This window comes from Cryptomeria japonica, chromosome 9, assembly GCF_030272615.1.
Source record: "Cryptomeria japonica chromosome 9, Sugi_1.0, whole genome shotgun sequence".
Lineage (NCBI taxonomy): Eukaryota > Viridiplantae > Streptophyta > Pinopsida > Cupressales > Cupressaceae > Cryptomeria > Cryptomeria japonica.
This window is the reverse complement of record NC_081413.1, coordinates 570,460,866-570,592,002: the sequence shown is the minus strand read 5'-3', so window position 1 is coordinate 570,592,002 and position 131,137 is coordinate 570,460,866. Positions and strand designations below refer to the sequence as shown.

Genomic DNA, 131,137 nt, shown 5'->3' with positions numbered 1-131,137 from the left:
ATTCATGTTTCTAATTTATCTATTTATGCATAGGGGAAGAGCACCAATTATCATTCATGTTCTGATAACCATTCACTCCTTGCACGCCCAACCCCCCAATTACTAATTTTAAAAAAACCAAAAAATAAATAACTAAAAGTTCATTAATAAATTTCACATGTACCACCAATAGTCAATCATTTTTTAGCATTTTTGGACCAAGATTGGCCCATTTGTGCACCTTTATTGGCCATAGCACACAACTATTGGGGTATTTGTGCATAAGTATTCGCAATTTTAAGTGTACGGATATTGGGCAATCTTTAAGCAAGTATCGAGCGACACTTTGAAATGTGTACTTTTTGTGGGTGCGTAAAGTTAGATATAATAGCTACTAGTACGATTCCCTGGTCATTTAAGTTTTATCTTATTTATTTACTTACATTTTCTTATAATTATTTCTATTTATATTATTTTATTTTATTTTCCTATTTTTTCTATATTTATCTATGCAACTATTTGTATTTAGTTATTTATAATATTTATCTATTTCTTGAATTTCATCATATCATCTCATTATGGGATCCCTTGTTAATTTAAAATTAAATAATCAGAACTAATTAAGTGGTTCCCTTTTACCTTTTACATTGAGTTGACTAAACACTTATTTGATACAATTTAATGTCTTATTTGATAAAATTTAATGTCTTGTAAAATGTACAATATATCAATTATTATCAGTTGAAGATTCAACCAACAATTCTTTCTAAAGAGTATTTAATAGCAACACATTTTAGTTTGGTAACATAAGAGGAGTAAATAATTTGCATATTTAGATGTTTGTTTCTTGTTTTCAATCTTGGTCAATTTACAAGGGTTGATCTAGGAGAGTGTGTCTCCTTTTGATAGACTAACAATCCATATTATATCAATTCTCGTCAAATGATGAGTCAACCAACAATTCATTCTAAAGCGCATTTAATAGCAACACATATCAATTTGCTAAAATAAAAAGAGTAAATAATTTGCATATTTAGATGCTTATTTCTTATTTTCAATCTTGATCAATTTTCAAGGGTTGATTTAGGAGAACTTAACTCCTTATGATTGATTGACAATCCATAATATCTTTTCACATAACTTCGAGTCCAAATATTCAAGAAGAGCAAAGTAAAAAGTTGCATATCAAAAGAAGTTACGAAACATCATTAATTGTTAGGATAAATCTAGGGTACAAGTACATATTCATAATCACAAATTCATCCTAGACTCATGTTTATGTCCCCTAACATAGTAGAGATCTAGCATAGTCTCCCAAGCATTTTATCAAAAAATAAACAATGTTTCTATGTCTAATACAAAACAAGTTTTAGAATCTCATCCATTTTGTTCTTCATTCTTCAATTATCAATCTAATTATCCTCAATTACTTCCCAAAATAACTAATATTTATTTATAAAAAAATTATAATTATTAGTTGAATTAGGTTGATTGTTTTTATTTGATTGCAGGACTTAACTAGCCCGGTTTAACCATTAACAAAAGTTTATTTCACTTCTCATTTTTGTGAATATGTTCAACTCAATCTTTTTATAAGCTTTTACATTACATTAGGACTTTTAGATGTGCATTTTAATTAAAGATTACATATTATTTTTAGAGATGCCCTTCCTCTTATATACATTGCTTCATTGATATATCACTTCATTGATATAAGATTTATGTGCCCTGTTATGAATTGTTTTTCACCCACTTTAACCACCCTATTCACCCTTGGTCATCATATTAGAGTTTCGTTTTTAGATTTTTTATAACATTGAAAAAAAATTCATCTTGAGAAGTAGACATTTGAGCTTTCTCATCATATATTTTCATTAACATTGTATAGGAGCGTTCATATAAACCTAACCATGGGCCCAAATAAATGAGAACAAAATCTATTATGATGCTCCTAAGGAGAACAATAAGGAGTATGGATCATGATGCTCACATGGGTAATCAAAATTTCGTAAATGAGTTGGCTAGAAGGTGGAGATTCGTACACAACTAGAAAACACATTTCATGGTATATTTGCAAGTAAACAATATGGACATGAGACTCTAGAAGCAAGTTATGTTAATATTTTTTTATATTGTGACTAGCAATCTAATCTTACTTTCGCTCTATTAGTGATCCCTCTTCTACAATTATTCCTCCTACTACCACTACGCATCATCATAATAGCATGGCCACCAGTGTCCCGCTATTTAGTACCTACCCTTTTCCCATGTATCCTCCACTTTATGACCTAGCTTTTGAATAAATGTCTCACATGATATCCACTATCCATAAAATATCACTTTCACAAATCTTTCATCCAATTCTGTTTGACATATTATTATCTCAATTATTAGCCCACTTGCATACACCATAGTACATCCAAACCCTAAATACCATTAAATATATTTCCCTTTCAACCTTCATCCCAAACCATTGCACCCATTTTACTTCCCACACCCCTCCTAAAGGTTCCCACTTATTCACCAACCCATCCTTTATGCTAGATGCACTATCTTAGTTGGAGATAGGGGATGTTGTGCTCCACTAAATGGTAATAACAATTGAGATAAGATTGGAAATCGTGATGATTCCATTGCCCTTTCTAGTCCTTTCATAATGAAACCAATTGATGGTTAAACTCCAAATTTGCCAATGATGTGTGCAACCCCAATAATGATCAATGTAATCTATTATTAGTCTCCTACCAAAACCAATTAGGCACAATAGTACCTCTTCATGTACTAACATTGTCTCTCAAACCACTTTTATGATCAACACCAATGTTTCTTGAACCACATAAGTGTCACCAGAGGAGAAACTCTCAGTGTCATCAGATGTAATGTCAAATGGTGTCAAGGTACTAGAATTGCAAAAAGGAGACCTAATAGTTCCACCTATTGAGATGGTTGTACATTTTGATCAAATTCATCTAATTAATCTGAACTAGAAGTTTTTGTGAGACAATGATCAATTTCTTTTGGACTCCCCATCAAAGGCAAGGTCACATGATGTCATAGTAGTAGAAGTGTAAAGAAGAGGAGGTGAGAGTTCCACATCTTGAGATGGTTGTATAGTCTTATTAAGTTCATCTAATTTGTGTAAATCAGAAGTCTTTGTGAGGCGTTGATCAATTCCTTTTGAAGATTCCTAATCCTTCCATCAAAAGAAACTCACCTGGAAGCTACTCTCAACATGGATCGTATTAATTGACAGTTGAAAAGCCCTATTTATAGTAGCAGATCTGGAAGTTTCTTCTTGTGCCCAATGGAGACTGACCATAGACTAGAAGATTAGCAACCCTCTTTGTTCTATCTATAAGTTCTACACCATTAGAAATACAATTTATCACATTTGTACTGATTTTCCCTAATCAACGTTGGTGATATGGTTTTAAATGTGAATTATCCAAAGGCCTTGCATTTTTTATTTTCTTTTCAAGGTCTTTATGGAGTCATCTTCCTATTGGGAATCCCCTTCCTCTTAGGTGTCCCCTTTCTTTATAAATTTACCATAAATACATGTTTTTTAAACAACATTTGCAGCAGACTTTAGTTTATTACTCCTGTTAGAGATCAAATCCTTTTTCATGGTTATTGATAAATTTTTAGTTGATGGCTAGAGGCCCTCTGAACAAACTTAGATACTTCCATGAGTTCATCATGTGAAAAACTTGTATTCTTAAAAGAGAGGTCACAAGTTCAAATCCAAGGGTAGGATATGTAGACCTATAAATCGTTTGTAGCACAATTAGGTACCTCTCACATGGAGTATGGGTAGTCCCATATAGTATAAGCCATCTATAGATCCAAAAATAGATTGCTTGGTATAGTGGATGATAAAATGTTTTGTTTCCGTTTGCATAGTGTTTAAAGTGGTTATTTGAGATAATCCTATATTCTCAACTAATTGCACTCTTTTTAAGGAAACTGCAAGTTTTGGTAATGTAATATTCTAACCTAATGTAAGTAAGGGGATGGGCATTGTACACATTTAGATTTAATTACCTTGTCAATAAATTTGTCATTGTTCTCTTTGACTAGTTATATCATTTTAAGTGATCAATTTTATCATCATTGGTCAATTGCCAGTATATCATCAATTTGTCAATTTCATCATATTAATTTATCTAGTCAATCAATTTTGTATTAAATATATTAATTAATTATTTATTTCTTTTTGTCATCTCATGTTTAAATAATTAATTAATTAACTTGTGATTAATCTATACACATATATCCAATTAAAATAAATAAATTGTCTTAATTATCGTCTCTCATATTTCACTCATAAATCAAATTAATTAACTAATTAATTGATCGAGTTAACTCTCAATCAGATTAGTCGACTAAACTATCAAGTCAATTAACTAATCAATTAAACCAATTAACTAGTTAATCAAATTGATTAGTTCTAAATCAAATATTTAGTCATCCATTATTGACCATTCATATTTTTACCCAAAAATATATGGATTTCTATTGAAGAATGTAAAGGAGTTGTTTGAAAAATCTTAGATCCTTTTTTAAATATCTAAATCATGGTGGTGTCATGTTATTGAAGAGCTTGCATAACAATTTAGCATCCACCATCTCTCATAGAAGCACAAACAAAGCCAAATTAATGCTCCATGTGAAATTTGCATGTGTTTAATATAAATGTTTTTAATTATTATATTAACGTTTTATTTTATTTTATTTTGAATTTAGTGCATTTATTCCTTAATGTTCGGAGGAATTAACCCCTCCATTTATTTTATTTTGTTTTTTTGTTTTTCTTTGCCACTTTTTGGCATATAGTTTATTAGTGCAACTACTGTTGATGTTTTGTTAAACTCTAGTGTACAACTCAATTTTAATAAGCTCTCGAAACTTAAAGATCATGGAGGGAGATGTTGCTTCAGTAGTCAAGTGCTTGGGATTCCAATCTACAAGTATGAATTGAGTATACTAGGGATGAAACCCCTAGTAGCAGGAATGTCTAATGAAGAACCAACATTCACATGGGGATCCAGGAAGATCACCACCAAAACTTGGTTTTGCAGCCTACATAATCAGACGATCAACAAGGGCTTCAAGTCTACATGCTAGAATCAATAAGGGGTTCACACCCAAGCTACATCCATTTATGTTGGCAAACCATTTTTTTATGTTGTTCTTAATTTACATTTACTATTTTTCAAAAGCATTATTGAAATCATTATTATTCTCTAATAACACTTCTTAGAGATCAAAGAGGCAATCTAGAGTTTGACGAGAGAAGAATAAAAACTCAAAATATGCTCCATCAATCTTGATGTTAGAATTAAAAAAATAAGACATAAGAGAACCCTATGGTAGAGGGGTTATCTAGGTGAATTGTTGTTGGAGCAACCATATTTACATTCATTACTTAGAGATATCCATGTACATTGCAATACAACGCGTGTGTGTGTGTGTGTGTGTGTGTGTGTGTGTGAGAGAGAGAGAGAGAGAGAGAGAGAGAGAGAGAGAGAGAGAGAGAGAGAGAGAGAGAGAGAGAGAGAGAGAGAGAGAGAGAGAGAGAGAGAGAGATCTATTAGCAAATTGGCATAACACAGATTATTAAAAAGGGTATTTTTATTGTCGTGACAGGTAAGTAATTGTGCTTTGTTGTTATTTTTTAGTGATGAAGAATATTGATATTTTATATAGGTATCTAAGGATCTTATTGCCAGGAGAAGATTTTATTTGAATTCCCTTCTAAGTATTAATATTTTTCACCAAAGAATGGGTTTCTTTGAAAAAAAAATCTATAACAAATTTTATCTATAGAATTTTGACATGTTTTGGCTACAAGTAGTGTTACTGAATTGTTTTTTGATTGAATTTTCACATGTAGAATTTAAAAGTTTCATTAGAAATTTATTGTGTGCTTCCTTCTCATGAACAATCCTACATATTTAGCTTCAATTATCACTATCAAAATTAAATAAGGGAGGTTATTTCATTACTACATAGACAAGCTAATCTATTGTTTAAATCATGTTCGATTGGTTTTATTAACCATTGAGACTAATGTTTGTTAAGTGCATTGCCTAATTCATGTGGGAGAATATACGTAGCAAGTGGTTATATGAACTTTTTGGACAAGCCAATACCATATATTGTAGACATATGTGTTTCTTTGATTGTTTGGTTCCTTTTAGTATGCCATTTTTTTATGTTCTTACATAGGTACACAATTTGTTTCTAATCCCATTCAATTATTTTTATTTTGTTTGGATTATTTTGTTTAGTTTTTTTATTTTGTATGGATTATTTCATTTATTAATTTTCTGGGTGCAATTTGTAAACATGTTATGTTCAAGACTTAAATCTTAAATTACTATTTTTTATTATGCAACATGTTGGATAAATATTGGGTAAATATTTTTAAATATATATATATATATATATAAAATAAAAAAATAAAATAAAAAAGAATTTTTATTTTATTTTTTAATCACCAATCAAGTATCCTCCTCATTTAATTTCTTTTATATTAAATACAGAGTATCAAACCAACATTACATTATAAGGAGCATAAGCCCCAATAAAGTTCACTGAGAATCACCAAACCAATATCAATGTCAAAGATAGTCTAACTTAACTAGTTAAATACATATGCTCTAATGTTCAAATGATGTCATTACATTCATATGGTTTGTAGTCCTATGGTCTAATGATGTTGTTACATTCACCTTTATAAATTTCACATATGATGATAGGAGGAACACTAGTATTGGGACCAACTTGCATGTCTCACTTATCCTTCATCTTACTTTGGCTTCTACTGTCTGTTAGGATAACCAGTGAACAACTGAGAGGGGGGGGGGGTGTGAATCAGTTGTTAACAGATTATAACATTAATCCACTTAATAACCTTTAACCAAATTAAGTACTAGTAAAGCAGAAACAGATACCGGTAAAGAATGCAACTTAACAATTAAACAGATAATCAATGCAAAACAACCATACCACGTAACACCATGATTTGTATGTGGAAAACTCAGAAAGGAAAAAACCATGGTGGGAAGCCTACCCACAGTCAGATGATACTTCTGCAGAAAGTATGTGTTACAATGAGGGGCCTGCACATGCAGGAAGGCACACTGCCTAGAGCGTACTACTTGTTACAAAAGAGTCTCACTGACTACAGAGGTTAAAACCACCTCAAGATATATGGACAACAATCCAGAATAATGAACTGCCAAAGATAGCATCTACCATGCCTGATTACAGTCTTGGTTAAGCTCAATACCGGAGGCCTTTGACCTCTTCCTTAATCCCAATTCGATCACCTATGATCGACCAAATATCCTTCGCATATGATATTGCATTCCACGACCACAAACACTTATTACAATGAGATCTTACATAATTTTATAACAACCCTAAGGACTAAACCAATTAGGTCGGCCACCTAAAAGATATTACAATAAGATCGTTACATAAATCCATATTACAATGATATGCCATGTCGTCTTAAGACCAAAACAACAATAACCAATCCATAGAACATCCTGAAACATCCCGGTAACGTGTAGAGTACATGTTATCATGATACCGGTCCATAACCTGGATAGGTACTGGACCTATTCTGGGTCCACCACGCCAAAGCCATGTCTTCAAGCAGTTGAAGCACAATCAAAGAACATCTTCAACATCCTGAAATCCATCTAGAAGCCGCACCAACACCACTTATGCATCCTGTCAAGATTCCTCAGTAAAAGCTCTTTCGGTTAAACCTTAAACCAATGTCGATAAGGGTTTACAAGAGCGTATGATAGCATCTGATTACCGATTCAATACCAACTAACCAAAACATGCTCAAGGAACATGTAACACATGAAATCAAACATACTCCATTGATCCAAACATGTCAGAAGTGTCCAACAAATAGTCTCTTCTGCCGGTAACACTAGCTCTTCTACCAGTAACCAAAACCTGTCTACTGGTAACCAACCATAACACCTAGTGTTGACATCAATGACAAAACATCAATGCAACACATAATCAATTCATCCATAATGCCAACATTGTCTTCTCTCATCTGGTTTGTGATCTTACTCTCTGCCATGTACTGGTTGAGCAACTCATGTTCATCTTTATTAAAGGTATTTTTGCCAAGGGAAAGCAGTGAGCAAAAGTAATGTTTGATTTGAACAATAGCATTACTCCATCTTTTAACAAACTCATAAAAATGTCTTTTGGAATCTCCATAGCATTTGTAACCTATAACACGATAGTTAGGAAGATGAGTTTGTTGTTGAACTCATTAAGGTGTCTTCTCTTGCACTAAAAGATTTCCTCGTTCCTCTTTTTCCATAGAAGCCAAAAAAAATCATTGGTTAGCACAAGCCAAAACCTATTCAATTTTACACTAAACTTTTCAACATACCTAGCCAAAATCTCAGGCCAAGAAAAGTCATTACAATCACTCCTATTCATAGGTTGACCAAACATAACAAAGCACAGATCCATTTCATATTTATAGACAAAAAAGAGGTGTTCAAAAGTTTCAGGCATATCATATAAATCACATTTCCTAGGGGCCACACCATAGGATTGCAAAACATGGTCAACAACAAGTGTTTTAAGTACAACCAACCATCTAAAATAGTTTTTTTTTTGTTCAATCAGTTTACACCACAGATGGGACAAAAATTTATGCCATTTGGAGTCATGCCACATCGAGTTCCTATTGGAAACTTGAATAATGCTCTGTTGTGTTGTCATTGATGTCAAACTTGTCTAGTGTTTATCATAACCAATTGATCAGTTTCACGGATGTTGAATATGGTCTACTTGTCTGGTGTTTGTCCAGATTTAGATCTAGTTGATGATTTATTTGATGTTCAACTGATGTGTTTCATTTGATGGTTTGATGATGCTCAGTTGATGATTTGATGATTTGCCTAGTGATCAGTTGATTTGTTTATCTGTTTCTTCAACTGTTGATCATTTGTCCAATGCTTAGTTGATGATCAGTCATGCAGACTACATGGTTCAAAAATATTAGTGCAGATGTTGTTGTTTATGTTCATATGTTGATCTTTATCTGATAGTGGTGTTGGCTTTCCTAACATCTATAGTTGTGGATGTTTCAGTATAGAAAAGAGACCTAATATGTTGTTTGATAGTTATGTTGAGTGATGAGTCCTCAGTTTTGCTATCATATTGCTTATATTTTGTACTAAAAAACTTATAATATTTTGGTAACTAGTATGTATGGTGATAAGCTGAAGACTCATATATTAGCTCTTTTATGTTATGCATGGCTAATTAGAGGTTAAACTAGAAATAATATTTTGATATAAATGTTTGTTTTATATGGTTCGAATTAATTATTAATGCAACTAAAGTATGATCTTTATGTGATATTGTGTATATCTATTCTAAGTGATTATGTTTCAGATAAAATAAGATAGTCGTTGCATGATGTGGTGGGTTTTTGAATTTTGTTGTCCACGTGGAGCTCCTGATTGCTCCAAAACACTCCGATCTGCCCATCACATTTATGATGGATCCATTTTAAAAACCAAACATTGTTCTTTGCGAGTGAAACTTCTAGTTCTACTGATGAGCAATGAGAGATTCTAAATAGAACATCCAGTTCTAACTCTTTTATTTTGTAACCGTTACTCAGTTATCTAAATCGACGCTCTTTGTATTAGAATTTTGAATAAGGGTATATTTACCCATTGTTGTAGAAAGTTAGGAGCTAGCAATGTTAGTCAAGATAGTCTATTATTCTTAGTATTATGTTTTGCAAGTTAGAAATTTTATTGTAGTCCCCTTTGAGGGCCCTTTGGAATGCAAGTTTGAATAAGTTGATCTAATTTATGTGTTTTCAAGTCCCTTTGAAGGCAGAGTACGACCCACTCTTGTGAAGGAAAGTGATCTTGTTTCAATTTTATTATTTCTTTTTCATATTAGTTAGATTAAGATTTGTAATACTTCGATTCAGTATATTCAAAGATTCATATATTAATAATTGTTTCGTTTTAACAAGTCTAGGTTGGCAGATTTACTTTTTGTCGAATGTTAAATTAGTTATTGTTAGAGTAGATTCAATTTTAGAACTAATTATTTCTTCCAAAAAAGTTTCTAGGAGGCATTCAAGTAAATTGCATTAGTAAAGATTAGACAAAAGCTTTATTGCATGCTTACTCATGGAATCGATTTACTTTCTCTAGTGCGTGATTTTAGATTAAGTGTGTTCTTTTCTTTAATGAAAGCATAAATCAGATTGACTTTAAAAAAAAAAATTAGACTACATGAATTGGGTATAGGACCCCCCTATAAACTGCAACGCACCTGGTAAACTTTTTAACATGACCTCTGGTACCACGTGGGCTAGAGGGAGACTAGACCTTGTGACCTCGTGTTTTACCATTGGAAGCTCTCACCAAATAGATTAGATTGATTTGTTGCAAGGTATGATTAGAAATTTATTTTCAACAAAATAGGAATTAACTTAAATTACATTTGTGTAACTTGGTAGAATAGATGATTACATTAACTATTCATATGAAGCCATGTTTGGTCTAAGCTGATCAATTAGAAATTTTTAAGGATAAATTCGATAGTTTGGTAGAAGTCGTAGTTTATAGGTAGTAAAGGCTATTAAAAATTTCGTAATAGGAATTTATGATTGATAGCTCTTGACAGAGCTTGATAAACCTCCCCCCCCCCCCCAACAAATTGAAAATAGCCTTATCGCATATAGCTCTAAACACACTCGATTTGATATATACAAGTGAAATGATGTGAGTACTGTGACATCAATGACATTTCCCATCACTGAGTAAGACTCAATGTGCAAGATTACTTGTGACCTATGTGCAAAAAATGGTACCTTGCCTAGTTTTTCACAATCTGTGTGTGCATAATATGCAAGAGATATTCAGTTATTATAAGGATGTATGGAAATGCAAGAGATATTCAGTTATTATAGGGATGTATGGAAATTTGGAGAAGATGGTTGTTGATAACTTGTGTTGTCACTAATATCAATATTATATGGTTGTCATTTGTCTTTGATTGCAAGTGTTAAATAAAGATCTAGAATTAGATGTTCAAATGTTATCATGTTGGCTAGTACTAATGTTTTGCATACATAAGTTGGTTTTGAAAGGTTATAATACAGGATGTCTCAATATGCAAGAAAGAGTATTTAATGTTCCAGTGGAAGAATGATTTACATCCTTCCAGATTATGAAGTATGATGTGTGGAGTTGGATCTAATGTTTATGTTTTGTGAATGATGCACTGTCAAGCATGCAAGTCCTATAATTACTTAGATGATGAGGTTAGTTGTCATTATTTTCTTATTGTAAGGTTGTTTGTCAAATTGGTTTGAAAATTTCCTGGTGGCTTCTGAATACGTGAATTCAAGGGTTGTGATTTGTGCAATATTCCAATTCAACTTTCAAATGTTGTTTTTGTTCTGCAAGTGATCACCATGCTCTATTGTGTTGAACCTTAGTTGTTTCAATTGATTTATCTTATTTGGATTATTCTCTTTTGGTCTAGATAAGCTTTGGAGGATGAGTTATATTGTTAATATCAATCTCACCATGGCGTGTGGTGTTTTGCAGTTAGTAATTTGCATTTGAAGATGTTTTTGGGCCGACCGAATCATGTTTTTCATTATCTTTCTACATGTTTCATTGTCATCAATCTTGGAGATGGTAGTAGCACGTGTAGTTCATTAGAATCCACTTGAATGAATGTATTGTGATGTATTTGGGTCCCCTTTATCTCCTATAGAGGACCAATGTGATTGTTTTAGGTTTGAATGATCTAGCTTTTATAATATTTCTTTGGTCGACCCAACTTGAGGGTTTTGATGAAAAAAATTGTAGATAAGAATGTATGGTTTTGTGTGTTGAGTAATGAAATGAGCATGAATCATTGTGAAGTATATGAGAATAATATTCAAGCTGATTTTGTGTTGGTGATGTCTGAAAGTCAATTGAGAAGTGTCTTGATAGTAATATCTTTAGAGCAATAATGATTAGAGACAATATTTGTGAGTAGATGTGCTTTCCATTATATTATTCACTTGACACCAAGGTTTAAGGTAAATTTGATGATCAGGTGATCCTACTCATTTCATTTAAGCTATTTCTCTTTTCTGTCGATGGACAATGAGTCTGTTGGTAGACTTTTGTATCTTGCCCTAAGATAGTGTATCTCAATTTTTCAAGTCTCTTTGTATCTTGCCCTAGGGTTGCCCTAAGGTTGTGTGCCTTAGCATTGCAAGTCCATCGGGTGCATATTGCTCCTTGGTAGCGAGTCTAAAACCTTTTAATCATTTTTTATTATATCGTGAGTGTGATTCTCACTGTGGTTTTGCCCTTATAGGGTTTTCCATGTAAATCTGGAGTTCATATGTTGAATTTTCTTTGTGCTTTCATGCTTTGCAATTACAATAAGATTAATCGTTATATAGTTCTAAAAAAAATTAATCTAGACCAATTAACCTCCTTCTTAGTCTCGTGGTGTGTTTAACAATTGGTAACAAAGTGAGGTCCCTCTTAAAGAAGCTTAACCACTTGAGGTAGATTCAGAATGGTGCACGAATCTAATTGCAAAGCACCAAAGTTTGATGGCACAAACTACTCTTATTCGAAGCAAATGATGGAATGTTGTTTAGAAACTTTGCCAAATGGAATCTAGGAATTTGTTGAGACCAAATATTGTTGGATATTGTTGGTCATTGTTGTTGCTAGGATATGTTGTTGTCATTGATGCCAACATATTCATGTGTACTGCTCTGGTCATTGTAGATTGGGAAGATCTCATGATCCGGTTTGCAGTGTTGTTTTGTTGATCACTATTTTGTAGAGCTCGGTATTTCCTCCGTTATATTCCGGTGTGATCAGATCTTGTGCTGAGTTTTTGGGATATTTATTGGGATGGTCTTATGTATCTTCATTTCAAATGGATAGTGATTGGGTGCTCTGCAAGTTATCTTTCTTCGTGACAGTTGTTGATTGGTTGTGTTCTTAAGCTTTCAAACATTGACTGATGAAGATTTGATAAGTGGTGTTGGTGTAGTTGTTACTAATGATTATAATGTGCTTGTTGTTGTTTACTAGTTGTGTCCTATTTGTTTTGATGATCTGCATCGATCGTTGTGTGAGTTTTTGGTGGGTTTTATGAACCGGTGATGATTTTTGTGTTATGTGGTTTTCCTAGTGGTGTAGTGTGTCGTGATTGATCTTGGCATGATTTTCGGTAGAGTTTAGTGTTTGGGAATTTGTTTTAGGACCATGGTATGCTATGTAAACCATTGTAATTGAGGGTTGAGGATTTAACCGACCTTGTTATCAAGGTTGATGAATTGTATATGTAGGTGTATTGTCATGTAATTTAGGTGTCGATGTTGTGTCTGCGTTATCAGAGAGTGGTGTATGTGCGAACAAGAGATTTATCCTTCAGTGTTGATATTGAGGAGAGATTGGTGTTGCAAGGCAGACATTTGTGCTTAACTGAAACTATAATCAGGCATTTGGAGATGCTATTCTTTCACTTCATTTCTTCCATATTGTAGTTCGAATCTTATTGTAAGTCAGTGAGACTTCCCTTAGGGTTGTAGCCTTCCGAGCTATCATATTTTGAGCAGTGAGCTCTAGGCAGTGTGCTTGAATGCATGTGCATTCCCCATTATAATATTTTCACATACTACTGTAGAGTATCATCTTACTATGAGTAGGTTCGCATTGTAGTTTTTCCCTTAATCGGGTTTTCCGTGTCAAAATCCTGGTGTTGTGTGTTGTGCTTTCAATTTGCTTATCTTTGTCTATGTTTTGTGATTAAGTTTTATATTTTGGTGAAGACTAATTCACCCCTCCCCCCTCTCTGTCTTCCTTCTTGACTGTTGCTAACAATTGGTATCAGATCTAGATCCTTCGGTAGAAGCTTGATTGCTTGAGGAGACCAGGGATGGCCGCTCAAGGTGTTATCTTTAAAGACAGTCTGAGATTTGATGGGAGTAACTATGCTATGTGGAATAACCGGATGGAAGCGCACTTGAAATGTCTCGGTGAAGATTATTGGAAGATTACAAAGAATGCCTATATTGTTCCTCCAAATGGACCGACTACTCCTGATGAGATCAAGGAAGATTGACATAATATTAGAGAGAAGGAAGCATTGCTGAGTGCCCTAACTGATTCTGAGATTATAAATGTAATGGGACTTTAGATCTCACATGACATCTGGGTAAAGCTTGAGATTCTGTATGAAGGTGATAAATAGGTGAAGGTTGCTAAGTTGCAGAGTTTGAAAGGAAAATATGTGATGTTGAAGATGGGATATGATGAGAACATACACTCTTTCATGGCTAAGGTGAATGATCTTGTCCTAGGTATTAGATGTGCTAGTGGAACCATTAAGGAAGATGAAATTGTTGCTAAGGTGCTAAGATCTTTGCCTCCTGCTTATAAACATAAGGTTGCTGCTATTGATGAGATCCGGAGTGTGACTGCAATGACAAGAGATATGTTGGTTGGAAATATTGTTGCATTTGAGCTAAGTGAGTTTGGAGAATCACATGGAAAGTTTGAGATTGCATTCAGAGCATCTACATCTGCATGCGATAAGCTGAAATATGATCCTGATGAGTGCAGAATATCTAGATATGAAAGAAATAGAAGAGAGATGGAAGAGCGAGAAAGAGAGCTGGATGAACTTGAAGCACTAATTTCCCGAAGATTGCCTAAAGGAGCTGGTAAGTATGATGGGAAGTTTCCTTTTAAATGTTTCTCTTGTAATAAGATAGGACATTTTGCTTCTACATTCCAGGAGAGAACGACTAAGTATGACAAGCATGATAAGTTTGATAAGCATGATAGGAATGAGAGATATGAAAAGCATGAGAAGTATGATAAGCCTTAAAACCCTAACCGGAAGTATAGGAATCAAAAGAACTATCATTATGCTATTGATGAAGGTATTACAAATGAATAATCAAAAGGAGATGAAGTTGTATTCCTTGTCATTAAGGAAGATGTACATGTACCTATTGATTCCACTAGCTATACTATTGAAGAGAAAGCCTTAGCTGCTAAGGTTGAAGAGAAAGATGAATGGGTAATTGATAGTGGTTGTTCACATCATTTGACCAGTGATAAAAGAAAATTTGTGAGTATGGAAAGATATGATGGTGGAATAGTTAGATTTGGAGATGACAAAGCCTGTGTGATTTGTGGGAGAGGTACTATTTCTTTTGATGGTAGGCATAATACTGATGATGTCTCGTATGTTGAAGGTTTGAAGCATAATATTTTGAGTGTTGGACAAATGGTTGATAAAGGTTATGACCTACGAATCAAGGATGGAAAATGCAAGATCCTAAATGCCTCTGATATAGAGATTAGATTTTGAACTTAAGATTGAAGGTAACATTTTTCATTTGAATGCTGGTGAGAAAAGTTGTTTGATTGCTCAGATAGATGAGAGTTGGTTGTGGCATAGGAGAATGTGTCATGTAAATTCTGATTCAATGATTAAGATTAGTTCTACACAAGTTGTTAGAGATCTGCCTAAGATTGTTAAGCCTACTAATCCAGTATGTAAGGAATGTTAATTGGGTAAGCAAAAAAGGACTTCTTTCAAGAGCAAATTGTATACATCTGATGGACTACTGGATCTTGTGCATATTGACCTATGTGGACCTACAAATGTTAGAAGTGTGTAGGGTGATATATATTTTATGCTACTAATTGATGAGTATCCTAGGATGACGTGGGTTGTATTTTTGAAGGAGAAATCAGAAGCATTGGACAAATTCAAGACATTGAAAGCTAAGGTGGAGACTGAGTCTGGATTGAAGGTGAAGTGCCTGAGATCTGATAGAGGTGGAGAATTCTATTTCAGTGAGTTCAATTCATTCTATGAGAAGCATGGGATTAGAAGACAATTATCTGCTCCTAGAACCCCTCAACAAAATGGAGTTGTTGAAAGGAAAAACACAAATATCTTGGATGTTGCAAGGACTGTGCTTATTGAAAAGAATGTTTCGAAGATCTACTGGAAAGAAGCCATGAGCACTGTTGTTTACACATTCAACTAAGTTCACATCAAAGGTGATACCATTAAGACCCCTTATGAGATATGGTTTGGTCATGTTCCTACTGCGAGATATTTCAAAGTATTTGGCAGCAAATGTTATATCAAGAGATTAGGATATAGGAAAGTTTGATGCTAGAAGTGATGAATGAATTTTCTTGGGATATTCAACAAAGAGAAAAGCCTACCAGTTCTACAACAAGAGACTGAGAAAGATAGTGAAGAGTGAAAATGTGAAGGTGGATGAGAACCTTGGAAAAGAGATCAGAGCATGTGGTTGTGATGATGGACAACATATTATTTTAACTCCTATTCAAACTGAAGAGCCTAAGCATAATGATCTGGTGGAGATAGTTAATCCAGATGTTGTTGTTGCCAATGAAGAGGTGCAGGAACCTGATAATCAGAACAATCAGAAGACTCTGAGGCATGTAAGACTGAATCATTTTGAAAATCAAATTATTGGTGATAAGAACAAAGGTGTAATGACTAGAAGAAGGTTAGTTGCTGAAGAAGTATGCTTGATTTCTAAAGTTGAAGCTTGCAAAGATGAAAATTAGATGAGAGCTATGGAAGAAGAACTAGATCAAATTGAAAAGAGTAATACTTGGGAACTTGTGCCTAGACCTAAGGATAAGAATGTTATTGGTACTAAATGGGTATTCAGGAACAAATAGAACGAAGCGGGTGAAGTTGTCAGAAATAAAGCTAGACTGGTTTGCAAAGGATATTCTCAGAAAGAAGGAATAGATTACGAGACTTTTGCTCCAGTTTCCAGACTTGAAGTTGTTAGATTGTTGCTTGCTTATGTTGCCTATAAATATTTCAAGGTATATCAGATGGATGTCAATTCTGCCTTTTTTAATGGTGATCTTGAGGGAGAAGTCTACACAACCTAATGGATTTTCACTATCAGATGATGGAGACATGGTATGTAAGTTGAAGAAAGCTCTTTATGGACTGAAGCAAACCCCTAGAGCTTGGTATGATAGACTAGATAAATATTTGTTGAAATTGTGATTTAGTAAAGGTGTTGCTGACAATAATCTTTACTTTAAGATAGAAAATGACAACGTCTTGATTGTTGAAGTCTTTGTTAATGATATTATCATTGGAGGTGATGATGACTTGAGCATGAAGTTTGCTAGTGGTATGCAGAAAGAATTTGAGATGTCTATGACAGGTGAGATGAAATTTTTCTTAGGTTTGCAGATTTCACAGACTAGAAAAGGTATATTCATATCTCAAACTCTAAGTATGCGAAGGAATTGCTGAAGAAGTTTGGGTTAGATTACTCCAAACCTGTTGGAACTCCTATGAAGACTGGTTGTAAATTGTCTAAGAATGATAAATCTTTGAAAGCTAATAAGATTTTGTACAGATATATGGTTGGTGGACTACTATATCTTACTTAGACTAGGCCAAACATTATGCATGACTGTTAGATATCAATCTGATCCAAAAGAGAGTCGTGTCATTGTTGTAAAGAGGATATTCAGATACTTGAAAGGAACTGTGAATTATGGTTTATGGTATCCAAGGAATGATGATTTCATGCTACGTGCCTACAGTGATGCAGATTGGGCTGGCGATGTTGATGACCGGAAGAGCACTATCAGTGGAGCATTCTTTTTGGGTAAGAAGTTGGTTTCATGGGATAGTAAGAAACAAGATTCAGTGTCTTTATCTACTACTGAAGCTAAGTACATTGTTGCTACTAGTAATTGCACTTAGGTAGTCTGGATGAAGCAAATGTTGAAGGATATCATAGTTATCTATGATGAGCCTATTATTATATACTGTGATAATTCCAGTGCTATTAACATGTCAAAGAATCTGGTGCAACACTAAGACGAATCACATGTTAATCAAATATCATTACTTGAGAAAGCAAGTCAGTGAAGAGAAGGTGAAGCTAGAATATGTATCTACAAATGAACAAATAGCTGATATTTTCACTAAGCACATGCTTGCAGATGCATTTATTTATTTGAAAGACAAGTTAGGGGTATCCACCCCTCTCGATGAGAACTAGATGCATTGAGTTGCATCAATCCGGTGGATTTTAAAGTTTTATCTCTTTATCCGGATTAGTGAGTTGGTGTTGCTCCTCTGCTGGAGTAGTCTATGTTTTGGGGAGAGAGATTCGCGTTTCACATTCTAAGGAGGAGAGTAATTTTGGTTTTCTATTTTGAGACCTTTGGCATTGACGTCAAAGGGGAAGAGAGATCATGTGAAAAATTGCTTTATATGTCTTGATCTTAGGGGGAGTTTGCTGGAGATATCTTCTTTCTTTGCATTGATTGTTTTTCACATTCATATATTGCCATCAATGCCAAAGGGGGAGATTGTTGGATATTGTTGGTCATTGTTGTTGCTAGGATATGTTTTTTGTCATTGATGTCAACATACTCCTGTGTATTGCTATGATGGTTGCAGATTGGGAAGAGCTTATGATCCGATTTGTAGTGTTGTTTTGTTGATCACTATTTTGCAGAGCTTGGTATTTCCTCGGGTATATTCCAATGTGATCAAATCTTGTGCCGAGTTTTTGGGATATTTATTGGGATGGTCGTGTATCTTCATTTCAGATGGATCATGATTTGGTGCTCCACAAGTTATCTTTCTTCATGATAGTTGTTGATTGGTTGTGTTCTTGAGCTTTCAGACGTTGACCGATGAAGATTTGATAAGTGGTGTTGGTGCAGTTGTTCCCGATGATTCTAATGTGCTTGATGGTGTTTCCGAGTTGTTTGTTTTGATGATCTGAATCAATCGTTGTGCAAATTTTGGGTGGTTTCTATGAACCGGTGATGATTTTCATGTTATGAGGTTTTACTAGTGGTGTAGCATGTTGCAGTTGATCTTGGCATGATTTATGGTGGAGTCAAGCATTTGGGAATTTGTTTTAGGACCATGTTATGCTATGTAAACTGTTATATTGGTCTGGTGGTCGATCTTTGTATCGTGTGTTCTAATTTTGTAATCGAGGGTCGAGGGTTCAGCCAACCTTGTTATCAAGGTTGATGAATAGTATATATATAGGTGATATTGTCATGTAATTTGGGTGTCGATGCTGTGTTTGCATTATCAGAGAGTGGTGCATGTGGGAACAAGAGATTTATCCTTTAGTGTTGAGATCGAGGAGAGATTGGTGTTGTAGGGCATACATTTGTGCTTGACTGGAATTGTAATCAGGCATTTAGAGATGCTATTCTTTCACTTCATTTCTTTCAGATTGTAGTCTGGATCTTATTTTAAGTCAGTGAGACTTCCATGAGGGTTGTAGCCTTTTGGGCCATCATCTTTTGAGCAATGAGCTCTAGGAAGTGTGCCTGAATGCATGTGCATTCCCCATTGTAGTATTTTCACATACTACTGTAGAGTATAATCTTATTGTGGGTAGGTTCCCACCATGGTTTTTCCCTTAACCGGGTTTTCCACGTCAAAATCTTGGTGTTGTGTGTTGTGCTTTCAATTTGCTTATCTTTGTTGTTACTCCAGTTTATCACATCTATGTTTTGTGATTAAGTTTTATATTCTGATGAAAACTGATTCACCCCCCCTCTCAGTCTTCTTCTTGATTGTTGCTAACAAATACACCATTGCAAAGAATGGTCCTTAAACTTTGGATGAGGTTAAGAATCATGAGAACAATGCAAAGGCTATAGCTGAAATTACTAGATACATAAGTGATACAGTATTTGCTAAGGTTACAAGATTGAAAATTGCCAAAGATGTCTAGGAGAAACTAATCTATGCATATGAAGGAAATCCAAAGACAAAACAAGCCAAGGTAATGAACTTGAGGCACAAGTTTGAGAGCTTGAGAATGTCTGATGATAAGAATATTGAAGACTATATACATGGAGTGAACGAAATAGTAAATGAGCTAATAAGAGTGACGATGGAAAAATGGAAGAAAGTAATGTTGTGAGAAAGTGTTGTTGACTCTACCAAAACCCTACAAAACCAAGAAATGTGTTATTGAATAAAGTCATGATTTGGATAAGTACACAATGGAATAGCTCGTTGGTTCAGTTTCTACCTATGAGATTATTAAAATGGATGATATCAAAAGAGAAAGGAAGGAAACTAAATTCAATGTGTCAAGGAAGCTTGATGAAGAGTTGGATGAGATCGAAGAAAACTTTGTGAGGAGACCAAAGAGAGGAACCGAAAGGCACAAAGGTATGTTACCCTTGAAATTCTTTAATTATGGAAGAATTGGTCATCATTGTTCTAGATGTACGTATAAGGAAGACTACAAGAGATTAAATGATGGTGAGAAAAATGATAGAAACAAAGGAAATGACAGAGAAGAATCCAAATGATAGAGATAAAGGAAAAAGGGAGTTTTTTTCAATGGAGGCATATTCATCTGACGATGAAGATGATGATGATGCAAATGAAGAATTTTTGTTTTTGGCTATAAAGGAGAGGGATAAAGGAAGATCTGAAAGACCCAATGGTGGAAACCTAGTAAAAGAAATAATTGATTTTCATGCTAAAATTGAACCAAAAGCTTGGATTATTGACGCTAGGTGGTCAGACCATATGATAGGTAATAGAGGGAAGTTCATTAACATTGAGAAGAATGATGGAGGATCAATAAAATTTGTAGGAGAAGAGGCATCTCTTATTTGTGAAAAAAGAAGCATTACAATTAATGGCAAGCATAAGACAGATGATGTCTATTATATTAAAATTACAAGACATAATTTATTGAGTGTTAGTCATATGTGCAATAAACGGTATGAGGTTACATTTAAAGAGACTGGATGTGAAATCAGAAAAGGAAGGTTTGGAAAACTTATTGCAAAAGGAATAAGAGTTGAGAGAAATATCTGCTATGTGAAGGATAACACTAATGAAAATTGCATGTTGGCACAAGTTTGTGAAGAACGGTATCGGACTAAAATTATACATAAACCTGAAACTAAATAAAAAGTTACTCAGAAAATATAATAGCTAGATAAGCATAATGGAAGAAGAGTTGAATTAGGCAGAAGAAAGTATGATAATAGAACCAATGTCCAACTTGACAAAAATCCAATTGAATGAAGAGAAGAAAAAGGTGAAGGTTTAATTGATTGACTCCAGTAAAGATCAACGAATCTTCACTCCAGTCTAGAACAAGAAGAATTTCATAATTTCTCCCACTACTCAGATCACCTATTCAACTTTCAATGAGAGCTATTTCTCTTACAATAAGTTTGGACATAGAGCTAGTGAATGTAGAAGTCAAATCAGATCAAAATTCTTTAATGGATAGTGTTATAATTGTAATAAGTTTGGACTCAAGTCAAATGTATGCAGAAGTAGAAGTAGGATGAATAGGAATAAATATGGAAACATGTCATAGTATAAGTATTTAGTTTTTCAATGGAAATTGTATGCATGCAACATATTTGGCCATAAGGCTAAGTATATAATTAATACAAGAAGGCATGGAAGTATTAGAGGTAATGGGATGAGAAAAAATGGACAACAACAAGGTTCAACATGTTATAATTAGAACAAATCAGGACACATTGCCAAATTTTATGGAGGAAAGAATGAGAAGACTAGTCTGATTAAGAAGACTGACTTGAATAAAGAAAGACAAAATATGGAGATAAATTGGGTGAAGAAAGCAAATGAAAGTCCATTATGTAAATGCTAAATTTGGATCCGCACCCTCTGTTGGTGTTTATTCTTCTTCCAAAAACTAATTAGTGGTGAATTGTTGGGGGGAGTGGGGGAGTTGAATGTAGATCAAGTACACCCCTTCCTCATGTATTTAGATGTTGAGATGTCCTTAGCATGAAAAAGTTTTGGAAGATATTTTTTGAGATTTTTGGATGCATGTGGAAGTCCACAACATAGCTATTAATTGATAAACATGTGCATCTATCCATGAGAGTTTTATAGTTAATCTTTTGTCTCTAGATTGATGCAGTGGCTTCTCTCAAGGGGGGCAGTGGTATGGTTACAAAATGATGGTTTCCTTGTCTTGGGAAGCTATGTAGTTATCACTTTTTTTTAGGAAGTGAGATGGGAAAGTAGTCGTTTGCAGTTGTGTGCCCTTTGTCCTTGATATCAAAGGGGGAGAGATTTCATTAGATTTTGATGGTACAAGTGTTGCCATCAATGACAAAGAGAGAGATTGTTGGAGACCTAAATAATCCTTTGTTGTGTTGTCATTTATGTCAAACTTGTTTGGTGTTTGTCATAATTAAATGATTAGTTTCATAGATGTTGAATATGGTCTACCTATTTGGTGTTTGTCTATATTTAGATCCAGTTGATGGTTTGTCTGATGTTTAGCTGATGTGTTTTAGTTAATGGTCTGATGATTTTCTTGGTGATTAGTTGATGTGTTTGTTTGGTTCTTCAATTGTTGATCATTTGACTTGTGTTTCAGTTAATGATCGGGTGAGCAGACTACATGGTTCTATAATATTGGTGCAAATGTGGCTGTTTCTATTCAAATGTTGATACTTTATCTGATAGTAGTGTTGGCTTTACTAACATCTACAGTTGTGGATGTTTTAGTATAAAAAAGAGAACTAACATGTTGTTTGATAGTTATGTTTAGTAAGCTTTAATATGTAGGTAAGAGTACTTATGTCCCGTGTGCAAAAAATGGTACCTTGTCTGGTTTGTCACAATTGATGTGTGTAGAATATGCAATAGATATTCTGTTATGATAGGAATGTATGGAAACTTGGAGATAATGGTTGTTGATGCATTGTGTTGTCATAGATATTAGTCTTATATGTTCGTCGTTTGTCTTTGATTGCAAGTGTAGACACCTAAGATTAATTAAATTAATGTTTCATTAATTTAATTTTGTCATCATGATTAACCAATTTAATTGTGTTAATTCCCTTCTTCTTAAGGTTAATCAAATCAAATTTAATGAATCTTGTCACTATATTAGTGCAAATCATTAATTCTTCTAAAGTCAACCAAATCATTGTATTCTAACTTCCTCTTAGTTAATTAATTCTAATTAATTAACTTAAATCATGCGATTCCTACAAATCACTTTTCCTAATCCCCACTCAGCCTAATTAATTCTTCCTTAATCATACTTATCATTATTCTCCAATTTTATATTCCTCCACTCATGTCACATCACCTTTGATCCTTTCAAGGAAATTCAAATTCCTTGACTCTCCCCATGCATCCTCTTCCCAAGGAATTTTTAATTCCTTTATCCATTTAATCTTCCCACACATCCTTTATTTTGGAATTTTTAATTCCCCTCTCCTTTCCCCAAGGAATTTTATATTTCTTTTTATTCTCCCATTGCACCTTGATCCATGCCTTCCATTCCAAATCAATCTCAACCCTTCCTACAGAAATTAATCTTGGCCCTCCATTGGCCTCCTCCAATCTATAAATTGGAGTCTCGTTTTCTCACAAGAGACTACATGGAATTTTCTTCTAATCTTATAATGCCCCCTTCTCCCTCTAGCTTCTTCTATCATATCCACACAATGTCCTCGTAATATTCAAATAATCCCTCATCCAAAACAAATCCCTTTTTCATCCAAATTTATCCATTCCTCATCCATCATAATCCAAATCCAATCCTAATCCACCAAACTTGGTATGCATGTGGAGAGCATTCCACATCCATCAAGAAGAGCACATCCAAACAAGTGGAGCACAAGGGCGCCTCTACTTCATCAAGATCAATCGGAGGAACAAGAGAGATCTTCTCTTGTAGGGTAATAGTGTTAGTTTTATACTTTTTATTTGGTTTCCATATCTTTTGTGTTTAAACTAACCCTCTACTGCCTTGCTCGATTTCCCTTGGTTTAGCAAGTGTTCACTAAAGATCCAAAATTAGATGTTCAAATGTTGTCATGTTGCTCAACATTGATATTTTTCATACATGTTGGTTTCGAAAGGTTACAGTACAAGAAGTCTCAATATGCAGGAAAGAGTATTTAATGTTCCAATGTAAGAATGATTTGCATCCTTCTGAATTATGAAGATCATGACGTGCGGAGTGCAGAGTTATCACTTTTTTTTAGGAAGTGAGATGGGAAAGTAGTTGTTTGTAGTTGTGTGCCCTTTGTCCTTGATATCAAAGGGGGGGAGATTTCATTAGATTTTGATGGTACAAGTGTTGCCATCAATGACAAAGAGAGAGATTGTTGGAGACCTAAATAATCCTTTGTTGTGTTGTCATTTATGTCAAACTTGTTTGGTGTTTGTCATAATTAAATGATTAGTTTCATAGATGTTGAATATGGTCTACCTATTTGGTGTTTGTCTATATTTAGATCCAGTTGATGGTTTGTCTGATGTTTAGCTGATGTGTTTTAGTTAATGGTCTGATGATGTCATGTTGATGATTTTCTTGGTGATTAGTTGATGTGTTTGACTGGTTCTTCAATTGTTGATCATTTGACTCGTGTTTCAGTTAATGATCGAGCGAGCAGACTACATGGTTCGATAATATTAGTGCAAATGTGGTTGTTTCTATTCAAATGTTGATACTTTATCTGATAGTAGTGTTGGCTTTACTAACATCTACAGTTGTGGATGTTTCAGTATAAAAAAGAGAACTAACGTGTTGTTTGATAGTTATGTTGAGTAAGCTTTAATATGTAGGTAAGAGTACTTATGTCCCGTGTGCAAAAAATGGTACCTTGTCTGGTTTGTCACAATTGATGTGTGTAGAATATGCAATAGATATTCTGTTATGATAGGGATGTATGGAAACTTGGAGATAATGGTTGTTGATGCATTGTGTTGTCATAGATATTAGTCTTATATGTACGTTGTTTGTCTTTGATTGCAAGTGTAGACACCTAAGATTAATTAAATTAATGTTTCATTAGTTTAAGTTTGTCATCATAATTAACCAATTTAATTGTGTTAATTCCCTTCTTCTTAAGGTTAATCAAATCAAATTTAATGAATCTTGTCACTATATTAGTGCAAATCATTAATTATTCTAAAGTCAACCAAATCATTGAGTATTCTAACTTCCTCTTGGTTAATTAATTCTAATTAATTAAATTAAATCATGTGATTCCTACAAATCACTTTTCCTGATCCCCACTTAGCCTAATTAATTCTTCCTTAATCATACTTATCATTATTCTCCAATTTTATATTCCTCCACTCATGTCACATCACCTTTGATCCTTTCAAGGAAATTCAAATTCCTTGACTCTTCCCATGCATCCTCTTCCCGAGGAATTTTTAATTCCTTTATCCATTTAATCTTCCCACACATCCTTTATTTTGGAATTTTTAGTTCCCCTCTCCTTTCCCCAAGGAATTTTATATTTCTTTTTATTCTCCCATTGCACCTTGATCCATGCCTTCCATTCCAAATCAATCTCAACCCTTCCTACAGAAATTAATCTTGGCCCTCCATTGGCCTCCTCCAATCTATAATTTGGAGTCTCGTTTCCTCACAAGAGACTACATGGATTTTTCTTCTAATCTTATAATGCCCCCTTCTTCCTCTAGCTTCTTCTATCATATCCATGTACAATGTCCTCATAATATTCAAATAATCCCTCATCCAAAACAAATCCCTTTTTCATCCAAATTTATCCATTCCTCATCCATCATAAGCCAAATCTAATCCTAATCCACCAAACTTGCTATGCATGTGGAGAGCATTCCACATCCATCAAGAAGAGCACATCCAAACAAGTGGAGCACAAGGGCGCCTCTACTTCATCAAGATCAATCGAAGGAACAAGAGAGATCTTCTCTTGCAAGGTAATAGTGTTAGTTTTATGCTTTTTATTTGGTTTCCATATCATTTGTGTTTAAACTAACCCTCTATTGCCTTGCTCGATTTCCCTTGGTTTAGCAAGTGTTCACTAAAGATCCAAAATTAGATGTTCAAATGTTGTCATGTTGCTCAGTATTGATATTTTTCATACAAGTTGGTTTCGAAAGGTTACAGTACAAGAAGTCTCAATATGCAGGAAAGAGTATTTAATGTTCCAATGTAAGAATGATTTGCATCCTTCTGAATTATGAAGATCATGATGTGTGGAGTGGGATATAATGTTTATGTTTTGTGAATGATGTACTATTATTGTACAGGTCCTATGATTGCTCAAATGATGAGGTTAATTATTGTTGTGCTTTTATAATAAGGTTGTTTGTCAAACTAGTAAGAAAATTACTTCATGGCTTTTGAATATGTAGTTTCAAGGTTTGTAGTTTGGAGGAAATGTTCATTTGGTTTGTGCAGTATTCTAGTTAAACTTTCAAGCGTTGTTTTTGTTCTACAAGTTAGTTATGTTGGTATGTGCTTGGCACACTCTATTGTGTTGAACCTCAATTGTTCTAATTGATCTATCTTGTTTGTATTATGCTCATTTGGTCTAAATTAGCTTTGATCTACACTAAGTAATTTGTATTGGAAGATGTTTTCGGGCTAATCGATTGATGTGTTTCATTATCTTTCTACACGTTTCGTTTGGTGTTGATCTCAGAGATCATAGTAGCATGTGTGGTTTGTTAGAATATACTTGAATGAATGTATTATGATGTGCTTGGGTCCTCTTTATCTCTTGGAGAGGACTGGTGTGATTGTTTTAGGTTTGGATGATCTAGTTTTTGTAACATTCCATTGGTTGACCTAATTAAGGATTTTGATGAAGAAATTTGTATATAAGAATGTATGGTTGTATGTGTCGAGTAAAGAAATGTGTGTCAATCATTGTGAAATAGATGAGAATAATATTCAAGCAGATTTTGTATTGGTGATGTGCAAAAGTCCGTTGAGAAGTGCCTTGATAGTAATATCATAGCGATAGTAATCAAAGACAATATTTGTGAGCAGATGTGCTTGTCATGATACTAGTTGCTTGACGCCAATGTTCAAGGTCAATTTCATGATCAAGAGATCTTACTTATTTCAATTTCGGCTATATCTCTTGTCCGTCGATGGATAGTGAGTTTGTTGGCAGACTTTTGCTGTTTCACAAACCTTCAAACACATTTTCTTAAAGTATATATGGGAATTTTGTTGCTTAGTTGTCTTCTCTCTCACGTTCTATACCATCCAAATGGAGAGCCTGATGATTTGTGCTAATCTCTCCCCTCACCTCTGCCTTCTTCAATCTTATACTCCAAACAATCCAAATCTCCAAACCTTCTTAGGTGAACTTCAAATTTAATACAATACTTTTGAGGAAAAAACCATTGGCTTTGATTGTAGGATTGCTAGATAGAGTGATAGACTAGGATGCCATCAACATTGAAGAATTTTGAGCTGCTCCAAAGGAATCCATGTTGGAGGAATATGGTGGTCTTTGCTGATCTTCTCATAGACTATTCGTTGTTATTTTTTAGAAACTCTTACAAGAGGGGTTGCATTAAGAAACTCTATTAGGATGTCCTCGTCATACATTGTGGAGGAATGGACCGATTTATATTGTTTTGCATTGTGTTTTGCTAGAGATTGCATCATGGGGCATTGCATATCAGTTTTCTCACTGCATATCAGTTTTCTCATGCTCTGAGTTGTTGTAAGAAAGTATCTCTATGTGTTCTCTACCAACAAATGTGGTTGTTGATTTATTTTTGTAACTTCTATACTTTTGAACAAGGTTGTTGGCTCTATGGTCACTCTTGTGTCTTCATCCTGTAGATTTTATGCCCACCCTTGTAACTCTATTGTTGCTCTACAATTTGTTTTGATGACTATATTTGCTACTCTCTTATCACTTTTTATTATTTTATCCTATAAGAAAAAAAATTATACTTAAATGTCATTTGAATTTAACACAATTAAAATAATTTAAAATATAATTTTTATTTATTTTTTAATAAATAATAGAAAAAATAGATCTTTGTCTTCAATGTCATTGACAAAGACTTACAATATATGAAATTGTCCTCCCTTCATGTGGGTAAGTGACAAAAGAAACATATTTGAACTTTTGACCTTTATTTCAACAAGAACACAAATACCCTAATATTAAACCAACTCAAATCTACCTAAGAGTATCGAAAATATCTAAAACCTTACGAATAGGAAAATACACTGGAACTAAAAACTAATTGAATTTTATGAAGAACCAGTGAGCAGGAATGACCCAATACAAAGAAATGTTCAGATAGCAGTTCCATGCAAACTCTGGTTCGTTCTCTCTCGTCTTCGTGGAGAAGCTAACTAAACGAAAGAATTTCATTCCATTGATATCAAAGGCAATCCTTCAGGTAGGATGTCTGTCACACTACTTCCCAGCATAAATCTCTTTATCTATTTAAAACCCTAAACCCTAAAACCTTAAGCCATAAACTTTAATATCTACACTGCACATCGTGTTTGTTCAGTAATGATAGGGGGTCAAATGGCTGTTCTTAGAACCCTAGTTTTGAAAAAAGTACTTTTGAGGCGTCTGGGTTCATTAAAATCTTCATGTCTGGAACAGCCATATTTTCGAGATTTAGATGCCTTAGAATCATACATTGTCGGTTTTACTCGTCGGAAATCACCCTTAAATCCTGTTCACTACCGTGGAGTTCATTCATTAAGCCCTAGTTCAGCTGATGAATTGCTAAATCAATTGCTGAAAAAATTGAAAAATGGAAGGTGTTACTCTGCGTTACAATATGGAGAAAAGAGTGCAGAAATTACGGAGGCTCCAATCAATATACCTGAAAATGATAAAAATCTAGTAAATAGTAAAGATTTTGATAGTTCTGAAGAAAAGAGAAATAGTGTTAAAAGAGTTAGCGATGTCCAATCTCGTGATCCCGCGGTTCTGTTTCGGGAGATGTGTCAGTCCACCAGACCTGCGCAGCTAACTCTATCGGAGAAACAAAAAATACTAGAGATTTTGCAGTGGTTCGCTCACTCGGGCTGGGCTTGTAACCAAGCTCTGGCTCTGTATATCAAAGATTCAGTTTTTTCTACAGCTGTGAGCAGTTTCAGCAGGTTTGTTATCCAACAAGGCCAGAGAGACATGTTAGAGCATTTGGTAAGGTTAGGGGCTTCAAAGGAATCTGTCCAGTTTCTTTTTCCCTTGTTTGCAGAGTTTTGCATGAAAGAGTTTGAAGATGAGATAAGGAGTTTTAGGAGTATGGTTGGAACTGCAGATCTGAGGAAGCCACACACCTGGTTTCCGTTTGCACGGGCGATGAAGAGGAAGATCGTGTATCACTGTGGGCCCACAAACAGTGGCAAAACATATAATGCATTGCAGAGGTTCTTGCAGGCGAAGAGTGGAATCTATTGTGGTCCGCTTCGGCTCCTTGCAATGGAGGTGTTTGACAAAGTGAATGCACTTGGTGTTTATTGCAGTCTTCATACAGGTCAAGAGAAGAAGAATATTCCGTTTGCAAACCATATTTCATGCACAATAGAAATGGCCTCTACAGACGTAAACTTCGAAGTTGCTGTTTTGGATGAAATTCAGATGATAAACGATGAGACTAGAGGGTGTGCATGGAGCAGAGCTTTGCTGGGGTTAAGGGCCGATGAAATCCATCTATGTGGTGATCCTACTGTTTTGAAGCTTGTAAGGGAAATTTGTAGTAAGACTGGGGATGATATAATTGTGCATCATTATGGCAGGTTCAAGCCTTTGGTTGTGGAAGCCAAGACGCTTCAAAGAAGTTTTGACCACATCGAGTCGGGAGATTGTATTGTGGCTTTCTCACGAAGGGAGCTCTTTGAGATCAGAATGGCAATTGAGAAGTTTACTAAACATCGTTGTTGCATCATATATGGTGCTCTCCCACCTGAGACTAGAAAACAACAGGCAAATCTTTTTAACAATCAAGATAATGATTTTGATGTTCTTGTGGCAAGTGATGCTATTGGCATGGGTCTTAACTTAAATATCAAAAGAATTGTATTTTATGGTCTCCAGAAATATAATGGTTTTAGACTGCAACATGTTCCTGCTTCTCAAGTAAAACAGATTGCTGGAAGAGCGGGCAGGAGAGGGAGCCCATATCCAGAGGGACTGACGACCACATTCAAGTTAGAAGACTTGGATTATCTAATAGATTGCTTGCGGCAACCATTTGAAGAATGCAAAAGTGCTGGCCTCTTTCCATTTTTTGAACAAATTGAGCTATTTGCCGGGCAGCTTCCAAATATTACCTTTGTTGAGCTGCTAGAAACCTTTGCCAAACGTTGTGTGTTGGATGGATCTTACTTCCTTTGCAAACATGATCATGTAAAAAAGGTGGCACGCATGCTGGAAAAAATACCAGAGTTGTCACTTCGAGAACGGTATAATTTTTGCTATGCACCTGTTAGTACAAGTGATTCTAAAGCAATGGCCTATTTAACAAGATTTGCTCAACAATATGGCAAAAATCCTCCTGTACGATTACAATTAGGTGTGCCTAGAGGATCTGCACGAAATGATCTGGAGCTTTTAGATCTTGAAACTAAGCACCAAATCTTATCGATGTATCTATGGCTATCTCATCATTTCAGGGAGGAGACATTTCCATATAAGGAGAGAGCAGAAATCATGGCTAGGGATATAGTAGATCTACTTAACAAGTCTCTTGCCAAAGCGTGCTGGAAACCTGAGTCAAGAAACAGAAAGACAACTCCACCAAAAAATGTTTCCGCTGTTGGGAGGCAACTTGTGATTATAAAAGAGTAAGTTATGCCTGTAAATTAGTACACTGTAATGCAGTATTTTGTAGTATTTTCCTCATAACTTCATAATGTTTTTAACAAAATGGATTAAGCAATGTGGTAGATACTAGATAGCGTCCCCTCATGTAATCAAGCCAAAGTTACACAATGTTTATTTGGTAATTAATTTTAAAGCCAAAGTGTAAGAGTCATTCTAATTAACCTGGCCATATGAAAAAGATCTATAAAATAATGAAGATTTGACTTATTCTGGTGAGTTTGACTTTAAGTTTCATCAAGCTTTACCTGACACTGCCAAGACGAGTTAACGTATTACTTGAAGCTTCTGGATAAACCGTGCTTATGTTTCTTGTCTCATGTTTGAGTAAGCTAGCTCACTTATCCCGAGGGAAATTTGTTGAGATGTCTGCTAATGTGGTGTTACTATAGATATAGGTAAGGCGATATTAATATGTATAGAGTCTATAGACATAAGGTGGTATTAATATGCTTAGACATAAAATGGTATAATGTCTTTTTATATAACTTATATGGTATAATATATTATGTCTGATAATTTAACCATTTCAATGTAAGTTCAACCGATGTAACTTTCTCTCCCTTTAATAAATAAGTGTGCACATTTGCATTTTCGTTTGTCCATTTCCCTCATTACTTTCTTACAATATTTGTTTTTAAAACATTCTTTGTAAAAAATTTCCAAAAACCTTCTAGGGCTTTATTATTAGAGTAAATACTAAAAAGCCTTAATGTAGACATTATAGTTTATAAACATAGGTTTGAAATGCATATCAAATCACTTAGGTGCTGAAAAATGTGTAAAAATTCATACATACAAAGTTGTAGGGTTGGCCAAGGTGCAGGGTCGGCCTGGAGAACAGTTGGGGAAGCCTGGTGGGTTGGTCAGATAACAAGGTCGATGCTGGGGTTTTGTACAAAAGTGGTGCTAGGGTTTTTGGAAAAAAAACATAATAGATAAGTCTGTTCAGCAATCTGAACTTTTTCATTCTAAACTTGAATTTTTCCATTGCTGTTTGAAAATTATTATTCTTGTAAACAAAATTCTAATCATTTCTGTTCGCCATTGCAATATTCTGAAATTAAAAAACCAGTCTATTTCAATCTTAATGGTAATCTAATTTTTTGGTCAATAGTTTATTCTTGTGTACTCTGATCTGCTGTCAATTATGGCCAGCATACAAAACCTTATGTTACCTGACTCTTATAAACTCAAAGGTCGATGCTGGGGTTTTGTACAAAAGTGGTGCTAGGGTTTTTGGAAAAAAAACATAATAGATAAGTCTGTTCAGCAATCTGAACTTTTTTATTCTAAACCTGAATTTTTCCATTGCTGTTTGAAAATTATTATTCTTGTAAACAAAATTCTAATCATTTCTGTTTGCCATTGCAATATTCTGAAATTAAAAAACCAGTCTATTTCAATCTTAATGGTAATCTAATTTTTTGGTCAATAGTTTATTCTTGTGTACTCTGATTTGCTGTCAATTATGGCCAGCATACAAAACCTTATGCTACCTGACTCTTATAAACTCACTAGTTAAAAATATAATGTTTGGAGTTAGCATTGGGACTGTGACCAAATTGTTTTGGGTAAGGAAATCAGAATCTTTATATTTATTATTGACAGTTTTGATAAGTGTCATAAAGAGATGCTCTTACTCAAAACTTTTAATTTTGATGATTTTATACCTGAAGCTGCATCTTCTGTTGCTGTCTTTTGGGCAAGTATAATAAATGAGTATTGGATAAGAGTCATGCATTCTATCTAAAAATAATTTTGTTCTCCACAAAGATGGCTGAAGGAGGGTCTTTGTAAGAACACTTGCTTAGGTTGAAAGGCCTAAGTGATAAGTTATCTACTGTAAACAAACTGGCAGATGATGAAGATTTAGTTGCCCTAATGTTGAACAGTTTTTCTTCCTCTTAGACATTTATTGATTTTTTTCTATTAGTTGAGAGTTAGACATTGATCTTTGAGTACGCTTCTTGTTGGAAAAAAAAAGAAGACAAATTTTGGGGGAATCCACTTCTAGATGTATGGAAAGAGCATTAGCAACACAACGGGAAGGTAAATGCAGAACACATTTTAGCAAATGGTTTGCAAAAACTTAATAAAAGTTCAAAATGAAGTGTTTTTGTTACCATAATTTTGGTCTTGTTGTAAGGGAATGCTGGAAACAACAATATAATTTGGCTAATAAGACGTCAAAAGCTCAGACAAATGTGCTAGTTGATGAGGGGGAAGATGAATTCTGAGGGAATGTGTTTTTGTTGTCTTTGAAGATGATAAAAATGTCACTGGGTGTTGGTGTTTTGGTTCAGGTGTCCTGTTGCATTTGACTTGTTTCAATTATCGGTATATAAATTTTACCATCACCAATACGAACTTCAAATTAGTATCTTTAGGAGATTATTGTAGAGGGTAAAGGTGATGTTTGTGTTCTCAATGCTATCATAAGGTATGTATTTCATGATCTTATGTATGTTCCAAAGATGAATAAAAAACTAATGTCTTAGTCAATTCATCTAGAAGCAACAAATGCTTGGTTTCTGATGTGAAACAGAGCATGGTGGTTGTTTTAGTATAGGGCAAATAGGTCTATATAGAATCGTTGGTCTTGCTGTAGTGCATTTGCATTCTATTACAGTGGAGGACAGTACTAGCATTCTTTGGCATTAAAGGTATAGCTGTTGAACTTTCAATATCTTTCTACACTTAGTTGAATTGAGATGGGTTATAACTTATGGCCCATGGGACAGCTTCGGTTCAATAAAAAGTAAAAACATGGTTTTTCTGTAGGGTGTTGGGCTGGAAAGTGAACAGAGCCATTTCTGACTAAAAGTTAATGGCAGGCCAAAGGGTCTTTTGATCTCTTTCATGCAAATTTATGTGAGCCATTTTTGAAATCAACAACATTAGGGGTAAGATATTTTTATTTTTATTTTTTCCTTTGGTTGCTGATTTTTCTTGGAGATGTGGGTTTTTCTTTCTCAAGTTTAAGTTTGAATGCTTTAGAGATGAGGATTTAGTAGTTCAGGTGTGGCACATAGTTGCTTTCTGGGAATTGTTGGAAGCGAACCATCTCCCTGAAGGTGCTTGTTGAATTTTCTGGGCTTCTATATCCTTCCTTCCTCTAATCTGTTTCAAATCCCATCCTCCTCTGCTTGGATATCCTCTAGGCATATGCTATTGTTACTCAATTGGTTTTCCTGGTCTTCTTCGAAAGAATGGCTCTTTTCTTGGTCTTCAATTGCTGCATATAGATCCTGTAGGATATTTTGAATTCTTTTTTTTCAAATTAATCCTTGTTTGTTTTAGTTGCCATATCTTTTTCAACGTGACATAATTCTTCTCTTTTTGATATAAAAGATAACATATTAGAAGCAGAAAAGGCAGCCTTTTTCAAAAAGCCATAGTCCCTATTTATGTAAGGCTGCCCCAACAAACATCAAGAGCTGGAAGTAAAAGAAGACATGAAAATTCAGTGATCGACAAAGTTAAAACAGTGACAATTGACTGATTGGACTAGAGTTTTCAGAGAGCCGATTAACTTTGATGATAAAAAGACAACATAAGAGTCTTCAACCAGCAAGAAAACAAGTAGTAACTAGGGCTGTAGGGCCCTTGGAAGCACCAATGTCACTTTTTTGACCCTTAGTCTCTCTTAAAATTGTACTCCAAATCATAGAAGCAAAAATATGAAAAAATTACCTTTTTTTCACAAAAATCAGAAATCAGCAGGCTTGCTGAATTTTCGTCCCAAAATTTGGTGATTTTTTCTTAAATCATTGACTTGCAATTTTCAAGACATTTTTGACATGAATACGCATTTGAATAAATATAAAATCATGGGAAAAACACATTTAAATTGTGGAAAATCTTAAACACAATTTTCACAATTAATTCAGCCTGCAAAGTTTGAAACTCAATATTTTCAAATTTGCGCGAGTTTGGCGGAAGCAAATTGCAAGTAGGGTGATCTTGTTATTTTAAAACGTCTATGCTGAATACATTCCTACAATCTAATGGACAAAGAAGATATTTTGAGTGTCAAGTTCACCGATGGTCGGCTTTTGGAGTATTCATCAGCTGCACCAAACGAAGAGATCCCATTAAGTGGTGAGTGCTGCCTTGTAGGGTTTTTCATATTTTTTCGTATTTACGTTTTTTGTTTTTCTTTTATAAATTATATATATATGCCTTTTAATTATTAATAATAGAGTTTATAGTTTAATTTTATTTGCATTTAATTCTTATTAAAATTTTTAACATTTACAATATTGAAATTTAATATATGTTTTTTTTGATTGGTAAGCTGCAGAATAGTGCTGCTCAATACATAAATCAAAATTAAATCAAAATTAAAATTAACATATGTATTGTGGATGTCTGTCCATTATATGTCATAACCAGGTAATATGTAAAAGCCTGGTGACTATTCTACCGAACAGCTTTAAACTACTAAACTACACTAATTAATTTGCGGTATTAACACTACTTTTTGGAATGAGATTGTAAGAGCACTTTATTGCAAACATCCTCACTTTTGTGAGTGCTCTCTTTTTTTTCTGCACTATATGCCATTCGTTGGCACCACCTCCGTCATTAAGATCCTTTTGGAATTGAGGTGGAGACTGTTAAGATGAGCTCGCATCCCCCATGCAGTTGGTCCTCTTGTTGACCACTGAGGAAATCGAAGGATGTTTAATCTCTGGGTCCATGGTGGCAGCTTGTGTAGAAACTTGAGTGGAATCCTTATTGAATTTCGGTAGATCCAAGCTTCTTCAATCAACTTGTTGCTTCAATTTTTGATCCATCTTTGGTTCAGAAGAAGGCTCATCAACTTGTTGCTTCAATTTTTGATCCATCTTTGGTTCAGAAGAAGGCTCATCAACTTGTTGATCATTCTTTTTCTTTGTATCTTCTTTTGGAGAGGATTAACTTTTTTTGGAAGAATTATCAACAATATAATGTTTAGGGGGCATCTTTCCACCATGAGGCTTCCGTCTTTGTTTGGGTTTTAACATTTGGACATTCTGATGCAATGTGCCCAGTTTTATAACATTTTCTGCATTGGAATAACGATCCTTCATCGTTCAATGGCTGCATCCATCCTTGCCCATTAGCATTTAGTATTATTTCTGCTGGAAGAGCTTTGGAGGTATCCAACTCCACCAAAATCTAGGCGAAAGTTGTGTGGATAAAGTATGTTGAATTTTCATATGTAGTTACGAAATGGCCTATGAAGTTACAAATTGCCGTAGAGTAAGATTCGAACCAGAAGTGAAGGGAGATTAGGAAGGCAGACCCAGGCAGGCATGACTAAAAATGATTCAGTAGATGGATTAAATTGTGGATGCCATGATTTTAACATCAACATGCTTTGTCCCCATGACCAAACATAACTTAGAATGGTGTTTGGCCTTTCTTGTTGTCAAAGACCGCAATAAAAAATCCTCTAGCTCTGGGATAAGTTTCCAGTTTCTCCTCCATTAGAGTTGTCCACCATCCTGATATCCATTTGTGTAAATCTGGGAGGCTAGGCCAAAAACGGCTAAACCTTCCAATTAACCTGTTCTGAGAAAAAAAACTCTTCATTTTCTTGCAGCTCTTTCATTAAATTTTGGTCAAAATTCAACTTTAGGGGTTCTTTCAAACAATGAACAATCCTTCTATAATCAGTTCCGTTGTGTTCTTTTGGATTCAAAAGGTGAATCCAGGGGAGAATGAGTCCTGAATTTGACCATTTCCAAAAAGGAAGCCTTAGCATTAGTGACCCCTTGCCCGTCAGGGGAATGAGTGGTCATCATGGCAGAATAAAGGGTGTCTAGAGCACTATGAGCACTGTCCCTATTTGGTCTCCCAGAGGGAGCCCTTTCGTAACATGCCCAATTTGCAGATCTGGGAGACAACCATGAATTAGCTTGACTGACCTCCTTCCTCTCCAGTTTGCCAGATAAAGCACCTTTCGCAAGCAATGAGGTGCCACCAACAACTTCTGAAAACCGCAAGGATCCTTTAGATGCTCTGCTCAAACCCTTGCTAATGCTCGTAGAATTCCTTTTGCTGTGGGAGTTCAGTAGTGTCGCCATCTCTAAAGCTGAAATTTAATGTTATTTTATTTTATTGTTTTTTTTATAATTCTTTTAGATATTAATTTTTAAATAAATTAAAATTTATATTTTAAAATATTAAATTAAAATTTAATGTTTAAGGTATTTAATTATTTTTTAGGAGTTTAAAATATTAGTTTATTTTTTAAATTATTAATTTAAATTTTAACAATTTAAAATATTGAATCTAAGAAATCTTTTAAAGTTTTTTGTAAATGAGTTATAAATTTATTTTATTTACGTTAAATTTTTATTAAAATTTTTAATATGTACGATATTGTAATTTAATTTAGTTTAATTTTTCATGATTTTATATTAAATTTAATAAATTATAATTTAATATTTTAAACATAATTAATTTAGCTTTAAATTATTAATTTATGAAATTTAACAAATTCAAATATTTATTAAATTTAAGAAATATAATATTTTTTATTTTTAATATTAACATATTTAATTTCTAAATTAAATTTTGAACTTACTAATATTTTGATTTATTATAGTTAATTTAATTTTTTAATAATTAAAAATTAATAATTTATATTTAAGAAATATGGTATTGTTTAATTTTAATATTAACAAATTTAATTATTTAAATTACTTTTTAAGTTTATTAATATTTAAATTATCAGCTTATTAATATTAAAAATTTTTAATAATCCAATTTTTCTTTTTCTGATTTTTTTCCTAGGTTTAAAAAAGAATCTCAATACTTTTGGTTTGCCAATTATTTCCCCAAGCGATTTTTTCTGCTATGCAATCCAATAGAGTTTGTAGGCCTAGCAAAAGGTTGGGAGAGGTGTTTGGAGCTTTTTCTCTGATGCATCTGCTGTTTGCACCAGTGTGGGAGGTCATTGTTTGTCTTTTTGCAGCTTGTTGCATTGTTTTAGTCTAGGTTTCCGGTTCGGGTTCAGGGACCGGTTCGGGTTCGAAGAACCCGGTACGCTGGTACGGCAAAATTTTGAAAAGGGGTTTGGGTTCGTTAGTACAAAAACATGTAAATTTTTTTTATATATATATATATTTTGATATTTGTGAAGCCTATAAGCATGAATTAAAATATGCATGTCACATAGCATCATATAAACAACAAAACAAACATAAACTTGTAATCATAGCATCATGATCATACCATAATTGATAATAGCATCATATACATCAAGTTTAATATCAAAATGACAAAATATTCAAGTATGATTGTTTCAACTTTCAACAATATAAACTTAAAGTTTAATCATCAAATGGATCATCTAATTCTTCATCCTCCTCCTCCTCCTCCTCCTCATTGACATTGACATTACATGAGCCAATGCCACTTGCACTTGCACTATAAGTTGGCTCAATTTCCAAGTCATCAAGTGTCAATGCAAGAAGCTGAGAAGTAGGAGCATCCAAATCAGTATGCTCTGGCTCTATATCCCACATCTTTGTTTCCCCTTGTGTGTAGTCATGTTGTTTGTGTGAAAGAAGACGTAGGTTGGAATGCACATATACTAAATTCTCGCTCTTTTTGATAGCAGCCTATTGCGCTTTACTGAGTGGATGAAAGAGTATGTGCTCCAATTTCTTTCTAAAGCAGATGAACTAGCAACCTATGAAGACAAAGTAAACAATTAAAGTTATACATTAATAAAAATAAAATAACTAGCAACCTATGAAGACAAAGTAAACTATAAATAAACTAAAACTTGTAAATTTAAAATTTTAATTAATTAAACTTACTTGTGATAAAACTTTTATAGCGAGGGGTTGTAGGTGTTGGAAGCATGTGCCATGGAAGTAACACCAGCTATGAGCATCTTTTTTGGATCTATGACGAAGTGCATCAACACTTAGACCATTCCCATTTGCGAATTCTATGAACTCATTTGTAACAACATCTCGCAAATCATCATCGGGATATAGTCTAAGAAATGCTGCCTTGTACCCATCAGATACTTCTAGATCTCTCCATGGTGGAATCCTTCCTGGTTTATCAAGAAACTGATTGCTATAGTACTTAGGTGTCAAGGCATAGGCAAGAAGGTGCAAAGGAGTGGTCATCTTATTCCGCCTCTCTACAATAATTACTTCCAGTTCTTTGAAGAATTTCTCCTGAGGATCATTCTCTTTTTCATTTATAGTGACCTTTATTTTTTCAAGCATTGAATCAATGCCATCATAAATCTCACCTATGCAAGGCCTATCCATGTCTGTATAGCGAATCATGCTCATGATGGGCTCAGTGATACTTAGGAGATATGTAACAAGATCCCACCATTTCTCATTCAATATTCTATCTCTAATTTTTTCTGCCCTCTCAGTGCTACTTTACTTCCATACAGTCCAATTGGTGCTGATCACCATATTGCATATTGCCACTCTAACTTTCACAAGTCGTCTTAAGACGATTGTGTTTGATGCAAAACGGGTCTCAGCAACCTATAACACAAATTAATGCCAAATGATTAAAAAATAAAGCCAAACTTTAAAGAAGAATACACAATATAGCTTACAGAATGATATTATTAACTTTGAAAATTCAAAAAAATCAGAAAATGTAAAATTAAATTACTATTTCACTTACCTTCAATAGCTCCAAATTTGAATAGGTTCTAAAAATCCCTTGAGACATGTGGTGGTTTGTGATGAACATCTGGATGTCCTCAGCCTTTGCATACACATCTCTGATCCATTTTATTTTTTGCCCAATCCTTTGTAGCATTAGATTGAGTAAATGTACCGCACAAGGTGTCCAAAAGATGTGATCATAGTGTTGCTCAACCAACAAACCAGCAGCTCTACAATTTTTTGCATTGTCCGTTATGACTTGGACAACATTGCGGGGTCCCACAGACTCAATGGCAGAGATGAGAATTTCTGCAATAAATTGGCCATCTTTTATTTGGCCCTCACAATCCACAGCTCTCAAAAACATTGCCCCTTTAGGGGACATCGCTATGACATTGATCAAGGGACGGTTTTTAGCATCTTTCCACCCATCTAAAACAATTGTTACACTTGTCTCAACCCATGAATCCCTTATGGGTTTCAATGCATCTTCAACCCTCTTCACCTCTTTCTCCAATAATGTTCCACGTACCTTCTCATAACCGGGGCCGTTATACCCTCTTGGTGCCTCATTAACACTTTTTATCATTTGCTTCCAATATGGGGAGCGAACAACATTGAATGACAACCCATTTGCATAAATGCACCTTACTATATCTTGATCAGCATTGTCTCTACTCTCATTTTGGAATGCGGTTTCTAAAGGCCCCTTTGTTCTTTTACGTGTCAAGGGTGGTTCACTTTGAGGTTCATTTGTGGCAAAGAAGGGGTGGTCTTCTACTACAATACTGGGATTAGAAGGGCCTTGCATTCCCCTTGTTTTCTTTGATACGGTTTGGTTCAATCTACGGGCTTCCCTCTCTTCTGCCGCCGCATGCTCCCTAATATATTTCATCACTGTCTCATCTGGTATAGGTTTACCATTTTTTCTAGGGCATTTTTTGATGCCTCTTCCTTTTATTCCACACAAATGGCCTACCACCCGATAATATGAACTATTACGTTCAATATCACATCCATGGCATTTCCAACGGAATCCCCCACCTCTCGGAAGTTGTTTTATAATGTCCACATATTTCCGTAAGGGAGAATTTGGATCATTTCTTTGTTTTGCAATTATTTGTTCATTGCCAATGGAGGAAGATGTAGATGCCATTCTAGTTCCTATGGCAAGAAATAAAATAAACATATTCAAAAACAAAAACTAAATAATGAAAAAAAATTGAAGTTTCATGTTTGACAATTTGTGAAACAAAAATAGTTGGAAAAAAATGTTTAAAAACCTACCTCTTGCAGCCAATGGAAGCTTGAAAATGTATGAAATGATGCTGCAACACTTGTTGAAGCTTCTAAAATCAGTCTTCAACTCTTCCTCTTTGATCTTGGAAGCCAAATTTTGTTCAACCTTTCTTCAACTTGCTCTCATAAAAATTTTGTTTGCAACACAAATGAGGTGAAATGAGTCAATAAAATGTTTTAGAAGTGTTTTTTAGGTTATAATTTTCACTTTTTACAAGGCGGAATTGAAAAAAAAAAAAAATTTGCTTTGTTTTTTGACTTTATAGGCCGCCCAGCCACCCGGGTTCGACCCTGAGTTCAACTAGGTTCGACCAGGGTCGAACCCACCCTGGGTTTTTCGAACCCTGGTCGAACCCAGGTCGAACCGGACTTGTACCACGGACCCGGTCGAATCCGGACCCGTACCAGGGCGTCCCAGGGGCGAACCCGGTAACCTAGGTTTTAGTCATAGCAGCAATAATCTTTTGGGGAAAAGATCGGCCTAAAAGTATAAGTTTTTTTTGAAAAAATGGGGGGATTTAAATGGGAAAAAAATAGGAAAAACTCGGATGTAAAAATTTGAAGAAGAGACAAAAGCTACTTGTTTTTGAAATTTAAAGGCATTTACATAACATAGAGATATAGAGAGCAAATAAATAGAGAGTTTAGTCCATGAATTGTTGAAATGAAAAGTTTGTCTAAAATAGTAGAATGATTCAATGAAGTGTATAATGTAAGCTTTTCTACCAAACGATTCTTTGGTAAGTTCTCTATGAAGTTGATAAAGTCCAAATTATTATTTGTAATGTCCCTGTCTGGTTTTACCCTAGAATTTGCCCAAGAAACATAAATGCAATAGAAGCAAGGGATGAGATATGGTTAGAGATATGTCTTTACCCAGTAAAATATCCCTTTTAACAAGATAAACCGTATTTTAAATCTTGCAATCACAACCAATGATATATACATATGTACTTTTCAATCAGTAGGGTTAGATGACAACAATATAATTATTTCAAATCAATAAAATAGACCATATCTATATTACTACCTAGTATTCAATCACAATAGGGTTTGGAGGAGGAAGTATTATAGGTCCACCCGAATCCTTTCCTGCACTAAGCCCAAGAGCGGACACTCACCCCCTTGGCCCTAGTGGCAAGCACAATGGTTATCCACTTGGGGTGGTCTACCTAGTGGGGTGCCTGAATCTGCTTTCCCTATTCATGCCTCACCTGTTTAAGTCAATAGTCAATCATCGTAGAGTTGGGAGAGGGGATCGTAATAGGGGGCCTTGTAATTCACTTATCTAAGCCCAAGAGTGGACACTCACCCTCTTGGCCCTAGTGGTAGGCACATTGGACATCCACTCGGGGTGGCCTACTTAGATGGCGACCTTACACCTCCTTCCCTTCCCTACGTGATTGCAGATTTATGTTCACACATTTGTATTTTACATTCAACATATATATAAGAGACTATATCATAAATGCTAACTTATAGTGCATGGGCTAAATATATAACACAAGATAGTGATTAATGCTATTAGCTGTTGGGTATAATGAATCTAGATCTGTTGTATTACAGGTCCGATCTTGGTTTCGTATTTGCTGCTCACAATGATCTTTTCCTGATCTGGATTTTGTGTTCTTTTATTGATTGCTTTAGATGCTTGGATTGTGTTTGTCCCTCACTTGGAGATTGATATTGATTCTTATACCTTCTCATTGGGTGAAGAGGTATGTCTCTTCCCACAGATACCTGTTTGTAAAGGCCTGTCCCCTGTTTTTCATGTCTTTTGGCCCTTAACTAATCTTTTTGCATAAATCGCACCTCTTGGAAATAACCATGGCTTAATTAAACTTCACCAATCTTTGTTGTTTCCTAATCCACTTGATATGGTGTTGGAACTGCTGCCTTATTGCTGGGTTGCAACATCGTCTATGGGAAAATTGTGAAGTCTTAGGGTAAGACGATTTTCCTAGTGCCGTGTTTGCTCATTTATGGTGGGGTCGTGATTGTCCACCCTTCCCAAAATTGCTTGTCCTCAAGCAATAGTTGAATGATCATGGAGTCTAATTGATAATCAACCTTTCGTTGCGCTACTCCGATCTTATATCAAGTTGTAATTTTATGACAAGTTTTCTCTCATCTTTTGTTTCTCATCACTTGAAAATGTAAAGGATTGATTTGATTTGACCCAATGTATGCATGATATCTTGGATACCTCTTTGTGTTAGCACAAGGACATAACATATATTAAGATGAGGATTAGAAGCATGAAACACATCTATGACCTTATATGCAATATTCTTTTCTAAACAAATTCCTATCTTTTTGGGAATTGTTAAGCATAACGTAATCATAGACACACATGGAGTAGACATGCTGGAAACATATCAGGTATGAACCAAACATGGAGCATTCACATAAAAACACAAAGTATACACATGAAAATATGTAGACATGAAGCAGACATGCAAATGCATGTATTGTTAGTTCCCTTCTTATTAACTATAATGCATCCATTGATCTATTTTTACCTTGCTGTCTGGCAAGATCAAAGAAGGAAGAAAGAAGTATTTGGATCTGCAAGAAGGCAAGTGCATCAAAGGGTTTGTTAGGAGCTAGGAATGGGGCCTAACCCTGCTTTACTACTCCCATGAGCCGGGTAGGGGGCCCAACCCCACCTTGCTGCTCATAAGCCACTTAAAGCCAAAAAGAGGGCCTATCCCTGCCTTTCTGCTCCCATGAGCCAAGAAGGGGTCCTAACTCCACCTTGCTGGTCATAAGCCATTTAGAGCCAAAAAGAGGGCCTAACCCCGCCTTTTTGCTCTTGTGAGCCGGGAAGGGGGCCTAAACCCACCTTGCTGGTCATAAGCCATTTAGAGCTAGAAATAGGGCCTAACCCTGCCTTTCTGCTCCCATGAACCGTGAAGGGGGCCTAATCCCACCCTGCTGCTCATAAGCCATTTAGAGCCAGAATGTGATGTCCCCTTGCTGGACTATTGCCCTAAATTCATAAAACCAAATGAAACAAAACATATAATATAGTTAGGGGTACATTCTTTACTTGAGTATAAGATGAGCTAAGCCTGTTCTGGAAACGTGCAATCCAGTTAGGTAACATTGCAGACATAGTTCATGAAATAAATCTATTATTAGAGTAGGGAAATCATATATTTATCAATATGTTGCAAGTCTGATTTGTATGTGAATCTGTCATGTAAGATATGGAATAAGGAGGCATGGTAGGGTGCCTTAAGACATCCGTTTCTCCCTCCATGTAATCCCCCTCCATTCTTACATGGTTGGAGATCTTTGGGTTCATCAACAGTCCCTCAACGTAGGGGTTGGAAGGGAAATTGCAATAGGGTGGTCTTAGCTGTTCTCTCCCTTTCATAATGCAATAGGGTGCCCTAAAGCTGTTCTCCCTCAATGCAGGTTCCTTCCTTCCCCTTTTGACAGACTTTTGTAGTGCTATTGTGTATATTTTAATATTTATTATTATATAATAGAGATGTGCATATACATATATAAAAGCTAAGCAATGATCTCTACATTACCACTGGAAATTGGAATATTAACAAATGACAGTCTGATCTGATTACTTGGTAATTGTCCAATATTCTATATTTTTTCCTTTGCTGTCCTCAAGTGAAACCTTCTTCCCTTTATATCTCCCATTGTAAGGGAGAAGTCACACCCCTTTGTCATGCCTTCCCTTGGCAAGGGTTGCAACCTTTCACAATTGCTACCCTATCAAAGGGTCACAACCTTTCATCATTTATGTCCTTAAAAGTCACTTATTTTCTGCCCATTCCTTTCTTCTTCCATTGACCTTCTTTAAGCCCTATCATTCGTCCTTCTTCCTCTCTTCCTTCCATATCCTTTTATACTGTTCTATTTTATTGAGGAGACATATCTCTTGGAAAAGAGACATCCATTTAAAGGGGAGCCTCCTCATTGTTGTCTTATCAGATCTGCACATTTAAATCAGAGCTGCACTTATTTAAATCAGATCTGCATTTCTGATTCCCTTCAGTATTCTCTCCTCAAATGAGATTCTCTTCTCCCTTTTATATCTCATGTTTGAGGGAGTCACAACTTTTCATTTCATGTCTTTTGACCATTCATTAGCTTAATTAAATTTTATTTTTAATTTTTTTAATTTTTTTGTATTTTAATTTGATTATTATTAAATTCTATTTCGAAGTGGGGACATTACACAGAAAGAGGGCCTAACCTCGCCTGTCCACTTCCATGAGCTGGGAAGGGGGCCTAACCCCTAGATTTGGTCCTCCACAATGCTCCGTGAAGGTCCTCAATTCGTTGCCCATTTGTTCGCTCATTTTGTTGTTGGGTGTAGGGTTATTGGTGGATGGAAGTTTCTTTCTCTCTTTCCAACACCCGTTGAGCCCTTTGGCTAAGTTGCATCAACTATTCTTTGTCCCTCAGGCTGGTTCTTCTTCCATTGACCTTCTTTAAGCCCTATCATTTGTCCTTCTTCCTCTCTTCCTTCCATATCCTTTTATACTGTTCTATTTTATTGAGGAGACATATTTCTTGGAAAAGAGACATCCATTTAAAGGGTCATGCCTCCTCATTGTTGTCTTATCAGATCTGCACATTTAAATCAGAGCTGCACTTATTTAAATCAGATCTGCATTTCTGATTCCCTTCAGTATTCTCTCCTCAAATGAGATTCTCTTCTCCCTTTTATATCTCATGTTTGAGGGAGTCACAACTTTTCATTTCATGTCTTTTGACCATTCATTAGCTTAATTAAATTTTATTTTAATTTTTTTGTATTTTAATTTTATTATTATTAAATTCTATTTCAAAGTGGGGACATTACACAGAAAGAGGGCCTAACCTCGCCTTTCCACTCCGATGAGCTGGGAAGGGGGCCTAACCCCTAGATTTGGTCCTCCACAAAGCTCCGCGAAGGTCCTCAATTCGTTGCCCATTTGTTCGCTCATTTTGTTGTTGGGTGTAGGGTTATTGGTGGATGGAAGTTTCTTTCTCTCTTTCCAACACCCGTTGAGCCCTTTGGCTAAGTTGCATCAACTATTCTTTGTCCCTTAGGCTGGTAGAAATAGTGCTGTAATACTAATTGTAAAGTCCCCTTCTTGTTTTACCCTAGAATATGCCCTAGAATCACAACTAGAAGCAAGGGATGAGATATGGTTAGAGATATATCTTAACTTAGTAAAATATCCCTTTTAACTAGATAAACCTTGATTTAAATCCTACTACCACAACCAATGATATATACATATGTACTTTTCAATCATTAGGGTTAGATGAGAACAATGCAATTATTTCAAATCCATAAAATAGACCATCTCTATATTACTACCTAGTATTCAATCACAATAGGGTTTGGAGGAGGAAGTATGATAGGTCCACTGGAAGCCACTCCCGCACTAAACTCAAGAGCGGACACTCACCCTTGTGGCCCCAGTGGCAGGCACAATGGGCATCCACTCGTGGTGGTCTACGTAGTGGGGTGCTTGTATCTACTTTACCTATTCATGCCTCATCCCTTTAAGTCAATAGTCAATCATCGTAGAGTTGGGAGAGGGGGTCATAATAAGGGCCTTGTAATTCACCTAGATAAGCCCAAGAGCAGACTCTCACCCTCTTGGCTCTAGTGGTAGGCACATTGGACGTCCACTCGGGGTGGCCTATTTAGATGGCGATCTTATAACTGCTCCCCTTCCTTACACCTCCTTCCCTTCCCTATATGATTGCAGATTTATGTTCACACATATGTATTTTACATTCAACATATATATATAAGAGATTATATCATAATTGCCAACTTATAGGGCATAGGCTAATCATATACCACAAAGATGGTTATTAATGCTATTAGCTGCTGGGTATAATAAATCTGGATCTGATCTATTATAGGTCTGATCTTGGTTCATATTTTCTGCTTACAATGATCTTTTCCTGATTTGGATTTTGTGTTCTTTTATTGATTGCTGTAGATGCTCGAATTGTGTTCCTTCCTCACTTGGAGATTGATATAGATTCTTATACCTTCACATTGGGTGAAGAGGTATGTCTCTTCCCATAGATACCTGTTTGTAAAGTCCCGTCCCTTGTCTTCGTGTCTTTTGGCCCTTAACTAATCTCTTGGATGAATTGCACCTCTTGGAAATAACCAAAACTCAACTAAACTCCACCAATCTTTGTTATTTCCTAATGCACTCGATATGGTGTTGGAACTGCTGCCTTATCGCTGATGTAGATTGCTGGATTGAAGCATTGTCAATGGGAAAATCTGAAAAGATGGCAATTGTGTGGTTTTGTTAAAAGAATGCAAATGTACATATAGGCAATTACACAAACGAAAGTTTCCTAAAGAAACATTCGATAATTGGAAACAAAATTAGAAAGAATCTAATCTAACTAAGATTATGCCTAAAATACATTATTGACCATTAAACTATAAGATATGCAAATATTAATCTAATACCCTCCCTTAATGGTCAATCTGTCAACTACACCAAGTTGCCCCCTAAATTTTACAAACTTGTCTAGGCTCGGAGACTTGGTGAGGATGTTTGCAGTTTGATCCTTAGTTGGAACATACTGCAACTGAATTGATTCGTCTTCTACAAGCTGGTGGATGAAATGACAATGAAGCTCCACATGTTTGGTTCTTTCATAGAAGATTGAATTTTTGGCAAGTTTGAGCACCCCTTGATTGTCACAGTAGAGGGGTGTAGGACCTGCTTGAGACATTGGCATGTCCGAAAGCATTTTTCGAAGCCAAACTGCCTCACAAGTTGCTTTAACAGTTCCTCGATATTTTGCTTCGGTTGTGGAAATAGCTACCGCCTATTGCTTCTTGCTAGTTCATGTGATTGCACTTGTTCCCAGACTAAAGACGTACCTAGATGTAGACTTCCTGTCATTAATAGAACCTGCCCAATCCAAGTCTTTGAAACCAATGAGTCTAGGATCTTTGCTTCTACCATATAGAATGCCAAAATCAGTAGTGCCTTTCACATATCTCAACACATGTTTCGCTGCAACCCAATGTTTAGCTTTAGGAGCTGTCAGGAAGCGAGAGATGTAGTTCATTGCATAACTGAGGTTAGTTCTAGTGGTGGTGAGGTAGATAAGACTGCCCACTAGTTGCCTGAATGAAGATTGATCCACCACAGGTGAATCTGAATCCGCTGACAACTTCAACCCTTTTTCCATAGGTGTAGAGGTAGGTTTGCAATCCTGCATTCAAAATTTATCAAGTAGACTCCTGACATACTTCGATTGAGAGATATAGATACTGCTATTAGTCTGCCAAACCTCAACACTTAAGCAATAATGTAGAAGTCCCAAGTCTGTCATGTCAAAGGACTGACACAAACTCTGTTTGATCTTCTCGATCAAAAGTGTTGAGCTACCAGTGATAATCAGATCATTGACATAGATGACAAGTGGAATAATATCACCACTAGTAGTTTTGACATATAGATTGGAATTAGAAGGACTCCTCTGAAAGGCTTGATCATTGAGGTACTTATCAACTTTTATGTACCAAGCCCGAGGAGCTTGTTTCAGGCCATAGAATGCTTTCACCAGCTTGCATACCCAGTGTTCTTTATCGGCAACCTTGAATCCTGGAGGCTGCGTCATGTAGACTTCTTCCTACAACTCACCATTGAGGAACGCACTCTTGACGTCCATTTGATGGACTTTCCAATCAAACTGGACTGACATGGCAATGACGAGTCGAATTGTACTCATTTTGACTGTAGGAGCAAAGGTCTCTTCATAGTCAATGCTTTCTTTTTGTGAGAACCCTCAAGCAACTAATCAAGCCTTGTACTTATCAAGGGTTCCATCAGCCTTATACTTGACTTTATATACCCATTTGCAGCCAATGGGCTTCTTCCCAGGTGGAAGATTAGACAAGACCCAAGTGTTGTTCTTCAGAAGACTATTGTGTTTAGCTTCCATAGCCTGTTCCCACTCAGGTATACCTTTAGCCTGTAAATATGTTTGAGGCTCATAAACACTGTGAATGCTGTCCATGAGAGCAAAATTAACTATATGCTGCTGTTTGCTCTTGTTTCTAGAAGATCTACCCTCAATGAGCTCATCATCATGAAGATCACCCATAGTCTTGGGTCACCACTTAGGTCGGAGAGTAGAAGTACCAAAATCTAAAACAGGTGGATCAACATCACCAGGAATGTCGATAACATAGTCATCAGGATGCTGCTCAAGATTTGCTTGAGGAAAGTCGGGTGGTGCAACAACATGCCAAGGCTGGAGAGACTCCATAACTTCAGAGTCAGAGTCTGCTGAATCCCTCCCATTAGGTGGACCTAAGGGAAGACAAACACCCAAATCCTTAGCCTTCAGAGGCTGATCCTTGGGGCTCAAATAGGAGAAGAAAGCTGAAAAGGCTCTCGTTCTTCATCAAAAACAACATCTCGACTGAATATGAGACAATTAGTGTCTACATCAATCAGCCAATAAGCTTTGTGATTATCACTGTACTCAGTGAACATGAGTTTTTGACTCTTAGAATCCAGCTTGGTATGCTTAGCATCTAGAATCCAAACATAAGTTGTAGAGCCAAAAACTTTTAGGTGACTGATTTTGGGCTTCTTGCTAGACTAGGCTTCCTCCAGAGTCTTCTTCATGGCTTGTGTGGGAGACTGGTTCAAAAGATAGATAGCAGTGTATATTGCTTTTACCCAAAATTTCTTTGGAACACTTTTATGTTCCAACATAGACTGAGCCATCTTAGTTATTGTGTAGTTTCTCCGCTCAACAACACCGTTTTGCTGAGGGGTGTAAGGTGTGGTAAGTTGATGGTTGATGCCATGATGTGCATAGAAGTTGGAGAAATCAAAAGAACAAAATCCCCCCCCATTGTCTGACCTAAGAGTTATAATTTGTTGACCAGACTCTTTTTCTTCTAAGGCCTTGAACTTCTGAAACATACCAAACACCTCTGATTTTTGTTTAAGAAAATACACCCACATTTTGCGACTAAAATCATCACAAATAACAAGAAATACCTAGACCCAATAACTGAAGGAGTGTTCATCGAACCACAAATGTCAGCATGGACCAATTGCAATACCTTAGAAGCTCTCTAGGAATTACCATCTGTAAATGGAGTCCAATTTCGCTTTCCAGCCTGACAAGTTCCGCAAACCCCATGATTCTGAGTCTGAATCTTAGGTATACCAACAACCAGATCCTCTCAAACTAGCTAAGAGAGACAGTGAATGTTAAGATGCCCATACTGCTGATGCCAGAGATTGCTGATGGAAGAACTTTTGGCTGCCGTGGCATGTTCTTGAGAATCACTAGTGTCAGTAAGTCTATAAAGACCATGATCCTGAATGCCCACATCAACTATAGTGCGAGTCTCCTGATCAACAATACTGTACTTGTGCGAACTGAACACCACATCAAGCCGAGGAGAGTGTCTCATAATCTGACTGATAGAGAGAAGGTTGAGTTTCATGTTTGAACATAGCATACATTGAGGAAAATTAAAATCCTCCCTCCTGATTGAATCTGCACGTTGCGCTTTTCAACAATAGTATACTCTTCCCCTCCTCCAAAGATCACAGAGTCTGTAAAAGGCTGATATTCTGTGAATTAGTCACGTCAATGAGTGAAGTGTCGAGAAGCACTTGAATCAATGTACTAGGTATAGAGGATTTAACATGATCAGCAGGTCTTTTAGTTATAAAGGCATAAAAGGCAGATTCCTTCTGCTTAGTGTGCTCTGCAACTTGGACTAAGACATAGACACAAATATGCAAAATAAGTGGGAATTGCCATGTTGTGACTGGACTTGGTTGGAATCCATAGGCGAAAGTTAGGAACATTTTTGGGCTGGAGAAATTTGAACCTTGGTGAAATCCATTAGCGATTCGAACTAGGATCCAATTTTGGGATGCTTGGTACCCAGCATTGGCTAGTATGTGTGCCGATTGAGCAACTTAGATTAACACTAACAACATTATGTGTGAATTTGTAACCAAGATAAGGCAAATGGCGGATTCTTGATGTGTGTTGATAAATGTAGGGTGGCCTTAATGTCAAGCCAATCAGGAGTCTTTCTAAAACACTATTGACACACTTTATTGTGACAATGTTTAATGATTTGAGGATGTACAGTCCTCAAATTAGTCCGCCTAAAGATGGATAAGATATTCTTTCTTTCCATAATGATATTCAGGAAGCTGATTTGACTAAATCGGTTGTCCTCAAATCAGTAGTCTTAAAAAGGTATGTGTCACTCTATCTTCACACAATGATATTCAGGAAGCCAAGGATTTTTTTCTGTTTCAGGCCTATGAAACATGCAGTTGGTTTTCTAGGATTGTTAAATCAAAAGGCAATGACTGCCCATAAACAGGAATATTATTTTTAGAAACATTGTCCTATCAATGAGGATCAAATTCTTCTAATACTTTATTTTGTTATTTTGTAGACCATCAAAAAATGGGGCATTTTATCCTCAGTGCCTGTAAAAGTTCTTGTTGGAATATATTAAATATGTTTCGTCAATGTTTCTTTGTAATTATGCTTTATAGTCCTTTCATGCCTATAAAAGCAGGTTGATTTAATTGTGGTTTTGTGCTTATGGTTGTGTGCGTTCATCCCACATGAGCAGTACGTCATAGGTCACTGGTTTTGTGATTCCATTTGTGGAGGTCAGTTGGACTATGATTGTGATTTAGAACCAAAATGAAGCTATGTTTTTACCTAACTGAGTTTTCAGATAGTGAGTTAATGAAATTGGGTACCTAATGTATTCGTTATTTAAGTTGTTTGTCTGAGTGTGGATTTTAGTTTTAGGTTCTACAACTTTTTCAGCAAACTTTGCTGAGGTATTTTATCACTTTTGAGGTTTTATTTGTAAATTTCATTCAAATTTTTTTATGTATTTGTTTTTGTCTTGTTATCATGTGATAATCTTGCTAAGATATAAAAACAAAACTTAAAAATTACAAAACTTAAAGCGATCTTCATTCATCTTCTCTTTCTTTTTCTTTTTCAGTGATCTATCTTTCAAGCTGTAAATTTGGTGCAGAGGGCAATATAACATCAAATAGGCGATTGAACCTTCTAGTTCTCTTGTACCTTATGGTATATAGAGCCTCGAATCTACCCTCTAGGAGTAGGTACACCATTAGACAGACTGAGACCTTTCAATATTTCTTATGATGCCACTCTACTCTCTCGTACCACTTTGCTTCCATGTACCTCTAGGTATACCAGAAGGTTAGGTATATAAAAAAGATTTCTCTTTTGTGTCAACTCTACCTCTACTGACAGGTATATAGGAATGTGTGGCATATTGGACATTTTGGCTATTGGGGTTATAGGTATATTGAAAGATGAAATTGATATGTCAGTGTAATAAGGGATTCATCCAAGGTTGATAAGGAAAAACCTTAAATATTTTAAACTTGTCACACTTGGCCTTGAGTACCATGGACTGGTTAGTTCTCCTTAGCAATTAGAACTAGTTTGAATGAAAACATGACATAACAACACTTTCGTTAGAACATGCATTTTGGGACATTATTAGCTAGAATCCAACTAAACTTCAATTGTCTATAAATAGTTTGGTGCAGTACCAACATGGTTTGATTTATCAGAAAGTTGGAGCAGCATTGTTACTCACATCAATGCGAACCATTAAGTGTGGCACTTTATACACGATTTTGGGAAGAATTGTAGAAGATGTATGAGAGTAGTGACCCTTGTCAATTGATGAATTTGATTGTGGCACTAGGTAGTTTCAAGGTTGAGGGTGAGCACAATATCCATATCTATCTAAAGAAGTTAGAAGAGTATAGGACCAAACTTGTGGCTTTAGGATAAACCTTTTGTTACGTTGACAAGCAATTGTACATGCTAGTTAAGAGAATCTTTCTTGCCATACAATAATTTCTTAACTCATGTGTGAGGACACCAAAATGCATAGCATATCATGGGAAGTGCTTGGGAAATATGTATTGGGAGAAGAGTAGAAGATGAAATCACCACAAGTACTTGTGTCTGTATCAAAGGGCTCAACTTTTTAGAAGAAGAACAAGAATACTAAAAAGCAAGATTTAAGGACATAAGAAAGTGGAACAAGATAACAATTAATCTTTCAAGTGAGTCGACAAGTAGGAAGAGTCAAAATTCAAGGGCATTTGTTATGTTTGCAAGTCATAGAAAATAAAAATGTACAGTTTGGCCTGCAAAATAGAAAGAGGCAAGTAAAAGATTGGTAGGGTTAGTTGTAGAAGGTGCAGAATCATCTAACTCTAGTAAAAGATTGGTTTCATCGACTGTAATATTTATTTTTTACCATTAGGGTTTTACTTGTATAGTAAGTAATTTTTATTAGGGGTAAATAATTATTTGTTGTTAGCAAGTCATTTTTTAACCAAAATAGGCATCTTGGAGTTACAGCAGGTTTGGGTGCCCAACTTCCCATGAGGTTGTTTGGACACTAGTAATAGATTTTTGCATGACTATAACACCTTGGAAAAAAGATGGTAAGCACCCTATAAGTAAGGAAAAACAACTGTCCATTTTGGTGGGCAAGTTACAACTCTCGAAAGCTATGTTAAGCATGTTGGGGTTCATAATCAATGTGGAATGCCTCATTTAGCTATTGAAATGCTATATAATAGATTTTTGAAGAGGTAGAAGAAAGAGGGTAAGAATGTGAGGAAAATCTTGTTCATAGGTTCTTGAGAGAGTGTGTATGTAGAGTGAATGAAACTCTGTAAATGAGTGCTATCAGATTGAATATTGTAGAAGAGATTTGGAAGTGGATGTGTTGCAATCTTGCATTTGAAGATAATACATGCTTGGTCTCTCTTCTTGGTGGAGTTTTTTTCCCAAAAGGATTTTTACATGTAAACCTTGTGTTGTGAGATGGTCTTTTGTAGTTTCTTGCAATCTTATATTGTTGATTTCTGTCTCTTTGTTATTGCTATCTTATGCTGATGTTATCTTCCTCCTTATTGCTGTTTTAAGTTCATCTGAAGTGGGTTGTATTAAGCATGTTAAAGTGGCTGATTTTAGTATCATAAGTTGAAATTCTACATGGTAGCTCTATATTAAGGCAACTTATTTTTAAGATTTGCATATATTTTTCAGATATTGTAGTAGTCTAAGTCTTGTATCTCACCAAGTGGTATCATAACTTGAATGGTGCTTTGATGATTAACAATTGGATTAAAGATTGATCTTTTTTTTTTCTACATTTTTTTTTGAAGTATAATATAAAACCTGGTGTTCCACATGTCATAGCATCCTAGGGTTTTATGAAGGGTGTGTGTATGAGGAACATCATAGAAAATTCTTTGATAAGTGCATTCCGTAGAGTATCAATGAATCTTAAGTTTGTGCACTATTACTTGATGGATCCACAACAAATAAATTTACATAGTGGTTTGGAGCATAGTTACAAGATTTACCTAGACTTGGCGAGTCTTGAGTCTATTGTATTTACGCAAGCCTAATAGGCTCATGACCTAGGTACTTGGTGAGTTTGAGCAAACTTGACAAGTTTGATAAGCACACTGAACTTGGTGAATCTTATTGTTGAGATTTGGTTGTTAGTAACCACTTGCTGTAAAAATTAGAAAATTAAAGCAAAAAAAGAAGAAAATTCGGATTTGGACTCAATTGTAAAAATAAAAAATACATCACTTGGTTTGGTAAAACATTTTTTTATGTATGAGCAAAAGTTTGAAGAATAGGATTGTCATATGCAAGACAACTTTTAGATTTACACTATTAAACACTTGTGGAATGTGAGGAGGAATTTGTTGGTTGTGATGACCAAGAGATCAAGTCTTTGCATACCCTATCGTTTGAAGTCAATAATGGATCTGAGCAAAAGTTTGAAGAATAGGACTCTCATATACAAGACAAGTTTTAGATTTACACTATTAAACACTTGTGGAATGTGGGGAGGAATTTGTTGATAGTGATGACCAAGAGATCAATTCTTCGCATACCCTATTGTTTGAAGTCAATAATGGATCAATACTTGTGTGCTAGTAAATGCAATATCTTTATTTGTTATGGGAGTTATCTCTTTGAGCTAAATAAGTAATCTTAAGTTCGTTTGTTTTTGCAAATCTTCAAAAAGAGGACTTAAAAGGGAGAAATTCCACACCTTGCTAAATAGAAGAAATATTATAACAAATTTCTATAATGTGATGACAAGTTGGGATAATGTGGATAAAGGTAGATTAGAATTTGGTGTTTTGAATGTACAAAAACTAAAATTGATGTATGTGTGCCATCTGAATGCTTTATTACAAATGTAATTGGTAAAATTTGATGTATTTACTAATGATCAAAGCGATCATTAAATAGAGATACGAGACACGATGTTTCTAAAAGAAACAATCGTCAGAATTAGAAAGAAACTAATTATACAAGATTTACAATATATTGACCATTAAACATAAAAGAAACAAATATATTGAAGATATTATTCTAATACCCTCCCTTAATGGTCAATCTATCTATTACACCAAGTAGCCCCCTAAACTTAACAAACTTATTGTTAGGGGTAAAAACGTATGTTAGTAAGAATAATAGTTATAAGTATGTTATGTTGTGTTTATGTTTATGTTGTTGCCGAGAGGTTCCTATCGGGTAGTTGGGAGTTGGTGACGGTTGGCAAGTTGACCAACTGTCAAGTCTTTATATTGTTTGGTTGGAACCTCGGCAGGGCGAAGAATGTATGGACAATTCTGGTCATTGGAATAAAGATATAACTTTTTGGTCTAATTATTATCATTTGTCATTTATGTTATGATGCACAATTGTTTAGTTTCATGAATGCTTGGTACGAGCGGGAAATACCGTGTTATCTGACCATTCACCAACTATACATTTAGGACTAAACATTTTGGCACCGTTGCTTGAACGAACTTGGAGATAACCATGGCGGTAGGCGGAAGCAATTAATGGGCCGACCATTTAACCAACAATTAATTGTCGTGGACAGCGACACGTACGAAGAGAGTACCGCGAAGAGGAACGAGAGGATCAGTTGATGGCAGACTTGGTGGAGTTGTGGGACGTGTCGGTCATGTAGTACGTGCAGCGAGAGGCTCAAGAGAGAGCCGTCTCGGAAGACACGGTACGTGGTGAACTCACCATCAACGCCCCCGTCTTTGACCTACTCGGGAGTATTCCAAGGTGACTCGCCAGAAATTTGATTGCACTCCAAGACCAAAGGGAGGAAATAGCAAAGGAACTTCGGCGGCAACAAGTTCTCCGACAGTATGAGGAATGGACTTCGTAGGGAGGAAGAGGAGAGGGAGGCTAGTTGGCGCCGTACCTCTGACATTTGATGCCCCTACGATCGAACAAAGTCAAACGTACCACTGCTACCGAAGGAGTAAACGAGGGAACTGTACGAAGATCTCTCCACATAAAAGAACAGGCCGACAGGAGACGGCGACTAAGAGAGGTTGCCGACTCGAGGAGTCCGGAGAAACACAGCAGAAGTCAGAGTGTGAGTCAGAGTCGTAGTCGGGAGAGGCAAAAACCGTGTACGTGGAAGGAGTTGGCCGAGGTCACTAGGAACCTGCCACTTCTAGACGTAGCGGAGGAAGATCTCGTTGACTAGGCCCCACACTCGACGTCAAGTGAAGAAGACTCCAGAGCCGAATCACAAAGCACCCAATCGGAATTTTTTGAACAAGGAGAGGAGGCGGTACGAGACCTGCACGAGGAAATTGCCACTATTTTCGAAGCAATGTTGTCTGGCATTAAAAACTTGTCCTTGTCGGAGGGCATCAAAATAGGAAGATCGGATCCGGAAACCCCGGGAAGGAGGGACTATAGAAGTGAAGGTGACCAAAGCCCGGTTGGCAGGGGCCCAACCAGACCAGGAGCGTACGGTACTCTCCGAACACATAGTACCTTCCCGACGTATAGCCATTCCTAGGCATTGCATAAAACCGCACAGAAAATAACGATGGCACACACCCCGGAGAAACAAAAACTTCCAAAAATCATGGGCGACGACGGGTCAGAGGACCCCGTATGGCATTGCAAGACATGCATCACCATCTGGGAAGCAAATGGCCAGGACAACCGAGACTACTGGGTGAAGGCATTTCCGGCCACTCTGCGAGGAATAGCTATTGACTGGTACATAGACCTTGATGCTCAGCATAAAACATCCCGGAGCAATCTGAAGAAGGCCTTCGAGGAAGAATTCAAACTCCTACGGGATGACAACGAAATTGTGGCAGAAATTTACAACACCAAACAAGGAAAAAATGAAAGTGTGCGCGCATATAACAGAAGGCTGAGGGAACTACTTAACAAAATGGAGAGCCAACATGCAGATGGCCTCAAGAAGCGATGGTTCATGGAAGGATTGGTACCATCCCTGAGAAGGACGATGAAAGTGGTCCCTCCGCCATCGTACGATGAAGCATACAACTGCGCCATGGACATTGAAAGTGAAAACAAGACATCCTGGGGGAAGCAACGGACCAGCGATGGCGACAACACGGACGAAGACAACGACGAGGGATCCAAAACCGTGCAAGCACTCCGGAAGGATATGATGAGGGTGATGGAGTTAAAAGGTGACAAAGAAAGTGGTAGGGAAGGAAAAGAACTATGGTGTACTGACTGCAAGACTAAAGGACACACTAAAGGAAGTTGTCCCCGTAAAGTTTTCTGTGACATTTGCCAAGTAATGGGACATTCCACTAAGGAATGCCCATACAACTTGAAAGCACGGAGCACACAAGTGCTCTACGCCCAACCCGACCAAGCCACATTGCCGGCGACACTGCCTAAGCCAACAACAAACTCTGATGCCTCACCTGGAGGGTACAGAAACAATCGGCAGGGTAACAACAGATCCAATAATAACACACCAAGGAGCAGAATTCAATACGACGGGAAGGGGCGACCCATGATTCAGTGCAGGAAGTGCAACAAATGGGGTCACTTTGCCCGAGAATGCCAAAACGGAGGCGATGCAGGAAGTTTGCTGTGCAGATGGTGCGGTCCAGGAAATCACGAGGACATAGATTGTCCAAAGCAAAAAGGGGTGAACATGCTCGATGTTGAGGGATCAAGAGAAGACGTACTGGCAATCACAAGGTTGCAGAACAAGAAAGCCATGTACCCAGACCCTCGCATAGAAAAAGAAAGACTCCAGGAGGCAAGGGTGGATATCGAGCGGGCGATGGCTGGAGAGCGGAGGGCCTCTCACCTGGCGGCCGATACACCAGTCCGGTCGGAACCAGAGAAGACTATCATCAAGCAGATGTTACAAACCACAATACTCGTACAGGTGTCTGACCTTCTATAGACCATGCCACAATTAAGGATGGCTCTAACAAATGTAATCGGGTACACTACCATCGGTCAGGAACACCGAACGATGGCAAAGTCTGGTACGGACCCGGTGAAGGGATCTGGTATGGATGCCATGAACCCTATGCTACTAGCGGTGGGCGTCGGACGTCGGGCGGAAACCTGCAGTGGTGGAGATGGATATATTGGGACAAAAGCTTACAAACACCATTGTTGATGGTGGGTCTGGAGTCAATGTACTACCGGAGGAAACTTGGCGAAGCCTCGACAAGCCGACTTTATGGCCACCAACCTTCCACTTGGTCGGTGCGGATCAGCACGACATCAAACCCCTTGGCACCCTCATGGCACAAAAGGTGGTAATTGGGGCGCAACAATTCCTCTGGATTTTGTAGTCATCCCTCTGGAAAGGAAAGCGTACGACACTCTTCAAGGAAGAGGGTGGCTGATCATGGCCAAAGCTAACCACAATCGGAAAAGGAATACACTCAATCGAAAATGATGGCCATAAGTATGTAATTGATCTCAGGAACCAATCCGTCAGCGAAGAGCTCGCGTCATCGGACTCCGACTCAGAAGATTCCAATCAATGGGAGTGGGGTTCTGAAGGAGACAGAGGAGGGAAAGAGCCCGACAAGGAAGGAGTGTTGGAATTGGATGGGTGTTCTGAGGATGGAACCAGTTCATTGGCCGGACTTTTTCATTGGCTAATGGAGGACTATGAGGTCTTCCACCCAGAGTGTCACATGCTGCAAATATGCAAGATAGGAGAATCAAGCGGCGGGACGGAAGAACAATCCTTTCCCCCGGAGTACGGTAGATACCAAGAGGGAATGGAAAGAATGGATGACACGCCAGCACACCAGTTTGAACGGGATAAACCCATCAAGTACGAGGAACGGGGTGTGGAGAAGATTAATTTGGGCAATGAGGCAGAACCACAGGTGATACTGGTAGGAGATGACTGGAACCCTGTACTGAAGGCAACAACCTTCAAGATATTTCTGGAATACAAAGATGTCTTTGCTTGGACCTACAAAGACTTGAAGGGGGTACCGTTGGAGCTATGCGTGCATCGCATAACCCTCGTACCAGGAGCCCAACCGGTATGAAGGAACGGGGTGTGGAGAAGATTAATCTGGGCAATGAGGTAGAACCACAGGTGATACTGGTAGGAGATGACTGGAACTCTGTGTTGAAGGCAGCAGCCTTCAAGATATTTCTGGAATACAAAGATGTCTTTCCCTGGACCTACAAAGACTTGAAGGGGGTACCGTCGGAGCTATGCGTGCATCACATAACCCTCGTACCAGGAGCCCAACCGGTACGAAGGAGGCCGTGCAAGATGAACAAAAACTACGCAACCAAAGTAAATGAGGAGATCAATAAAATGTTGGAAGCGGGGATTATATTCAAAGTAGAAACAAGTGACTGGGTTTCCCCAATAGTCATCTCCCTTAAAAAAGAGGCTAATCAGATAAGGATATGTGTGGATTTCAGGTACCTAAATGCAGTAACCATCAAGGACCCATTTCCGATCCCATTCACTGATAGTATCCTGGAAGAAGTCGCGGGGCACGAAATATACACATTCCTAGATGGATTCTCCGGGTACAATCAGATAAGTATTGCGGAAGAGGATAAGCTCAAGACCACATTCGTGGTGGAGGAAGGAGTGTACGCTTATAATCGCATGCCCTTCGGGCTATGCAACGCGCCTGCGACCTTCTAGCGAATAAATCTGCACATTTTTGACAAGATGTCAGTAGGGAATTTTAGAGCATTTCTGGATGACTGGTCGATTTTTAGTGATCAGGACATCCATTTGAAGGCTTTGGGGGAATGCATGGAAAGATGTCGGAAGGCTAGGTTAGCCCTAAATCCAAAGAAGTGCAGGTTTATGGTACCACAAGGGAAACTCTTGGGCCACATTGTCTGTAAGGAAGGCTTGAAGATAGACCCAGACAAGATAGGAGTAATTGTCAACATGGAGAGCCCAATGAATGTAACAGGGGTGAAATCATTCCTCGACCATGTCGGCTACTACCGGAGATTCATCAAAGGCTTTGCGCAGGTGTCTTGGCCCTTAGGTTGACAAGGAAGGGAGAGCTGTTTGTGTGGGGTACGAAACAAGAAGAAGCCTTCAAAGAATTGAAGGACCGATTGGTGAGTGCACCGATATTAGTGTACCCAGATTGGAACAAGGAATCTCATGTACACGTCGACGCCTCCAACTTCGCAATTGGTGCTACCCTCGCCCAGGTAGGGGCGCAAGGACTAGACCATTCTGTCTTCTTTGCAAGCCGACTTCTGTCAAAGGCCGAACGGAACTATAGCACAACAGAGCAAGAGGCACTGGGGATGGTGTACGCAGTACAGAAGTTCGGACACTACTTGTTGGCTACACCGTTCACATTTTATGTGGACCATCATGCACTAATGTACCTAGTGAATAAACCAATCATTCAAGGGAGGGTAAGCCGGTGGCTACTGCTCGTACAGGAATTCGCCTTCACCATTGTCGTACGGCCAGGGAAGTCCCATGTAGTAGCCGACCAACTATCAAGGATCAAATCAGGGGAACTGGCCGAGGGAGTAAACGAAGACTTTTCAGACGCACACTTGTTCCAAATTGCGATACTACCAACCTAGTATGAAAAGATAGGCCAGTACCTATCTACCTCCACATTTTCAAGCGAGATGCCTTTAGGAGAACGGAGAAAGTTGGCACTAAAGAGCAAAACCTTCCAACTAATTAATGGGCTTTTATATAAGATGGGTCCTGACCAAATTTTGAGGTGTGTCATGGAGGAGGAAATTCGCGGTGTACTAAAGGAGGCACACGACGGATTGGCAGGCGGACATATGGGACTAGATGCAGCCGCCAGGAAAGTGCTTTTGGCAGGTCTATGGTGGCCAACCCTACACACTGACGCCCGAGAATGGGTGATCGGATGCGACACTTGCCAACGAGCAGGAAAACCTCTCAAAAGAGACTTCATGCCTCTCTTCCCTTCGTAGCCATAGGAACTATTCGAACGATGGGGTTTGGACTTTGTGGGACCTCTCAAGCCAAGTAACCTACACCGGTGCGAATATATTGTAGTTGCCACAAAATATCTCACCAAGTGGGGAGAAGCTAGGGCCTTGCCAGATAACACGGCTCTGAGTACGACACGGTTCCTGTACGAGCAGATTGTCACCAGGTGCAGGATACCACTCCAAATTACCAGTGACAGAGGAGTGCACTTTGTCAATCAAGTAATCCGTACCATGACCGTGGAATTTAAAATATTCCATAACCTATCCAGTCCGTACTATCCCCGCGCTAATGGTCAGGCAGAAGCAACCAACAAGGTGTTGGTATCGATAATCTACAAATCATGTGGGGTGGAACAGGAGGACTGGGAGGAAAGACTACTAGCCATACTCTGGGCCTACCGTACAACATACAAAGCCACTACCGAACATATCCCATTTCAGCTCATGTACGGGCAGGAGGCAGTGGTACCAGCCGAGTACACCATGCCGAGCCTTCGGGTGGCGGTGAAAAATCGATTTGGGGACACACAAAGCTTGAATGCAAGGCTTGATGGTTTGATAAAGTTGGATGAACGAAGGTTGATGGCACAATGGGCAACTGAGGTGGGACAACGCCGACGGAAGCATTGGCACAACCATCACCTGCGGAAGGCCAACTTTCGGTCGGGACAGTTAGTCTTGAAGTATAACGGTTGGAACGAACTTCGACCAGGGAAGTTCAAGGTCCGTTGGCTTGGACCCTACAAAATTAGAGAGGTCGGTAAGAACGGAGCAGTAAAGGTCGCGACTTTGGATAACAATCCGATCAAGGACTCGGTGAACGGTTCCAAGTTGAAAATCTACAGGGAAAGAAATAAACCTGTGATTGGGATCAACATGCTGGGATACACCATGAGAGGGCATTGGACCATTGGTCAAAGCAAGGAGGTCAAAGACCACCTGGTGGTAACAGGAGAACCCTATCGGAGGGATGACAATTGGGTGAAGCCCTTGGCGGCCATGGAAGAACGACTTGTACCAAAAAGGGTGGAAGGTGTGGCAGTTCCCAGGATTCACAAACATCTCACGAATGCGTATTTCAGAGACCCAGTTGTGTGGGTACGAGTTTCAGGATATTGGAAAAAACGGGCCCCATACGAAGGAGCTCGGGAGGGATACGTTGCATTTGACATTGATGAAGAAGCAGAAGCCCGAAGGAAAGCTGAGAACATAATTAAAGAGGTGGAGCCGGTGGACTTGGAGGAAGAGCTCAACCTAGAAGAATATGGGGCGACCCTAGGCCCATGTTTAAAAATGGTACTAAAGACAGAGGACCTATTCGTCATCGCTTCCGAAGCCGGTGAGGCAGAGGCCGAACCTAACTCATTGTATTGGGTGATCCCTAACTCGGCCAGGCCACCAGAGATTGACGGAGAGAGAGTAAAGTGGTACCACCAATACGGGGATCAGTACATTGATGGCCGCTACAAGGGTGTGGGGCCCGCTCCATTGGTGGACAAGATATGGGACCTCGAATATGTAGGGACGTGTTGCGCACAAGAATGCTACAAAAGACTACCACATGTGTGTACGTGGTTACACGACTCAGAAATAAGAATGAGGACACCCAACAATGCCTCAGGGGTAAAAAGGAGGAATAATGGAGATGGAGACTCCGAACAGGAACCAACCAAGAAATGGAAGGAAGATAAGGCGAGGAACAAAGAAACGGGGAAGAAATTAAGAAAAAAGCAAGCTAAGGGGCGAGCAAGAAGAAAACCAAAGGAACAAGGGAACTCTTCAGCCGCAAGAACAAACACAATAAACTGGCCAGGGGCTCACAGAAGGCCAATTAGAAGGCACAATTAGGCCAAGGGGTACCGGGGTCAATTAAAGGCAAGGAAGCTAATATGGAAAAAGCCGTGTCAGGTAAAGGAAGTCAGACGATTGCAAAAACAAGGGGTCTTAAAGAGTGAGGAGGAGAAGTACAGAAAAAAAGCAAGTCAGTCCAAGTCAGCAGGTATTAAAAAATTAAAATATCAGGCAAGTACAAGTAAAAACAATAGAGAAAAGGTAAGATTGTTGAGGAAACAATTATTTTATGTTAAGTTAATAAAGCATTTTTACCTAACCCTAATCCGGGCAAAAGAAAAGGCTTATAAAAACCCCCACGAGACCCCATTAGACACAGCACAGGAGGATGAACCTGGCAACCAGACAGAATTGAGCGAAGGAAAGGAAGTCAGATACCGTACGGACCAGTTGCATACCGTACAGACGCAATATACAGTCTGGAACAATCGTACAGACACACAGAAGTGGATAATTCCGTACGAATTGAACAAAGGAGTCTTGCAGTACGACGTACGAATCGCAAGAAGGCATCAAAGGATATCGTACGACGAATGGATTGGCAACAAACCCCACCATATGACGTGCGAATTACTTGGCAATCACACTGTACGACGTACAGATTGGCAACCAACCCCATTGTACGGCGTACGAATCAGAGAAAACAAGTTCTGTAAGGGTCACGTGCGGATTCCAGAAGGAGGAGATCGCCGTACGGAACAAGACATGAGGAATTCGCTGTACGACGTACGACATAACCGTACAGGCACGTGCAGAGGAGTCCATGCAAGGCCAAACCCATACGACGTACGGTATTAGACAGGTAGACAGAGATATCCATACGACGGGTACAGGCAGCATGCAAGTATAAAAGGCAAAGGGCCTGTCTGGCAGAACACGAGCAAGAAGCCGTACAACAGGGAAACTGAGAGATACAATGGGTCGTACAAACTGGCGAGACAATTTGTCAGATAGTTATAATAACGACTCAGGAAGGGGTATGGGAAGAAGAATAGAGAAAGGTAGTTGTAGTGCAGCCATGACTGCCACAGTGCCCGCCAGCAGCAAGAAAACCAAGAGTAGACCGAAGGCAACAAAGGACTCAGAGGGACTCACGACAGCAAATGTAGCATTCGAGAGTGTGACTGGTAGTGAATGTCGTACTTGGTGGGAGGAAAGCCCTCCAGACCATGTGACAAAGGAATCTCTCAGGAGGGCACAGGTCGACCACGCCGTGCAGATGCCCACATTCAACATTAAAGAGTTCGAGCCAGTCCTGCGAACCATGGTATCAGGCTATAATCCGCACGAACGAGCTTCAGTCATCCAGTTTCAAGGGCACACAGTGCGGGTTTCGTTCAAACCTGAGGATTTCAGGCGGGTGTTTGGCATACCAGAGAAAGGAGCATCCGCTGCCAAGCCAACCAAAAAACTCACCAGAGAAAAGAAGAAATGGTTGATGGATTTGGTGTGCAAAGACGACCTCACAGAGGAGCAGTGGAAAAGCGCCTAGGCCGACAACAGAGGAATGAAGCGTACCTTTATCGCACCTGGGGAATGGAGGATGTTAATGGACCTAGTCTAAAGCCGCTTGACGGGAGCCAGCCGCGCCTCTGACATAGCTATATGGATGATAGGATTAATGAACGGGATTAGATGCGGGAAGGTGTACAATTGGGGGCAACTTCTGGTAGAACGCATCCATGACTTCCTAAGACGAACACAAAACGTTCTACATGTGCCATCATGCTATCAACTTGTTCCTAGATGTCGTATACTTGCAGGTGCCACTAGAAGTATGGGGGACATTTGAACCACGGGGAAGGGTAGAACCAAGTAAACCCACCATGTACTACTATATCCACCTGGACACCCTTGGCGACACAGCGCAACCTACAAGGAAGAGGAGGAAACTGGACACTTCCGTAGAGATTGAAGAGGTTAGCAGTGCAGAGGACTCGGAGGAGGTGGAAGAAACGGAAAGCGGCGATGAGGGATCCCATCTGGCAGGTCACACAGCTGTAGAGGAGGAAGAGGAAATAGAGTCATGGCAGCAGGAAGAAGAGGAAGAGGAGGAGCAACAGGGAGGATTGCGGGTGCAATGGAAAAGTACGAGGGTAAAATTTACACCCTCGAAACTATCCTCGGCACACCTGGTACCTCAGGAGGCGCTTGCAGTAGCCAGCCCAGTGGGAGATGTACGACCAGTGGGGGTACTGTTCCAGAAGATTGGAGAGGGGGAACCGACGGCATAGCGACGGGTATCGTTGCCATAGATCAACTTGGCCGTACTTGCAGCAGAAACAAAAACTGGTACGGTGTCAGCAGAAAATGGTACGGTGTTAGTAGGAACCGGTATGGTGTCAGCTAACTTAGAGGCAGCCTTGGACACTTTGACAGATGAAGATATAGACGCCTCGCTAGATGGATGGCTAGGGCAGTTCGCACTCACCCCACACCTTCCCCCTTCCCCTGCACCACATAACATGGCCATTGGGCCAAGCATGACCACAGATAGAGAGACCTCTGTTCCAGACCTGGCAGGAGAGAGATCCACTGATCAGGAACGGTAGGGAAGGGACAAGCAGAGCAGTGGACCGGTAGGAGCTCTCACAAGACTCCATATCACACCACCCGACCCGAATGACCCAGTAGCCTCAATCGGACGATTCCTAGAGGAGCTACAAGGGTTCTCTGATGTTGCACGCAGCATGGCTTAGCTTACTGGACAGATGGAGGCCGACAATTCAGCCGACGCTACACAGCTGTGTCACTTCATGACCGAGGGGTGCAACGATGAGTTCACACAACACTTTGAGCAGCAGGGGTGGCCAGGACATAGTACGCTCAAGATGATTCAGAACTGGACCCATAGGCACCTGATAGGAGGTAGAGGCACCTTGGGTACCACCTTCCGCAGCATGGAGGGGGTTTTCCGAGGGGTGTACTTAGACATGCGGCAACATCAGGTGGAAAAAGAGGCTCAGCAGATGTACATAACAACCCTGGAAAAGGAGGGTGAGAAGCAGGCAGAGTTGGCCACGGTAGAGAGGAGCTTGAGGGAGGAGATGGAAATGAAGATGACTACTTGTGAGGCCCGCTGCAACATACAGGACAAGGAGGCATAGGCATTTGCAGCCCAGGTGGTGGCGCTCACTTCACAGCTGGAACAAAAGGATAAAAAGCTACTGGAAGCTGCTCACATGGTAAAGAAAGCTCGAGAACGGTAGATGATGGCAGAAAAGAACTTGAAACTCTAGGCCGGACAACAACCTCCTACCGTGACCACTATAGGGACGCCTCCTCCCTCTTCTCTGTCTTAGCTATGTTTTTCATTTCAGTTTCTCTTGTTTGAGTCGTCTGGAAGACGACTACGTTTTTTGGGGGGCTAATGTTAGGGGTAAAAACGTATGTTAGTAAGAATAATAGTTATAAGTATGTTATGTTGTGTTTATGTTTATGTTGTTGCCGAGAGGTTCCCGTCGGGTAGTTGGGAGTTGGTGACGGTTGGCAACTTGACCAACCGTCGGGTCTTTATATTGTTTGGTTGGAACCTTGGCAGGGCGAAGAATGTATGGACAATTCTGGACATTGGAATAAAGATATAACTTTCTAGTCTAATTATTATCATTTGTCATTTATGTTATGGTGCACAATTGTTTTGTTTCATGAATGCTTGGTACGAGCGGGAAATACTGTGTTATCTGACCATTCACCAACTATACATTTAGGACTAAACACTTATCAGGAAGTAGGGACTTGGTGAGGATATTTGCAGTCTGGTCCTCTGTAGGAACATATTGCAAGTCCACGGATCCATCTTCAACCAGCTTGCAGATGAAGTGACAATGAAGCTCAACATGCTTGATTCTCTCATGGAAGACTGGATTCTTTGCGAGTTTCAACACTCCTTGATTGTCACAGTAGAGGGGTGTAGGAAAAGAGCATATTCTTTAGAAAGAAGGCTCTGCTCTTATCAGACGTTTCATGTGGCGTTTTGAGATGCTCCCATATCTTGGCAGCTGTGTTGCCGGAAGGTATCTGAGGAAGCTGATCGTCGGTCACTGAGAGCTTGATGAGCATGACTGCTTGACGATTTTGTTCATCAAACTTTGTTTGGTTAGGACCTGCTGTAGAGGGACGGGTGGCCTTTCCAAGAACTAATTGATCAATAACACGATACTCAAAAATGGTGAGCATCCGCTGTTTCCAGGTGTTATAATTTCTGCCATTGAATTTCTTATTGCCCTCGAGCAAAATATTCGTCAAAGATGCCATTGCTGAAAACTGAGGTCAAAACTGGTTGACTGGATAATGGCATGAATATTGAGGCAGAAAAGCGTGTGAAATCACGTAAACACGACGCGTACAAGAAAACAGAGGCATAAGACTAGCACTGATTTCGAGGCATATTTCAAAAGAATATTTCGGCACAGATCCCAATGTACGGATTTTTGGAGGACCCCAAAAAATTTGACAGGTACCCAGAAAAGCTGACGAAAAACCTAGAAAAACCCAGGTCTCTGATTTTTATTTTCTGAAAATCGCGCGCTGCAGAGAGCAGAACAGAGGGTTTGAAATAAACCCTTAGGCGGCAGAAGTAGAAGACGCAGTGTTGCCAAACAAAAATTGCGGGCAATGACCATGGGATATCACACGAGAGGAGAAAGCGGGATATCGCGTTTGGAAGAAAGTTGGAGGTGTGGATCGTGTTGTAAACCCGAACGTTGTCTCACGGAAATAAACAAACACGAAATCGCGTCAAAAACCGACTTAAAACAATCACAGATCGCGAGAAATTACAATGGCTTGAATATCGACACCAAACTGGATGGGGAAAAGTAGACAATGCGAACAAGGATCGCATTAAACCCCCCCAGAAAAAGAAATAAAATCGTGCGGACTGTATGAGAGCCGAGAACGGGTGCGAAAAGTACAGACCTAGAAAAACGGATGCGAAAGATCGCGTTTTCTGGGTTAGCAAACAAACGCGGGTAGAGGAAAAAAAATCCTCAGAACAGACCCACGAAGACCAATCGGGATTTTTGTAGACGAATGCCCTTAGGATGAACTAGAATAATTTTCGAAAATTTTCAAAAAAGGAAAATTTATTCGAAAAATTTCACCTATAGCTCTGATACCATATTACAAATGTAATTGGTAAAATTTGATGTATTTACTATTGATCAAAACGATCATTAAATAGAGATACAAGACACGATGTTTCTAAAAGAAACAATTGTCAAAATTAGAAATAAACTAATTATACAAGATTTACAATATATTGACCATTAAACATAAAAGAAACAAATATACTGAAGATATTATTCTAATATGCTTTTCATTCTATCAGATTTTTTCCCAATTAAATTTCAAGTAATCAAACTACATTTATACTCTTGGTTTGCCAAGCCAATCCAAATTCTGAGTAATGCTCATATGATTGTAGCAGCATTGTAGACTTGTCTGAGAGATGAGTATAGGATCCACATAGAGCTAATGATGTTTGACTGAGTGATACAAGCTCCTCTTTACCGCAATTCATGACTCCATGTTATGATTTTTTTTTGGATGCCATGGATATCATAATCCATGAGTTTTTGTTAATGCATTAGTAGCTTCTGCAAGATAAGACTTTCCTAACCCGTTAATCTCCTCTATTCTGTTTTGGTTTACTCATCTATGCTATTAGATTATCTGATTTATGCTTTCCGAACTGAATATGTTTATCAGACTGTAACATTGATCATGATTATGATATTGACATTGGATAAAGATGGATTAGATCGACGACTTGCTTAACATAGTTAAGCGTCTATCTAAATGCTATCAGGCTAGTAACCCGATAGCATATTAATGTCGATTCATTTATGAATCGGCATTAATATACTATCGGGGTATTAACCCGATAGCATATGTAATGCTATTAGTTATCGGGCTTGTTTGCTTTGATACCGATTCATTATCGGGTGTGTTTATATCGATCTGTTATCATTTACAATGGCACTGATTAGTTATCATAGAACCCAGTGGATCAGTTGACATTTGTAAGAGTCACGACCAAGTGACATCTTGGTCAGACATGTCTAAAAGACATGTCCGATCGAGGTGCCACTTGATTGTGACTACCTTACTATATATGCATCATTCAAAAGAAAGGTGATGACATTGAAATCGATACATGTTCATCCTCCATACCTGCAGCAAAAGAAAGACCACAATATTATTGTCATAGTCATAATACCAAAATCTTAAATACACCATCTTGCATATAACTTGTTCATTAAATTGGAAATTGCAATAACATTTACAGTTTTGTGCACCTAAAAACTTGAGAATATTTATATATTTAAAAATATTATTTCCTTTCAACTTATATCCAGTTTTGTACTCATTTGATTGATGAATACTTCTGTATGTGATCAAAGTAGCTTCTAATTGATAAGTTTATTATGACTTTAAAGTTGGTTTGTTGAAGGGTGCATAGTATAAGCTTTAAATCTTTAAAAAAGCTCTATATTTCATGGTTTTTCAATTTGCCAAGGCTTTGTAAAACATCAGTTTGCAAGTGTCTTTTTGTCTTTTTACTTTTATACTTGCTTGTTTGCATGTTTCTAATTACAAGAACTTTTGTTCAATTTTAATGGTATGTATATCACATTTTTTCTAAAATGACATATAGTGTATTGTGTTTGCCTGTTTTGGAAATTAACACTTTTTTTGTATGCATCTAGTAGTATATAATGGGTCTCATATAGTAATTTTATGTTTTCTTTGCCTTTCATATAGGTATTACCGAATTTGTATATGATTTGCCTATTTCAAAATATTTCCATAAGAAATAGGTTGTTATAGTTAAAATTTAAGTATTGTTATTCAAATTAGCTTAGGCCTTAAGTCTAATTATATATAGACTTATAGTTATTCTATTCTTTTCATAATGTGTTTTCATTTAGACTTATCAAGTTTTAATCTTCCTTCTTTACATTTGTCTTAAATGCTATGGGTTGCTTTGCATTGGTTGGTACTTCTATCTTTTCATTACTATTCATTTTTATGGCTCGTTCTAGTTTTTGTCATCCTTTTGCCTTGAACCATGTGTAACGTTGATGCAAAAGTTCACACACAATTGAATCCAAAAACAACAGCAATCAGCTATGATTGTGGAAGTTTGATATCATTAAAAATCTGTCTGTCCAAGTCCAAGTCTTGATGCAAAAACACTCACACAATTGAATTAAAAAACGACAGCAATTAGCATTATGAATTGTGGAAATTTGATATCATTAAAAAATCAGTTTTTCAAGTCCAAGTCTTGAAGTATATTTGGCCATCATAAGTGATTTTACTAGAAAGACTACCTTTTAAAGGAGTCCCATGTCCTTTTTATAGTTATAGTAGGGGTGAGACCTAGGGCGAATCCTTTTCCATTATGTTGATGACTCCCAAGGTCTTCGATGTAGAAGTGGAGATCTAGTTTAGTATAAAGATCAAGAAGTTGTAGATAAATAATGGCACATAATAGGCAATCAGGCATTGACAAACTTCCTTAAAGCAAAATAGCATAATACGAGAATTGATGGTTCCTCGTACTCGTCAACAAAATGAGGTAGCTGAGAGAAAGAATCATATGGTCATAAAGATGGCTAGGTGCATGTTGCAAGTTCAAAAGTTTCCTAAGACTTATTGGGTAGGAGCTGTGGATTGTGCTTACGATACTGTCATAAGGTGCCAACAAAAGTTATCAAGGAAGTGACTATGCAAGAGAAATGGAACAGCAAGAAGCCTTGCTTGTCTCACTTCTTGCCTTTGATGAGAACAAGGAACTTGATGTGAAGAGTTAGAGGTGCATCTTTTTTAGTTATAGTGAAGAATATGAGGCATGGAGATTTCGGATCTAATGATTAAGTTGCTCACTGTAGAGATACGGTATATGCTGAAGGGAAGAGTGGACTAGATGGCAAAAACACCATAATTCTAAATCTACCAACCCCATTGTTCTCCTACTCTTAAGTTTTTTTGATGTGGCATTTGTAGAATACAGATGAAGGGGGGCAATGAAAGAATAGTTATTGAGCAAGTTAAGTGGAAGAGACTACTCATGAGAGGCCAGAAGCCTTTAAAAGTGGCAGCAAAATGCCTAGACGAGCTTGACTGATCCTTCGTGATGCTTTAGTGGTGGTGGTTGTGTCAGATATTAAAGAAGACGAGAATTTAGTTTGTAAACCATGCTTTGGTGGCTAAGGTATATGATTTGGAGGCATACAAGGAAGCCAAGGGCAATTTGCCTTGGAAAGCAGCAATGAAAGGTGAATATGGTTCTCTCATGAAGAATCAGACTTGTTAGTTGTTTTAACTTTTAACTACTGAAAGATAAGGTCACTAGTTGCAAGTGGGTCTATAGTACCATGTTCATCTTAGAAGGGGAAGTTGAGAATTACAGAGCTAGATTTGTAACCAAGGGGTACTCACAGACTGAAGACCGAATGAAGTGTTTTCTCTAGTTGCAAGGTTCACCATGATGAGGAGTTCTTTGTTGAAAATATTAACTAGTTCCGATACCTGATTATCGAATTTTAATGTTGTCAATGACAATTAAAATTCATATGTATTATCTCAATTAAATTTGTTATTGGGCTGGACCCAAATGTAACGTGGAAGGCAATTAAATATGTTATTGGGCCGGACCCAAATGTACCATGGAAGGCAATTATATATGTTATTGGGCTGGACCCAAATGTAACGTGGGAGGCAATTACAATGACAATACAATATAATTCAATAATCAATGCAAGCCGACTTGAGGGTGCAATAAATCAATGTAAGCCGACTTGAGGGTTGGCGCTAAGATGGATATAAATATAACAGCAAATGAAGCCATTAGTCAATCATCATTATCAAATGCTATCTGCTCTCCTAGCAGCGATCCTTTTTCATGCGAACTTGTATAAGGCGATTGTACAAACTCTTCAAGGTTGATTGTGGCGAAGTTGTCAAAGATCTTCATAAGGTCTCTTGTGCGAATCTGATCTAGACATCTGCTGCTCCTCCTAATCATCTGCTGTTAATGAAGGGCTACATTCGTCACCGATATCTTGAACATCAATCTGAGATAAGTCATTGGCCTTATAAATTGTCTACATTTGGGATAATACGTATTATATTTAAAGAGTGGGTTTTTCACCTCCAAGAGGGAAGTTTTCCCAGGGTATTGGTGTCTTGTGTCTTGTGTTTTATTGCTGTTACTGTTTATTCAGAGTCTGATTATAATCTAATTGCTTAAATTAACATCTGATTGCTTAAAATTAACATTCTTGTAGTTGCAACTAAGTATAAGTGGCAAGTGCATCAGTTGGATGTAAAGATTGTGTTTCCCCACAGTGATGTGAAGGAAAATGTTTTCATGTAGCAACCACTTGGATCCATGAGAGATGGACAGGAACATTTGGTTTGTAGATTAAGTCATATATAGCTTGAAGCAGGTGCCTCGTGCATGGCATGAGAAGATTGGTCAATATCTTTAGTAATTGGATTTTGAAAACTTTGAAAAGGAACCCAATCTGTGTGTTAAGAAGATTGATTGAGAAATCTCTTTATTGTTCTCTTTGTCAATGATCTTATTTTGACTGCTAACAATGTTGATTTGATTATGGAAATGAAAGCAGTCAGCATTATAGCTTAAGATTTCAGATTTGGGGTTGCTTCACTATATTTTGGCTTTACAAGTTTGGTTGGAGTAGGATACATTTGTTGTCATGTAGTCAAAACAATTGTTCAGAAAAGTCCATGTGATCCTATTATAAAGTTGACAAAGGATGCATGAACAAAAGAGGTCTATCACACAAAATATCGGAGTCTAGTGGGGAGTATGTTGTAACTTACCCATACTTGCTATGATTTTTTTTTTTTATTGGATTGGTGGCCAAGTTTATGTAGGAACAACAGTGTAGTTACATAAAAGTTGCTAAGTGTATCTTGAGATATGTGAAGGATACCTTGGATTTTGGACTTTTCAAGAGAGAAGGTGAATGCACTCTACATGGCTACACATATTTAGATTGGTTAGGAGATCCTGATGGCAAGAGGTGTACTTTAGGTTATCTCTTCATGTTGGGAGATTCTTCGATCTCAGAGTTTTCTAAGAAACAAAATAGCAGGCTAAGAATCTTGTCTTTCATTTGAGGACTAAGCATATCAAGATCAAGTATCACAAGGTTCATGAGCTGTTGCAGGTTCTGAAGAGTTTGATTGCCTATGTTGGTACAGAGGATCAAGTGATGGATATCTTCACCAAGCCATTGATGGAGAGTAAGTTTTTCAAGTTTCAGCAGTAGTTGTGTTTCAAAGAATTTGTCATGAAGGGAGATTGCCATCTGTTTCTTGGCTATGTACTATTTCTGTTACATTGTGTGTGTTATAAATCCTTAATATTCACAGTAAGGGGGATGTTTGAATATTTGTTTTTTGGTCAGTAAACAGCAAAGCCTGAGATTTCATATCATGCAGAAAATAACAAGATTACAAAAATAGTAGCAGAATTCCAATCTGCCATAAGCAGTCTATCTCAATATTAGATAATTCAAAAAAATTCAACCTCAAAGCAGTTATTAGAAACGATGAACCAAAATTTTAACAGGTCTCTTATCCCGAGAACTTCCCATTAACTTGTATATATAAATTAAGGACTAAAACTAGTATAACAAAATAGCACAGAAAGATTGAGGATTTTAGATTTCATTTCTCAAACTCCAACCCAAGACAGGAGAGCCTAGGTTGCAGCAGAGCTAACCTCTACTGACCACGTCCACTTCCTCATGGCCGGCCCCTTCCTCTTCCTCGAACAATAACCCGACCCCGACCATGGCTCTCTTGTGATGCATCTCCTTCTTGTCCACTTGCAGGCGGGCCATCATGCTCTACTTTTGGTTTGAGGATACCATTTATAACGGCGAAATCTCTAAATTTGTCTTCTCTGTCTTGGTTTTCTGGTTCATCTAACAAGAACTTCCATTTGAGGTATCTGAATGCCATAGCTGCATAGGCTCTATGCTGCATGAGAGCAGGGCCTTTTAAATCAAGGAGGAAAGGATAGAAATTAATAGTTTGTCTGGGTTCTGAGTGAAGAGCCATATTCCCAGGCCGAGGTAGTCCAATACCGTGAAGGGCATATTTAAGGACTGATTCCAAACCAACCAACACTTCTGCATCAAACAAATGCGAGGCCAGAGCCTTCACCTCTGCCTTAGGGACATGATTGTCAAACAGTGATGCCACAAATCTTGAAGTGATGTGAGAGTTGTCCCTTGGGTATTCATTCCTGTCCAAATGACCTTGGCCCAGAATTAATTTGATGCCCAGAATTAATTTGACTGCCAAGATTACCAATGGTTCAGAATTTTGAAGAAGTCTTTTGAGCCTTTCATCAGAAATTTCTTTGAAGGAGACTTGGTGACTCGAGCATGCAAGAGAGACAGGAGTATCCACTCCAAAGCAAGTTAGAGGGTCTGGAAAAGCCCTCACTATAAAGCCAAAAGGGTCTGCCATTATTACAGTGAAAAGCAGGGAGAAATCGCTCTCTCACTAGCTAAATTCAGTGAAACAGATTGGGAAAACGTAGCTTAAGTGAGAAAATGGCATAATAATGGCTGAACTCAAGAAAAAGCCTTTACCAGGATGCCTCTCATAACCGACAACTCTCCAACCTGTCATCTTTATGAGAAGTGCCTTGAATAACTAAGCCTCGGGAAAAAGGGTGGCATTGATACATTCTCCCAAAATTTGGTTTCCTTTCCAGATTTCTTGAATATCTGTTAGATTGCGATGACCTCATCAAGCCTCCTCAAATCGCGCCATTTCCAGACCATTTAATGTTATCTGACAATGAAGCCACGTAATTTGAAATAGCTTCCATTGTTATTGCGAAAAAATCCTCCAGTGATTTTAGCAGATATCTCATCAAAATTGGCAAGAATTATGAATTGAAAAAGCTGTGGGTTGGTGAGGAAGTGACATCAGCATCAAACTCAGCCAATACAGCTAATCCCATGTGTGGCGGGTTGGTGGCATATTTTATGAAAGCTGGCTGCCATTGGGGGACCTTAATGGATCTCTTCATTCAAAATTTAAATTTGAATATTCTTTCATAAGAAAGGCACACGGACCAAAAGGAGGACTGATGACCGTCATAAATGCATATCTAAAAATCCAGATGTGGACTTTGTTTGAATCATTGGGATCATTAAACGTTTAGTTCTTCAGCCCACCAACTCAGAACAGTCCCTTCTGATGCTGCCTTAGAGAGAGCATCTGCATCTGTATTAGCTTCCCTATAGATATGTTTGTAACAAAAATTATCAAACTTAGACAAAGTTGCTAAGATTTAAAATGTCCTTTTATCAGCATTTTGCTGTAGTCATGCTTTATAGTGATTTAATGTCAATAAGAGTAGGTTGATCTAACAGTGCTTTAATGCCTACGTTCAGGTGTGCTGATTTATTCCACATGGACTGTATCTTATAGTTTACTCGTTTTGTGACTTTATTTAAAGAGGTCAGTTGTACTATGACTGAGAACCATGAAGGTATGTTGCTGTATATCTAACTTTTTAGGTAGTAAAGTAAGTAATGAAGTTAGGGTACCTAATGCGCTCATTATTTAATTCATTTGTTTGAGTGTTTCACCCTTCCTTTAAATATGCAGGTCATATAGGAAGTGTTTTTCCTAATAGTTCTCAATGTGCAAAGAACTGTCAAGGGATCCTCTCAATTGCACTGCAATAAGGAGGATACTGTACAACACTCTCCAGCAAAAATGTGCTTAAGCACTGAAAATATTCCCTTTGTAAAGGAACTATCAAATATAGTAACTGCCAATGTTCCCTGAATTCCCAGTGAAAATGTTAGGAGCTCTAGTATGAAACAGCTAATTTGTTCATTGTCCCCTAGCCATACATTACATTTTAGATGTAAGTACGCATCCAATTCTGATTTATTAAAGATTATTGGTGAGTTGCACCAGAATTAAATTAGAACATTTTCAAGCAACTTGTATCTGAAGCTTTTTATAATTACATTTTTACACAATGATCTTGGTTGCATCTTGTTTGTAACTCTTTTTATAATTACATTTTTACACAATGATCTTGGTTGCATCTTGTTTGTAACTTTTTACAGATTCTGAGTTAACATGACTTAAAAATTAATATCTATAAACACCGTGCTATATATAACTGAACTTTACACCTATAGGTATTCACCTCAGCAATTGAAGTTTTGATGCCTTAAATAAGAGTATTATAGGTACCCCAACAAGATATATATTGCACAACTTAATGTGTTGCATTCTTTGTGACGTTTATCTTTATTTTTGTATTCTAATGGTAAGTTAATGTGTTTTGCAGGGAGGCACGTAGGCTGGTTGCATGTTAGGGAGGCATACAAAGGATGAAATTTTCCAAGGACTTTCAGAGGTTAGCGATGTTTCTGTTTTTTATCATCCAGATCAAAGTTCTGCAGCCAACACTGTGTATCACTATTTTTTGAACTCTTGAGAATTGGTGCATTTTGTAGTGCATTTCACTTTTTAAATTTTTTTTAATCTATTTTCACATAATGGCCGTTGTCATGATTATGCTTTTATGACTTCCAAACATTAATATATGCTAGTGATTCATGCATTTGTTCAGGTCATTAATAGATTGCAATGACTTTTTTGAAATTTATGCAAAGATCCTGTAGACTGAAGTTTCTTTTTATAAATTATAGCTGGAGAAGGTAAAACTCTATAGAGGGGTGTTCCGTGCTACAAGCAATTATCTGCTGCTCGTTCAGGATACAGATTTTGTAATGGGCAAAATGTTAATGTTGTCGGAAAGTCTAGCTCACATCTGTTGTATGAGAATATTGAAGATCCTTTTGTTTTTATAAAGTGGTGTTTCCTGCAATTTTTATACGTCTTGAAAATATGATGCACATCTGATAAGTACAAGGATGTGTTGCACATCCGCCTTGAATACCTGTGTCATGAATCACTGTAGAGAGAAAATCATCAAACACAATATGTGAACTCTGTTATAGAGCTAAAGATAGTTGATGCCCTGTATATCGGATAATAATGCAACTGGATAACTTAGCATTATGTATTTTTGCACGCATATTTGCTCAAAGTATCTGCTGCTCGTTCAGGATACAGATTTTGTAATAGGCAAAATGTTAATGTTGTCTGAAAGTCTAGCTCACATCTGTTGTATGAGAATATTGAAGATCATCTTGTTTTTATAAAGTGGTGTTTCCTGCAATTTTTATACGTCTTGAAAATATGATGCACATCTGATAAGTACAAGGATGTGTTGCACATCCGCCTTGAATACCTGTGTCATGAATCACTGTAGAGAGAAAATCATCAGACACAATATGTGAACTCTGTTATAGAGCTAAATATAGTTCATGCCCTGTATATCGGAGAATAATGCAACTGGATAACTTAGCATTATGTATTTTTGCACGCATATTTGCTCAAAGTTTGTACCTTTGGACATGGAGAAAGTATCATAGGATTTGTACCACGTGCTTTCTGATGAGGAAAGTTCTACCATCTTTTTAATATGTATTTTGAATACAGTTGAGAGAAATAATTCTTCAGTTTGAATACAGCATTAGTATTTTCTTTAATATATCTCTTACAAAATATGGATCTTCAAATAAATCAAATGTGTTATAGAAAAGCTAAACGGTCAGTGGTTAGATTTTTGTTTTTTGTCACTTCAAAATTTTGATCCGAGTGTCACGCTGAATGAGGTTTTTTTTTGGGAGGGATTCATTAGCATTGCATCGGCAGTTGCATTTTTATTTGTCGATGCATTGGCAGCCAGGCTTGAAATTTAGGGCTTTTACTAGAATTACATGAAGAACAGCCAAAAATAAGTCATCCCACGCAAACAAGAAGTTTCCACGACATCATATGTCCAAGTAATTCACTAGAGTGTGAAAACACAAAAAACTGAATAAAATGTACCTGGAGTAAAATCTGGAAAAAGTGCATGGATGACTGTGAAGAGCTCTGAAACATCGTCCCAATGTCGTTGGAATCGCGAAAAATGGAGAAACTGGTGAAAAGTTATGAGCTCGGAACTGAAAACAACACCACTGACTTCAAATTACTATAGAATGTACCAGCAACAAAACCAGATGATGAAACCCACATATTTGGAAAGTAGACGAAACCAACTTTCTGACAATATCTCGTTTGCCAAAAAAAGATATCATATCCCCAAGTAATGGCCAAAACAAAAAAACCTCTCTTTAGGACACAAAGAGGGTCACAGGGGACCATGCGAGCCATCCATACTGTTGACGTCAGCATGGCGTCATGCTGATGCATGGTACTTTTGTTGGAGAAGGTTTGACCTCTTTTTTTTTCAATTAAGAAAAATAACCTTCCTTTAAAAAAAATATTGCAACCCCACAATATTTTAACAAAAATATTTATGTATGATGATTTTTTTTGAATTTTTTTTGACGCAGGTACTGACGCTTGTGCAGGCGGTATGGTTGTATGTATTTATGTGCTTCATAAAGCATGCCAAAAAATCACAATTTTTTTCTTCTCTTTTTCTGACCTCCAATATTGACGATTTGACAAATGATTTAGGGGGTTTTGGGCCTTCTAAGTGCGATGGTGACCTTTGTTTTGTGCCAAAGTGCTTTGATTTTTCAGCTACCCCCAGATTTTGCCTCGATTTGTGTGCCCTCAGTGAAATTGACCTGTACAAGCAATTTTTTATTTTGCCTCAGAGGTTTCTAATGCCCAAATTGGTCAAATTATATATGAAAATTCGTGGAATCGACCTCCTGAAGCCAACCGTGAGGTCCTTTTGTGCCCAAATTGCTTCGAAAAACAGGTGCTCCCTAGATCACAAAAACTGAATCTTCAAATCTTCACAGATCTGGTCTCATGAATTAAAAAATGACAAACCAAAGGTCAATCTTGATTATTTCACACGCGCCGGATTCAATGGTGAGGTCCAAATGAACCCAAATTGCACAGAAGTCCTGCTATAGGTAGAATCTCCCAATCTGAAGAACATAAAAGCTTTAGGTCTGAAGCTCTGATACCAGTTTAAAGTTGTGAAATACAACATCATAGAACCTTGTGAACACCTGTATGCAAACAACCTGTCACAACAATGGAAGATTCACTAAACACAAAGATTGCTTTGAAAACCTAGAGCAAGAATATGCAATAATAATAATCAGATTGGTTAAGGAATACAAAGGGATCAATCCTTATAAAAGGAGATCAAACCTAAAAACATAAACCCTAAAAGCAATTAATAATTAATAATTAATAATGAATATTAATTATTAATGTTTCTAAGTTTAGCTTCTTAAATTTAACTTAAGTGAAATAGAGAAAAGGTGACTTAATTATTAAATCAATATGATTTAATTAATTAAGTAAATTAATATATTTTACTCTAACATGTTTGTTATGGGATTTGAACATGGGATCACTTGCCTATCAACCAATAAGCTAATTGTTGCACTTTCCCCAAATTACTATGATTTTTAACAATACCATGATTTTTTTCATTATTTATTATCAACTTTCTTTTTAAGAATTGGTTGACTTGTGCAAATGAACAATTATCAATGCCATTGTTATTTTTGTGTAATGAACATGCAACAATTTACTAATATAAATTGTTCAAGTTAAGTGAAATAGAGAAAAAGGTGACTTAATTATTAAATCAATATAATTTAATTAATTAAGTAAACTAATATCTTTTACTCTAACATGTTCGTTATGGGATTTGAACATGGGATCACTTGCCTATCAACCAATAAGCTAATTGTTGCACTTTCCCCAAATTACTATGATTTTTAACAATACCATGATTTTTTTCATTACTTATTATCAACTTTCTTTTTAAGAATTGGTTGACTTGTGCAAATGAACAATTATCAATGCCATTGTTATTTTTGTGTAATGAACATGCAACAATGTACTAATATAAATTGTTCAAGTGTAGGTTTTGGTTTAAGGCATGCATTCCCATATGTCTAGGCCCACCAACTTGTCTACTACAAATTGATGTGACATTAATCATTGTACAAATCTTCTATTTTATTCCTTTGATCCAAGATTCAAGAGAAATTGTGCATGGCTAAAACTACAAGAAAACTCTTCCAACATAATTTTTTGAACTATCGTTTTGACTTGTCTTAAAACACAATTAATCCTTTCTCTGTTAGATATGAAGTGCATGGTTCACATTGCAAAATAGGGGCTTTTGCTAAAATCCCATTCCTATTACCATAACTTGGATAAGAATGAAGTTTTGAGCATTATTTTAAAATGGAGATAGTTGGGGGACTTTACATGATAAAAGAACACCAGAAAAATACAAATTGTATCATGAACGGAAAATAATATTTGAATTGTGATTATTACTTTTTTAATAACTTTGAGTAATTGCCATACTCATACCACTTAGAATAGAAACCATAACAAATTGCAATACATCCAAGCTAATAATACCTCAAACTAGGGTCTACCATCATAGATAAAACTTCATTCCATAAACATATGAAGTCTAAATCTACAATCTCAATGCAACATACCAATGCACAAATGATCACATACAAGGCCAACTAACAAATTATACGTTAACATTGAAACAATCTCGTGGATATATGCAATCCGCATCCAAGTCATCGCACTGCAATTAAATAGGTGATCGACCCACACAATTGCATATCTAAAACATGCAAGCTCATCATCACATCAATAATCATCAAACCAAGATATTAGAGAGGATAACCAAACATATACCTAGAAACTCCCATTACATGAGTAATGTGAAACCTAAAAAATAGATTAACGCATATCAAGTCTATCTATAGTACTTCACATAGAGGATGTGGCTAATTCCTCTATCACATAGTGTCAAGGAAACACATACTAATATGCATATCTTGGAAACACAAATATTGTGGTACCTCCCTCACAAGCACTCTCTATAGCTCTCCCAACTTCTTCACACTCAACTATGGTAATACAAACATCCATGAAGAAGAACAAGACGTATGAGAGAATCTGCTCATGAGCCTATAAATTGTCCTATTTATGTCATTTTAATCGATGTTTATAATGCCACTCCAAGATATTTCTTAACCTTACCTTAATTCCATGAAGCATTAACTATGGTAAATGATGATCAATAAACATTTGTATGTTTAGATAGTTAATACTAAATAATGGTAATATATTATGATTAATGATGACAAATAAATGCTAAGTATTTTTGAAAGGGCTGACTTGTTGTTTGTGGAAGGAATGACTCGGTCATGTAACTAAATATAAGGAGAAGCAATTGGCATTTGTCAAAATGCAACCATTACTGGAAGTGTAGAGAAAAAGTCAAAACCTAGTTTTAATAAAATACAAGTATCTCCTAGGGTTCTTAATGAATTTTAGATTTTCAAAAGGATCTGAAAAGATGAAAAGGAGGGGAACAAAATCAGAAAATGTTTGAAGAAAGTCTCAATATTGAATGAGTTGTACATGATATAAGTTGATTGAGTAAAAAGTGGGCAACTGAGAAGGCAACACATTCTTTTTTTTGTTTGGATAAAAGGCTAAGATCTAAAATATTATATTATGTACAAAATAAAGTTTACATGAGAGCAAGACAAAATGAGAGCATTAACTAACCCTCAAGTACTATAGAGCCAACTTATATATATATATATATATATATATATAATGGCTAACAAAAAAGAACAATGTCTAATCCTCCTACACTATGGAGGTAACTGATGCAAACTATGATAACCTAGAAATACTCACAAAGAGTGATCTTGCATTGCAAACCATGGGAAGATTCATCAAAAGATGCAAAGATCGTTTGGATAGTGAAATGATGTTGGGTACCCATGTGGGTCTACATCTGCATGCACAAATTGCTCATAAAGTGCATTAAAGTGAGTCCTTATGAAGTCACCAAAGGATCAACAATAGTATTATTGTGTTTGTTTAGCTGGTCATGAAAGAGTACTGGTATATCATCAAGCAACTGATTGATCATTGATATGGGCACAAAGTCTTCTAAAGATTCTCCTCTATTCAAGAAACCTCCATTAACTAATGAACACTAAAAAATATTGTAGTTCTCAAGTGATGAAGACAAATTCTCCCAAGTGAATAATGAAGGGTGGTCAAAAGAGCCAATTAACAATTTCGAATAATCCATAGATCAAGTCAAATCCGTATAACTATTGTAGCAAACTTGGAAGTTGCTTGTGTTGGACTCATTAACAAATTATTTTGGAGCCATTCCGCACCCAATATGTATGAAATTGCCCTCACAACGTTGGTAGATGGGATTGTGAATGCTGAAGCCAAGGAGAAAGCCACGTTACTGAGAGGTTGCCACTATGCATACTTGCTATGCAATATAATTTTGTATTCCATGGTTCCGCGCTCGTAAGCAACTCTAATAACCTTCCATAGAAAACATACAAGCAAATTGTGGAGAGGATACATATATGTGAGCAAAGTGACACACTTGAAAGATATAAAATTGAAAGTGGGTCTTGTGTGAAAGATTTAGGTGGATATGCAATCTGTTGTTACTCGAGGTATGAAGAACATAGGACTTGAAGCAAGACCATTTGTCTCTACAACTGCATTTTCCAAATGTGTTTGCAGGGGATTTATCAAAACACAAAAAAAATTGACATCCTCTGCCATTTGAGACAACATCAATCATGCGTGGGAAAATAATTTGATGACATCCTCAAACGTGCTCGGGTGTGGGAATGTGCTTGCCGTCATCTGCAAAGGCCATGGTAGTTAGATCAAAATGACTACATCATTGGTACAACTTGTTGATGTGGACACATGTTGATGTCAGAGCGACCAACTTGTGAGTCCAGAAGTTTAGAACTCAATGTGAATGCCAATGGACAGAGGTATAAAACAAACATTATAATCATTGAATTATTATTTGCATAAAACACACATAACATTAGTATTAAGAGAGCATGATTTCTTCCACATATGCCATGTGGAGGGCGACATCAACTGTGAAATCCTCCTCCTTGATTATTTTTTCCCCTTTTGGAATTGAACAACCCCTATTTGCTAGGAGATCTGCAAAGCCATTTGCTTCTCTAAAACAATGAGCAATGTTGTACATCTCTAATTTTTCCAACTTGGTCCATGCTTCCTAAATGATATAGTCAACTTTCTAATTAGGAGCCTCAAGTTTCTTAAGGGCAGTGATTATATTCATGGAGTCTCCTTCAATCATAAGATTTTTGATTTAATTTTCCATGGATAGTCTGAGACTCATTAGAAGTGCCATCTCTTCTGCTACATTGTTTGTGCAATCAAGAATTTTGGCTTAAGTTGCAACAATTACCCTACCATTAGAATTGCATAATACACATCCAATTCCTCAAACTCAAATATTTCTCTTAAAAGCCCCATCAAAGTTAAGTTTACAAAGATCCCTGTCTGGGGCCTTCCATCTGATTTCCTTTATGTTTATTCTCTTCTTTGTGTTGGTTAAGAGGGTTCCTTTGAAAGGTAACTTAATGCTTTTCCATTATGTTAATATCATATTATCCGAATAGCTGAAAAGAGAATCTAGCCTATTAAACTTGATAGTGTAAGTTGTGACAGTTTTAGAGATTAACATCTCAATTCTTTCTGTATGTGGGAAAAGTGGGCGAATAAAACTTAATATGTGAAAATATTTCAAAATACTAGTCCACACACACACACAGGACTTCTTGATGCAAGCTATGGAGTAACGTAGTGTTACTCAGCTTCTCAAGGAGGGTCCCGTGGTTCTCTATCTCACAATGTCCCTCAAACCAATGTTTTTGCTCTTAGATCACTGAGCAAAATGGTTTAGGGATGGCAAATATGAGAACGAGAGATGCTTTGATAGATTTTCGTATGAAATGGAGATTAAGCTATGTATGATTCTAAAATGCAATACACTAGATGATAAGATGACGAGGTTAGTATGAATACTATCCTAGCATACTATATTTAATCTATGATTGAACTAAAATGATAAAGAAAGTACTCTAATATGCATATTTAGTCTAATTCTTGATCTAAAAGAGGCTAAATGATGAGCATATATGAAATGAAAGCTTGAAAGAATTTGAGCATAAGTGTGATGCTTCAAATTTGAAAGATGATTGTTAAAAATGGAGGAATGAGAGCTCTATTTATAGCACAAACAGGGCAATGGATGGTCAGGATTGAAAGGTTTAATCAAGGGCCAAGTTTGAAAGTTGGGGATCCATGTGCACAATTGGCACCAATAAAATGGTGACAAGTGTCAACATAGGATTGGGTTGAGAGAAGAGGTTGGAGACATTAAAGGCCTGAGAAGACCTCATGGTTATCTAAAGGCTAAGGGTCAAGTCTAAGTTAGGCTTACCCACTGAATTAAGAGTTAATCCAAGGATAAACCTTTGTGCAAATGATTAAGAGATAATCATGGTCAAAGCATTAATGGCTTGATGAGACCCTTGGGTTGGATAGAGGTTGAGTCAAAACAAATGTTTTAACCATGTGGGAGGGTTTGAATTAACCATTAATGGTTATTGGAGACTTTAGGGATTAAGTGGTTGAAGGTTGGAAGCCTTCAATGGTTTTCAAAGACTTTAAGGGTTTTGGTGGTTGAAGGTTGAAAACCTTTAATGGTTATCAAAGACTTTAAGCCATTTGAGAAGTGACTTCCTTTTGCTTAGGGATGTGACAAAATTTAGAGGAGGGTTAGGTTAATTAGAAGTGTTTAGAAGATTCTAGAAGGGATTAGAAAGGGGTTTGGGATTTTACAAGTGGATGGAGGGATAATAGGATTTAATTGAGTTAAATGATTTAATTCAATTTGGTTGTAATTAAATAAATTTGATTTATTCAATTTGGGATAACTATTTAATTAAATTTGAATTTAATTAAAAGTGGATAGGGGGGTTTTGATTGAATAAAATGATTTATTCATTAAATGGTATAGTGAATTTAATTTAAATAAATTGAATAATTTATTTAATTAAATAGAGGAATGTGGATAGTTTAATTAAATTGGATTTAATTAAATAGAGAAATGAACATAAAATATTCATTTAGGAATATGGTCATTTTTATACGTCTACATTTTGCCCCTCTTTGAAGTGACGTGTGTGCACATGTTATTTCAAAGAAAATGATGCTTTATCATGATTTATGATCTAATGCAATTTTTGTGTCGCTTTTTTGATTTGCCAGTCGTGCCCCAGATTTGATTTGATATGTGATGTCCCAGATTCGATATTTTGATGGTGATGCCCCCTCGGGAGATGAATCAATTTTGAAAATTTTTGATTTAATTTGATGAAGTTCATATGATGTGTATGATTTCGTGTATGTAAAAAGTGTGCAGATTGATTCATCTCCTGATAAGTTACAACTGTTTTGGTATAGGGGAGACCGCGACCATATTACAGGGCCAGTCAGCTAACCCTAATTTCATTTTCCTCTTATAAAAGGGGAAAAGGACTTGATTTAGGTTCATTTGTGCTTTGTTGATTTTGAAGAAAGAGAATTGGCTCTGGAGAGAAAATGCCTATTCCCTATCACAGACACTGTTTCGAGCGCGTCCGGAGATATCAGAGACCTGTAGCGCGTGGACTACCAGTAAGTCAACGTTTTTGACCCCTTTTGGATTTTTTGTTTTGTCATTTTTAGGCATTTTTCGAATTTCAAAGTTCGAGTGTTTCGTTTTAGCGCGTCTAGGGTCCACAGTAGCGCATACGAAGTGTGAAGTAGCCCATCAAGTTCAAATTTAGGGGTTGCGTCCGAAAACCGTAGGCTAGCGCATAAAACTTTTAGGTTAGCGCGTGCATGGAAAATAGCACATGTAAAGTATTGGGTAGCGCTTCGCGTCAACAGGGTAGCACGTAGGTGTGACCTAGCGCATAGGGGCCGCAGAGGGACGCATAGGGAAGGGGGTTTAGCGCGTAGGGCTAACCTAGCGCATAGGGCTAAACGGGTAGCGCCTAGGAGGGATAGATTAGCGCGTAGACAGAGTCTAGCGCATAGGATGGGTTAGGTAGCGCAAAGGGGGAAAAGAGTAGCGCGTAGACAGAGTCTAGCGCATTGGACAGATAGATTAGCGCGTAGGAGAGGCAACCTAGCGCGTGGGGATGTTTTAGCGCATTGAAGATCTGTTTTAGCGCATCTGAATTTTTTTTGCAGTTTTGGCCGATTGGAAAATTTGTTTTATCTACCTGTCGTGTTTTGATGAATTTACCCAATATGAGTGTTTGTATAACTTGTTTTGATTTGCGAGTTTTCAAGTTATATATAGATATCAATCTGTTGTTTTGATCAAAATATGATGTAGTTGCGTGTTCTGTTTCAAGTTCAATTTATGTGAAAGCCTGAGTTGTGTTACAAGCCGATATGGGTTGGAAACTTGAGTTGTTTTACAAGCTGATATGGGTGGGAAACTTGAGTTGTTTTACAAGTTTATGTGATTGTGGAGACTTGAGTTGTTTTACAAGTTTTGATATGGTTTTTGAGAACTTGAGTTGTTTTACAAGTTGATATGAAATGATAGGATATTGAACTTTGATTGTAGATGAGCAAATTGTTTCATGTTGTTGATGTAAGTTTGATTTTGATATCTTTGTGTTGATGTGGAAACTGATATTGGATATGTTGTGTTTGTTGACAGGAGCGATTGGGTGTTGTACAGTCGAGGGAGAGATTCCCGAGACCGTGGACGTTGATACCACGATTGTCACAGGCAGATTTGGACATTATAGAGAGATGTGGATTGACCTCACTTCTGGATATGCCTCGGTTCACTGTGAACCGGGGGCTTTTGATAGCGTTGGTAGAGAGGTGGCATAGCGACACGAACACCTTTCATTTTGCCACTGGAGAGATGACAGTGACACCGGAGGATTGCTACCGGATTTTGCGGATTCCTGTAGTAGGGGCACTACTTCCTTATGAGCAGTCAGAGGAGGGTGGCACAGAGGCACTGCGCCGGATATTTCAGGATGACACAGTTTGTGGCTACAAGATCCCCTGGCAGGAGTTTTTGGATTTGGGTTATGCACCGCTGCCATCTGTACTGGCAGGATTCATTGGGGGATTCCTTTGTCCTGATCGCAGGTCAAAGGGATTCTCGGTGGGATGGGGACTGGTTTTGGAGGAGATGGTTACGCAGGGTAGGAGGTTTGCATGGGGGTCAGCGATGCTGGCTCACTTATACAGGAGTTTACACGAGGTAGTATACCTCGGTTATGGTAGCTTGTCAGCGGGAGTGACCCTATTACAGGTATGGTGCTGGGAGCACATTCCAGCAGCGAGGCCACTAGCAGACAGGGATAGGCCCGTAGGTACAGCCTATGCCTACTGATACAGAGGTCTAGTTGTCCAGCGTAAGCTGGGCAAACTAGAGCATTGGAGGAGAGTTTTTGACGATATAGATACGGTCACCTGGAGGCCGTATACAAGTTGCGAGGTATGGGCGGAGGATGGGCTGGAGATGCCCTTTGTATTTATGACGAGGTATCTGATTGGGAGGACCCCGTTCGTCATTGAGCGTTTTGTGGTGACCCGAGTTTTGAGGCAGTTCGGGCGCCAGCAGGGTGTTCCACAGGGAGCATGTTTGTATGCACGGAGGCAGTAGGATGTGGCCGATTGGGGGCCGACTATTAATAGTGCGGTGGTGATTGAGGAGTTTGTGGGGTTGGTTGGGCAGATCTGGGATTATGCCCCTGAGATCCAGGATGCGGGCATGACAGATGAGTTCGCCCGTTTGTTTGTTGCGCGGGCGGTGGCCAGGATCTCGGATCCAGAGGAGATGAGGCCAGCTTTTGACTCAGATGAGGAGGGGGATGGGGGAGATGATGGCGATGATGGAGATGATGGAGGAGGAGGAGGTAGAGGAGCTAGAGGGAGGCAAGGAGGGAGAGGTGTGGAGAGAGCAGTGCGGCAGGGGAGGATAGAGAGAGGGAGAGGTGGATTGGCTATCAGAGCCGGGAGAGAGGGGAGAGTGGGGGAGGTGCTGGCTGCAGTGGGGGGTGAGGAGGAGCTGAGGAGACCGGCACAGAGGAGGAGGGTAGATGTACTCCCACCTCCAGCACCGAGGACAGGGCGAGTGGGAGGGGTTCCTCCAGCACAGGTACCACTGCAGGTTCAAGTGTCAGGTCATTTGGAGGATGCGCAGATCCGGACCTTGCAGATTACTGTTCAGCAGCTGTAGGCGCAGATTTTGACCTATCAGCGACAGATTTCTCAGTTGACCACTGAGAGAGATACTGAGATAGAGCGGCGAGGACGAGCGGAGGAGGCGTTGGCGAGTGTGCAGAGAGCAGCAGCGGGTGGTCCGATGAGAGAGACCCTTAGAGAGCTGACGTGGAGAGTGCAGGAGGTAGAGTATTATAGGCGGCATTATGAGGATGCAGTACCCAGGGAGCGGCGAGTGGAGAGTTTTGCACAGTCGAGATCTAGTCGATCTCGAGCCACTGGGACATGATCTGAGAGCCGAGGTGTGACGGGGCCACCGAGACAGGACCCTCCTGGAGATCCAGGGGCGGGTGCATCTGGAGCGAGACCATCTCCGTCAGGAGATAGTCATACTTGAGAGACAGGGTCTCTGTTGTATTTTTGAGCAGTTTGTTATTTGTTGTACTGGACACAGTGTTTGGACACATTTTGTACATTTTGATCAGTTTTGATATATATATATATATATATACGGCACCATTTTTGATCATGTGATGTGTTGATATGGATGCATTTATTTTATGTGATGATGTAATGCTTAAATATATGATGTAAGATGTATGATGCAGGAGGTATGCTTTTTATATGCTGTGAGATGTATCTTGAAAATGAGATGTATGTTTTATTTATGCTGCTAAATGTATCGTGATATGTAAATGATATGGATAGATGTGTATGCAACTAATTGTAAAATGATGTGCAACTAATTGTAAAATGATATGCAACTAATTGTTTTTGGAGCATCCCTCGTTCTGTATTTGCCATCCGATATAACCATATTTTTGCTTTCTTTGTAAATATTATCATTGAGCATTTATTGATATTAGGATATGTTGAAAATTTATACAAGCATAATGGTATAATTGAACCATAATGACCTGAGTAAAATTTACATGATATTTGATTTTGCAAGATAGCACAAGCGTCAAGGTATAATTGAACCAGGACGACCTGAGTGCATATTGCGTAAACAGACAAGATTTGATCATTTGTATGCGTGAAGTGGAATCAAGCCTTCAGTGATATTGGACGTATCACATCTCGAGGCATGTATTCACACAGTACAAGTGATCGCCTCCCAGACAGAAGACTAAGAAAATATTGGAAGTTCCCCACGATCTCTAGCTGTGAAGCATTTAGTGAGACAAGGAAGAGAATCCAATAATGCACAAAGTTCAAAATGCAAAACTAGTTAAGATTTTATGCTATAGTGCAACATTCAGTACTTCAGAAAATCATCCATCCTTGATATTTGTGTGAATTGTCTTTGTTTTGGTTTTTGGCGATGAAGTGTAGTGTTGTTTGTTGGATGTCACGCTATTGAGTTTTGCATCTAGTCTTGAGGTCTTGAGTGTTTGCAATACTATTGACATGCCCCTAGCGGAGTGTGCCTCTTGATGTGAATATATACAGTGATTCCAAGCCATGGTGTTTTAGTGGTAGGAGGATATTTATAGACAAATCAGGATAGTGACTACGCTAAGTATGTCCTGAATGGATATTTGCTAAGTGTCGGGCGATGGCCGATAGTGTTTTGTATGGACAACATGGTATGGAAATAGATAGAGGAGCCGTTCTTTCGCAAGGGCGCCTGTTTACCAGGTTTTCACCCTTTGTTTTTATTGTACTTTGCTTTTTTTTTCTTTTTCTGGATTTTTTTGATTTTTTTGTTTGTTTTGGGCTTTTTCCGTGCACTAGGCTACTTTAAGTATGGTACCTTTTCAGATTGATGCTGTTAGTTGGTTCGTCGAGCACATCTCCTTCAGAATTTGTTAGCTGATAAGCACCTGATCCATAAATGGATATGATAACATAGGGACCCAACCAGTTAGGTTCAAATTTCCCTTTCTTTTCTCGATCTTGCTGATTTCTTGGATTTTCTTTGAGGACTAGGTCACCAAGCTTGAAGTTGCGGGGAATGACCTTGTGATTGTAGCTCCTGCACATGCGTTGCTGATATGCTTTGAGATGAGTATAAGCATGTTGGCGTCTTTCATCTAATAGCTCAAGTTCTTGTAAACGATTAACTCGATACTCTTCATCTGGGATTAAGTCTTTCAAAGAGACTCTGAGAGATGGGATCTCTACCTCCAGGGGTAAAATAGCCTCTGATCCATATACCAATGAGTATGGTGTTGCTCTTGTAGGTGTGCGGATGCTGGTCCTGTATGCCCAAAGTGCTGGATTGAGTTGTACATGCCAATCTTTGCCTGCATCATTCACTGTTTTCTTGAGGATTTTCAGTATTGTCTTGTTAGATGCTTCCGCTTGACCATTTCCCTGTGGGTAATATGGTGTAGAGAACCTATGTTGGATTTTGAATTTTTCACATAGTTCTTGGACATCTTGATTTTTAAAGGGCCGTCCATTATCTGTGATGATTGAACTTGGAATACCATATTTGCAGATCAGATAATTTAGGATAAAAGAGGCAATTTGTTTCCCGATCACCGTGGTCATGGGAACTGCTTCTATCCATTTGGTAAAGTATTCTGTTGCTGTTATAATGAACTTGTGTCCATTTGAAGATGAAGGATGAATTTTGCCAACTAGGTCCAGTCCCCACTGGCAAAAGGGCCATGATGTTGTAAAGGGCTGCAGTTCCTGTGCTGGTGCATGTATTAGATTACCATGAATTTGGCATTTAGGACATTTCTTGGCGAAATGATATGAGTCTTTCTCCATTGTAGGCCAGTAGTATCCCATCCTTAGAAGCTTTTTAGCAAGAGTAGTGCCACTTGAATGTGTGCCACAAATACCTTCATGAAGCTCATGTAAAGCCAAATCGGAATCATTACGATCAAGACAACGAAGAAGAGTACCATAAAGACCTCGATGATATAAAGTATCAGCGGTAAGGGTATAACGAGCAGCTTGTCGGATAAAGTTACGTTTTTGGTTACGGGATTGGTCAATGGGTAAGATATTATGCTTGAGGTAGTCGTATATTGGTCCATATAACGGAGAATCTGAACCAGTCAAGGCATAGATAACATGGGATTCAGAGTGGTCATAGACGGGGGAGAACAGTTGCTCTACCAGGAACTCATAACGACTCTGTTGCTCAGGAATTTGTAGTAGCGAAGCGATTGTAGCCATTGCATCGGCTGCTTTGTTGTTCAACCTTGGTATTTGCTCGAAGGTGATGTGCACAAAATACTGTTTGAAGTCATCCACCATTCGTTTGTAGGGTAGTAGCTTGTCGTCCTTTGTCTGATAGTTGTTATTGATTTGATTAATGACCAGTTGTGAGTCTCCATAGACTTTTAACTCCGTGATTTTCCATTCTACGGCCATTTTGATGCCTATGACCAGTGCCTCATATTCAACTACATTATTTGTGCATGGAAACATAAGCCTGTATGATCTTGGTATAGTGTGTCCTTCAGGAGTGATGAACAGAATGCCGGCCCCTGAACCATGTTGAGTATAGGATCCGTCAAAGTATAGGGTCCATTGTTTAGTAGAAAGAGCAAGAACGTCCCTGTCTGGAAATTCGATCTCCATGGTGTGTTTGCCTGGGAGTGGTGCTTCAGCCAACTGATCTGCAATTGCTTGTCCTTTGATGGCTCGTCTTTCTGTGTATTGGATGTCGAATTCACTGAGAATCATGACCCATTTAGCCAATCGGCCTGTAAGAGCTGCCTTGCTGAGTAGATATTTGAGAGGATCAATTTTCGCAACTAGCTTGATGGTGTGTGCTAGCATGTAATGTCGGAACTTCTGAGATGCAAAGACCACTGTTAGGCAAGCCTTTTCAATAAATGTATAGTTGAGCTCATAGCCATTCAATGTTCTACTGATGTAGTATATGGCGCGTTCCTTTCCTTGTTGATCTTCTTGTGCCAATAATGCCCCCAGTGAAATATCTGTTGTTGAGATATATAGAATAAGTGGCTTTCCGGCGACTGGTGGTACTAGAACTGGTGGATTAGTCAGGTACTGTTTGATTTGATAAAAAGATTCTGCACACTTAGCCTCCCATTTGAATGGTACATTTTTGTGTAGCAAATGGTTAAATGGTAGACTTTTATCTGCTAGTTGAGCGATGAATCGCCTGATTGATTGAAGTCGTCCCTGTAGAGATCTGAGTTGACTGATATTCTGTGGTGGTGGCATTTCCATAATGGCTTGTACCTTTGCTGGATCAACTTCAATACCCTTAGCTGAGACTATGTAGCCTAGTAACTTGCCTGATGTAACCCCGAAGACACACTTCTTAGGGTTTAGCCTGACTTGGAATTTCTCCAATCGATCAAAAATCTTTGTTAGGATGCCAAGATGTTCTGCTCTGGTGAAGGATTTAGCTAGTAAGTCATCCACATAGTCTTCCATAAATGTGTGCATCATGTCATGGAATATTGTGGTCATTGCTCTTTGATAAGTGGCCCCTGCATTCTTTAAGCCAAAAGGCATAACATTCCAACAGTACGTCCCCCAAGGACAGGTGAATGCTATTTTATCTTGATCTTCTGGGGCTATTTTGATTTGATTATAGCCTGAGAAACCATCCATTAGTGAGAGCATTGCATGGCCTGCTGTGAGATCTACAATTATGTCGATACTTGGCAGAGGAAAGTCATCTTTTGGACAAGCTTTGTTGACGTCTCTGAAGTCAGTGCATATTCTGATACTACCATCTGGTTTTGATACTGGAACGATATTGGAAATCCACTCTGCATAGTCAATGGGTCGGATGAATCCGATGTCTAATAATTTCTTTAGTTCAGTTTTGACCATGAGTGCCACCTGTGGATTCATCTTTCGTAGCTTTTGCTTGACTGGCTTAACTCTTGTAGAGATGGACAGATGATGCATGATTAAGTGTGGATCCACTCCGGGCATATCAGCATATGACCAAGCAAAGTTGATTTGCTATTTTTTAAAGAAGATGATGAATGCCGATCTTTCTTCCTCTGTCAGAGATTCTGCAAGGTGTATATTTCTGGCTGCTTCTGTGGTACCAATGTTGATTGATTGAGTGGGCTCAATCAATATGGGCGATCGCTCATGAAAGTGCTCAGGAAGAGTGTCAAGTCTCCCATCATTAGGTGCCTTAAAAAGGTTTTCACCCTCCGATGCGTCCTTTATTTTGGCTTTTTTGTAATCTAGAGCTGCCATTGACTGGTTTTCAGCATTAGATTCTTTATTTGGTTCATTTTTGCGACTGAGAGACTTGGCACTCCCTGATTGACAGATATCATTATTTTGTTCACTGGTAGAGCCTGTTTATGGATTTACGGTACATAGGTAATGGACAATAGATGCATCATCTGGGAAAATTGGTATATCATTTGTTTCAGGTTCGTCCCAGTCGATGAGGTCAGGAAAGACAAGTGGTAAGGAATCGTTGGGTGGATCAAGTTCGGCTATCGTAAGTGTTAGGATAGAGTTTTCATCGTGCTGGGTTTTGGGTTTAAAGAAATTTAGGATTTCGTCGAGGTCCTCGATGGTATCATCTTCCACATAGACTTGTTCATAATGTTTCTATTCACTTTCCTGAGCGTCATAGATATTTTGCGGTCCAAATTCAAGAGGTCTATCTTCTGCATTATGTTCTTCCTGAGAAAGGGATATAGAATCAGTATCATCCAGGATATCAGTATTAGCATTGGAGCAGGTACCCCATTCATATTCATTGGAATCTGTCTCATAGGCATCATCCCAGATTATATCTGTGCTGTAAACAGGTGTGTTGTATGGTGAAAACAAATCTTTGATGATGGATACCATTTTGATGGTTTTTGTAGATTCTGTATCAGATCCGTCTTCTACTTGCTAGATTTGTTCATAGACTGTACTTTCTCGGGGAGAAATAACGGTATCTGGAGATGACCTGATTTGTTCTTGAGATATTGGTGTTTGAATATGAGCTACTGCTGCAGATAGGGCCTTCTTGTGACTTAGAAGCTTTTCCTGATGTAACTTCTGATCTTGACGTTCCCGTGCCTTGCGGATTGTTTCTGCTGATTCAAAAAGTGCTTCCTGCCAGGATTCTTCTTTGTACTTCTTCTTTTCCTTCCATTGAGGTTTTGTAGTTGTGTGTGGCGGCCGTTTTAATAGGAATGTGAGTTTAGAACCCAATCCTGCTTTGTTCCTACTAGGTTGTGAAGGAAGATCTATAGGTTCAGTGACTCCTCCTTTGCGTTTTCCAATAGGTCCGTTACCTCCATATCCCATTTGTTTCATGATTAAGTAGCCTTTTCCATACAGGTGTGTTGGTAGAACAATGTCCAGAGCGGCTGCTCTATGATTTTCTTCCTCATCTTTGTATAACCAGCTAAGAACGTCCTTGTCCTCTGATTCATGTGCTAGAGTACCCAATTGGATGAAGGTACCATCAAATTTAGTGATGGGCTGAGTAGCCAGTTGTGTTGATGTAGTAGGTAAACCATGCGATCTAGGTGAGGTTGGCAATTTGGCCAAACATAAAGGCTCCAAAGAGTATTCTCCCATGCCTTGGTCTTTGATGTGCATTTTCTGCTTGAAGTTTCCCCATAAGGAGTTGGGTTTTGCTGTTTGTGGATCTGATGTTGAAGATTGCTGCTTTTCTCTATTATGAGGAACCAAACTGTCTTGGGCTGCCCCCATTGCATTACAATGTTGAAATGGATTGTGATCAGCTGATATGGAGATTTCTTGTCCATCATAAGGAAACTTGACACACTGGTGATATGTAGAAGGTACTGCTTGCATTTCATGTATCCAGGGTCATCCTAATAAGATATTGTAGGTGAGATCAATATCTAAGACCTGACATATAGTATCCTTTTGTACTGGGCCTACTTGTATAGGTAATATCACTGTGCCTTTAGAGGACCGCTCTTCATCATCATATGCTTTTATGGTAATCTTTTTGCAAGGATCAATAGATTCTTCTGAGAAGCCTAATGCACGGATAAGCTTTAAAGTACATATATTAAGTCCGGCTCCTCCATCTATTAAGACTCTTTTGACTCGGTGTTTGCAAACAATGACTTCAATATGGAGAGGAGTATTATGTGGATGGATCAAGGAAGCATCATCATGTTCTGAAAAGGTGAGATTATGAGGTCCTGTCATATGGGCAACCATGGCTTGAAATCTGTTTGTATCCAGATTTTGAGGTACATTTGTTTCCAATAGTGCTTGATCCAATATGTCTTTGTGCTTGGGTGATAGTTTCAATAATTCCAGGATATATATCTGAGCTGGAGTCTTGCGTAGTTGGCTAACCAAGTCATATTGGATTTTTGGGGTGGCAGTTGTAGGTGCAGTATGTCCTTTTAAGACATATTTCTGAGTGCGGGTTGTTACATTGACAGATTCATGATCACGCTGATCTCAGATGGTGATGACATTTATTTGATGATCTTCAGCTAATATATGGTTGATAGTGTTATTGTAGATGTGATTAATATGAGCTCCGCGTGTATCATCTGAAGTGGATGCTCCATCCTTGTTGTAATTTGGGAGAGGATTTTTAAAGGCTCCGTGATCACCATTTGTTTTGAGACCATCAACCGTTAAGTCACCTCGATCAATCATGTCCTGGACTATGTGTTTCAATCTCATGCATTCGTTTGTTCTATGACCCTTGTTGCGATGGAAATCACAATAGTGTGAATCATTCCACCAAGGTGGTTTGATTGGGGGTTCATAATTGTTGATTGGAGGCAAAGAAAGAATTTTGTTTGCCAAAAGTTCTCTGAATGCTGATTCTAATGATTGTCCCAGTGGTGTAAAAATACGCTTTTGGAAATTGTTTGTGTTGCGTGAATTGTTGTTAGGTCCTGAATTCATGTTTTTGTTTTAAGTATCGTTGGTGTTGTTCGTGTTAAGTTGTCCTTGATCATTGTTTGGTGCATATGTGTTAGCATTTGGTGCAGCATTTTTAAGATTTTTCGTGTTCTGAGGATTTCCAGATAAAGCAAGCACTGGTTGTTTAGATTTGGGATCATGTGATTCGTTGTTGCCTTCGTTCTTGTTTCGAGTCCAAAATCGAGATTTGTCAAAGTTGGTGTTGTTTTGGTTATTGTAGTTTGATGAGTTTGTTCCTTCCTTGTAGAATTTGAGTGTTCCCTTTTTGACACATGCTTCCTCTACTTGAATGGCATTTTCAATCAATTTAGCGAAAGATGGTATGCATTGAAGTTTTAGTCTGTAACTCATTTCACCATTCAAGTTATCAATGAAGATTTCCATTTTCTCTTTTTCAGGAATATCTCAAGGATATCTAGAGACCATAAGTCGCCAACGTTGAAGGAATGCCATGAATGTTTCATTGTTCTTTTGTTTGGTGTTGCAAACATCTAGCATGGTTATGGCATGTTGGATGTTGTGGGAATAGTGGGTTATGAATTTGTTAACCAATTCATCAATGTTGGATTTTGCCAAGATCAAGAAGTCATTGAAATGTACAAGATAGAGACATAATATGGGACAAGAATAAACTGTATTCTCATCAATAGAAAATGATCAACAACTGTTACATACAATGTAGATGAGCCTGCTTATATAGGCAAGGCTAGGGATATGTATGAGCACACAAGTATGACATGTGGCTCAATAAGAAACAAGGGTAGGTAGGAAATAGGTGTGGGTAGGTAGGAGAAATAATATAATAGTCCACATGAGGTGGATCACCCACTGAATGTGGAGTGTAACAACAAAATCAACACCATAAAAGGTGGAATTTCTCCTACACACACTATCCCAATGTGGCACAAACACCCAAGTGTCTCATATCCAAACTACTATGAAATGCATTATCCTAAGTAAACTTAAGTAAGTGTAATAATATCCATGATGAATAATTATTTACACCAACACCCCCCCTTAAGTGCAACTTAGGGGAATGCACTTAAGTCTACAATGCAACTAAGCAATGCAAGATGGGTCCCGGCTACGAGGCCATGTTAGGTACCCATGAACAAATGCAAATGCATGCAAACCAATGCAATGAAATCTCTCACAAAGTGGGGAAAGAGAGAAAAACCCAATGGGAAAAAACCCTCCCCCAAAAGAGAGATGAAAGCTATACAAGAGAACTCTCAAAGAAGTATGTGAGGAACAAAACCCCATGTGAGGAAAAGGTCCCCCCCATACGAGAGAAGAAGAGAAGTCAAACTGTGATCATCCCTCAATGAAGAATCTGCACCAATGATAGAAGCTCGATGTATGAAGAAACTGCTCCACGAACGTCGAACAACATTCCTCCCCTTAGGAAGAAACAAAACCAAAGGTGTATCCATGAAGTCTCCCCAATCATGAAGGGAAGATGTATGAAGAAAACTCATGATGAAAGGAATCTCTGAAAACTGCTCAAGTGTCCCCATGTTGATGCTAGAAGATACCCCTTCCAAAGATGGTAAACTGTGCCATACTGCTGAAAAAGGAACTCCAACATCTAGTGGAGATGGATGTAGAACAATATGCAAAGACTCATGTGTCTCCTCAAAGCATAAAGAGACCTCCTCCAACTGCTGTACATAAGTATCCACAATCATGTCAACCTCGAAAGAATGATCATGTAGAGAATGAACAAGAGGGTCAGAGTGTGCCCTCGCAACAATCGAAGAAGGATCATCTTCATCAAAGAGAAGATGTATGTCATCAATGATGTCTCCCAAATCTGCAATGGAGGATTCCACAAACAAACCTGCAATATCTGTCATGTAATCATCCCATGAATCTGAAGCTGGAAGACAATGCATATCCTGCTGCACTGAATCACATGAAGGCAAAACTGTCGCACTATCTGCATCATCAAGTGCAATAGGTGATGTGATATCAATATGAGGAGATGAAGTACAAGACTCAAGAACTGGGTTACATGTGAGAATCCCCATGTTCAAGTGTCCAAAGTTCTCCTCAAAATATGAATCATCATAATAAGTGTGATCAACATGTGTAGAATCATCAAATGTGAAATCATCATCATCAACAAAATCTAAAAAGGAGTATAACCGAGATGCATGATCAACCACCCCAGTTGCAATGATAGCTCTAGTCTCCATGTCTCTAATAAAAACTGAGTCAGGTGTGAACTCCACAACTCTCTTAGTTGCGCCATGTGTGATTTGATAGATAGAAAGGAGATTGTTTGTCAAGTGGGGTACACACAACACATCATTGAAGGAGTTATCCCCAATGTCAATAGATCCTTTCCCAATCACATCCATGTATGTATGATTGCCCATCAAAATCTGTGGCATGGTGCAAGGCTCAAATGTAGAGAACATAGACTGTGAAGATGCCATATGATGAGAAGCCCCTGAATCTAGAAGCCATCTCTCTGAAGTATGATTTGTTGTAGCACATAGAGCTTGTCCTTTTCTTGTTTCAAAAGAGTGAGTTTTTCCACTTGTAGAAGCCATGAATGCTTGCCCTTTTCCTTTTGAATGTGAGGAAGTGGAAGTTGATGAATCATCCTTCTTGTAGACTTTAGGTAAATCAATGTTATGCTTTTTGATGATATGTGTGAGCTCATCAATCTTCTTAGTATGGCAACGATGTTCCTCATGACCAATCTTTTTACAATAAGCACAAGTAGGTCTCTCTCTCTTTGGTGAATTATCTTTCTTGGAAGAAGATGAATCTCCTTGTTGTGGAGAAGATTGTGCTTTATCCTTAGGCTTTGATTGCCATTTCTTCTTGTTTGAGTTGTCCTTTCCTTGATTTCCTTTGTTTCCTTGATTTGCCACTAGTGCTTGAGACTTAGAAGAAGTCTTAAGAATGCCCATGCTTATCAACTTAGTTTGTTCCATCATCAACATTTCATTGAAAGCATCAAATGTAGGCATTTTGTAGCTTGAACCCATTGTCATTCTATGAGTTTGGAAACTAGAAACAAATGCTGCATATTCTTGTGGAAGCTTGCCTATCAAGTTGAATATCAATTGAGTATCCTTCTTATCAATGCCACAATCTTTGAGTTGTGCCCTCAACTCATTTGCCTTAGTGACATAATCTTGTATAGTATCAAAGTTCTTGGGATCTAACATGGTGAGATCATTATCAATTTGATATCCCCTAATCTCATCAACTTGACCATACAAGTCTTGAAACTTTTGCCAAGCATCCTTGATTAGAGTACATTTCTCAATATGAAAAATGAGATCCTTTGAGACATACTTTCTTAAGGTACCAATTGCCATGATATTTTTAGTGAGCCAATCTAAGTGACCAACTGGATCAACCTTAGGATCAGCTGGAGCAACAATAGTTCCATCAATGTAATGAGTGAGTCCTTTTTCCATAAGTTTACTCCATGCATCAATTTTCCAAGTAGCATAATTATGTGGAGTTAAGAGAGGAAACTTAGAAGAACCCATAGCAGCAAAAAGGAAAGAACACAAGAGAACAAAAGCACAAGAGACACCCCCCAAATTCAATCAATCAAAGTACCCCCCCAAAAGTGATGATTTTGGCACTTTATACTTAGTGCGATTACAATGAGCCACTTGCAAAACAAGGCAAAGTGGGCTTATGATGCAAATTTTACAACTTCTCAAATGAGATACAAGAGACTTCAATCAATAGTGCAATGAATCTAACTGAGATTCAAGCAAATATACAAGTACCAAAAGAGCCAAAAAAGGCTAAGATCTGAAAGTACAATTTCTACTTACAATGACATCAATCTGATAGCATCATGTGAAATTAGAAGAAAAAATACGCACTTTCAAAAAAAACGGCACCTAAAAAGGAGGTCGGATGACCCCAAACGAAGCCTCTGAAGTTGCAAAAACAGGGATTACTCAGGGACAGTCACCAAAAACTGCATTTTCTGAAAAATCCATACATCAAAATCAAAAAATTCTTTCACCACTGCGGAGAGCACGAAATTCTAGCCCATTTCAAAAAAAATTGCACCCAAAAAGGAGCAAAAATGAGCAAGTTATGGCCATTTGAAGTTGAACTGCAAAATCAAAAATGCAAATGAGAGGGGGTCAAAAAATTTTCAAACCCTGCTGATGTGGCGCTGACGTCAGCAAAACACTGTCTTAAATTTGACGGCCGTATGACCGTGGCCAAAAATTCGCTGCCTGGCTGACTGTGCGTCCGTACCGTACGGACAAACAGCGTGGACAGCTGACTGGATATTCCGTACTGTACAGATGCTGACGTGGTTGTCCGTACTGCTGACTGTGCGTACGGTGATCTGCGTGTCGTACGGATATGTTTATCCACGGGCCAGTGGCCGCCTGCCACGTGGCGGGCGTGGTCCACCTGTCTTTGTCCTCGTGGCTTGCTGAAGGCGGAGGACCTGCGGAGGCGAGGGCCGGGAAGCGGTGCTCGGGCTGAGCGGTGGGCGCAGGAGCCGAGCGCGGACAACGGCGGCGGGACGAGCAGCATTGGGAGCGTGCCGGAGCGGAGACCGAGGGCGCCGGGTGCGGCGCTGGAGGAGCTTGGCGGGCGATGGCGCGGACAGACGGGAGCGTCGGTGGCACGGAGGTCATGGGAGCTGCGGGAGCCGGAGGACGAAGCGGAGGACGCTCGCGGGAGGAGGTGGAGCCTGTGGTGCGCCGGAGTCCGGTGATCAGCGAGCGGAGGCCGCGGGCGGTGGGAGGAGCCGCTCGGGCGGCGGCGCAGGTGCGCGGTCAGCGAGGCCGTGCAGACTGTCAGGTACGGGTGCTGCCGGGAGGACGGGAAACCTGCAAACCTGCGCTGCAGGTACGTACGGAGCACGGTGGGGGGGTCTGCGGACCCCCCAACAAAATTTTTATTTTTTTATTTTTTTGCTTTCCAATTTTTTTGCTCGAATTTTTCAACTTTTTTTTGATTTTTTTTTTTTGAATTTTTGATTTTTTCAAAACAATTTTTCTGAGAAAAAAATATTTTTTTTTTTGAAAAAATTATATAAAATTCGAAAAATCCGTACGATAAGCAAAATTGGGGAAAAAATTTTTTCTCACCAAAATAGGCCAACTTTATAACCAAAATTCATGGAAATGGCCTTCCGGACGCAATGGAGAGGTCGGATCTGGTCTAGGACGCCTCCAAATGACGATGCTCCTCAGATCTGCCTCTTGACGTCACAATAATGCCTCTTCAAGACGAATCAATGAAGCTCCAATAGCTCTGATACCATGTTGGATTTTGCCAAGATCAAGAAGTCATTGAAATGTACAAGATAGAGACATAATATGGGACAAGAATAAACTGTATTCTCATCAATAGAAAATGATCAACAACTGTTACATACAATGTAGATGAGCCTGCTTATATAGGCAAGGCTAGGGATATGTATGAGCACACAAGTATGACATGTGGCTCAATAAGAAACAAGGGTAGGTAGGAAATAGGTGTGGGTAGGTAGGAGAAATAATATAATAGTCCACATGAGGTGGATCACCCATTGAATGTGGAGTGTAACAACAAAATCAACACCATAAAAGGTGGAATTTCTCCTACACACACTATCCCAATGTGGCACAAACACCCAAGTGTCTCATATCCAAACTACTATGAAATGCATTATCCTAAGTAAACTTAAGTAAGTGTAATAATATCCATGATGAATAATTATTTACACCAACAATCAAATGATCTAACAGGCGGCGAAATTTTGGATAACCATTCCATGGTTTGCCCACCCAAGCTTCTGGGGAATAACCTCATCAAATAGGTGTCATCATGAGCGAATTCAAGGCTTAGTGTGCAAAATTCCCGTACATGATCTCTGGGATCACTTTTCCCATCATATTTATCAAATTTGGGAACGTCCGAGTTTGGAGGAAAAGGCACCATGTTCAAGCTTCTGTCAAATGGATAAGGACAGATTTTATTTAAAGAGTACCGCACTGTTGTCCCTTGTTGCATATTCTGTATTTGCCTTTGCAACATTTGCATTTGTTGAGTAAGAGCAATCAAAGGTGCATTGTCTTGCCGAGGAAAAAGTTCTTGCCTTGTATTGGTTCTCAGCTAAAAAGGAGTGGTAAATGGTATATGTTGCTCTGGTGTTTCTAGCTCAGGTATATGCATTTCTGGTATGCGTTGTTCTGGAATGTGTTGTTCAAAGTTATGTTGTTCAGGTATGCGAGTTTCTTCTTCTCTATTTTGTTCTTGATATGCATATTGCCGAGATCCGGTTTGAAAAATGTTTGGGTCGAAATCTTCAGGAAGTTTAACGCCCTTGCTTGTGAGCATCAACAAAAATTTTTCCTTGTCATTTTCCATGAGCTTTTCGACAAGTTTTTGGAAGGAGGGATTTACTTGACATTCCCGAAGAAGGGCTTCAGTAATTTCAGGTTCTTCTACGGGTGGAACTTCAAAAGGATTTCATAATCTTCGATTCATACTGGACTCAGCGGGTGTCTCGCTTTGTTTGTTACTTTGAGAGCGAGTAACAGACATTTTAGTAGAAGCTTTCAGTGATGAAAGGGACAAAAGTCTCCTCGATGTGTTGCTCGGGCGTTGGTGGTTCTGGTCGAGATGTGTTATATCTGATGCACTCGTCGGGCAAGAATGCTGGATTGATTTTTCCGCCGCAGTTTATGGTTTGATTAAAAGCAGACTTTTGACAGTATGCTCTTGTCTTCAAGGGTTCCTTGTCAAATTCGCTAGATTTGTTTTGGATATAACGTTTGACGTGATGAAGGAATACCCGATGAGATTTGAAGAGTTGACGATTGATGTATAAAAACTTATTTCGCTTAATGAATTTGGAAAAACTAGGTTGTCGTTTCTTTAACGTGATGTTACGATAGAGGTTCTTTCTTCTCAGAATAAGGGGATTAGTCATGCAAGAGTGATCAATGATTTCCTTTGATTGGTTTGGATTTAGTTGATTCTTGTTTTGGAAATTTCAAATCTTACTTTATCAGAGTGAAGGTTTAGATGTCCCTTCACGATAAAGCGTGTCAAATGATATGGATACAAAGCTTCCCGATCTGGAAACTGGATTTGACGATTTGAGAATTTTAAACAAGTGTTTTGAGATAGAAATCCGTAAGATGGTAAAGGATTTTGATGACACTGATGATGAAAATTTTCCGGATTATGATAGGAGAGACATCCTCTATTGTGCGATTTGTTTAGGATTCGGACAACTTTGTTTAACACAAATTTAGCTTGAGAAAAGTTTTTAATAGTTTGTTTTTGTCACTCTGGTTTGATAAAAGATGATTTTTGATGAAAAAGTCTTTTAAAATGTTTTTGAAATTTTCAAATTTTTTCAGTTTTGGACTCTCTGTTTTTCGGCCTTGGATCACGTGCTAAAACAGAGTTTACATGCGCTACTGAATTTACCTGATGCACTAAAGGAATGAGCACAAGCGCTAATCTGCCCCTAGATACGCGCTAAAGTTTGGATTTTGGAATTTTTTTGTTTAACTGGTGAAAAATCTACGCGCTATACTGGGCTTTACACGCGCTAACTGTTGGAGTATATGTGCTAAAATATGGTTTCTACGCGCTAAGCTGTTTCTTCCACGCGCTAAAGTTAGGACTGTTGAAATTTGTTGTTGAATTTTTTGAAAAAGTTACGCGCTACACTGGGCCTGTGAAGCGCTAACTGTTTTGTTTTATGCACTAATTCTTGGTTCCCACGCGCTAAGAGGTTGCTGCGACGTGCTAGACTGTGTTGTGGATGCGCTAAAGGATTATTACTATTTTTGCCTGAGGATAAAACGCTACTGTTTTAATTTCACGCGCTAATGTGAGGTTTGGATGCGCTAACAAAATTCTTCCACGCGCTAAGATGTTGTTTTTATGGGCTAGATTGCCCTGATTTTTTCGTTTGGGTGATTTCTTGAGGTTTTTTGATTTTTGTTGAAAAATTTTCAAGTGCGATGGATGATTTTCTGAAGTAATGACTGCAAGCACGACACAAAAAGTACAACCATTTTGCCTAATCTAACAAAAAGTGTATGTTCTGCGAGGATGTGTTCAAATCCCCAATGTTTTAACAGGTTTGGATACAAGTAATACACTTCAGAAAGACTCTTTATTCAAGGGTCATAAATAACATCATAGCCCACTAGTCTCGATACTCCGTCAGCTCAAACAGCCGTGTCACCCCCTAGAGGGCGCCCACTTTTTTGCCTTTTGCCAGAAGTTAACCCAAAGTGAATTGCTTCACAGTTGAGTAGTTATCTTGGGAGATATATGGTGAGTAATCTTGGGGGCAGATTCTTCCCCACCCTTGCACTATGATGTTACAAATGTTTGGTTACTGACTCGGTTCAAAGTTTCTAATTCTATGGTTCTTAATCAGGCTTCCTGTTCGGCCGTCAGTGATAAACTCCCTCAAGAGGCTTCCCAACCTTTAGAACAAAGGCTTTACGTATCTCAAGGATACTGGGGGAAGGCTAATCACTGCGCGCAACCCTTGAAAAGGACTTTCGTCACTTTCCACATTTGATTATAGTGGGTTGGAATTCTTGGCGTTAAAGTCGTTCCCCACTTAAGTCGTTCCCTTCACACCGGCCATAAATGACTTTAAGAGTTGATTGCAACTCCTCGGGAAGGCAGACCTGCTAAAGGTTTTAAATGCTTGAATTACTGAAAGCTGTAAGAGTGGTCTGGATTTTTGATCACCCAGTTAAGGGGAGAGCATATTCCTTCCACTTTCGAGACAAGACAATCAAGTTGTTCTTTTTATCCTTCAAAACAATGATTTGCTAACTTCTATTTGGAGATGTTGCTCCAACAAGCATGATGTCCTTTTTAATCTTGAAAAGAAAGATTTTCTAATCTATAAAAAGGAAATGGTCAACAAAGCAAATTTACGATTTAAAGGTCAACAAAAGAAAAACGTTTTTAAAATAAAATTCCTCGCCCTACCTGCAAGAAACTGTTAGAATCCTGCAAGCAAACCAAAAAAAGAAAATTGTTAGCGAATATGGGGGACTTCCACAAGTCTAATATTCTAGTTCGGTTACAATAAAAAAAATTTTGTTTTTATTTTTCTCTGACTGTGATGCGCTACAGAACAAACTGTACTCGCTACAGTATATGATCTATGCGCTAAAATTTATGCTAAACGCGCTACTCTGTTCTCTGGATGCGCTACTGTGGATTCTGGAAGCGCTATTCTGTGTTTTTTTTTCGATGCTGCAGGTAATTTCAAATATGATGCGCTAATGTATGAGTTGTACGCGCTATATTATGGATTAGAAGTGCTGGAATGGGGATCTTATGCGCTATTCTGTGTTTTTTTTTCGATGCTGCAGGTAATTTCAAATATGATGCGCTAATGTATGAGTTGTACGCGCTATATTATGGATTAGAAGTGCTGGAATGGGGATCTTATGCGCTATTCTGGTTGTTGAATGCGCTGCTCTGTGTTTCGCCCACGTCAAGACCTACAGGAAAATGTTAGAGGGAGTCATGCGCTGCAAAAATGTTTCCACGCGCTAGTTTTCAGACCACACGCGCTAAACAGGGAGTTGGAAGCGCTACTCTGTTGATTGGATGCGCTAAACAGTGAACTGAAAGCGCTACTTCAAATTTCCCGCGTGCCTGCAAAAGTGGTTAGTTTCAAAAACCGATTTGTTATTTGGGGTCGGGCCCCACGGTGGGCGCCAGAAATGTATGTGGGAAAAGTGGGCGAATAAAACTTAATATGTGAAAATATTTTAAAATACTAGTCCACACACACACACATGACTTCTTGATGCAAGCTATGGAGTAACGTAGTGTTACTCAGCTTCCCAAGGAGGGTCCCGTGGTTCTCTATCTCACAATGTCCCTCAAACCAATGTTTTTGCTCTCAGATCACTGAGCAAAATGGTTTAGGGATGGCAAATATGAGAACGAGAGATGCTTTGATAGATTTTAGTATGAAATGGAGATTAAGCTATGTATGATTCTAAAATGCAATACACTAGATGATAAGATGACGAGGTTAGTATGAATACTATCCTAACATACTATATTTAATCTATGATTGAACTAAAATGATAAAGAAAGTACTCTAATATGCATATTTAGTCTAATTCCTGATCTAAAAGAGGCTAAATGATGAGCATATATGAAATAAAAGCTTGAAAGAATTTGAGCATAAGTGTGATGCTTCAAATTTGAAAGATGACTGTTAAAAATGGAGGAATGAGAGCTCTATTTATAGCACAAACAGGGCAATGGATGGTCAGGATTGAAAGGTTTAATCAAGGGCCAAGTTTGAAAGTTGGGGATCCATGTGCACAATTGGCACCAATAAAATGGTGACAAGTGTCAACATAGGATTGGGTTGAAAGAAGAGGTTGGAGGCATTAAAGGCCCGAGAAGACCTCATGGTTATCTAAAGGCTAAGGGTCAAGTCTAAGTTAGGCTTACCCACTGGATTAAGAGTTAATCCAAGGATAAACCTTTGTGCAAATGATTAAGAGATAATCATGGTCAAAGCATTAATGGCTTGATGAGACCCTTGGGTTGGATAGAGGTTGAGTCAAAACAAATGTTTTAACCATGTGGGAGGGTTTGAATTAACCATTAATGGTTATCGGAGACTTTAAGGACTAAGTGGTTGAAGGTTGGAAGCCTTCAATGGTTTTCAAAGACTTTAAGGGTTTTGGTGGTTGAAGGTTGAAAACCTTTAATGGTTATCAAAGACTTTAAGCCATTTGAGAAGTGACTTCTCTTTGCTTAGGGATGTGACAAAATTTAGAGGAGGGTTAGGTTAATTAGAAGTGTTTAGAAAATTCTAGAAGGGATTAGAAAGGGGTTTGGGATTTTACAAGTGGATGGAGGGATAATAGGATTTAATTGAGTTAAATGATTTAATTCAATTTGGTTGTAATTAAATAAATTTGATTTATTCAATTTGGGATATCTATTTAATTAAATTTGAATTTAATTAAAAGTGGATAGGGGGGTTTTGATTGAATAAAATGATTTATTCATTAAATGGTATAGTGAATTTAATTTAAATAAATTGAATAATTTATTTAATTAAATAGAGGAATGTGGATAGTTTAATTAAATTGGATTTAATTAAATAGAGAAATGAACATAAAATATTCATTTAGGAATATGGTCATTTTTATACGTCTACACTTTCTAATACTATTTCAACCTTGCTAGTTTCCTTTCTAAAAATACTCCTGTTTCTCTCCCACCACGAGGGCTTCATTGGCTAGGCAATACTATATCACATGCATTCATATTGGGGGGTTTAATATCCCCAAAATAAGGGTACAATATATTGCCTATTGATGAAAATAACGGGGTTGTTTAATTCAAGTTATGAAAAAAACAATATTTAGTGAAAATAGGGGGGCTCTTAATTCAGTCTGTATATTGGGAGGGGGTGACAAAAAAAGAGTTTACGTCAATATTTTTTGAAAATAGGGGGATTCTTTAGTATGCTATGAACGAACATGCTATAACCTGTAATACCCTAAAAATGGTCTTCTAAACCATGGGCCCCTAATTTTGACTACATTAGCAAGGTCCTAACCAAAGACAATTAAATAAATCTTGAGCACCTAAATAATTAATTCCTAAATCATCAATGTCACATGGCAAATTAATCACTTCAATTAAATATATCATCAAAATCTCTTTAATCAATTATCCTATTTATTTAATTAAATATCCTAGCATATATAATTAATAAATCAATTTGTCATTAAATCATCAAAAATGAATTAATTTGAAAAAAAAGGAATTCATCATCAAAAATGAATTATTTTGAAAAAAAAAGAAATTAATTTGAGATAATTTGAAAAAGAAATTTCAAAAAAGGAGCAAAATTGAATAAAAGGGAATAAATCAAAGAAAGCTTGCTTTAAAAAAGGAAAATGGAATAGATCAATTTTTTCTGATTTTATCTTAATTTTAGCTCAATCTTATTTTCTTCAAATCTGAAGAAAGCAACCAATCACAACAAATCACCTGGATTGTGCATCCTCTTGGAGAATTTCGACCGCTCATCATCAATCAATCTCGACCGTCGCTTTCTCTCTGGATTTTCTATAAATTCAGGCTCTCGTCTCTCAATCAATTATTCTAGAGATTTTATTGTTATCATGCTAGTTTTGCTCTAGAGTCATTGAGAATATTGCACATTGAGAATATTGCATCTTAGTTCATTGCATATTTGCTTAATCATGTTAGCTTAATTTGCTTAATCTTGCATCCATCTAGCTTAATTTGCTTAATATTGCATTCATATAGATTAAATCCCTCGTCTTGGTGTAGTCTAGTCATTGATATTGCTTAGATAAAACTAAGAGCAAGTCTATACTTGAATCTTTTAGGAGGCAATAGGTCAATTTGTTATGGTTTTTCATTTATTGATTTTGATCAACTAACCATGCATGCAATGACTTATTGAGTGTTTGTGTTTTAGATACAGATTCCAAATTTCATACACAGATAACCCAAGTTCATCAAGTGAAGCCCCCATGTCTCCCACCAAATGTTCCAAATTAGAATACTTGGGGCCACTTTCCAAATGTTTGCAAAGAATGAATCTTGATACAATGTGAGCTAGGACTCGAAGACCACTTCCAAATTTGAATGGAGAGGGGATACCCAATTTAGTTTGCTATGAAGCTAGAGCTAGCATACTTGTGCAAATTCATAGTTCGAAAGAAAATGATCCCTAGTTTCCACGACTTTATTGCACAAAATATAATTAAAGACTTGAGATATTCCCAAAGAGGCCAATCTATCACTTGTCAAAATTTGGCCTTTCAAGGCACGGTGGCTTCACTTGATGAACTTGGGTTATAGCACGTGCATTCATGGCATACTAAAGAATCTCCCTATTTTCAAAAAATATTTCCCTAAACTCCTTTTTTGTCACCCCTTCCCAATACATAGACTGAATTAAAAGCCCCCCTATTTTCACTAAATATTGTTTTTTTTCATAACCCGAATTAAAAACCCCCTATTTTCACGGATAGGCAATATATTGTACCCTTATTTTTGGGATATCCCCAATATGAATGCACGTGATATAATATTGCCTAGCCAGTGAAGCGCCCATGTTTCAAGGCTAACCAAGCAAACAAGCCTGCCTTTTGAAGACTAGCTCCAAAATGACAAAAAGAAAAACATCTAGATTTCTAATTTTGATCAAGATTGGATATAATTTTGTAACCTTGTTTTATAGTATAAGATCCCATTTGTCACGACATCCAAATGAGGTTGTCACTCATTTTTGTAGAAGATTGTTCTGTTTTCTATCTTCAATCTATGTTGTTGAGTAGCAAGGGCCAACACAGTAAAAACATCTTTCCATTGACAATGCCAAATACCATTAGTACAAGAGATAGGCAAGTAATCACATATCTTATTACCCCAAGAATTTTTAAGTTCTTTAATTTCTTCCATACCTTCCATTTGAGATAGAGGGGGCAGACCGTTCCATGAATCTTCCCAAAACCATTCTTTCTTTCCATCATGAACCATCTAGGCGAGGTGAGGGAGGAATAGTTTTCTACATTTAAGCATGATATTCCACATTTGAGATCCTGACAGGGGATCAAGAGTCGGGAAGATTCTCTCTGGCTCATTTGAATCTAAATACTTAGTTTTTATGATTTGTGCCCAAAGAGAATTCTGATTTGAATAGAGCTTCCACACTAGTTTGGCTCCGAACGCCAGATTCCTATCATCTAGCTTATGAATTCCCACACCTCTACTAGATTTCGAAGAGAAAAATTTATCCCAGGCCAATAGATGTATCTTACTTTTAAATCTTTTATTGCCTTCCCAAAGAAACTCCTTTAACTTTGAATCCAACTTTGTCTTTACCCCTCTTGGTATTGGAAGCATTGACATAATGTAGTTAGGGATGGTTGCCAACATCGACTTAATCATTAATATTCTTCTTGCCAATGAGAGCTAAGTATTTTTCCAGGATGCAATCCTACTCTGAATTAAAGAAGAAATACTTCACATATTTATAAAACAACATAGGTAAAAACTTAAGAAACAATGCTTCATATATTTATGAATCGACATAAGTAAAAACTTAAGAAGCAATTTCTTTTGAAATGCATAAAAAAACTCACTACTTCATGTTGACCATATCTATTGTTGTCTTGAAGTTCATAAGTAAGTTGAAACAATTCTCCTTCAATTACAACTAAATATTCAACTTCATCTTCAAGTATTCTTGATTTTGGCTGTAAGGGGGTTGTTGCTACCCTTATTCCAAAATTCTTCTCTTTTACTTCTATTGAGGTAGAGATTAAAGACGGTAAAGAGATTTGATTGCTATATCATTTGAAGGTTATGAGAGCCTTTTTAAAATCCACTTTTCTTGTTCTCCTGTTTTGATTTGCTTGGTGGCTCTGGCCTTGTTCTTGTAATAGTCGGTTCTCTAATATTTTTATCCTTCTAATATGTTGTTGTTGGACTACTATTTCACCTTTTTCTATATTTAAACAACATTCTCTAAGTGGCTTTTGGATCCTGGAAAAAATCATCTGTATAGGATTTCGAGTCCCTTCAAAACCTATTTTACCCCTAATAAAAAAACTTTATGCTTGGGTGCAAACATAATAGGTGATGCTTTGTTTCCCTCCATCCCAACTAGATGTTTGATAGGACATCCTTATGAAAAAGCAAATTTTGAACCCTCCTTGTTGGTTTTGTGTTGATGGGTTGTCTCTTTATCACCTTGTTGATTTGTAAAGTTCAATTTTTATGATTGATTTGATAGAATTGTAGAAAATTTTGCACTATGCTCATGATTTTTCTTTGCAAAAAATATTGGTGTGGCATCTAAACTTGAGAAAAACACCTCTAATTCATCCCAAAATAGGTCTTCTTCAACCTCTTCTTTACTTTTTTGTATGAGAAGACTGATTTTGACTTTAGGACAAATCTCTTGATAATTCATAGGAACATCAAGATTCTCTTCTTGGAGTAGGAGTCCTAATTTGATATCACATTCATCTTGAGAACAACCATGTTGTTGAAATAGTAGCTAGCTTGGATACCTATCTATTGTATTCTAATGTTGTCAATGACAATTAAAATACACATGTATTATCTATTATGTAAATCGAAATTAGGGTTGGGCCCAAATACATGCAACTTGTAATTATGTCTTGCTTGGGCAAGACCTATATATAATGTAAACTGTGGATAGGACATGCCCTATAAATGTAACTTGTAATTTGGTCTAACCCTAATTGGGTGATGTAACTCGTGGTCCTATATTGAATGTAACTTGTAGATAGGGTAGGCCCAATATGTATTTTGAGAGATTATGTAATTGGGTTGGGCCCAAACTCATGTAGCGTGTGATAAAGGCAATCAAGCAATAACGTCTTAATAGGTCAAGACCTATTTGGATGATATACATAATATTATTATTAAATTAACAAGGCATGCCGACTTGAGACTTGACACCACAAGTCAAGTATATAAGCAAGTCATTTGCATGGCATAATGAATCAATAATATACAAGGTGAATCATTCTTAAGGTTGTCAACACATGTAATCTGCTCTCCAACATTTGGCGATCTCTCTCTCTCTGTGTCTTGTGCGAACTTGCTCCTCATCCATTGTGTGAAGGTTGGTTGTTAGGTGATGCTATCAAGATCTTGCGAAGCTAATGAAGACTTGCCTTGAGAGAATTTGATGTTGATGATAAGGGCTGTAATCTCCATTATCATATAAAGAGGAATTCAAATCTATTATCTTGTTGGTTGAACAACAATCCGAGATAAGCACACTTGCCTTGTAAATGCCTACATTTAAGATAATACATATTGTACTTTGTGGCTGGGTTTTTCACCTCCAAGAGGGAGGTTTTCCCAGGGTATTGGTGTGTCTTGTTTTGTGTTTTTATTGATGTTACTGTTCTGTTATAACCTGATTATTTAAGATTAACATCTGATTGCTTAAAATTAACACGTGTATGTTAATTTCTTCATTTTGTCAAACAAGGTTGTCCTCATTTGCCTCCTAATAAATTTTTCTTATTTAAAGAAGGGGTAAACACTTTTGAACCAGAGCTATGAACTGGTGAGGTCACAAATGGGGGACCTCATCCCCATTTAAACTTTCAACAATGTCACCCCAATGGAGTTTGAACCTTGATGGCAAGAACAATGACACCACAACTTAACCATCACGCTATGCCACTATCAACACTTGCCTCTTAATAAACTAGCTCCTTGTCATGATTAGAATTTTTTGATTGAGAAAGTTCTATATTGGTATCAAGACTTGAACAAAAGTCCCTTATGATGTTGGATAAATATCTTCATCAATTCCCAACTTACTTCACTCAAGCATGTCAATTTGTTCTTTCTTCAAAATAGGGTAGACCAACACCCTAGCAAAGTTATTAGCTTCTTCCTGTTGCCCAAAGATTTTTGCTAATGACATGGTTTCTAGTTGTGCTTCATGGATAAAAAATCCACTTGTTTACTCTATTGTTGGATCTTATTATGTAAATTTAGAAAATGCCTAATAATATTAAGTGCTTTAAATTAAAATTATTGTTTTTAGAAAAACAAGAAGGAGCTTTTAAGAACTTAGAGATTCTCATAACTTGACACCATCCCAACAATGACACCAAAATGATTTTATCCATTAAGTGTAATAGATTAATATAGGAAAACCATGCATTTAGCTCAATGAACCAACAAATCCTTTATCGAGTAGCCTATTAACTTAGATGGGCCCATTTAATTATCAACTAGGGAAGTGTATCTTCTTGGATGACATTGGTATTGTCTATAAACTAGGGGAGAGTTTAAGTTATTCTATTGATTTTGTATAGGAAATCAACTTGAATCAACAAACTAAACTAAAAGCATAATTATATTGAAAGTAAATCTAATTGTAGAATAGTTGTTGTGGGTAACTGTTTATACTAAGATTAACTATATTGCAGCTTGTTACACACACTTTATCCCAAATAGCATTGTAAAATATCTAAGCTATTACCAACTACAAAAATCTTAATTATTAGAGAGTTACTAGGCCTTGCTTGAGTGGTTGTAATCTGAAATATCAATATTCAATCTTCAACTCAAAACTTAATTTTCAAAATTCATCTTTTATTTTAGTTCAAAAAGATTAAATGAATTGATAATAGGCTTGTTGATTGAACAAAGACATTGATAATAAAATCTAGCGACTAATTGGTTACTCTCCTTCAATTATGACAATATCTAAGATTTATACACAAAATCCTAGAGTTGAATTAATTGTAGACTCTAAACAAATTGTAACAAATTTCAATCCTCCCATGATCATTGGGAGAAGACTTATTCTTTCATAAAGAACAATAAATTCCTAATTAGGTGGAGTCAAGAGTGTCACAACCCTCTTTGAACTCAAACAACATCAAAGAACATACATCTGAAAACAAGGGAAGAACAACGCAACATGATCCATGTTCTATCGTACCACAAATCCTTCCTTGTTTTATGATTGAAATGATTCATATACAATGACATCAACAAAAGGTGGAAAGATTCATAACTAAACCATTCCACATTGCTCAACAAATGCCTTCCGACTTGCCACTTTTTGCATCAGTCAACTTTTGTCACAAAAATCTCACTCATTTTTATGAATTTCTTCAAATAGATTTTGTGTTTTGTTTCCCTCATTTTCTCCTTTATAGATCATTTTAAAGTCAAAATTTCATGAAGAAACAAGGGAGATATCCCCATTTTACTGAAATTGCTTTCTTACCTTTTCTCTTTTAATTTGCGTATTGGCATATGTTGACTGATTCTGCTTCTTTATAGTTACATGAACAATTATCCTTCCACAAATACTTATAAATTATAATTATCACCATTAATATCACATGTTACCATAATTTATCATCAACTAACTAAACATTCAAATGTTTATCAATAATCATTTAACATAGTTAATGCTTCATGGAATTAAGGTAAAGTTTAGATAGTATTGGAATGACATTATAAATATGGAGTAAAGTATCTTAAATCATTAAATAAATAGGACATTTTATAGGCTCATTGATAAGGATCTAGCTTTACAAGAATAGAAATAATCGATTGTTCATCGTCTTTGTTAAACTTACAAACAAACAATTATAGTCTAAGAGAATTGAGCTTGGTGAAGAAGTTCTAAATATTATTAAAATGTGAAGGATTACGACCCATAATTTTCTTCTCCAACTTAAATTTCCTTATTTTATTTTTCTTACCAAAGAGACTCTCTAAGATATTCTAGATTTCAATGGGAGTAGTACAATATGTAACATGATACCTAAGATCCGGAGAAATGGACAAGATTAGAGTACTAAAGGCTTCATCTCTTCTATCAATCAATTTTCTTATATTTTTGTAGCTTCTATGGGTTCTAGATCTGTTTCAAATGTGATTCTTTGCATTTTCAATTTTAATAATAAAACCTCCATTTGTGATTTCCATTCATGATAGTTATATGGATTTAGAAATACAAATCTTGGAAAATCCATGATAAAATAAAAATAAAATAGAGGAACAATAGATTACCGCTCACAATACATGAAATTAACATCTTTTTTTCAACTCATAATGCAAGCAATTAACCCCTTTGCTTAAGGAAAAATGTCAGTTGTTGTCAAATTTATGACAAGATATTCTGAAGTACCAAATTTGGCTTTAATAATATATGTATTTTTTATTTTGAAAATATCTACACAAAAGTGGATGTATAAAATTGAAGTGCTCATGAATATCTTCCTGATACTGCAATAATTGCAAAAACCAAAGTTCAAAGCAAAAATTTATGAGCTTGGAGGATGAAAAACAACATCTAGCTTCAAGCTAGATATATAGACATCAAACAACAAAATTTGAAGAAATCACGTGTATCACTAGAAAATTCACAAAGCTATATTTTTTATAATATTTTGTTTAAAAAACACCTATGTTAGCCCAAGTTATGACAATTTGAAAAATTAGCCTATTTGGGTTAACAGAGAAAAATTCTAACCCCTTGCGAGCTCCCCACGTGACTATAGCGCTCAATTTTAAAAAAAGAGTGCGGTGGTGGGTGTGTGGTGGGTGGGTGGAGATGAGGTTGTAGTTGTTGGCACACCATGCACCATTCACTTGAGGAAATCCTTGCACAAATATGCTTTAGTGTAGCGGGTTAGAAGAACCAAATGCTAAAACAAAGAAAATTAATTAATTAAAATATTTTAAAAAATTGTACCTTATCAACATTGACCTAATGGGGAAATATGCCAATAAATACAATGATTCAAAAAAGTATGATGTTGAGGAAAATGTTGCTCGAGCATAGAATATTCTCTAGAATCTCTACTAAGTCTATATTTATATGCTACCTTTTTGTGTCATATGGTATGTTTTGTACGAACATTATGAATTTGTATGGCTTTATGAACCATACCCTTTTCAAATCTACCAAGGCCCTCAAAATGGGAAATTTTTTTATGATGTCCAAAATCAAAGTGCCTTATATGAAAATTGGAGTTTTGGGCCTTCTAGACTCAATCGTGAGGTATGTTTCACTAAAAAAATGCACCTAGCAAATGCTTATGCCCAAATCACACTCATATTTGAGGAGTCTATAGCATTTGAGGTCTGATACAATTTAGAAGTTGGATAGTGAACTCCCCGCACCTCGGGATCACCTACGAAATAAAATAGCCTTCCACAAGAGAGAAAATGGAAAGAATAACTTGCTAGATTATGGATTCTTGAATGATGAAAATGTACATAGGAATCCTTGCTTATATAGACAAGATAGAGGGGTAGGATTAGACAAGATTGTGACATGTGTATTAATCCTATGTTGTGAGACAACTAAACAGATAATTATTAAATGACCTAGGAAAAGAAATATTAAATGTCAAAAGATAAGATTTTTAGACAACTAATATTAAGATTTTTAGACAACTAATATTAGAAGTATGGTTCTCATTACACCAAAATATCGACTTGTTAATGTCTGATACAACCACTAGACTTATAGAATCCACAAGAGGCAGTTAAGCCATGTCACAAACCTGAGTGTTGTGCTAAATATCATAAGGGGACTAAGGCCACACACCTTGTAATAATCCCCACGCTCTTCAACGCAAGCGAGGGGGTTTGAACCTGTGACCCAAGCTCTGATACCACTTGTTAGAAGTACAATTGTTGCACGGGGGATTCACCTAGTGAACTTGGGTTATATCATGTGCGTTCATGGCATACTAAAGAATCCCCCTATTTTCATAAAATTTTGCCCTAGACTCTTTTTTTTTCACCCCCTCCCAATATAGAGCCCAAATTAAAAGCCCCCTATTTTCACCAAATATTGTATTTTTTCATAGCTGAAAATAAAAATCCCCCTATTTTCACCGATAGGCAATATATTGCACCCTCATTTTTGGGATATTAAACGCCCCAATATGAATGCACATGATATAATATTTCCTAGTGTAGTCACATAAATCTGTCCACTTAATTAAATGAATATTTAGTATTTATTTGATTAATTAACCATCAATTAATATTTAATTAAATTAATATTTAATTAATTCATCTTAACCCTCTTCTCCTATTAATTAAATAAATTATTCAATTTATTTGATTTAATTCACTTAACCAAATTCAGACCATTAATTAAATAAATAAATCATATTTGTTTAATTAAATCTTCTCTCACATTTAAATAAATTAATATTTATTTAAAACCCCCAAAATTCCATTTCTCACATTTAAATAAATTAACATTTATTTAAAATCACCTTTATCCTCCACCCACTTGCATTTTCCTACAAATGCAGGTTGCACAACTATTTTAAATAAATTATTTATTTAAAATCTTATTTATCCTCACCCGCTTGAAACCTTTAATGGTTTCCCTTAAAGTCTTCAAACTTAATGGCTTCCTTCTAGGGTCTTCTCAAGCCTTTAATGGTTTCCCTTAAAGTCTTCAAACTTAATGGCTTCCTTCTGGAGTCTTCTCAAGCCTTTAATGGTTTCCTTTAAAGTCTTCAAACTTAATGGCTTCCTTCTCGAGTCTTCTCAAGTCTTTAATGGTTTTCCTCAAAGTCTTCAAGCATTTAATGCTTTATCTTCCTTTTTCTCATGTAAATAAATTAAGATTTATTTAAATATCTATCCAAATGCAAATTACACCATTTAATTGAAATAAATGATTTTATTTTAATTGAAAATCCCAAAATTCCTCCCACTTGCATTCTCCTACAAAATCCACTTGCATGCCTAAATCCCTTCTAGATTCTTCTAACTCCTTCTAATTAGCCTAATCCCATCCTAATCATTGTCACATTCCTAAATAAAAGGAAGTCACTTCTCAAAAACCTCCAAAGTCTTCAATAACTATTAAAGACTTTATGTCTTCAAATGGTTAACCTCTAAAGTTTTCCAAACCATTAAAGGCTTTTACATAACCATTTATGGTTAACTCACCTTTTACATTTGGTTAGAAACTTTCCTCTAACTTAACCATCCTTTTGACTCATGGGTCTCTTCAAAGCATTTATTTCTTTGACTAAGGTAACCATTTAACCCTTGCACATTCATTTATCCCTTGGATAAAAGGAATATCCATTAACCTAACCCTAACCCAACCCCCTAGGGTAACCATCATGTCCCCTCAAGCATTTAATGCTCCTTATCTCTCCTCTCAAACCTTTTCATGGCGACACTTGTCAACATGGGATTGGGTTGAAAGTCTCACATGGATTGAATATCTTTCAATCCTAACCCTTGTTAAAATTGCTCAATCTTAACCCTTCATTTTCCCATTTCTTCTATAAATAGAACCCTTCTCCTCAAGCAAAGAAGGAAGCATTAGATTATTGTTGTTATACTGGTATTAGCATAGAGCTTTTTCATAGCATCACTATCTACACTTGCATAGCATTTGCTTATCATATTCAACCATCTCGAATCTGTTGGCATTTCTGATGTTCATGTTTTGATTGTCATTGATGGACACACACTTGCATTAAGATCCTCTTCATATGTGTGAGTTAGAGCACAACCGGTATTTGTTCCAACCGGTATGTTGTATTATAGTCTTTAGACTATTGATGTTTTGTAGAATGTGTTTACCGGTCTGAAGCGACATGTCGACCCCAAGCGGTTCATGGATACCAAGCGGTACGAGGGATTAAAGCGACATAACACATTTTTACTAGTCTTCATTTTGACAAACTGGCAATCGGTATTTTGTATGAACCGGTAATACTTTATGATGAGTTACCAATCGACATCTTGTGATGAGTTACCATCCACCGATCGTTTGATGGTGCCGACTCTCTGGCAGTGCTTTTTGTGTCGTGTTACCAGATATGTCCAGATGCATTGAACCTAGGAAATTGTATTGTAATCCTATTGGACCTGTAGACACTCAAAATTGTCCACTCTAATTAAATAAATATTTTATTTATTTAATTATCTAAGCTTAATTCTTCTATTAATTAAATAAATCTTTATTTATTTAATTAATTCATTTATCCTCTTCTAGCCTTATTTCTCATTTAAATAAATACATTTATTTATTTAAATTATCCTTTGCCTAAATTAAATAAATATTCTTATTTATTTAATTGATCCCACTTCTTCTATTAATTAAATAAATCTTTATTTATTTAATTTATTCATTAACCTTTTCCACCTATGACACATGTCATTCATCTCTTAATTCATACACTACCTACCTTTTTCATTATTTTATTATTTCTTCTACCTACCCTCTAATCATAGCCGACCTCCTTTTTACACCTCTCAATCTTATCCCTCCATTTCATATTGTGTCTTTTATATAAGGAGATGCTTCCTTCATTATCAAACCCTAATCAAGCAATCTAATGACTTAATGCCCCAATGATCATTTTGACTACACTACGATCCTACTTGCAACCACATTCCGTTCTTTGTTGAGCTCTTGTGCATATAAAATCTGAGAGCAAATATATCAAGCAAGATCAATGGAGATAGGAAGAATGGAGATCAAAACCCTATTGGACATGTGATGGTATAATCTTTGTGATTTGGTTTTATTTACATTGTCTTAGGTAATCTTCATATGTTATGGTGGATCTTTGTTGTTGTTAGGCTAGGGTTTGGTGGTTGAATTCATTTAGCCTTTCAATATTGTTATTATTGTTATCCATTTTCACCATACACATTTTGGCACGCCCGGTCGGACTCTTGTCCCTTTGCATCTAACCTCCTTGTTGCAGATTTTGCATTTTTGAAGTTGCAAATCGGACATTTTTCGACAACATTTTAGTTTTTTTTTCGCGTCTGTGAACTTTCGGATCGCGTCTTTGATTTTCTGGCGCGTTTGCAGGATCTGGAATCGCGTCTATGTTTTCGACAAATTTTATTTTGCAGGTTTCAGAAAGGAGTGTCTATGTTTCAGAAACGCGTCTGTGTTATTTCTACCCGTGTCTGTGTCAGAAAGGAGCGTCTGTGCATCACAGAACCGCATCTGTGTTATCCAGACGCGTCTGTGTTGAGGGTAACAACGTCTGTGTATTTACTATTTCAAAATTTTGAATTTTTCAATGATTCAATTTTCGGATTTTGTACTTAGGGTTTCAGATCTGGTTTATTTTTGGACTAACACTTTCAGATCTAGCTAACTAAATTGGTGCAGCTTGTCTTGGAAGCAAAACGTTTTGTTGAAGGCCTCTATGTCACAAAGTCTTTTGGGTTTCTAAAATGTACCTAACTTGTGTGTTTGCAGGAAGGGATGATTATGTCAAACAACCCAAACTACTAACAACTTTTGTTGCAGGTCCTTGGCTAGGGTTTTGAATTTTGTTGTGTGTTTTGTTTTCATAGAATAGCAAACACTTCCATTGGTGCACTAAAATTGAATCATTTTCTTTTGTGTCTTGAGCAATAGGCTCTTTTTGTTTAATCTTTAGAGGGCCTGTCTTCCCGTGTGGTCATTAGGACTACTAGTGAGAAGAGAACGACCCAAGTGGTAGCGAGGAAAACCCACCTCTTCCGAACCACTATAATCAAATGTATTCATGGTGAAAACTATGAATAACGTGTGTTGATTAGTTCATACCGACACTATGTCTCCCCATAAACCCATTTGATCAAATTTATTTGATCATTTGTAGGGCATAACCCCTACCGGCTGGGAGCCTTCTGTATTTACAGAGCTGAAAGTGCCGCATGTATGGCCACACGAGCGGATGCCCTTACTAGCACCATTTTGTTTTAGAAGCCCAAATCCTTCTAGTTGTTGGGGCAGGAGGTCGGACCTCTGGTAGTGGCCCACACACATACGGTTCTTAGTAGAGATACAAAGTTCGCCATGGGGAGTTTTCATGGGGATTGATGCTTGGTTGACCCGAGAAGTGAGTGCCGAGGGTGGAGCCAGTGAGGTCAAGCATCTAAGTATCCACTCTGAATAGCGTAGCCTCGGGGGTAAAACCCTATGTGGGATCAACAACTATTGTCTTGGCTAGCCATAAGAATTGTGCTTGACTTATTTTAAACATTCAAACATTCAAGACCAAACAACAAAACATTGTGTCTTTTGTGTTTTCAAGTGTATGCAAAACATTTTTACATCAAACAACACACTTTTCTTGGAGTCATTTTGAGTCTAAACACTTGCAAACATTGAGTCCTCATCAACATTGTGTCCTCTTGTCACGAAAAACAGTCAAACAGTCAGATTTGGTCACAACTTCACAGATTGGAAAAAATTGCACAAATTTTACAGAAACGCGTCTGTGTCTGTTTTAACCGCGTCTGGGTCATATAAACGCGTCTGTGAAGGGCATAATAACGTCTATGTTTATAACAACGTCTGTGTTGAATAGAAACACGTCTGCGTCGGATAACCGCATCTGTGCAGTATACAGGCGCGTCTGTGTTCAAAAATTGCAAGAAAATTTCACAGTCCAGCAAACAAAAGAAATCAATTTCGGAATACTTGAGCTTCCTAGGTTGTTTCTCCAGGTTTCATCTAGCATTCAACCTGTCTTTGGGTCTCACACAGTCCATCATTGCTTCACATCTCATTTTACATTCATACTTGTCTAAACTTGAGTCAAAAGGTCACTTGCTTGTCCTCATCATACTTTGTCAACATACTACATACAACAACACTTTTCTAAGTGGTCCCTCATCAAGGTTTCTTACCTTTGGGTCTCATTTGGTCTTACTTAGAGTCAAGGTCAACTTACCTCATCAAGAGAAACTATCCTCTCTTTGGAAGTCACACCTACTCTACTACATACATACTTGGTCTTACACTTTGGACATTGCAAGTACACTTCAGATTCATTTACATTCCATTCAGCTCTTGGTCTTCCACACTCTTTCCATTTTTCATCTAGTCTTACACATCTTGGTCAATACCTAGTTCATGGTTGAAACCCGTCTTCAAAAATCTAGGAGAGAAACTAAAGAGGCTCAAGAGTCCGCAAACATGAGTTCTTATGAGTATGACAATGCTTTATTTTTCAATACTGATCACACTACATTACCGGACATGGATGTCTATAGAAACATTCCAAATGTGGAAAACACAGACACTACAAACAACAATGCTACACACAATGACAATGTGGACAACTTTTCAATACATTCAGCAGATGTAGAAGAATCCATTATGAATCCCCATTTCAATCGATTGGTTGAGGAAATAATGAGGAGAGATAGACAATACTTCTTACACACGATGGCACAAAGTGGAGCCAAGATACCTCATGATTTTGACATGTCTCAAATAATGGAACATAGACCTTTGCAACAACCTCACTCCAACATGGATCAAAGGAGACCTAATAGTGGAGGAAATAGAGGACCACACATGGTACCTGAATCACCATCAGTTTTGCTTCAAAAACCAGAAGTCCCACATACACATGGTCAAACATATGATACTCACCTTCGCAGACCATTATGGAAGTCTTATAGAGAAAAATATGCTCAATCACATATCAATGCTAAGGATCAACCACCAAAGCAATGGGATATTCCAAGGCATGCTCAAAATTTGGACACAAGGAAACCTCATGTCAAATTTGGGGGCAACACAATAGAACATGACATGCCTGTAGAATATGGTATACATGCACAAAATAGATATGGTGTTCCTCAACATGAATCTATACCAAGTGGTCCACATACACAACATTACTACAGACCTCCTCCATATGAACATGTGTATGATCAATATCATCCATATATGCAACATGCACCTCCTCCAATGGGTACCTCAAGCATATGATATGGTCCAAGAAGTCGATCTCCACCTAAGAGCAATTTGGAGCAACAAATCAGGGACTTACAAAAGAAAATGGAGGACATAAATACACCGAAGCCAACATACACAATGAGAGACATATGTCCTTATCCATTTGACAAGAACATTCCAATGCCTCCTTTTCCTACACACTTTGTGACGCCTAAATTTGACAAGTATAGAGGAAAAGGGGATCCTAAGGCACACATAAGACAATTTTTCACAACGTGCATTGAATTAGCTTCAGAAGAGACATATTTGATGAGATTATTCCCACAAAGCTTAGGCGATCAAGCTATGGAATGGTTCTCCCAACTCCCACCTGGTATTAAGTCATGGGGTGATCTAGCAGAAGCATTTATTCAACATTTCTCCTACAATATAGAGACAGACATATCAGTCACTACTTTGTACAACACCAAGCAAAAAGAGGGAGAATCTTTTGCATCATTCTTACAAAGATGGAGAAATCTAGCCAGCAGATGCTCTTGTGAGATTCCACAAAACCAAATGGTAGAGATGTTCACACAAAATGTTAACAAAGACATTGGCTATGACTTAAGGAAAGCTTGTTTGTCCACCTTCAAGGACGTCATTGAAAAAGGCTTAGCGACAGAAAAGGTCCTAATTGAACAAGGAGTCATTAAAATATTCAAGGAAAACAAAGATGACTTTAAAGGAAAAGACAAGCCAAGATTTTGGAATAAAAACAAGAACACAGTCAATGATGGTGTTGTTGATGCCAACACAGTGCGACCCAAATTCATCTTTTCGGGATCAAGTTCTACAAACAATCAAGTGAATACTCAAACAACTTCCAGATTACGAAGGAAGTACACCCCATTGGGAGAACCACTTGAGTCAGTTTTCAAGAAGCTTGTGGCAAACAAGGTAATCACAGTTCCAGATTTTCCTCCATATGAACCAAAGGTTAAGCCGAATTGGTGGAATGATGATGAGTATTGTGAATTTCATAAGAGCAAGGGTCATAAGACAGGAAATTGTCATCGACTGAAGAACATCGTAAAAGATCTCATTGATAGAGGTGGCATTGAGATTGAGGGACCCTCATCCAATCAAGAATATGAGATGTTTAAGGAACCATTCCCAAAGCACGACAATGGAAAAGCTAAAGTCACAGATGATCAAGCCAATTATACTAGAGCACCTTACAACTATGATTCAACTATCAATCATATCTCGATGGACAATCATATCTCTACTATTACCATCAAGAACAAAAACCCTGAGAATCCTCCTCAGCGACCCAAGATTGTCCTAAGAGGTGTTGGATCCTCTTCCGAACCTACCTCTGAGTGTCATGTTACAACCCGTCGAGGTAAAATTACTTTGCCAGGTGCTTCAACTAAAAACACCGCTTCTTCATCAACCAAACCTGAGTATGACCTTGTAGAACAGTTAGGGAAGACACCCGCGCTCATCTCCATACTTGAACTCTTACGCATATCCCTTGCTCATAAAGCTATTCTTGACAAAATCTTGAGAGACACCGCCGTTCCTACTGATCTGAACGTGGACCAGTTTCAAGCCATGGTGGGATACCTTTCCATTCCACATTCCCTCACATTCACAGAAGCCGATGACGCCTCCGTAAGTCAGCCACATAATGCACCATTACATATTGAAGCCTTCATACACAAATATTGAATAAAGCGAGTCCTGATAGATGGAGGAGCTAGTCTAAACATTTGTACATTAAGCACCATTAAACAATTGGGATATTCTGATAAAGCTGTGAATTCAACAAATCAAATCACCATCAAGGCATATGATGATGAAGAGCGCTCATCCAAGGGCACAATCACCTTACCTCTAAGAATTGGGCTAGTCACAAAGGATGTGGTTTGTCAGGTCCTAGATCTGGATCTCACTTATAATATATTGTTAGGACGTCCTTGGATTCATGAAATGAGGGCAGTCCCATTGACATATCACCAATGCATTAAGTTTCCTCACAATGGAGTCGAAGTAACAGTTAACGGTGATCCTAATCCATTCATATATTGCAATAACCTGAGATCACATACGGAAACCATCATTCCCAGTAATCGTGAAGCTGTCCCTTCTTCGGCATACATTGACCCTGAGTCATTGAAACCTTCGACATCAAAACAGGGTGAACTTAAAGGCAGATTTCAGGACAAAGGCATGGGAGAATACACTTTAAATCAGACCATGTATTTACGACAAGTCATGAGCTCTCCAAAAGAATATGGAAGGCCACATCCTAACAAGCAAATATCCATCATGGTATTCAAATGGGATCCTACTACCTTTCAAAGATGGGGCGAACTGGAAGAGGAAGGTTTATACAAAATGCTCTACAAAGACATTGAAGATGACACACAAGATCAGATCAATATACCCTGTGAGAAATATGGCAGAGGCTTCAAGATTCTACAAAAATTCGGGTATGATGGAAAAAGCCCTCTTGGGTTACGCAAAGAAGGTGTTATGGAGCCCTTACAACCTGAATTGACTGTAAAAAGGGAACGCTCGAAGGGACTTGTTTTTTGACTTCCAAGATCCATACTAAAAGGACAGAAGAAGCCTTACAAATCAAAGCTACCAAAATTCAACAAGAGAATTGCTATTCCACAGATTCCAACGAATGGGAATGGGGTTCCGACAAGTCTTCCAGTGACTACGAGCTCACTGAGACATTCAGAGAGCCAGATGAACCCACAGAAGAGGAGGAGTTTTATAACAAATTCAGAGTTGGTCAAGAAACAACCCATGAGGAGTCTACACAGTCCTTGTCTCAAGGTTCTAGGTTGAAATCACATAGGATGAGAACACCTGTTCCGGAATGCGCTACTAGTGATGATAATTTGGATTCACTCGTGATCAAGACTGATGAGGAGAGTGCCATCGATGACCTTGATAATTACCTTGACATACCCGAATATAACCACATCTTCACTCTTAACCCCGCAAACTCTGAAAACATTAAATGCCTTCCCCTTGTTCACCACCAACTCATTGACTGGGATTATGAAGGACCAGCACACTTTGACACATTCCAAAATGATGAAGCTGTTATTGACTATCTTGGCATACGAGATGATCTTCCCCTTGGAGACCATAAAGTAGGATACACTATAGAACTCAACAACATGGCATATTTTGGTGAGGGTGTCAGACCTTCCAGTCGCAAAAATGTGAAAATAAGAACAAATCAAGGATCTTATGGCGAAAACCACACTGTGGCGCTATCTGATCCCAAAAAAGTAAAAAGAAAGGACGTATCTGAGGGCGAAAACCTCTTTGAGGCACCCGAAGATGGAAGGCTCGACATTCTCCCAGCCTCGTATGAGGAAAAGTCATCCATGCTGGTAGAGGAGACTATCAAAACAAACATTGGTACGGAAGAGGTTCCACACAACATATTCCTGGCTAAATCATTGACAGAGTCCGAAAGGTCATAGTTCATAAGTTTCTTCAAGGAATGACAAATCAACTTTGCATGGTCATACGCTGATATGCTTGGACTAGATCCGGATTTGGTAATGCATCATTTGACAGTCAAACCGGGGGCAAAGCCAGTGAAACAGAAATTAAGAAAAATGCATCCACAAGTGGCATTACTAGTCAAAGCAGAACTTGAGAAATTACTCGATGTCGGATTCATACGCCCAATTGATTATCCGGAATGGATCTCTAACTTGGTACCTGTCAGTAAACCAGATCGCAGTATCAGAATATGTACAGATTTCAGAGACATCAACAAAGCTTGTCCAAAAGATGACTTCCCATTACCAAATATTGACTTGATTGTTGATCTCATGGCAGGTCACGAAATGTTATCATTGATTGATGGATTTTCTGGTTATAATCAAATCAGAATTGCACTCGAGGATCAACATAAAACATCATTCACTTGTCCTTGGGGAACTTTCTGCTAGAATGTCATGCCCTTTGGGCTAAAAAATGCAGGTGCTACATATCAAAGAGCAATGACCACTATCTTTCATGATCTCATGCACATAACTGTGGAAGATTATGTTGATGATCTCTTGGGTAAATCAATAGATAGAGATACACATTTGGACATACTTTCAGTCGTCTTTGATCGGTTGGAAAAATACAAAGTAAGATTAAACCCCAAGAAATGTGTCTTTGGAGTAACCTCCGGGAAGCTCCTAGGATTCATTGTGTCCAAAAGAGGAATCGAAGCCAATCCAGCAAAAGTCAAGGCTATCTTGGACATGCCACCACCCAGAAATATCAGTCAACTTTGATCCTTACAAGGAAGACTCCAGTCCATTCGAAGATTCATAGCACAACTGGCAAATAAGTGTAATCCTTTTCAACACCTGCTACATAAAAATATCAAATTTAAATGGGATGATAACTGTCAACAAGCTTTTCAGACGCTCAAAGATTATCTTTTGAATCCGCCAGTTTTGATGCCACCAGTTCCAGATCAACCTTTGCTACTATACATATCAACTACTCCAACAGCACTAGGGGCACTCCTAGCACAACAAATTGCTGACGGCAAGGAAAAAGCAGTATACTATATCAGTCGCACATTGGTGGGATATGAGCTAAACTACACACCAATCGAGCGTGCATGTCTCGCCGTGGTCTTTGCTTCACAAAAATTACAACATTACATGCTTACTCATAAGACTAAGTTAGTTGCAAGGATAGATCCATTGAAATACCTCCTCAATAAAGCAACACTTACTGGGCGGCTGGCCAAATGGGTAATGATGCTTAGTGAATTTGACATCGAGTATGTGGACAGAAAAGCAATAAAAGGACAAGCCATCACAGATCAATTAGCAGATGCCCCCATGATTGATGATGTTCCTCTAAATTCAGAATTTCCAGATGAATCCATTTTAACAATATCACATACAAGGCCATGGCAACTGTATTTTGACAGCTCATACACACAGCATGGGGCAGGAGCTGGTATTCTCTTTCTAACTCCTCAAGGCGATTCTATACCAAAATCATACCGCTTATCATTTCCTTGCACTAACAATATAGCGGAATATGAGGCATTAACAACTGGATTACGAATTGCAGTTCAGTGGAAGATCCAGGAACTTCATGTTTTCGGGGATTCCCAACTTGTCATCCGTCAAGCAACTGATGATTACCAAACAAAAGATGAAAAATTATTGCCTTACAAGAAAATGGTGGACGATTTGAAACAATATTTCACAAAGATAAATTTTGAGCAGATACCAAGGGAACAGAATCGTGCTGCAGATGCCATGGCTAAAATTGCTTCATTGATTGATCTACCTCAAAATGAGACCTGCTATGAGTTCTTGGTGGATAACCTTTTGGTTCCTTCATATGAGATCACTCCTACTTAAATGATATGCGTTGTTGGTCCCGAATCCCAGTTATATGGTTCCATTTTCACATACCTACGTGACAATACTTTACCTCCTGATCTATCAAATAACCAACGTCGCACCTTCATTCGCCAATCCTCTCGATATGTCATTTTAGCTGATATCCTATATCGACGAGGTCTAGATGGCACTCTTCTTAGATCTTTAGAAAGCGATGAAGCTCAGATTGCGTTACGTGAAGTGCATGAAGGGATATGTGGTCCACATGCTAGTGGTCCTACCTTGGCCAAGAAACTCATTAGGACTGGATATTACTGGCCCAATATGGAAAAAGACTCATATCAGTTTGTCAAGAAATGTAAGCAATGTCAAATTCATGGGGACCTCATACATGCGCCAGCACAAGAATTACAACCACTTGCGTCTCCTTGGCCCTTTTGTCAGTGGGGACTTGATCTCATAGGCAAGATTCACCCTCTTTCCTCTAATAGTCATAAATTCATTACCACAGCCACAAAGTATTTCACAAAATGGATTGAAGCCGTGCCTCTCACACAAGTCACTGGAAAACAGATTGCTACCTTCATCCTAAACTATATCATATGCCGATATGGTATTCCTGTTTCCATTATTACTGATAACGGGCGTCCCTTCAAAAATCAGGATGTTCGTGAACTCTGTGACCGCTTCCATATTTCCCATCATTTCTCCACACCATATTACCCCCAAGGTAATGGCCAAGCTGAGGCGTCTAATAAAACAATTCTTAAAATCCTCAAGAAGACAGTCGACGACGCTGGCCGTAATTGGCATATCCAACTCAATCCTGCACTTTGGGCCTACCGCACAAGTGTCCGCACACCTACAGGAACTACACCCTATTCACTAGTCTATGGTTCTGAAGCCATCTTGCCTATTGAGGTCGAGCTACCCTCTTTACGGGTCTCTTTGCAAAACATCATCACTGATGAAGATTACAGGGTCTCTCGCTTACAAGAACTAGAACTACTGGATGAATGAAGACAAACTGCTTTTAATCATCTCAAGGCTTACCAACAACGAATGAGTCGCAGCTACAACCACAAGGTCAAGCCTTGCACATTTGAGGTAGGTGACTTGGTTCTCAGAGAAAATCCTAAAAATCAACAAGACAGAGAGAAGAAGGGCAAGTTCGAACCAAACTGGCTTGGTCCCTACATTATTACAGCAGCCTATGGATCTGGGGCATATCAACTTTCAACTACAGAAGGGGAACCTTTGGAGGATCCTATCAACAACATGCACCTTCGTAGGTTATACACATAGCTCTTCAAAGTATCCTAATTCAAAAATACAAAAAAATCAAAAAAATTCAAAAATACAAAAAAAATCAAAAATTTCAAAAATACAAAAAAAAAATTATAAAACAAAAAAATCGTTACTTGGTGAAAACCTGGCAAACAGGCGCCTTATGACACAAAAAACATTGAAAAATCAAAAAAAGTAAAGAGAAATAATTTCGTCCAATGGTGAAAACCACTTCGGTGGCGCCCTGGGCAAGTACCATGGTGAAAACTGGGTCACCAGCGCCATGCGTAGAGACATTGCTCCTCCCTCCTTCAGGATTCACTTTCATCCTTTCACTTCGCACACACTCACAACCTATTCATCCATAATAAACTTAGCCATTCCCATCATGGCTTGTTATTGATCTACCCAAGATTGGTTAGCCATTCATAATAAACCTCCCTTTTCGCCACCCTTTCCATCCATAATAAATCAGATCCTATCTGTGGCTAAGGCAAAATCCTACGTCTAGTGATGGGTGTGGAACTGAGAACATCACATGTTTCGAGGAGTACAGTTTCTTCCAGCTTCCTTCAGTCTATCCGCGCACAATCCGCAATAAAGCAACATTTGCATCACAGATCCGCAATAAAGTTTCATCTTCTCCGCAATAAAGTATCAGTTTCATGGATTCAGTCAATTTCAGATGAGACAACAGCAACAATGGGCTTCAACAAATCAAATCTTTCAACAGACTCAGATAACATTATGGTTCAGTGCTATCTAATCCTTTTTGTGAAAGTAAACATTGTGACCACAATCAAATAAGACTTATACAAGTGACAAGAGACACTAAACTTGAGGACTATAGTGGATGTTGGTGTCGAGTCTTGGTTTTCTTTTGATTTCATCTTTTTTGGTGACATGTCTTTTAGCTTTTCCGGGATGTCTTTAACTAGAGATTCTATCTCTAGGATGTCTTTGACTAGAAAGGCGAGGATGGGGTATCGTCACCCATTTTCTTTTGCTGTCTGTGGATTGTCTCTTAGTAATGCTCTGACTTGTCCAAGGATATGAGGACACTGTGAGTCTAGTATGAACTGGGGCATTCCTTGTTTGTGACTGTCTTATCTCCATGCAAACAGGTACAATGACTTTCTGGGTCGAACATATGCCTCGATTGTCATAACCTACTTGCCATAATAAAGCTCAATGATGATAACGCACAAGAAGCTCTTTCACTTTCATATCTTCTGTCTTCCATCCCCCTTTCTTGTTTGACTTCCATCATCCTTCTCGAGTCCGCGTAGCCCGCTATCACATGACTGAGTATAATGACACACCAAAAACATTTGCATCTCATGTAGTTGCACCTGCATTATCACATATAAGCATTTCATACACACATATAGATACCACAACTGCATCACATCCTGCACACAACACTTGCTAGCACAATTTACATTTGCATTATCATATTCATCTGCATTACATACATTCACATTTGCATCATGCATACACATATAAAACATAAACGAAAAAAATAAAAATAAAAAAATATTGCATTGCATCATATACATATTTGTATCCATATCATAAGCATCACATAAGAACATCTCATCACATAGGTACACATGCATATAGCTGCCGTAAAGATGAATCATCTCATATATATATATATATAAAGTGTCATGATACAATGATGTCAAAATCATATGGCTACAATCACCCGCAGGTGTCTACATCATTATACAAAATGGTACAAAACTGATACAGAGAAACTCACTGATCACTCCTGCCAACACTATTGGTAGTGCTAATCCTATCCATGTCATGGTATCCCATGCCACGTGTCCCATCCTCATCTCTAGGCCGGGATCCTGGAACACCCGTCTCAAGGCCTCTCTGTCTCCATCACGATCATATGGAATCAACTCTCCATCAATCGGTATTCGTAGAATCCTGTAGACATCCTCAAGGGTGACTGTCATCTCACCCATCAGCAATTGGAAGGTGCACGTCTTCGAATGCCATCTCTCAGCAAGCGCAGTCAGCAAACCCATGTTTGCCCGAAACTCAGGCACATACAATATATGTCTCAAACCCATCTCCTCGATGGCAGCTCTATCCTGAAATGATAACTCAGGTCGCAATCTCTGTGTCGACGGGAATCTC

At 37.7% G+C, this 131,137-nt stretch overlaps 1 protein-coding gene across 2 annotated transcripts; it reads left to right on the top strand.

Moving 5' to 3' along the window:
• Positions 1–28,047: 28,047 nt before the first annotated feature.
• On the top strand, positions 28,048–77,218 carry LOC131051265 (DExH-box ATP-dependent RNA helicase DExH18, mitochondrial). 2 transcript variants are annotated; one of them, XM_057985701.2, is made up of 3 exons: positions 28,048–30,706; positions 76,314–76,382; positions 76,599–77,218. In XM_057985701.2, exons 1-2 carry the CDS (start codon positions 28,419–28,421, stop codon positions 76,339–76,341), a joined length of 2,316 nt encoding a protein of 771 aa, XP_057841684.2. In that variant the 5' UTR covers positions 28,048–28,418; the 3' UTR covers positions 76,342–76,382; positions 76,599–77,218. The 2 variants fall into 2 exon arrangements, with proteins under 2 accessions (XP_057841684.2, XP_057841683.2); XM_057985700.2 differs by having other exon boundaries at positions 28,049–30,706; positions 76,678–77,218.
• The last annotated feature ends 53,919 nt before the right edge of the window (positions 77,219–131,137 follow it).

Excerpts from the sequence above, each read along its gene's own strand:
- LOC131051265 (XM_057985701.2), top strand. The coding sequence starts at position 28,419 with ATGATAGGGGGTCAAATGGCTGTTCTTAGAACCCTAGTTTTGAAAAAA. Across the intron at positions 30,707-76,313 it reads CAACTTGTGATTATAAAAGA|GGAGGCACGTAGGCTGGTTG; the intron begins GTAAGTTATGCC and ends TGTGTTTTGCAG.